This window comes from Canis aureus, chromosome 20, assembly GCF_053574225.1.
Source record: "Canis aureus isolate CA01 chromosome 20, VMU_Caureus_v.1.0, whole genome shotgun sequence".
Lineage (NCBI taxonomy): Eukaryota > Metazoa > Chordata > Mammalia > Carnivora > Canidae > Canis > Canis aureus.
The window spans coordinates 695,659-839,837 of record NC_135630.1 but is presented as its reverse complement, the minus strand read 5'-3'; the positions used below and the strand labels follow the sequence as shown (position 1 = coordinate 839,837).

Here is a 144,179-nt window from a genome sequence, read left to right as displayed (position 1 = left end):
ATTAACACTCAGACTGATTTTACTGACAGTGGTTGTATTTTTTCCTTTCATAAATAGTGTAAACTATGTTGATAACTTCATTTCAATTCAAATGTCACAAGCAGAAAATCTAAACAATTAGCAATATTTTTTAAACAAAGGCGTTTGTTTATGTTTTAGAAATTCATGGTTAGGCTATAAGAAAATAAATAATAGCTCTGATCAGTTACATCTCTGGTTTAGCTGTCAGTAACCTGTCAAAGATTTGGGTGGACACATGAAAGCTGCCTTGAGTCGTCACGCACTTACACCTTGTGAGAACATCACAATTACATTAAAGAAGGTTGCAAGCATGCCCTAAAAAAATTCCGTTTATTTCTGCAGTAAACTAGGATGAACAGAATTACTACAAAGTGGTTACATGGATTACACAATCAAAAGATATAAGCAGCACAAGGCATTAATAGAATGACCAGCACTGCAACACACACACACAATCACATACATACACATAGTTGCACAGACCCAGACACGCCCGCTACACACACACATCTGTTACTGGAAGGCACTGGGGAAAGAAAAGAGAAACCCAACTCCCACGACACTGAAAAGGTTTCTCTCCGGTATGCGTCCTCTTGTGCTCAGCCAGGCCTCGCTTCTGGCTGAAGGCTTTGCTGTACTTGGAGCACTTGCATGGCTCCTGCAGTCAACGAAAAGAGATCGCCATGAATCTGGGTGAACTGAGAGCCCTCCTCACTAAGGTATACGCGTGGGGATATTTTACCGAGCTTCTGTAGGGTGCCGCAGCCAATCCAGAGCAGTGCCATGGGTTATTTTCTTTTAATTTTTCAGGAGAAACAGCAACACTCAGTGTCCGCCTGACAAACTGAACCACTTGCTCGTGGTAGTTCATAGTTCCAGCATGTACTGTAGTTCTTATTTTTTATTTTATTTTTATTTGTTGATTTGAGAGAGACCGAGACAGAGAGAGAGAGCAAGAGAGTGGGAGAGTACAAGCAGGAGGGAAAGCAGAGGGAGAGGGAAAAGCAGGCTACCCGCAGAGCAGGGAGCCTGATTTGGGGCTCCATCTCAAAACCCTGGGATAGTGACTGAGCCAAAGGCAGACACCTAACCTGTTGGGCACCTAACCAGGCACCCTTGCAGTTCTTTTAACTAAGTCATACCTTTGCAAAGCTAGGTTATGAATGTCTGACATGATCTAACTACTAAAAGAACTGAACTCTAGGTCTTCTTTTGGTCTTGGTGGGCCACAAAAATTTACTGACACTAAAGAAGGGCATCATGGACCAAGAGAGTTTGGGAACCCTGATCTAGATGGTGCAAACTGCTTACTATCTCAGAGAATGAAAACTTGAGGAAAAAATTTCTATCAGATATTGGGGAGAAGTATAAAAAGCAATACAGCTCAGCTGTGGTTTAAGTATTTTCATCTCTATTGCCCAATCTTTCTTTCTTATGTAGAATGTTCTTTTCTAAAATCTAAACAACTTTCCTAAATGAAGAATATTTACAAATTGTCACAGACTCTTAAGGAAAAAGAAAAAATTCCTACAGGAAGAAAAAACGGTCCACATTCCCTAGCCACCTTTGGTACTAGGTACTTACATTACCATCCTTTTTACTTGGAAAGAATTGCAAAATAAATTAAAATTGTTCCATTAACACACCTCCTCAAAACAAACAAACAAACAAACAAACAAACAAACAAACCCAACTGGCCATCACTAAACAGTGCATAAATCAAAAAGATTTGAGGAAAAATAAACTATTTGTTTAAAGTAAACTTGCAGTGAAATTTTGTCCAGATACATCTTCAAAAATATTATAGTTTTTTTAGATTGAGATAGTGTGTATTTAATTTCCTGTTATGTAAATTCCATGCATATTTTCTCCTTAGTATTTAAGAGTATTACAAAAGTTTCCAGATCTACAAAACCAAACTGACATGTGTGTGCCTACCAACTAGCTCTTAAGGAATCAAACATGCCCAGTACAGGTGTGACTCTCAACGCACCCCCACCCCCGCTCCCTAACTGCAGTACCTCAGCACCTTGTCTGTACACTTCCCCAGAGGTGACTACTAGTGCTGGGTATGGAGCTTATCATTCCCTGGCTTTTCTCTATATTTTGACTGCCCATGGATGGAAGGATCTCTAAGGAAGACATAGTATTATATTGCCCTTTACACTTATGTAAATAGTATCATACTGTATGTAAACTTTGTGAGTTCTTTTGAAATTGATGTATTTTTGCTCAGCATTATCTTTATGAGCTTCTAGTCCTCAATTTCATTTTGTGAACACATGTAGTTCACACTCATTCATTGTTAATACCATATCATATTACATTCAGTGGCTAGACCCCAATTTGCTTATATATAGTATCTAGTGATGGGTAGTTCATGTTTTTCCAATTTTTCACTCTTACAAATAACGTTGCTTTGGCTTTTTTGTACACTGTATACTTGAATGCAGGTAAGTGTAATTTCCATGGTATGTGTATCTAGAAGTGGGATTGCAACTTCCACTCTTCTAGGAATGGCCAAACTCTACAAAGTAGATAAGCCCTTTTACACTCCAACATCCAGTACGTTCTTAAAATTCTATCACTGTATTTTACCAGTTTTGAGACTTAGGAGGGACATGATAAGTGTACATAAGTTTAAAAATATTATGTTCCTAGAAAATAGGACCTCTTATCAATTCGAAGGGATCTTTATCTGTAAGAACTTTTTTTAATTTTGAAATTAATTAAGTCCTCATATAGCTATAAAAGCTTTTTAAAATCTGTCAGGGGTGGGGAAATAAAGGAGATGTTGATCAAAGGGCAGAAGACAAGCATCCTCTGGAGAGCTAATGCACAGCATTGTGATTTCTAGCGAACAACACTGTAGTATTATTTCACAGGTGCTACGAGACTAGATCTTAAATGTTCTCAACATACACGTGCACACACACACAGTCATAAAGGTAATTATATAACATGATGGAGATTTAGATAACACTATGGTGGTAATCATATTGCAATATATAAATGTATCAAATAAATACCTTGCACTTTAAATGTATATAATGTTATATGCCAATTATACCTTAGTTTAAAAGAAGGAAGAAAAAAATAAATAAAATAAGCATTTGCCTGGTATATTCATCTTTGTACTTTTAAACAGTCTATTTTTAGGTATGAGGAGTATCCCCATAAAAAGTACCCCAACTGGATTTTCTTAACCTTCCCTTATATCACCTCTTTAAAAGACAAGTTCTGCTTCTTGATATTCATTGCTATTTATTATAGTTTAATGACCATTATGATATACTAGTATATTTATCTATTAACATTTGTTGTTATTAATTATATATTTAATATATACACTTAAAAACATGTGAATATATTTCATCATTTTATTTTGGGCATTGCTTTTTATCTTGCTTCTCATTCCCCCCCCCCTATATTTTCTTACATGTTTTGGATTAATGATTTTCCCCTTGTATCATCATAGAAGTTATGAATACTATTTCTATCCCCTTAGTGGTTATCAACAGTTCTATCATGTACACTGAACACAATCGAAAGTTTATCTGTATGTTTTCCCTCCTACTGAATAACGAGTCCTGCAGAATGCTCCTGTCTCACATGTTATGTGTAAGTCTTTTATTTGTGTCTTGACTTTTAAAGCCTGATATGGAATCATTATTATTTAACACATCAGTGTGGTTTAGTTTTATACATTCTTAATGATTACTTGACTTTTCATGCTCTCTGACATTCAGAGGACCTGATGATGGTAAATTCTTCTTTTATACTTGATTGAAAAGGACTTTATTTCTCATTTGTTATTAAGTGAAAGTGTACAAATCCAATCAGATGTATAACAGACCATTTTTCACATCTCTTAGCCATTTCCATCTCTCTGTATTGCACCATTTGCAAGTTCTTTAGAATCAGCTATCAATTATCTTCAGTAGGAACCTGTTAATAGGATCATTTCAGTTTTTAATTTCCATTAATATTTTAAGCTTTTGTAAGTTTTTATTTGTTTTTTTTTTCAATTCTGCTTAATTTTTGATAAAATCTTATTTTTTACTCATGTTGCTTAGGTCTATTTTAAAAATACTCTAAATATTTATATAATTTACCTTATCTGATAAATCATTATCTTAAGTTTTTTTGAAATCTAATGCTGCTATTTGTGGTTTCTCCTGTCTCCTGCTCATGGCTCTTGTTTTTGGAGTTATGGGCTCATGTTTGGTGGTCTTTATCTGTTAAAATCCGGTGACCCTTAGGTTGAGGGTATGTCCCTCCAGACAGCATTTGTGTTTGCTTCTGCCAGGCATTCTGGGATGCTATCAATCAAAGGCCATTTTAAGTTTATTTCTTGCTTTAGGGTTTTCTGGTCAGGGAAGTATTTTAGGTCTGAACTCTAAACACACTTGAGGGAAAGACTGTGGTTACAAACTCCAAGGAGAACTCTTTCTCTCTAGCCAGCAATTACTCTGAGACAGTCCAATGTCCTAAGCATCTTTGTCTGCCAAAGGTAGTTTATTTCCAGTCCCTGATTTAATTTTGAGCATCACTTTTCTAGGGCCCCAGCACTGTGGTGGGATGTGGTTCCATCTTGTCCTATAACCTAAATCCAGAGCTTGCCTCCCTTTCCATCACCACTGAAAACCAAATCTTGAATTTACGGATACTGGCAAACACCCTGAAGGTGTTCTCATTCTCAACTTAACCTTATCACTCTGGCCTTCGGCTTCAGTTTGCTTTGTTGGATTCTGGGGATTATTGTTACTTTTTTCCCCATAAGTTCAGATATTTGCTATTTGCTTTATTATCTCCAGCATGGGTAGGTGTTTTGTATAGGACCTCTGTATTTTAAATGACTGTTCAAAGTAACAGAAAAACACTGCATTTTCTTGGCAGTCCAAAAAATAGGATGTTTACTGCTTTTTTCATCTAGTCTAAATCAACAAAATCTCTTTTCACATATCACATGACCTTCGGTGCCTATTATTTCTTCAAATATTGCCCAGTTAAAACAAACAAACAAACAAACAAACAAACAAACAAACAAACAAACAAACTTGAAAATGTAGTTGTAGGTATTTAAATCAGAAATTTCTTGGAGTTGCTGGGACTTTTATTATATCCAAATGTTTTACTTAAACTTGTATTTTAAAAACATATAAGGATATATCAATATGATGTATATGAAAAGGAAAAAGGGAAGGTTTTCTCCCTACAATCTATCTATAAAACAAGATCTTGCGAAGAAGTAAATCACCATGGCAGCTGCAGTGACAGCTAAGTGTCTGGCAGAGAACAACCGAAGACAAGACCAAGTATCTGGATGACTTCCTAAGAGAATGATAGAAGTTTCCAGGAACAAAAGGCAATGAGAAACACGGTCTGTGCATCACTGATTAAGAACACCCCTCTAATTCCTAAATTTTGTCTTAGCAGGTACTGTCTAGGTAGGCATCCTACAGTGCCCCATGGATACTAAGAAAGGTTCTGAGCCAGTGTATGGAGATTATGGCAAAAGCATAAGGGTTTTATAGTTATCACAAGTTTTCAAAAACCCAAATGTGTATTATTCACTGGCTTGGATGGAATAAATAATGTTTTACACACACATTCACACACTCATAGATTGATATTTTTCAAATGTTTATAAATACTACTGGTGATTATTTCAATACACTATTTACAAATGTCACTGAAATTTTATTACCTTCACTTATTTATTTTCTCCTATAAAAGACATTAAAAATACAACTATCATGTGTTTCTGTGTGTGTGTTGGCAGGAAAGATGGGGTTGAAATTTATGTTAGAAAGGTTCCTACAATTCAAAAAGTTTGAGAATTATAGTTGTAAAAGGGACTCATTGAATGAAGTAGTTCTCTGCCTGGACTCCTTCCTTTGTATCAAGAACCATTTGAAGCTGAGGATTCCTTGGGGTTTTGTTCTAAGATTATCAGCTCATACAGGGCTCTACAATCACACTTCTATGTCAGTCTAGAAAGAAAGGTCCTCTGAGTCCTTTAGGCTATAGCAAAGTATAGTAAGAAGCCATGTTTGCCTTTCATGTCTGTCCATCTCTTTTATCCCTAAATCTTAAACAATATACAATTTTCTTGAAGATATTGCAAGGAAGGATATAATTTCTGACATATTTGGTCACAATGCCATATAGCACTCCTTGGAAAGAACTTTAATGTGCACCCTTGCAAAGATTTCAGGTTTTTTTTTAATAGTGAAAGGTAATAAAGGGGAAAGGAGAAAAAATGAGTGGGAAATATCAGAAAGGGAGACAGAACATGAGAGACTCCTAACTCTGGGAAAAGAACTAGGGGTGGTGGGAGGGGAGGTGCCTGGGGGCTGGGGGTGACTGGGTGATGGGCACTGAGGTGGGGACTTGACGGGATGAGCACTGGGTGTTATTCTATATATTGGCAAATTGAACACCAATAAAAAATAAATTTATTTAAAAAATGTTTCAGGTTTTTTTGAAAGATTATATTTATTTATTTAGAGAAAGAGCACACATGTGTGAGTGAGTGGGGGAGGGAAAGAGGGAGAGGGAGAGAGAATCCCAAGCAGATTCTTCACTGAGCGTGGAACCCTGAGATCACTACCTGAGCTGAAATCAAGAGTCGGATGGCTGACTGAGCCATCCAGGCACCCCTGAAAAGACTCCAATTTATAGTGAATGGTACCAAAGCACATGTTAGAGAATTCCTGCTCCAGTAAACAGTTTTTATACTGGAGGCAAAGCCAGAAGGTCACAGGTCACTCATCTCAAATTTAAGAAAACCAAATGAATTGAAATAGGAAGGGAAAAGTACATTTTATTTTTCAGAAAATAAACACAAAACAAAATCGCATCCTTCTTTACTAATTTCTTTCCAATTACTCCTAGGACGCCATGGTGGAAAGAAATTCCACCTCTCACATGGTGAGCATAGTTGGTCCCAGAGAATAAGCTGAGTGGTACAAAGACACCTACACCTGTTCCTCCTCTCCTTATCTCTAAAAATCATGAAACAAAACAAACAAACAAACAAACAAAAAAACTATGCTGCCTCTAGAGCATTCCTAAGTATTCTCAGCCCTAAAGTCCCAGTCCAGAAGAACCCATGCTTGTGTGCAAGGAAGGAAGAGAACTTCAATTTCTAATCTTTGCTGCCCACCCTTATCATAAGGTTCACTGAGGATGACAGCAGTTAGACAACTGTACAGGAGTTGATACAACAAGGGGCCACATGCCACAGAAAGCTAAGGAAGTCTGAGTTCTTACTGGCAGGTTAGGCAGCAGAGGTAAGGCTGGGTTATCTGCTACCTTCCCAAGTATACAGTGGAAAATAATTTGCAGGATGGTGTGGCTGAAGTGTTTAAGCAAGTTTGGACATTGTTGGACTTCCAAAGGTCCCATCACTCCTTCCCCACGAAGAACTCATACAGTATCATCATTATAACATTAATCCTCCACTACTTCTCTTCCTTTTTATCTTTTACTCCATTACAAAATCTTTAATATGGGCACAAAATCTGATGCAATAAAATATCATGGAAATTGTAACACCGTTTCAGAGTGGAATATGTAGTATAAATTACACATTTTAACTCATTAGCTGGATTTAACCAGAGAAAATGATTAGGTCCTTGATTAATTCTGTTTGTGAATGATTACACAGTTTAACTGTCAAATACCTTGTCCTTTGTCATCATAACTGGGGAATCATTCCTAAATGGAGGCAATCTATTTGTCAGTTAAACTGTAATCTGTCAAAAAGTAGAATTACTCAGTAGTCTAATCAGCTCCCTTTAATCAAAAAGCATTTGGCAGAATTCATTCAGAAGGTAGGATTTATAGAGCTCTATACCCTGTACCTTGTTATATAGCTACTAAAAAGTCCTATTTTTGTGTTGTTAATGCCCATCTGAATTTTTTTCTTTTTTTTCATCTGAATTTTTAAAAAGCTTCAAATGTTATATTTTTTCCAACATCAACTGAATTAATAAATCTCAAAATCATTTTAGAAACAAAGTTATATTTTTACTAAATCCTGGAGGGATCTTAATGTTGAAGTTATTTAAAATAGACATTTTTTGGAGCTTTCTTCCTACTTTAGCTAAAGGATTGCTTGCCAGGATAGAAAGAAGCATGACCTCCATTATACAGATTACCAAAACCAAGTATGGATCATGGGTAGATATCTGCATGCCACAAGTAGATATTCTGAATATTACTTCCGGTTATTTTTATGTTAGGCCCAATTAAGTAAAAACAGAAAATATAACAAATGAGATTTTCTTCTTGTAGTCAGAAGTCAAGGTACATAGTATAAGGAAGTCATAGAATGCTGGCGTTTGTGACAGTGGTAGCCTGACCCCAATAAAATTGAGAAATAAGAATTAGTAAGCAATTAAAACAAGCTGGCTAGTGAGTATGGGGAGGACTAGCAGAACCTGTGGTATTTTGAACATGTATAAACACAGTTGGCTTATGATAGGGCTCAATCTATAAGCCAAACACTGGCTTTCTGGTTTTTATATAGTATATGGCTATACTTGATGGACAAACTTTTCCTTTATTTGTCTTGCTCAAAGCTATAGCAAGGCCAGAGTGTCCATGCTGTTAATGTAATAACTTACATGTGAGCATCTTGAACATCAAGTACAATTTGAGAGAAGAAACTCACTGAAGAGGAATCAGATATGGAAAGAAGTCTCTTTGTCACTCTTTCTCACACACACATGTATGTTAGGATATAAAGTTATCGGTGCTTGTAAATTAATTTCATTTGATTCTAGACTAAAAATTTCTAGTATTAATATTTCCCCACTAGAGTTCGGAAAAATGATGACTTTTGCCAGATGATCGTTCCCTACTTCTAAATTTAAAAGAAAATCTTAAAAACCTCATGAAGCAGGGATTTGGTGTGAATTTCTTAAAAATGAAATTTCTAAATAGAAATTTTATAACTTTCTAGTTCCCCATTTTCTCAGCAGCTGTAGCAACAGTTAACTTTCTCCTGTTAGGCACATGGCAAACTCTGGCAGAGGGGAAACAGAAAACTTGTGACTAAATACAAAACCATCATATTTTTGTATCATTTGGGGCAAAGTCATTTAGCTGTCCTACTCTTCCATCTGCAAAATGTCTCACTCATTTCCAAGGTAGAATTAGAGACTCTCATATAAGGGAAGGTCATGTTCAAACAGCCTTAGACTCTTGCCAGCCTGCACTCTGGTAAGACCCATTTGCCAAACCTTCTTTAGGCAAGGCACAGACAGCCTAAGCCCTCCACTGTGGTCTAGAGCAGGGTTTCTCAACCCCAGTACTACTGAAATCTAGGGCCAGATAATGCTTTGTTTTGGGGAGCTGTCCTGTGTACCCACTAGATGTCAGTAGCACATATGTCTCCCCTCCAAGTCTATTTCCACTGCATCCTGCGGTGGCCCTGACACTGACCTGAGGTCAGCCTTGACACATGCTCTTCAGGGTGGCAGAAACTGCGAAGTCCATGCTGATATTTCCAGATTTTTCCATTTTACTAGAAGCCAGCTAATTCTCTTCATAAGACTGGTTTTGTAACCAAAAGATGACTACCCAATTCCATAAAGTAACCAATTTGCAATCGAGTCACAGGTGAAATTTAGAGGGGGCTTTTCGAGTGTGGCCACACAGGCTGCTATTACACACAGCTGAGGGGACAGATCTATGGCCCACAGCACAGCATGCCATATATCTATGCCATATATCAACTCTTAATGGCCCCGTTTCTGAAAGCTCATGTGCCACCAGCTGCACACAATCAAAATGCACTGAGTTTCCCTCTAACGAGCAGCCTTGCCTAGAAAACTTCTTTTACAGATGTTTATAGCTTTTGTGACTTTTTATTCACCATCTTATTTTTTATAGCTGGCGTGATCTTTGAACATATGACAAAACAAACCCATGGTCTAGTAAACAATGCACCTAAAATAGATGTCTTTGGGAAGCCTACAGAAAGCTAGGAGAATATTTAGAGCAGGTTTCTACATAACACATCCATAATGGGTTTTGCATTGTAGCTAAGGGAAAACACACTTTCTATAAACTAGGAGAATGATTGCACAATTCACATATAGAAAACTAAAAATAAGCACAGTAAATAGAATATAATTCTTATATGAAAGTGTTGTATACAAACTTTAAATAGAAACAAGAAGGCACTTGGCCCCCTTTTAATCCACTCCTGAGGCTTAAAGAATACTGCATATGAGTTAAATGGCTAGAACAAAGCCCAAACACTTGCAGAGAGATGATAGAAGAGCTAGTCTGGCATAAAGCAAGCAAATAATTGTCCAAACTAGCTCGCAAACCTCGTTTCCCTGGGGCTACCCTGGTGACTCGGACTGGTCATCTGGAATAATGAGGCAAACTGACATAACTACATTTCTCTCTGCTTCTCTCCCAGTCTCCAGCCTATGGACTACAGCACTGCCTGCATATCTGAATCACCCAGGGATCTTTTTAAAAAACACTGATGCCTTGGCTCCATTCCTAGAGAGCCTGATTTAGCTGGTCTGAGTGTGGCCAGGCACAGACCCTTTTTAAAGCTCCCGAGGTGCTTCTAATGTGCAACCAGAAGTGAAAACTTCTAATCTGATCCCCCATCCTCTCAAGTAATAACTCTACTACTACTAATAAATACAACACAGCAACGATAACTTCTATTTCTCCTCCCCTTCCTCTGATGCTCTTCTATCAAGGCACTATTGTGTATGTTAATAGGATGCCTACTTCATGTTGGCCAATAAGGTGCTAGGAACTGTTAAGGATTTTTTTTACATTTAATTGTTAAGTAATACTGTGAATTTAGCACAGTTATTCTCACTTGCAGATGATGCAGTATTAGTTTTAAAATATGACCAAGGTTACACTGTAGGGTAGTGAAGGCCAAACTCAAAACATGGCATGCTTCCTTCAAGGCCAGTGGCTGTGGTGACTGCCTTGTGTGCAGCTTCCTACGCATCAAACTCTTTCCTTAAAGAGGAGGCTACGTACCCCAGCTGAGAGAGAGAATCTTGATGAGGCTAAGCTGCTTGCACAGTGGGAATCACCTGGGAATGCGTTGAAAAATCTTGATGCCTGTAACCCACCCCCCAGAGTGTGATTTCATTGCTTTGGGGGTGTGGCCTGACCTTTGGTGCCTTTGAAGGACCAGAGGCGATCCTAATATGGACACACGTTTGGGAACCGTCGGGCTACATCAATGATGGCAGTTCCATTTCCTTTTCAGTTATGAGTTTAGATTGCAGCATGTCCCATGGCTGTGGTCATGGTGCAGAGAAGTCTATGGGGATTCTGGGAAAGACTTCTCCTGCCTGCTGAGGCTGACCAGGTATGGGCTTGATGCCTAGGCTACTGCAGCCACGTGGTAGCATGTGAGGGGCTGGCTGAAGACAGCAGGAAAGATGAGAGGAATCCGAGCCACTGAAGATCTTGTAGCGCCAACCACGAGATGGCCCTACTTCTGAATTCTTGTTGTGTGACTTATAATCTTTATCATTTAAGACCCTTTCAATGGGGCTTTTGGTTACTTAGGCATGAAAGTATTCTGTCCCTATCTTCCCAAACATCATACCATATTCCAACAGCCCTATGCTAATAACAGAGAAACCGCTTGCTCAGATTGAAGCACAATGCTACAACAATGATCAGAAACTCAAAGTCAGTGGCTAGCTATCAAAAAATGACAATGTAAAACCTGGTCTAAGAGCCTCAGCTCTAAAAATAGGGGAGAGTGTTCTTTTGGACATCAGCGTTTTTCTTATACACATGAAGAAAGTTATAAAGGAGCTGAAAATATATTTGCTGATAAGAATTCTGAGAACAACGTGAGATTTGTGCATTGTAAAGAATGTTCTTTGGAATCCTTGAAGAAAATGAATGCTGGTTAAGTGAAAGTGTTACTATTTAAATTATTTAAAGGGAGACGATTTATTTCCCTGCATAATGACTAATTATTTAGATATTTTTTCTCAAAATATCTAAGAATCAAAAGAAGACTAATCATATGAACAGGAAAGTTTTATAAGGAGAAAGTCATTCTCACCAATTTTCAAAATTATAAATCAAACTCTGAAATACGAAAGTAAATTAGAACAAAAATATGAGGAAATATAAGGGAAAGAAGTAGAAGTGAATAGAAGGAAAACAAATATCAAAATATAAAGGATATATAGAAAGATAAATGTATGTATGTACCTAATATTTATACCTACATGTTTTGATAAATATATACATATATATAGTGTCCAAAAATTCTGAGTTTCTAATAATAATCAGAAGTGAAGCCAATCATAAAAGCAGTTAGAGCTATGAGAGCATAGGGTGCTAATGTGACTGCCTTATTCTTTTGTTACATATTGTCTTCGGCATTTTTGTTTGTCGTATCCTAAAAATTTGCTAATGAAAATCATGGACTTTCTTCAGAGAGTTAGAACAAATTATTTTAAGATTTGTGTGGAATCAGAAAAGACCCCGAATAGCCAGGGGAATTTTAAAAAAGAAAACCATATCTGGGGGCATCACAATGCCAGATTTCAGGTTGTACTACAAAGCTGTGGTCATCAAGACAGTGTGGTACTGGCACAAAAACAGACACATAGATCAGTGGAACAGAATAGAGAATCCAGAAGTGGACCCTGAACTTTATGGGCAACTAATATTCGATAAAGGAGGAAAGACTATCCATTGGAAGAAAGACAGTCTCTTCAATAAATGGTGCTGGGAAAATTGGACATCCACATGCAGAAGAATGAAACTAGACCACTCTCTTTCACCATACACAAAGATAAACTCAAAATGGATGAAAGATCTAAATGTGAGACAAGATTCCATCAAAATCCTAGAGAAGAACACAGGCAACACCCTTTTTGAACTCGGCCATAGTAACTTCTTGCAAGATACATCCACGAAGGCAAAAGAAACAAAAGCAAAAATGAACTATTGGGACTTCATCAAGATAAGAAGCTTTTGCACAGCAAAGGATACAGTCAACAAAACTCAAAGACAACCTACAGAATGGGAGAAGATATTTGCAAATGACATATCAGATAAAGGGCTAGTTTCCAAGATCTATAAAGAACTTATCAAACTCAACACCAAAGAAACAAACAATCCAATCATGAAATGGGCAAAAGACATGAACAGAAATCTCACAGAGGAAGACATAGACATGGCCAACATGCATATGAGAAAATGCTCTGCATCACTTGCCATCAGGGAAATACAAATCAAAACCACAATGAGATACCACCTCACACCAGTGAGAATGGGGAAAATTAACAAGACAGGAAACAACCGATGTTGGAGAGGATGCGGAGAAAAGGGAACCCTCTTACACTATTGGTGGGAATGTGAACTGGTGCAGCCACTCTGGAAAACTGTGTGGAGGTTCCTCAAACAGTTAAAAATATACCTGCCATACGACCCAGCAATTGCACTGTTGGGGATTTACCCCAAAGAGACAAATGCAATGAAACGCCGGGACACCTGCACCCCGATGTTTATAGCAGCAATGGCCACGATAGCCAAACTGTGGAAGGAGCCTCGGTGTCCAATGAAAGATGAATGGATAAAGAAGATGTGGTTTATGTATACAATGGAATATTACTCAGCTATTAGAAATGACAAATACCCACCATTTGCTTCAACGTGGATGGAACTGGAGGGTATTATGTTGAGTGAAGTAAGCCAGTCGGAGAAGGACAAACATTATATGTTCTCATTCATTTGGGGGAATATAAATAATAGTGAAAGGGAATATAAGGGAAGGGGGAAGAAATGTGAGGGAAATATCAGAAAGGGAGACAGAACGTAAAGACTGCTAACTCTGGGAAACGAACTAGGGGTGGTGGAAGGGGAGGAGGGCGGGGGGTGGGAGTGAATGGGTGACGGGCACTGGGGGTTATTCTGTATGTTAGTAAATTGAACACCAATAAAAAATAAATTAAAAAAAAAAAGAAAAAAGAAAATCAATGGAGGTCATAAGTTTAAAACAGCCTCAATTTTTTTTTGCATGTTCTAGGTTGCTTCATTTAACTACGGGATATTTCTGAAAAATTTGGTCCCAAGACCCATTAATGTACAACCAAAGGCAAACTGAGGAAGAAAAATATTACCTACTTCCTTTAAAAAGCCAATATTTTCTATATTTGGACTAGTACTTTAAGCCTACCTACCAGTTAGTTTAAATGTTTCTAGTTCTACTTACAAGTGATCTGACAACAATCAAGATAACCCCCATGATTAGATGATGGTGTAATTGAGGGTAAATTCATCAGCAAAAGTCTCCATTGTGTAGGAACTCTAGGGGACAAAGCTTTGAGATATGGTCCTTATCCTAAAGAAGAGGCCAAAAGATTTGCAAAAAGGGCAGACAGAGTAGATGGAGTTGAGGTTTACTTACTTGTCCATCAACCTTCAGTTTCTATGGCTACACAATTTGAAATATAATATGCAGCAAATACCAAATATCCCTGTCAATTGAGGGGCCATAATATAGTGGTACAGGCTACAAAGAATAATGTAAGGGGAGAACACAGAATAGTCACAGACTCTCACTTTTAAGAATCACATCCAATTAGTCCACAGAGAATTGATTTAATTCCTCTTGCCTACTTCCAAAAATAACAAGCATGGTTTCTGACACATGTGATGGTGGCAAGTGTAATCCATCTTTGAATGAAGCTATAAAGTTTATTCAGAGGTCTGTAGGAGAAAGGAATTATGTAAATACAAAGTCCTAGAAAAGGGATATCTAATTCTAAAGGAATAACGTACTTATCCCATTACACAACTTTGAAAATAACAAGAACGCAGCAGAAAGGTGCTATCACACATGCAACTAATTCGCCCATGGCCAACGGAGCATTCATTTCAGCCAAGTTCATGTCAACAGGTGAAACACAACTGTCAAGGCACAGGGAGAAGTCAGAGGAAATCATATCATCAATATAAATTACATCTCTGAATCAACACACTCCACAGATGGCAGCGAGCTAGTAGCATAAACCTGCCCCCTTCAAACCTCAAAAATGTTGAATAAAACAGCCCGTCTATTTGCACAGGTGATCTAGCAAAGATCTTGCTAGATTTGAATGTGCTCAAGTCATACAATGTTTTGACAAAAAGTCCATCATCCTAAAAGGTTAGGAAGAGAGAAAGAGAGAAAGAGAGAGAAATAAATAAACTCATTAAGGAAAGAAAGGGAGAAAGAAAAAGAGGAGAAGAAAGAATGAACAAACAGAAGAGAATTACTGTAATAAATGGGAACATTTTTGTTTTCCTAATTTAAATAACATAACATTTTTAACCCAAAGGCAACCGCAGAACATTATTTTTATTCATAAAATGAATGTCTTGTCTCTTTCCCCTTTTCGTCTGAATGGTTTTGTTCTGGAGGTAAATTTGAGCTCAATCTTCTTTCACAAATGTCTGAGTTCTTTATGAAAACTTTTCGTAATCTCTGGTGGTATGACACAGACTTCACAGGCTGATATATACTTCCTACCTTCTGCAAAATACCATTCCTACCCTCAAAACAAAATGACCTATCATCATCAATGGTAACCAGTACAAATCAGATTTTGCCTTTTTTTTTTTTCAATAATGGTGACCTCACTCGCTAGCTTCTGATTGTTTAGGATGCAGTGTATTCCTTGACAAAAGACTTCCCATTAATTTATTTTAAGAATTCTTGGGGCAGCCCTGGTGGCTCAGTGGTTTAGCGCCGCCTTCAGCCCAGGGCGTGACCCTGGAGACCCAGGATCAGGTCCTGTGTCAGGCTCCCTGCACGGAGCCTGCTTCTCCCTCTGCCTGTGTCCCTCCCTCTCTCTCTCTCTGTGTCTCTCATGAGTAAATAAATAAAATCCTAAAAAAAGAACTCTAATATAACCAATTATCTTCATTTACCCAGTACTAGTCCAGTTTCAGCCCTGAATGCCCCACATCTCAGGAAATCTCAGTGTGAGGAGCAAAGAGTAAGATGATGCCATGTCAGCACACCTGAAATTAGGAATTAAGGCCTGTTGTAAGGTCCCATTTATATATCCTCTAGGGACTACAGGCATCATCCCTGTAGATTCACTCAGCTACCACTTGATAGGACAATATACTAAGCAGGAAAGATTCTGTAACACAAGGTCTGCCTACACTCTTCCTCATTCACTCTTGTGCTCTTTCACCCTAGTGAGAGAGCAAATAAGTACAAACAGTAAATTTCAGAGTTACTCAGAAATACCCAACTCATTCTCTCTTAGAACATATTAGGTAAAAGAAAACCTTTGAATTGAGACAATTTCCTTGTTTTCACTACATTCCAAGACACAGAAAACCTAATAAAGTCGCAGATCTCATTTCTGAACCATTCCTTTGCATACCTGTGTGATGATCCTATGTGATGTCTTTACTCTTTGTATTTGTTCCTTTGTTTAGCTATAACTGCCCCTTCAGAGTATGCGAACATGGAAGAAAAGAATTGTCACTATGATCTCTTAGATCAAAATTTTGTTCTCTTTTTATACTTACAGTGGCAATAGGCTTTTTAAAAGATTTATTTATTTACTCATGTGTGACACATAGAGAGAGAGAGAGAGGCAGAGACATAGGCAGAGGGAGAAGCAGGCTCCCTGCAGGGAGCCCAAGTGGCACTTGAACCCAGATCCCAGGATCACGCCCTGAACCAAAAGTAGATGGTCAACCGCTGAGTCACCCAGGTGTCCCAATAGTTTTTCTACTAGTAGCTAGATACCCTTTACATCAAATCAATGTAAATCATACATTTGGTGGAAGATTCAGTTAAGAGGATTTTCATTATGTACACAAAGGAACCAAGCCACAAAGAGGCCCAAGTGCTCAGAGGGAGGTCAGTGAGGGCATTTCTTTCCTATCAAGTTAAGTACAGAACCAATTTCCAAAGACCTCTCTCCAAAGAGAGAAAAGAAACAGACACTGAGCATGCCACAGTCACAGCACTGGCAATAGCTCTTAACAGGACAGATGTTGGAGAACTAACTCATGTCCTGCCAATGAGGAAATATAAACAGAATTTAATATTTTAAAAATTCACAATTTAGCCATTGAGTCATATATTACTTGGTGATAAACTGTCCCGCATGTTAAAGACTATATTGCAGATGAATGTCATTTTTTGGGCAATGACTTGGTATGCTGCTTACATGTCTAAAAACACATTTTGTTTTTTGTTCCTTCACTTCTGTTGCCTCTAAGATATATATATATATATATATATATATATATATATATATATATATATATATGAGAGAGAGAGAGAGAGAGAGAGTCATGTACATCACATTCCGGCAAAATGTTGCTTTTAATTTGTACTGGAAGAGTGAACCAAATATCTTCATTCACTGAATAGGAGTAGCTGAAATAGCCACATACATAAGAATGGTGTGTGTGTATAAAATATGGTATAGTTGTGTATAGATAGATGGATACTATGTATATGATAATGACAAAAGTTTGAGTTAAATAGACTTAATTCAAATTAATTCAATGTAATGCACATTGAGACTAGTCATAGGAAAACCACGAGGATTGTCCCCAGTGATGTTTTGAGTTTTGGCCCTGGGATCCAGCCTGCATCTGGCATGAACACTCTGGGATGTTTGAGACCTGGAATAAGTCCAGGCTTTATGGCTGGGCAGCTACCCAGTCAGGGAGCCTCAAGGGGGGTCCTAAAGCTCAAGGAGGCTTTAAAGTGTCTGTTACTTTTTGGTAAGGCAGAAAGCACTATACACTCTGGAAAGATCACTGAAGAACCTTAGACCATCTGTTTTCTACCATAAGAATCAGTCCTTGGATGAGTGGCTTCTGTCACTCACAACTTTAGCTCAACCACTAACCCTCTAAAGGGCTTCGGGTCCGATTACCAACCTCCAGGGTCTCTTGCCCATTTCCTTGCCTCATGATTTCCAAATGCCAAATCTCAAATTAGTAATCTGTCCTATTGCTTCTGATACAATCTAGCATCAAGGCCACAAACATTCAGCATCATCAAAATCATTGTAAAGTGGACTTTAACGAGGCAAAAGAAAAGCTTTAGAAAAACAATACCTCTGAGAGGTCTTAAAAGTACAGATAAATAACATTTCATGACAAAAATTCACTGAAAAATTGCTCTCAATTTTGGCTCCTATTATTTCTATCTACATGCTTTAACGTAGATTCATATAGGGAACAAAGCTGAAAAAAGTAATGTCTATTAGTATTTGATTTACATATTTATAAAATTACAAATGTCTATGTTCATATATTTATAAAATTATAAATATTACATATACAGTTATATGCTTATTTTATATATATTTGTTACATGTAAGTTATATATTATATAATTATATACTTATATCATATATACAGATTCTGACTCCATGCAATGATTATTTCAGAGAACACTTAGTTATACTAGTAGTATCCAAATACTCATAAGACAACTAATTGGGTTATTCTTTAAGTGATTTCTGTTTTTGTGTTGTAAGCACATGACATCATAGAACTTGCTATACTCATTTCATTTGTAGGATCTTTTATCTTTCAACTTTCCAGCAAACAACACCCAGCCTACTTGCATATTCTGCCTTAAGTGGCATTAGAGTCATGGTACTTTTTCTTTTTAGAAAGAGTATATGTGTGCAGGGGCAGAGGGTAGAGAGAGAAGAAGAGAGAATCTTAAGAGAGTGCCAAGCCCAGCGCAGAGACCAATGACGGGTTCCATCTCATGGCCCTGAGATCATGACCTGAGCTGAATACAAGAGTTGGATGTTGAACGAACGGAGCAACCCAGGTGCTTCTATGGTATTAATTTTTTGATATTCATATTTAAGTACTCTCTGGAAAGAACTGAAGTCACAAGAAAGGATAATATCCACATTACAGATTTCCTAAAATGAGTAGACTAACTAAATAGAAAATATTCACAACGAATATAATTTCACTGAAAAATACCCAAATCTGTGACCCCCCAAAAGCTACTTAACAATTGAGAACTGAAGTTGAGATGAAAACTGAAGGAAAATGGGATTTTACAAGCAGCCCATTTAAAATTTCCTCAGGAACAGTGTGGCTAAAGCCTTCTTAGCAGCTATGATGCTAGCACCCCAGAAGGAGGCTTTTCTTCTCCCCTGAATCATGATTGATACAGAGTATAAGGATTTAGTCTCAATCATAAAGAGAAGAAAAGAGATAGCCAGAGCCTGAATGTTTCTCAGGGAAACCAGATTTTTACCCCAGTGTAATTACGGTTTGGGTCATTTTGTAATGATACACATATGTATATACATATATGTATATGTATAGGGAGCCATTAACTGCCTCATAGGTTATAGTGGAAAATAAAGAAATCAAAGAGTAACACCTCTTTTATGGAGAAAAAGGGTACATCCATAACTATAACAAACTGAAACCAAAATAAATGATCTCTCTCCTAAAGGTCCTTTGCTTCTGCCATGAATTTCAGAATAAATTTCACTCTATTATCTAGAATTACAGAAATCAAAACATTTATAATAAAACATATACATATAAATGATATATAAAATGTAAATGTATTAAATAAAAATATAAAACTAAAACCACAATAAGTCTTGTTAACATCCATTATCTACATAGTTACCAAAAACACTTTTATTTTGCTGGTAAGTACTTTTAAGATCTAGTTTCTTTGCAACTGTCAAATATACAATACAATATTAAATATAGTCACCATGATGTACATTACATCCCCATGACTTATTTATGTTATTTTTATTTTATTTTTATTTTTTAAGTTCGTATTTATTTATTAATGAAAGACAGATTGGGGCGGGGCAGAGACACAGGCAGAGGGAGAAGCAGGCTCCATGTAGGGAGCCCGACGTGGGATTCGATCCTGGGTCCCCAGGATCAGGCCCTGGGTTGAAGGCAGTGTCAAACCGCTGAGCCACCCGGTTATAAAACTTTTTTAAATAAGTTTTTAAGCTTTTCTTATTTATTTTATAATTGGAAATTTGTACCTTATCACAAGCACCTATATCCATTTCACCCACCACTCACCCCCTGCCTCTGGTGACCACAAATCTGCTCTTTGTATCTATGAGCTCATTTCTTTTTATTTGTTTGGTTTTGTTGGTTTTCAAGATTTCACATACAAGTGATATCATATGGTATTTCTCTCTCTGTGTCTGACTTATTTCACTTTGCAAAATTCCCTCAAGTCCTATCCATGATATTGCAAATGGAAAGATTTAACTTTTAATGGCTAAATAATATTCCATTGTATCTATATATCCCATTTTCTTTATTATTCACTGATGAACACTTGATATCGTTTCCATATCTTGGCCATTGTAAATAATGCTGCCTGTGAACATTGGGGATGCAAGCAATTTTTCAAATTAGTATTTTCATTTTCTTCAAATAAATACTCAGAAGTGGAATTCCTAGATCATATGAATGTTTTATTTTTAAGTTTTTGAGGAAACTCCATACTGTTTTCTGTAGTGACTGTACTAATTTACATTCCCACCAAAAGTGTACAAGGGTTCCCTTTTCTCCACATCCTCACCTATATTTGTCATTTCTTGTCTTTTTTTATATTAACCATCCTAAAAAGCATGAGGTAATATCTAATTGTGGTTTTGGTTTGCATTTCTATGATGATTAGTGATGTTGAGCATCTTTTTGTGTACCTGTTCTGTTGGCCACCTGTGTCTACTTTGGAAAATTATCCATTTAGATTGCTCTGCTCATTTTCCAATGGGATTGTTTCTGTTTTGCTATTGAGTTTTGTAAGTTATTTAATAATTTTGAATATTAACCCAGATACATGATTATCAGATACATGATTCGTGAATATTTTCTCCCACTTGGTACGTTGTCTTTTCATTTTGTTGATGGTTTCGTTTGCTCTGTAGAAGTTTTTTCACTGATGTAGTCCTGCTTGTTTATTTTTGCTTTGTTTCCCTTGCTTTTGGTATCAAATCCAAGATATTATTGCTAATGATACTAATGATGTCACAGAGCTTACCTGATTTTTCTTTTTTATGTAATATATAATGTTCTCTAACATACTTTATAATATAATTTGCATGATTTTTATAGTTATTGTTTGCCTCTCTTCCAGAATGCAAGCTCCATAAAAGCAGAGATTTCTCTTGTCATATTTTCCTATTGCTGTCTTTCCAGTGCCTAAAAGAATACCTAGCACATAATAAACACTCTATAAATATTTATTGTATGATGATTGAATTTTATAGATAGTAATATAATTTAAAATTGATTATCCTATAAGTTTTAAGCTTTTCTTGGTTACTACTACATGATAGAGAAGTTTAATCAAAATTCTTGGGACCAAAATTTCTTAAGGTGTGTTTGATGGAACATGACTCTCACAACATACTCTTGTCAAATAAATTTTTAATATATGGTTTACCATACCTCCTTCTTGGAGATATGAAAAGTGTGTCAGTATATTATAGTCTCTGAGATAGTGCACTGTACAAAAACCTCTTTAATTCGAATCCAGCATTTCCTAAATTTACTTAATGTACCTCTTTTTTCATGGAGCAGCTATTAGCATACCTATGGAGTGTTTGTTCTGATGCATACACTGGGGAAACATTGTTCTAGAACAGTGGTTTAAAAATAATAATAATAATATCTAAAGGGGTTTTAACCCAGAAATACAAATTGGCTTAGCATATGAAAATCAGTCATTGTAATATAGTATATTAACTAAATAAAAGATAGAAGCCTCATGATCATCAAAGCATTTGACAAAATTCAAAATTCCTTCATGAAAAACATACTCGGGATCCCTGGGTGGCGCAGCGGTTTGGCGCCTGCCTTTGGCCCAGGGCGTGATCCTGGAGACTCGGGATCGAATCCCACATCGGGCTCCCAGTGCATGGAGTCTGCTTCTCCCTCTGCCTATGTCTCTGCCTCTCTCTCTCTCTCTGTGTGACTATCATAAATAATTAAAAATTAAAAAAAAAGAAAAAATACTCAACCAATGAGGAGTACAAGGAAATTTCTTCAACCTGATGAATGACATCTATCAAAAAAAAAAAAAAAAAAAAAAGAAAGAGAGACTCAGTTTACATCATCAATGGTGAAAAACTGCAAGTTTTCTCCCTGTGATCAGCAATCAGAAAAGAATGTTAACTTGCACTATTTCTACAGAACATTAACTAGAGATGCTAACCAGGGCAGTTAGACAAGAAAAAGTATAGAAGCATCCAGACTGTAAAGGAAGAAATAAAACTATCTCTATTTGCAGGTTACATGATTTTTATGTCAAATACACATATATTATTAGACCTAATAAAATGAATTCAGCACTGTTGCAGGACATAAAACCAGTATACAAAAATTCATTATATTACTATGCACAAAAAATAAATAAACCAGAAATGAACCTAAGAAAACAACTCCATTGATAAAGCATCAAAAGGAATAAAATGCTAAGGAATAAATCAAACAAAAGAAGTGCAATGTAAGCACACTGAAGAGTACAGAACATCATTAAACTTTAAATCAATGGAGACCTAAATAAATAGAAAGACATGTTGGAATGGAAAGAATCAATGCTATTAAGATGGAAATTATCCACACATTGATCTCCAAATTCAACACAATTCCAATTAAAACTACCAGTTGAATTTTTTCCCCAGAAATTGACAAGCTGATCCTAAATTCATGTGGAGGCTCATAGGACCCCCAAATAGCAAAGACAATCTTTGAAAAGAACAAAGCTACGAAATGTACTTCCCTATGTCAATACTACAAAGCTTCAGTAATCAAGATGGTGTGGAACTAGCCAAGGATAGACATATAGATAAAGGAAAAGAACGGAGAATTTTCACAACAGATTAATGATGGAGCTGAGATTCAAACTCAGATGAAACATGAAAATCTGTTTCTTTACTACCAATTAAGTTTTTTTAGTTGTCGTTCTCCATATTCTCCACAATACCTAACCCAGCACCAGGTGCTTTATAAGCAGTCAATGGTAACCAATGAATGAATAAAAATACTGCTGGTGATAACAGCTATCCCAGAAGGTAGTGAATGGGATATAAAAAAGAGGATTATACTTTTAAGGACAGCCCACCAAAGAAAGAAATTAAAAACTGTAATTGTTGGAGTGCCTGGGTGGCTCAGTTGGTTAAGCACCCAACTCTTGATCTCAGCTCAGATCTTGCTCTTATGGATATGAGTTCAAGCCCTGTGTTGGAGCCTACTTAAAACAAAACAAAACAAAACAAAAAGCCCCCCACAAAAACCTGTAATTGTCTATGTTCTGAATAAAAACACAGATGGAGTTTCTACTAACATTCTTCAACCTTCAGAATGGATTAGTAAGAATACGAAGTTAAAAATTATCAGTCTCAGGCCGAAAAATTATCAGTCTCAGTCCACCCGGGTGGCTCAGCGGTTTAGAGCCACCTTCGGCCCAGGGCCTGATCCTGGAGACCTGGCATCGAGTCTCACGTCGGGCTCCCTGCATGGAGCCTGCTTCTCCCTCTGCCTGTGTCTCTGCCTCTCTCAATCTCTCTCTGTCTCATGAACAAATAAATAAAATCTTAAAAAAATTATCAGTCTGAAATATAAAACACTATCAAACTTAAGACCAAAAGTGGAATTAGAGTAATTAGGAGGCATTTACCTCATAGTTCCACTTTTCCTGCCAACTTATTATTTTCAGTGAGATTGAAATATTTTAGCTATGTAGGTGGGGAAATTTTACATATATACTATACAGGTGACATTTCCTCGGAAGTCCCAGGAGCCACTATAACTTTTAAGATCCTTGGAAATTTTTAGTCTGGAATGGATTCACAAAACAATCCTAAGGATTTTAATGTCATCAGTGACTAATACGCTCCATCTCAAACCTGCTTTCTCGGACACAGAGAATAAAATGCTGTCACAGTCAAGCTCAGAGGTGATAGTGTTGGAGCACTAAGCCCGTTTCTAACAAATTTAGATTCGACTGTTATTTTGTCTTTCTCCTATCCTAGTGAATTAGTCCACAAGAACATGGCATATTCTTTGGAAGCTGAGAACCTATCTTCTTACAGTCTGGGATGCATGCCTTACAGCTTGGATTGTAGGATATACTTGTGGCAGCTGCTCAACAACACAGGGGAAGGATGTCCAGAGGAGACTGTGGGTGAATGATAGGCCAAACTGCTCAACTTCTTATTAATCTCCTTTTTAGACTTGAGAGCTAACCACAAGCAGTTGCATGCTTTGGTAAAAGTGGATCATAGAAACGGAAATAAATGCCATATCTGGCACACATTGTAGACTCATTCCTTTGGATAGTTGAATGTAAAGAGTTGTCTTTTATGAGGTGATAATGTCTAACAGGTATTTTTAAAGGGCTTATATTATATCTTATAATATTATATAATTTAAGCTATTTTTAGGTAAAGCAAACAACATCTGAACATTGGTATTTCATTGTCACTAACCCATAAAATCATAGAGAATAACTTACTTCATTTTTAGAACTTAAATTTTCCTGCTTGTGAAAACAACGATAATAAAAGTCATCTTTCTATTCCTGTGTTAACAGGAAAGCTATTGCACAGATAACATAAAATATCACTTTGGCATGAATTTAGCCCTGAAAGAGTGATGTGGGCCTGTGCTAGAAGAGTACAGGACCTTATAGGGTACCTTCTTGGTAGCTAAACTTAAAAGCCTAATTTATCTTCCTACTCTTGTTTACCCTTTGCTCTGATTTTAATATGTAGTCTTTTAACTCGTTATATTATATATTTATTTTGTAAGATACCTGCCCAGAACTCTTTTGGAAAAAAATGAGGGTATAAATAATCAAATTTAATGAAACTGTACAATCCACTGGATTTTCTTGAGCATACACTGGGTATTTATGGGGGTGATGAAACAAACAATAAAAAAAGTCCTAAGTCATTGCTTAGAACACCAACTTGTTAACCACTTAAAATGCATAAATCATGGGGCGCCTGAGTGGCTTAGCCCATTAAGCATCTGGCTCTTGATTTAGGCTCAGGTCATGATCCCACCTCCTGGGCTGGAGCCCCCCACCCTGCCCCCCTGGGCTTTGCACTCAGCAGGGAGTCTGCTCAAGATTCTTTTTCCCCTCTGCCCCTCGCCCCTCACATGCAGACTCTTTTTCTCTAAAATAAACAAATAAATATTTTTTAAAAGCATAAATTATATACAGATAAACAAGGCTTGCCCTAATGTTTGGGAGAAATTTTGAAATATAAAAATGCTCTAAGTAGAATTAAATATTTATTAACATACTTTTATACTTCATTCTAGGTACCAGACTCTAGGTTGGTTGTTTTGTATGTATGATGTATGTTCTCTTATTACCACCATCCCCACTTTCCAAATGAGGAAACTAAGGATCAGAGTCACTAAGCACCTTGCCTAAAGGCACCCTGTTAAAAAGTGGCAGCCAGGATTTGAAGCCAGGCAGGCTAGCTTTGGGTGTATTATACCATTATGTAGCATTAGTTCTTGAGACAGAAGAAAACGGTTGTGTGAATAGCTCTGTGATTACCAATTCTAAAGGCTCAGTAACATCATCTTGGGAAGAAAATGTGGGAGGTTAAAAACATTCTGAAGTCTGGGCCCCACTCAAAAATCATCATGTATATTTTCTAAAAGCCCCATAGGTGATTCTCTTCTTGCTCCCCTGGGTTATGAACTACGGAACTAGATGAACCATAAGCTTCACTTAATAAACTAAAGAGCAACAAAGACTCTGAAGAGATCTTCTATATTCTGAGCAGGCTCTTCAAAATCTGTGGAATATAGGAATGCAATGAGTGCAGTGTCATAGTGATAAAACAGTTATGAAAATAGTCATGACCCAAAGAAACCAAGCCATATAGAGGCCCTGAGCTTTTACTCCTTTCAACAAAAGACAACATTTGCAGCCATAGGACGTTATTGCCTATTTTCAAGAGAATACAGAAATGTCAGTCCAGAGTGAACAAGGGCAGATGAGGCAATACCTCCTTTACAGCCTGTTTAAGTTACACTTTCCATTAACAGAAATGGGAAGATGTACCATTGTAAAAAGGCCACTCGCTTAGCTAAAAGTATAGCCACATGCTCCATTTTCAATACATGAAAAAGAATGTCCTTTTAAATTTTTTTTTAATTTATGATAGTCACACACACACACACAGAGAGAGAGAGAGAGAGAGAGAGAGAGAGGCAGAGACATAGGCAGAGGGAGAAGCAGGCACCATGCACCGGGAGCCCGACGTGGGATTCGATCCCGGGTCTCCAGGATCACGCCCTGGGCCAAAGGCAGGAGCTAAACTGCTGCGCCACCCAGGGATCCCAAGGATGTCCTTTTAACTTATGTTTTATGGTCAAAACAATGCAAAATACCTTTAATAACTTTGATTTGTGATAGAATATCACAGAGATCGAAGGTTAATATATACTGTGTGCTCAGAAACAAGATTTTATTTGGAAGAGAGAGAATCAGAGCAAAGGATCAAGAAAGAGATGAAATGAAAAAGGCTTGATAAAGTATGGCCAAGTAATAAAACTAACATGTATTTTTCTTGAGAGGTGTGATTCCACTGGAGACACTTTAATGTCAACCCTCCCAACCTTTTCAATTATTTTAGTTCCTGGAGTTTCCCAGATGCACAAAGGATTTAACAAATTATAAAGACCACATCAGTGAATTATTCACTTGACTCCTCATTGTATATTTCATTCACATCAACACTGCTAGACACAGTCGTATCAGGTGCCAAGTTCCTGAAAACAAAGGCTGTCTTTTCCTCAGTAATGGCTTAGATGCTTCAGATCCTTTATGGTCTGATGGAGATGTAACAAAACAATATATGTCCTCAAAACCTCCTCATGTTTATTCTTGCACTAACAGACGGATTTGCTAATGAAGTGACTTGACAAAGTCAAGCTGTTTGTAGTTTGAAACTATAAAATAACTCCTCAAGAATTTGGAGAGCCCTACATAAATTCAAATAAGCAAAAGGGATTATCATTCTGTATAATCCTCTATAGACTTTCACTTTTGAGGTATACTAAATTGTTTGATGATAAGGGAGAAACCCACCAAACAATATAGAAAGAAATAACCAAAAAAAGGAATAATAGTAACTGGAATTACAATAATTTGGACAAGGTGTAGGTTGACATTTTCCCCATTACGACAAGAGTAGTTAAAAAAGGTAGGCTAAACAAATTAATACTCTGCATAAGATTGCAGAGCAAGTAGTATTAAAATAAATATTTTCTGGCATTTTTTTTGAGAGAAAGAGAGACTGAGTGTGCACATGTGCACACACAAGTGGGAGGAGGTGGTGCCAAGGAGGAGCAGAGAGAGAATTTCAGGCAGCCTCTGTTGTGCCCAAGATTGCGAATCCGAGAAACCACCAAGGAGCAGACACCCAGGCAAACACAAGAGGGTTTATTTACAAGCTGGAGCTTGGGTCTAAGCATACCGGACACAGCGGAGCAGGGACTTGGACCCCGAGATGGGTTTCAGCTGAGTTTTAAGGGCTGGTCTAGGGGAACTTCAGAAGGGGGGAGGAATTTCTCAAGTTCTGTTTACATTCTGATATGGGGCTTTCAAGGGCATTGAGCTCCATTCTCATTCTGATATGGGACTTTCTGCCATGGGCATTGAGCTCTGTTCTTATTCTAATATGGGGCTTCATGCCCTTGGCTTGGGCTCTGTTCTCATCCTAATATGGGGTTTCCTAAGACATTAAGCTGTAAGCTGTGTTTTTTTTCCCTATAACTGAAATAATGTAAATTTCAGCTCTTATTCACAGGGGCCTGGGATGGCTGTACCTGTGCTAATGCTGAACTTAAAGTGGAATGGCCTTAATTTTCTCCGCCTGCACAGCCTCCACGCTAATCTATTAAACAATTCCTAATTTAAAATGCTTTAAAAGACACAATAGTATGCATAATTCTTTTGTTCATATGAGGTATTTTTCTAAGTTTAATTCCATGCTTTTATATCTAATATTTATTAGTATTGTAAAATATCCAACAAATTGGGAATGTTTACAATGATTTATGAGAGTATTTTTCTGCATTTCAACGTCAAAATGCTATCTGCAATTTTCTTTTTAACTTGAAATGTTTATTCATGGTTCAACTTAAGAGCAATATTTGGAACTATTTCCATTCAGGTGAAAATTTAACATATTTGATTACTTAAAAAATATTAATTTGCCTTATATCATCTGGCTTCATGTTTGTTTTTGTCTGATACAGACTGACAATTGTCCTTAAAATACAAATTTAAAATAAAATAAAAATTCTGCCATTTGTCTTTTTTTTTTTTTTTTAACTTCTTTGCTCTCCCGTGGGCTGGCTGGGCTCAGAGGCAGGTGGATCGCCGCTCCTTCCAGACCCAAGCCCAGGGCGCTGGATGGTGATGCTTCACCCAGGGTGGGGGCAAAGTGCCCAGGGTAGCAGCACTTCTTATTTTTGGTGGAAACTGCCCCTCGCTCCTGCTCTCAGGACCTGGGGGTGTGCGCACTCATCGCGACTGTCCCTCTCTTAAGTGGGGCACTCCGCGCGCCCCCCACCCCCCCGTCACCTCTGCGCGCCCCCCTGCAGCCCTTGCAGCGCCCAGGGCACCCCAGCGGCGGCCACTGAGCTTCAGGCAAGTTCACCAGTTGCCTCCGTCGCCGCCTGGGAATCTGGGGCCCCCAGCGACTGCGAGCCCCGGTCTCCCTGGGACCCGGCGAGGGCGCGCGGCCGCTGTGCCTGCCCCACCCGCCACCCCTGCGAGCGGGGAGGCCCGGAGAGGCGGGGGCGGCCAGCGGCTGGCCTGGGGCAGGAGCAGCGCCGCCCACAGCCCGGGGTCTGGAGCGCAGGGGAGGGGGAGCGGCTGGGGGCAGAGCTCTCCTCCTCGGGGGGGACCCCAGCCGGGTGCACAGCAGCACCAGCCAGCTGCCCAGACGCGCGGGGGGTCCTGGAGCGGGGCAGCCCCGGCGCCGGGGTGGGGGGGGGGGGGACAGCTGCAGCGGGATCAGGCCTCCGTGGAAGCGTGGCTGGTGATCACCGGGACTTCGCCTTCTCTTACTTTGTTAGGAAAGCCACCAGGTAAGGAGGGGACCCCGGAGGACGCGACTCCGTGGCCGGTACAGTCGAGACGCCCAAGCGTGGGGTCCATCCCACTTGCTCACACTTGGATGCAACAGTGTACAGGCCGGACCCCTCCCTCCCCGCCCCACACCCCCGGCTGCCCTGGCGATGCCCGAGGGCGACTGTTCACAGACACCCGCCTTCAGAGGCCTTCCCCGGCCCCCCTCTAGCCTCCGGGGCCCCCTAAATCTTAGCGCCCCCCAAACCCTCCCCTGCAGCTCCTCCGGGAGCACCATGTCCAGCCTGGTCGCAGCGGCTCCGCTCCGCCCGGCCCCCCTCGCCGGCCCTCGCGGGGCGGGGAAGCCGGCGGGGGAGAGCGGAGGAGCCCGAGGCAGCAGCAGGCGGCGTCCTCCCGGGGTGAGTGCGGTCGCCTGTCGCCCCCCGCAGTCCCTCCCGGGCTCGCGCGCTTCCTTCCACTCTAGGCTGCGCCCAGGGCTCCGCGGCGCGCACGGAGGCGCTGGGGAGGGCGGCGGCGGCGGCCAGCGGGGGGCTGGCGGGTCCGGGCCTGGCCAAGCCCGAGGCCGGCTCCTCCCGGTCGGAGCCCAGCGCCCGGGCGGCGGCGGCGGAGGGCGGGTGCCCTTTGGAGACCGAACAAGGTAGTTCCCGAGCATCCCCCCCTTCCCACTTCCCTTGGGGGCGCGGGGCTGGGTGCGGGGTGGGGGCGTCGGGGTCACGCCAGCGGGGGGGTGTGTATTCTAAATAATACACCTATTAGAATTCTATCAATCCATTTTTTCATTCTTACTTGCTACTCTGCATGGTTTTATAGTCTCTGGGTCTGCGCTAATATTTCAGTGCATCGACTAGTTAAAAGGGAAAGGAAAGATGGGTGTAAAAACAAGAAAAGCAGTCGATTTCAAGTAGAAGAAGTAAGCACCTGCTTGTTCTCAAAGATGCTTCTGGTTTTTAATCAGCTCAGAAGTCTGGAAAACCCTTGTAAGCAAGAAAACAAGCTATTTCATCTGGCTTCGGTTTCCATTTCACCGCCAAGAAGGATTGATGGCTTGCGAGTCTGACCTGTCACTCATGGAAATTAGCTTGCTTTATTCAGTTACCCAGGGAACGTTTGGGTTTATGGACTCCTCTACTGTTATGAATTATACATGGCCTTTTTTTTCTTCTATTGTAGATGGATCTATAGTTAAGTATGCAATGTTCGAGAGCTTTTATGGGTCATAGAAAGCCTGTCATGATAGGACTGCAACTATACTAAATACTCAACTTTCACTCATATACAAATAAGCAGTAAGTACCATGTTAGGGTAGTACACACATGCGCATTTGCTAACCACTGCTAATTTGGTTTGCTAATCACTGCTAATTTGGTTTTGGGTTCAAAATTTACTTTTTTAAATTTATAACAATATACCTCACCTTCCTGAGCAGAACACGTTAATAAAAGGTCTTTCTTGACTCCTTGACATAAGCTCATCATCATGCACTTTATTATATATACTACACCAAATGGTGACGTTCACAGGAATCATTGAGCTGCCACGTGAAGGGCTCCAAAACGTGCCACGGTGAAGTAAGGACTCTTCTGGGCTGAAGATAGCTGTGAATCCACAGTACAGGGAGAGCTTTCTTTGAAGTCCCCTTATCCATCTAAAGATATATCCTCCCCCTAGAAAACCTCAATTGTCTTAAATCCTCTCCCCAAAAGTCTCATCCCCCAGGGAAGACCGGTTCATCACAGAGCCTCAGAAAGGTAGGCACTACACTCAGACAGACATGGGCACAACCCATCATATCTTCCATCTGTTCTCCTAAGGACTCACTTGTCTTTCCAAAAATTCATTTACTCTCCCTTCAGTGGCCTTTCTCCCTGCTCCTTTCCCTTTTTAAAATGCTCTATCTGCTCTCAAATCTCACCACAGCTCTGGGTATTTAGTTCTTGTCGTGAGGTCCCTTTACATGTAAAATTAAAAATTTATAAACGTGGATGCCTTTACTCCTGTTATTTTGTCTGTTGTCAGTTTTGTTCACACACCCCCAGGTACTGAACTGAGAGGGTCAGGAGCAAGTTTGTCCTCCCCTGAGCAGCATTTCTGGCCGCTGTCTATGTGGCCCAAACTGCTTTACTCATTTCATTTAAGGTCTTACTCTGTTAATCCCTTAAATGTTTCTGTTTTCCTTCCTTTCCACCTTCCTTTTCCATTTTCTTCTTTCTATTCCTCAGTTCTCTTTCCCCTCCTCTGTCTCTGCCTCTGCGTTTCTTTCTCTCACATTAAGCTTCTATTTCATCTGCCATAGTTCCTCTCACTTCTTGCTGTTAAGAGTGTAATCACCTCCTCTCTAATCTTCCATGGGAAGAGAAAATAAATGCCCATATGTTTTAGAGTTATTTCTAAAAGCAGGTCGAGCAGGATTCACCTGAAGACTCTTTTTTTAATAATAAATTTATTTTTTATTGGTGTTCAATTTGCCAACATACAGAATAACACCCAGTGCTCATCCCGTGAATGGGTGATGGGCACTGAGGGGGGCACTCGACGGGATGAAGACTCTTAATATAAAACTCTTCCTTCAGTGAAGTGCATGACTTTAGTGTATAGGCCTCGTAATGTCTATTTTACTTCCTCAAAAGAGATTTTTCCTTCCTTCTAGATTTGGTCAGTTGCAGATAACTTACATAGCTACAAATATTTTCTAGATATATGAAGCATTGTGTATGAAACATACACGTGCATTACAAAGAAAAAAGTTGAAATTTCATTTTCATGTAATTAGAAATATATACACTTCTTGCACATACATATTCATATGTATTGTATACATTTGTATATGTGTATGTAACAAACTGCACATTTACACAAATTAGTGCATCAGTTCTTTTGAGTTGTTTTAAGATTTTTTTTAAGTAATCTCTACGTCCAACCTGGGGCTCGAACTCACAATCCTGAGATGAAGGGTCACACACTCCACCGACTGAGCCAACCAGGCATCCCTCTTTTGGCATTTCTATTTGAATCTAATCACATGTATATTCTTAGTCTCATTCCTTATTATTAGTTTATAGTTCATGATTAATATTAGTTTATAGTTCATGATAGATTTTTGTATCAGTTAAACCACAACCAAATTACCTACCAATGAAAAAAACACCATATCCGATTTTACCCTAAAAATTATTTTATGGATAGCCTGTTGCTCAGCTTATATAAAGTACTTTTCAATTAGAAAAGATTTTTGCGTGTACTAGGTTCTAGACACTGCTCTAGCTAGGAGTCACTGGGAGAGAGAAGGGAGATGAACTGATAAGGCTTCTGAACTACAGGTGTATTTAGGTGTTAGAAGTGAGGAAAACTATATAAAGGCAGGAACTTTTAAATATCTGTGGTGGATCAAGGGCATTGTTGACCACTCATTCCAACAAAGGCAAGCAGCAATGGAAACAATAGTACCAAGGACTCAGGTAAGAAACACATGACACCTTTTTGGAATTGTAAGTAGTTCAGTAAAATTCAAAATTCATTCTCTCTCTCTCTCTCTCTCTCTCAGTAAATGTGTGAAAGCAGATTGTCTTTGCTTATCTGCCTATTTGGTTAATATTCTTGGGAATAACTGTTATTGTTATTGTTACGTATCTGTACAAAGACTGAGTCACAAAAAGGACATTTGTGAATAAAAATGACCTTAATTACATGGCATCATGGAGCAAATGAGTATCCATGGAGATTATGTAGCTAATTCCCCACTCAGAATATTTTCACATTGTGAAGATGTTTGGCTTTTGTTTTGTTCCTTTTTGATGTGTGCAATGTATTTATTTGCTAGCCCTATACTTATTTTGTTATAGCTTTTATTTCAAAGAGGCTATCGTCTGGTGTATACTCTTAGCATTTAAGGGAAAAAAAACCCCACATCACATACATCCTAGAGATTGCTATTCAAATCTTCCCTCTATCACTAACTAGCTGTGAGACACTAGGTAATTCTTTCAAGCTTGTTGGGCCTCAGTGGCCTCATTTGTATAAATTGAGGGTTTGAGTCAATGACTTCCTATGACTGCCTGAATCAAAGTGATTATTACCTCTGCTTCTTTGAAGTCCAAATTGATATTCAAGTAAAAAGTTCCTCAGCTACCAATCCCTATACTTTACAGCAGTGAAATTTAGAAAGATTTGTGCTTCTTTATGTCTTTCCCTCTTGAAGCCTACATGCATTAGCTCTTCTTTGAGTGTTAATGAAAATGTAAATTCATGCTGAAGTAGCTTTCTAATTAGATTTGTTTATAGAGTGATTTCAATTGTATCTTTCCTGAAAATTAGAAAAGGAAAATGATCACTTATTGAAATCACTGAATTTATCATACATTCTAATTAAGCAAGGTAGGTAATTTTGTTCTCATTTCACAAGTGAGAAAAATGAGTTAAAAGGGCTTTTAGGTTTATATTATGTGCATTTTATCACATAAAATAATTTTTTAAAGAATTGTTAAATGTCTAAGATAGTGAAGTACCTGAATATATATATACATACATATATATTATAACTTTGACCCAGATCTGTACAAGGCCAAGTCTATATTATATCATGAGGGTTTTGTATTAAGAATCAGGGTTGGGGATCCCTGGGTGGCTCAGCACTTTGGCACCTGCCTTCGGCCCAGCGTGCGATCCTGGAGACCTGGGATCGAGTCCCACGTTGGGCTCCTTGCATGGAGCCAGCTCCTCCCTCTGCCTCTCTCTCTCTCTCTCCGTGTCTCTCATGAATAAATGAATAAAACCTTAAAAAAAGAATCAGGGTCAATTACACATCTTTTAAACTCTTGGCTACATCTGATTTTGGGGAGGCCTTCTATCCCATCCATCTTCCTCTTTTGACCCTAAGTTCTCTATTTTCTAGCTTTTATCACTTTTTTTTCATCTTCCAGGACACTTTCATCAACCTTGTAATGACTGATAAAAAAGCAAAAGCTGAGATGCCTGGGATGTGCAGTTGGTTAAGTGTTGGACTCTTGCTTTCAGCTCAGGTGGTGATCTCAGGCTTGTGAGGTGGAGTGGCACAAAGGGCTCTGCACTCATTGCAGAGTCTGCTTAAGAATTTTTCCTCCCTCCACCTCTGCCCCTCCCCACTGCACTCTATCTCTTTCTTTCACTCTAAATAAGTGAACATCTTTTTAAAAAGTATTTTTTATTCATTCACGAGAGACACACAGAGGACTCCTTTTTTTAATAAATTAATTTTTTATTGGTGTTCAATTTACCAACATACAGAAAAACACCCAGTGCTCATCCCGTCAAGTGCCCCCCTCAGTGCCCGTCACCCATTCACTCCCACCCCCCGCCCTCCTCCCCTTCCACCATCCCTAGTTCATTTCCCAGAGTTAGGAGTCTTTATGTTCTGTCTCCTTTTCTGATATTTCCCACACATTTCTTCTCCCTTCCCTTATATTCCCTTTCACTATTATTTATATTCCCCAAATGAATGAGAACATACACTGTTTGTCCTTCTCCGATTGACTTACTTCACTCAGCATAATACCCTCCAGTTCCATCCACGTTGAAGCAAATTGTGGGTATTTGTCGTTTCTAATGGCTGAGTAATACCTGGGAAATGAACTAGGGGTGGTGGAAGGGGAGGGGGTGGGGTGTAGGGGTGAATGGGTGACGGGCACTGAGGGGGGCACTTGATGAGATGAGCACTGGGTGTTATTCTGTATGTTGGCAAATTGAACACCAATAAAAAATAAATATATATAAAAAAATAATGTATGTTTCCAATAATAGAAATTATGGTAATAGCTCACTAAGACCTTTTACTTAATTCATCACAAAGCCCTATGTGTATCTGTCAAAAAGATTCCTAATGTGTTAATTCATGTATTTCTTCACAAAAGAACCTCTCACCTGGACAATTACTATAAACCTGTGATAGAGCTTCTCTTTCCATTGTCCATACTGTTCTCCAAGTGAAATTTCTCAAAAGCTATCTGATCAGGTTATAGCCCACTTTTAAATCCTTCAGTGGATTCCTGTTACCCTTGGTTTGAAGTTTTCACTTCATAGAATGGAACACAAGGCCTTTTTCAACATTCCTGTTGATTATTCTCTAAATTTTCTGCCGCTTCTACTCCCTAATCTCCACCCACTTTGCTCTGCTGGGATGCCAAACCATTTGCAGTCTCTCAAAACAGGTCCTGCTGACTCTAGTTTATGTAAAGGCCTTCACATGCTTCCTGGCATGTTATAAATGCAAAATAAGTGCTGCTATTATCTTTACTATCACTCCTGATCCCTGCTTTACTCTCCCCCCACCAAATTGTTCCAAATTTCCACTCCATCTCATTGTCCAGAACTTAATGATATGGCCACCCCTGACCTACAGGAGAGCCTGGGAAAGTCAATCTTTGAATCGAATGGCCATGCACGCAATCGGTTTTTAGGAGTGCCTGGGTGGCTCACTTGGTTGAGTGTCTGACTCTTGGGTTCAGCTCAGATCATAATCTAGAGTTATGAGATGAAGTCCCCACATTAGCCTCCATGCTGGGCATGGAACCTGCTTAGAATTCTCTCTCTCTCTCTCTCTCTCTCCTCTCTCTCCCCCCCCCACCCCTTGCTCTCTCTCTCAAAAAAAAATTGGTTTTATTAGAAAGGAATAATGTATCTTGGGAAGCCATTACTTCTTGATGTAAAAATTAATGTCTGAACTGAATTTTGATAATATCACCACTCCCTTGTTTAAAAATACTGGCAGTGGCTTACAGGTGTGCTTACAATAAAATATAGCATCTATGGGAAAAGCAAAAAAAAAAAAAAGGTTACAGATAAACAGGGCTGTTATGGTGGACTTGCCATCATTCTTCTTCTTAGTGCATCCTGTAATACGCAGCTACTATCGTTTGGTTCAATAAGGCTGCACGAGCTCCAGCCATTGATTCCACATTTTACCAAACAGGAATGAAAAGTCACAAAGAAGGATGCACCCCTTCTGTATTAGTGTGGTTAGGCTGTCCTAACCAAATACCACTGACTGGGTGGCTTAAACAGTAAAACCTGTTTTTCTCATAGTTGTGGAGGCCAGAAGTTAGGGAGGGGAAGATAGATGTGTAGAAGAAAATCAGTGTGCTGATGATGCTTTTACTAGAGAGAGATGAAATGGACCCTGGACAGGAAAAGAAACAAAACTTCACTACTCAAAGCTAGAGATCCCAAAATATACAGCTCTTAAAAACATGATGAGAATATAAATACTAAATCCAAACATATAGAAGATCAGAAGAATTAAAAATGAGAAATGACACATAAAGGACCTTAAACCCTGGGATTGGGAGTAATAAGTAAGAATTAAATGGAATAAAATTATAATTCTTTTAAAATTACTTGGAATAAACTATCTTCTTTTTACAGAAATGTTAACACATAAGGCATTAATCAATTACCCCAAATTAAAACATCGTTAGAAAATAATATATATAATATATATGAATGTAGTCTTGAGGCAAAGAGGGTATTCCAAAAAGAGACCTAAGCCTCAGAAAAGAAAAAACTAGATGGACTTGACAGCACAAAAACTGCAAAAGCTTATACAGCCAACAAACCATGTACTCTGATCTCATTAGAGCCCTTTATGACAATCTGTGTTTTCTAAGAGGAGAATAAAGAGTAGCAGAAAAAAAAATCCCTTGAAATCAGAATCAGCTCATTCGATCCTATAGAAATTTCTAAAATTCATATTTCTGAGGATCTTCAGTATCGATCTCCAACTCATGTTTGCAGTGATGCCAAACCAAGTACCATGTAGCCGTCCTCAAAGGCCTGGCAAGGGGAAGATTTGCTGTAAGCATGGAGGATTGGGGATAGTCCCAGGCAAGCCCTTTCAGTGACCACCTCTCTTTGTTCCTGGCCTTACACAGTAGAAGCATAGACTCGGTCCAAGGCGCAGTGGATGCCATCCTCATTAGGGTGCACCTGTTATGAGTCAAGCCAAATCTGAAACATTTCCATATAGTGTTCTTTTATTTTTGGAAAGTGGAGACTCTTTAAAACAAAAGGGATGTTTAGGTGTGTCATTGCTGTCTTTGATCCCGGCACAAATAATTTAAAAACATGAGTTGCGCTACTCCTGACTAATTCTGGTGGCATCTGGTTTGCCTGATTTCCACCTTCTGCGTTTCAAATTTTTTAGTTAAAATTTTCAAATTAAAATTCCTGCTATCATCATATATACCCATATATGCACACACGTATATAGACGTGAATATGTATGCACTCACGGGGTGATATGTATACACAAGCAAATATGTGTACCTGTATACATATGCAGATAAACACCCACACATATGTGTGTTTCTATGTAGGTACACGTACGTGTGCATGGACATGTTTGCGTATAAATACACATATATAATGTATAAGTAGACATTTTAAGTTATAGATTAATATATAGCTACATAATTGATGAGGAAATGTTGTCCTATTTATTTTTCAAAACATCTACATTTCCCCCCTTGTTTCTGTGAGAAATACTTTCCCAGCCATAAATGCTTAAATTCTTTTTGATTCAGAATCTGTTTGTGAGAGACCATTTTATACTTCTGATTCACAGGCCTCCTCCATAATTGATCTCCTACAATGGTTTTGTGACAGGCTCCTTTCTGAAGCAGGCAAAGAAATAAGTGAGATAATGCAACCCTATTTATTTATGAGGATTGTATTTTCATTGATTGACATCTGAACCCAGAGGAAATATGGTTTCATTTTCCACCAGCCGGGTGAATCGAGATTAAATGTCACCTAAATTCTCTCAAGTCAAGAATTCTTTTTATCATCCCCAAAACAAGAGAATGGTTTCCATTAGCCTGAACACAAAGCTTGAAACTTCGTTCCTTACGCCAATTTGTCATGATTTGTATATAATTGTGAGGAAACTAATTAATGTGTTTTATATTTTTCCTATTAATTAGTAGACATTGTGGAAACTTCTGTCAGAAATGTCAGAACATTTCATAGATGTTTTTTTTAATTCTCCTTTGAGCTTTCTGGAAATGATGGTGCAGGCTCTTTTCTTTGAAGAAAACTGGAATTCTTGCCTTGGATACTAGTACTCATAGTCGAAAATTGTAGTATAAAATAATAACTGTTTTCCCCACTATTATTTGAAGCCTTAGAATGGGGAAAGGAAGGATAATTGGTTGTTATGTCTAGTCTGTGACAGATTTTGAAAACTAGTTTTGAAGTGTTTACTCTTGTATTCTTTAATGTTTCTTATGTGAAGGTAAAATAACCAAAATCAACCATGGAGAGAAAAACCAAACACTTCCTTGAGGGACTGAAAGATTTAATTATGGTCAAACGAGATAGTGTTCAAAATTTTTCATGTTTAAAGGAAGATGCTGTGCTCAGACGGTCTCACTTAGAAGAGATAAATGAGTCAGCTGCTCCATGGCCAAGTGGCCAAACTTTTAATTGGTCTTTATCATAGGTGGGCTGTAAAAATCCTATGTGAAGATTTTGGGTGTCAAAAATGAGCATTTCCGCTACCACATGCAATTTGCAGAAATCCATCTGACAAGTCAGCCTCTAAGGCAAGTATCTCAGCCAAAGGTTTCACTTCCAACAACGTTAAGGAAGACAACAGACAGCTAACAGGGAACGAAGGAACCACGAGGACGCTGCAGCTGAAAGTGCATGTGGGATTTCCTGCTCTTTAGAAAAGGCAATTCACTTTCCCTGGCTGACCCTTCAAGAGATTTATTTTCCTTTTTTGTCAGGATGAAGGAGATAACTCATAATCAAAGAGCAGCTGCTTTTATGACGTGTTCGGTAATAAAGTCTAATAAAGCCTAAGGCCTCGAAAAAAATTTAAATCACTTATTTCAAGGTACAAATTAAATGTGCTTAATTGTTCTACAAGCTTGCTCCTCAAACCGTGAGCATGGGCATCACCTAGATGCTTCCTAGGACTGTAGGATCACACTCGTACCCTTACATACACTTCCAGTATCTTCATTTAAACAAGACCCCCAGGTGCATTTAATATGCACATGCATATTAGTCTAAGAAACCCTGCTTGACAGTATCTGTTCCGAATGCTGATCCAGATCCAATATCTTCATTTCCTGGGTAATCAATACCTCAGGTGCCCGTTTCAGTGTTGGATAATTCCAGTGATTATGAAAATCTTCCTCACGTGAAGACAAAATTCTGCTTATCTATCCTATGCATCGAAATAGTCCATATTCTTCAAGGGCCAATCATGATAAGGTTTATTTCTCTGTCAGGATAGAATTTCAGATACTTAAACTTGTTGCTTGCTCTATTTCCTTACTCTTTCCTAATCCCTTTCGTCAGTGCTCACAAAGTAGTTATTTCTCCAGCCACGTTGGATGCTCTATACGAACTACGTCGTGATAATTTGGAATCAAGGTGTGGTCTCTCGATTTAAAAAGCAGTATTCCAGTGATCAATGCAGAGTTGAGTAAATGCTGCCTCCTAGATCCTGCACATTCTTTCTCTATTACTGAAACTTAAATTGCATATATACACACACTGTATACATCACAGTGTACTGTATTCTTAGACCACTTCAGAAAATATACTATAAACATTTCATTTTGCTTTTTAAGAAATTATGCATATCATACCCTCATTTAAAACATTAAACAAACTCCATTAGATCATGTTGATGGGAGCTCCTTGAGAAAGGACACAGGTCTTCCCTTTCATTCTTACTACCGGTCATAATCTGCTGTACATGTTAGGCATAAAATAATGATTTTCCAGTTATTGTGTCCATCTTTGATGTATAGAAGTAAAATCAGAGGCATAGTGAATATTGGCGAGAATGGAGATTCTGAGTTGCAGACCAACCTTTTCGCCCTGGTTACGAGACTTTGAATGAGTTGCAAGCCTGTCTAGACTTTGTATGCCTCACCTGTAAGAGAAAGTACTAGAATCTACTGACTTTCAATCATTTTTTTAAATAGGGATTTTTTTCTTACTCAAAGGAAACCTTACTTAGAGCACAAATCTCATAAAATGGTAAGAGCTAAGTTGCTCAAGCTGAAGAGGGGGATTGAAGAGGAAGGCAAGACCTTCCTAGAAAATGAGAAGGAAAGTACGTTAACCTAATACGTATTTGAGAATCTCAAGTAAATATTATGAGAGGCAAAAGCTCTAATATGTGTTAGAGACTCAGGATTAAGCTTTACTTTTCCACCAAGGATGGCTTACGTTAGTTTGGATATCTCTTATATTTTGAATATCCTTTTATATTCTCTTATTTTGGATCTTTCAATGTGCAGTTATTTCTTAATGTTGAGAAAGCTGAAATGTGAAAAAGAACTCTGGGTAAGCCTTTTTTTTAAATTTTAGTAGAAATAAACATGAAATCTACCCTCTTAAATGTTTAAATATGCTGGTTGAACAGCCGGTCTCAAGGATGTTTTCATCTCGTGACTGAAACTATTCCGATGGAACAAAAGGTGCATTTCCACCTTTCATTCTCTTTGCCTGGCAACCACCATTCTAACTTTGTGCTGTGATGTTTGACCATTTTATATATCTCAAATAAGTAGAATCATGGAGTATTTTTCTTTCTGTTACCAGTTTATTTTATTTGTCATAATGTCCTCACAGTTCATTCACATGCAGCATGACGGGATTCCCTTCTTCTTCAAGGCTGACTAATATTCCACTGCCTGTCTGTACCACACTTCCTTATCCATTATTCTCTAATGGTCACTGAATGATTTCTACTTCTTGGCTGTTGTGAATAATGCTGCAATACATATGAGTGCACGTATCATTTCTAGATTCTGCTTCCAATTATTTTGGATAAATATTCACAAGTGGGATTGCTGGATCATAAGATAATTCTAATTAAAAAGAAATTTTGGGGAGGGAGAAGCTCTCTGCTGTTTTCCATGGCAGCTACACCACTTTACATTCCCACTTAGAGTGCACAAGTGTTCCAATTTCTCCACATTCTTACTAATACTTTAAAAAATTTTGGGCATCCCAGGTGGCTCAGTGGTTTAGCACCGCCTTCGGCCCAGGGTGTGATCCTGGAGACCCAGGATCGAGTCCCACATTGAGGTCCCTGCATGGAGCCTGTTTCTCTTCCCTCTGCCTGTGTCTCTGCCTCTCTCTCTCTCTCTCTCTGTGTCTCTATAAATAAATGAATAAAATCTTTAAACAATTTTTTTCTCTATGTACAAAATGTGTATCTGTGTTTGATAATGGCCAGTGTGTTGGGTGATAATTCACTGCATGAGTTGATATCTCATTGTGTTTTTTATTTGCATTTCCCTGACGGTTAGTAATATTAAGCATGTTCTTATGTCATGTATCTGTTCACCAGTTGTATATATTCCTTGGAAATACATCTATTACATTCTTTGCCTATTTTATTTATTTATTTTTATTTTTATAATTTTCTTCCTATGTTTGTTCTTTTTTTTAAGATTTTATGTATTTATTCATGATAGTCACACAGAGAGAGACAGAGAGGCAGAGACACAGGCAGAGGGAGAAGCAGACTCCATGCAGGGAGCCTGATGTGGGATTCGATCCCAGGTCTCCAGGATCGCACCCCGGGCCAAAGGCAGGCGCCAAACCGCTGTGCCACCTAGGGATCCCCTCTTTGCTTATTTTAAAAATCAGGTTATTTGGTTTTTGATATTGATTTGTCAGGTTTCTTTATATATTTTGAATATTAACCCCTTATTATATAAATGGCTAACAAATATTTTTCCTATTCCATAGGCTGCCTTTTTACTCTGTTGATGGTTTCCTTTAATGTGTAGAAATAACTACATCTCCTGTACTCTCATTTATCTATTTTTGTTTTTGCTGTTTGTGCCTTTAGTATTTTATCCAAAAAATTATTGCCGCGATCAATGTCATGAAAATTTTTCCCCCTGGCTTTCTGCTAAAGATTTATAATTTTCGGTTTTACATTTATGAGTTGTTGTTGTTGTTTGGTATGGTGACATATAAGGTTCTCATTTCATTCTTTTGCATGTGAATATCCAGTTTTCCTGAAACCAGTGTTTGAAGAGATGATTTTTCTCCCCATTTTGTATTCTTGGCACTCTTGTCCCCCCAGGACAGGCATTATCTTAATAATAATTATTTAGGTATTATATATTATATATTATCTATATAATTAGGTATTATATATTATATATTCCTGAGTTTCTAAAGGGAATTCATAACAGATCTCCCAACTATCCTGAAAGGGGGCTAGTCTGGGTACGTGGTCTCTCCTGTGAAGGTAAGGACACTTTAGATCCCGAGTCAGCACACCTTGGAATTGCTCCAAGTTCTTCAGTGTCTGAGATGGAAACACAAGCAAGGTTCATTTATTTACTTATGCCGGACCTCCCTCATCACAAGAGAATGTTTTCTTAAAATCTCCTAGTATACAAAATATAAACACAGGCAAAAATATAAGCATTCTATGTAGTTATCCATCTCTTTGGTAAAGCTTGAAATAACTTCTTGCCAATAAAGAGTGGTCATTGCTGGAGGATAATATAAAATTTATAACACTAGAATTCTCTCTCCCTTACTTTTCTTCTATGGGTAAGTAACCATTTGGTACAAATGAGACCGTATAGGGAAAACAAGAGCGACTTAACTCCTGTAAAGCGTCTGGTCTCAGGCAAGGGTCAAGAGTTTCCATATGCTCAGAGACAAATACCTTTTATGGGAAAGAGAACAAACCAGAGATAACAGCTGACAGGGAGGGATGGTTGTCTGGCAAAATTAGAAGTAACAATTTAAACCCTGCTGTATTTCTAATTTCCAGGAGCCCTAGAAGAATTTTGACCAGAAAGAAAGGAATCCTGTGATTGTCTTATGTCTGCTAAACAGTAATGACTACAAAATAATGATCATGGGACTGAAGGATGCCTACGCAAGCCCAGCCTCTTATCCTTTGGAAAACTGCTTTTATGTCTGGCACACCACCCCTTCAGAGGAGGGCATTGCTCTTTTCTTTTCTTTTCTTTTCTTTTTTTTCTTTTCTTTTCCTTCCTTCCTTCCTTCCTTCCTTCCTTCCTTCCTTCCTTCCTTCCTTCCTTCCCTCCCTCCCTCCTTCCTTTCTTCTCTCTTTTTCTTTCCTTTCTTTCTCTTTTTCTTTCTTTCTTTCTAGATTTTATTTACTTATTTGAGAGAGAGAGCACGAGCAGGGGGAGTGTGAAGGGTAGAGGAAGAATCAGACTCCTCCCACTGAGTGTGGAGCTCAAGTTGGCTCCATCCCAGGACCCTGGGATCATGACCTGAGCCATGCAGGCATCCCAACATTTTTCTTTCTATCCAGTCCCCTATATGTAAGGTATCTCCAATAAACTCCACCTGCTTTCTTTCTCTCAAGTTCAGTGGTCATTTCTATGAAATTGAGACTCAAGAATTTGGTCTTGGTGGTCTAGTCGCACAAATGTATTTAACGTTTTAGAGAAGTTTTCCTATAGAATCAGAGATGCTCTATGTATGTTTTCAGGTCTTAAACACTTTGCCCCTGAGAACCAATACTATTCTTGAGATGCTTTAAAAGTTTTATTTCCGAAGAAGAGGAAGAGGAAGAGGAAGAGGAAGAGGAAGAGGAAGAAGAAGAAGAAGAAGAAGAAGAAGAAGAAGAAGAAGAAGAAGAAGAAAGTTGTTTTATTTATAAACTCTGAAGGACTATGGGACAGACATTGAATTACATGAATTTATCACAATGTCACTTGAACAACTCTCCTCTACATTTTAGCTTTGCTCTGAAATATACTCATTGGGGAAGATATTTAGTTTTGCCTTGTATCATATTCACCTAAGCTCCTGTATAGCTGTGCACATAGTACTTGCTTAAAAAACATGTTTTTTTTTTAAGTTTATATTTTTTTTTGCGAGGGGGAGAGAGAGAGAGAGAGAGAATGTGTGCACATGCACATGAGTGAGAGGAGGGGTAAAAGGAGAGAGAGAGAGAATCTCAAGCAGACTCCCTATTGAGTATGGAGCCTGAAGTGAGGCTCAATCTCATCATCCTGAGATCATGACCTGCACAGAAATCAAGACTCAGACACTTAACCAACTGAGCACACCCACCCACCCCAGAAAGTATGGTTTCATTTGACTATATTTGGAATTGCTTTCTAGACAAATTCTTGGTAGATTTCCTTGGATGAAAAATTTATTAGTCTCATTGACATTGTGTCTACCTCGTGTGTCATTATGGCTTCATACATACTGTCTTTCTTTTTAGATCGAAAATAAGGATGGGGAAGATGGTGGAAGAGTAAGGTCCCCAAGTCACCTGTCCCCTCCAAATTACCTAGATAACCTTCAAATCATCCTGAAAATTTATGAATCCGGCCTGAGATTTAAAGAGAGAACAGCTGGAATGCTACAGTGAGAAGAGTTCACGCTTCTATCAAGGTAGGATGATGGGGGGAAATGAAATAGAGAAACAAAAGGCATCCAAGGGGGAGGGGCCTCACGAGAAGTCCGGCAAAGGCTAGTGCCCCCAGAAGAGGAAAGCCCCGTCCTGGAGAAGCAGGAGCTTAACCAATCTTCCCAAGCAGAAAGATGCTCGCAGGGAGTTAGAGCAGGACCCCAGGAAGGCGGGGATGCCCTCAGGCTCCCTGGGACACTAACAGACACCTGCGCCCCCAGGAAAGTGCACCCAGCTCCCTAAGGGCTGCAGCGTGTGCATGGCGGGACCCCAGAGCAGCTCGGAGGGGCTCCAGCAGAGGCTCCGGAGAGAGGGGGCTGCAGGGACCCGAGAGCAGCTCAGAGGCGGCTCTAGCAGAGGTAGAGGCTCCACGTGGAGGGGGCCGTGTGGCCCGGGAGCAGCTCTGTGGGTCTCAGGTGGCGGTTCCGCAGAGAGGGTCTTCGCGGCCGGAGCGCGAATCCAACAGCACAGGCCCGGGAGCACAGGGCTCTGGGGACACAGCCTAGGATCCAACCTCCCCCCAGGACAGGCAGAGGCCAGGAGGGCCCAGGACAGCAAGGATGCTTCTGCCCCGAGCTGAGGAGATCAGCGGCCCCGCCCCCGGAGCATCCAGGCCCCTGCAGTCCGAGAGCTCCCGAGTTACTGCGGAAGCTGAATCCAGGGCTCCAGAGCCAGCCACTGCCACTGTGGTTGTTCCTCCTGGGGCCTCACGGGGTAAACAACCCCCACTGAGCCCTGAACCAGGAAGGGGGAGAGCAGATCCCCCAAGTGCTAACTGAAAATCAGCACAACAGGCCCCTCCCCCAGAAGACTAGCTAGACACACAAGTTCCAGGGGAAGCCAAGGGACTTAAAGTATACAGAATCAGAAGATACTCCCCCGTGTGTTTTTTTTTTTTTTTTGCTTTTTGATTTCTGTTTGCTTTCCCCATCCTTTATTTTCCTTTCTTTCTTTCTTCTCTTTTTTTCCTTCCTTTTTTCTTTTTCTCATTTCTTTCCTTCTTTCTATCCTCTCTTTTTCTCCTTTTCCCAATACAACTTGTTTTTGGCCACTCTGCACTGAGCAAAATGACTAGAAGGAAAACCTCACTTCAAAAGAAAGAATCAGAAACAGTCCTCTCTCCCACAAAGGTACAAATATGGATTACGATTCAATCTCAGAAAGCCAATTCAGAAGCACTATTATACAGCTACTGGTGGCTCTAGAAAAAAGCATGAAGGACTCAAGAGACTTCGTGACTGCAGAATTTAGATCTAATCAGGCAGAAATTAAAAATCAATTGAATGAGATGCAATCCAAACTACAAGTCCTCACAACGAGGGTTCACAAGGTGGAAGAACGAGTGGGTGACATAGAAGACAAGATGATGGCAAAGAGGGAAACTGAGGAAGAAGGAGACAAACAATTAAAAGACCATGAGGATAGATTACGGGAAATAAATGACAGCCTGAGGAAGAAAAACCTACATTTAATTGGGGTTCCCGAGGGCGCCGAAAAGGACAGAGGGCCAGAATATATATTTGAACAAATCCTAGCTGAAAGCTTTCTTAATCTGGGAAGGGAAACAGGCATTCAGATCCAGGAGATAGAGTGATCCGCACCCCCTAAAATCAATAAAAAATGTTCAACTCCTCGACATTTAATGGTGAAGCTTGCAAATTCCAAAGATAAAGAGAAGATCCTTAAAGCATCAGGAGATAAGAAATCCCTGATTTTATGGGGAGGAGTATTAGGGTGACAGCAGACCTCTCCACAGAGACCTGGCAGGACACAAAGGGTGGCAGGATATATTCAGGGTCCTAAATGAGAAAAACATGCAACCAAGAATACTTTATCCAGCAAGGCTCTCATTCAACTTGGAAGGAGAGATAAAGAGCTTCCAAGACATGCAGGAACTGACAGAATATGTGACCTCCAAACCAGCTCTGCAAGAAATTTTAAGGGGGACTCTTAAAATTCCCCTTTAAGAAGAAGTTCAGTGGAACAGTCCACAAAAACAAGGACTGAATAGATATCATGATGACACTAAACTCCTAGCTTTCAATAGTAACTCTGAATGTGAATGGGCTTAATGACCCCATCAAAAGGTGCAGGGTTTCAGACCGGATAAAAAAGCAGGACCCATCAATTTGCTGTCTATAAGAGACTCATTTCAGACAGAAGGACACCTACAGCCTGAAAATAAAAGGTTGGGGAACCATATACCATTCAAATGGTCCTCGAAAGAAAGCAGGGGTAGCCATCTTTATATCAGATAAACTAAACTTTACCCCGAAGACTGTAGTGAGAGATGAAGAGGGACACTATATTATACTTAAAGGATCTATCCAACAAGAGGACGTCACAATCCTCAATATATATGCCCAGAATGTGGGAGCTGCCAAATATATCAACCAATTAATAACCAAAGTTAAGACATACTTAGATAATAATACACTTATACTTGGTGACTTCAATGTAGCTCTTTCTACTCTCGATAGGTCTTCTAAACACAACGTCTCCAAAGAAACAAGAGCTTTAAATGATACATTGGACCAGATGGATTTCACAGATATCTACAGAACTTTACATCCAAACTCAACTGAACACACATCCTTCTCAAGTGCACATGGAACTTTCTCCAGAATAGACCACATACTGGGTCACAAAGCGGGTCTGAACCAATACCAAAAGATTGGGATCGTCCCCTGCATATTCTCAGACCATAATGCCTTGATATTAGAACTAAATCACAACAAGAAGTTTGGAAGGACCTCAAACACGTGGAGGTTAAGGACCATCCTGAATAAAGATGAAAGGGTCAACCAGGAAATTAAGGAAGAATTAAAAAGATTCATGGAAACTAATGAGAATGAAGATGTAACCTTTCAAAATCTTTGGGATGCAGCAAAAGTAGTCCTAAGGGGTTAATGCATTGCAATACAAGCATCCATTCAAAAACTAGAAAGATCTCAAATACAAACGCTAACCTTACACATAAAGGAGCTAGAGAAAAAACAGCAAATAGATCCTACACCCAGCAGAAGAAGAGAGTTAAGAAAGATTCGAGCAGAACTCAATGAAATCGAGATTAGAAGAACTGTCGAAGAGATCAACAAAACCAGGAGTTGGTTCTTTGAAAGAATTAATAAGATACATAAACCATTAGCCAGCCTTATTAAAAAGAAGAGAGAGAAGACTCAAATTAATAAAATCATGAATGAGAAAGGAGAGATCACTACCAACACCAAGGAAATACAAACGATTTTAAAAACATATTATCAACAGCTATACGCCAATAAATTAGGCAATCTAGAAGAAATGGACGCATTTCTGGAAAGCCACAAATTACCAAAACTGTATCAGGAAGAAATAGAAAACCTAAACAGGCCAATAACCAGGGAGGAAATTGAAGCAGTCATCAAAAACCTCCCAAGACACAAAAGTCCAGGGCATGATGGCTTCCCAGGGGAATTCTATCAAACGTTTAAAGAAGAAACCATACCTATCCTACTAAAGCTGTTTGGAAAGATAGAAAGAGATGGAGTACTTCCAAATTTGTTCTTGAGGCCAGCATCACCTTAATTCCAAAACCAGACAAAGAGCCCACCAAAAAGGAGAATTATAGACTAATATCCCTGATGAACATGGATGCAAAAATTCTCAACAAGATACTAGCCAATAGGATTCAACAGTACATAAGAAAATTATTCACCGTGACTGAGTAGGATTTATTCCCAGGACACAAGGCTGGTTCAACACTCATAAAACTATCAATGTGATTTTGCAAGTGACATATCAGATAAAGGGCTAGTTTCCAAGATCTATAAAGAACTTATTAATCTCAACACCAAAGAAACAAACAATCCAATCATGAAATGGGCAAAAGAACAGAATTCTCACAGAGGAAGACATAGACATGGCCAACACCCACTTGAGAAAATGCTCTACATCACTTGCCATCAGGGAAACACAAATCAAAACCACAATGAGATATCACCTCACACCAGTGAGAATGGGCAAAATTAACAAGGCAGGAAACTACAAATGTTGGAGAGGATGCAGAGAAAAGGGAACCCTCTTACACTGTTGGTGGGAATGTGAACTGGTGCAGCCACTCTGGAAAACTGTATGGAGAATCCTCAGAGTTAAAAATAGACCTCCGTACGACCCAACAATTGCACTGCTGGGGATTTACCTCAAAGACGCAGATGCAATGAAACGCTGGGACACCCGCACCCTGAGGTTCAGAGCCGCAATGCCCATGATAGCCACACTGCGAAGGGGCCTCGGTGTCCATCAAAGATGAATGGATATGGAGGGTGTGTGGTCTCTGTACAAAATGCAAGATTACTCAGCCGTTAGGAATGACAAACACCCACCATTTGCTTCGACGTGGATGGAACCAGAGGGTGTTACGGCTGAGGGAAGAAGGCAATAGGTGAAGGACAAACATTATATGGTGTCATTCTTTTGGGGAGTATGACAAAAATAGTGAAAGGGAATAGAGGCGAAAGGAGAAAAAAATGAGTGGGAGATGGCAGAGAGGGCAGAACAGGAGAGACTCCTAACCCTGGGAAACGAACAAGGGGTGGAAGAAAGAGAGGAGGGCGGGGGGTGGCGGTGACTGGGCGACGGGCACCGAGGGGGGAACTTGATGGGATTAGCACTGGGGGGTTACTCTCTATGTTGGTAAAACGAACTCCAATAATAAATAAACCGATAAACTCACAAACTTCCCGAGACACAAAAGTCCAGGGCCAGTAGGCTTCCCAGGGGAATTCTATCCAATGCTTCAAGATGAAAGCATACCTATGCTACTAAAGCTGCTCCGAAAGATAGAAAGAGATGGAACACTTCCAACCCCGTTCTTGGAGGCCAGGGTCACCTTAACTCCAGAACCCAAGAACCCACCAAAAAGAAGAATCCTGGACCGATGTCCCTGATGAACGCAGATGCACACCTTCTCCACAAGATACGACCCAACAGGATGCAACGGGACATTATTAAGAAGTTACTCACCACGACCCAGTGGGGTTAATCGCCAGGGTGCAAGGCTGCTTCAGCACTCGGAGAACACTCGATGGGCTTCATCAGATCTGCAAGAGAGAAAACAAGAACCAGATGATCCTCTCAAGAGACGCAGAGGAAGCATTTGACAAAATACGGAATCCATGCCCGATCCAAACGCATCAGAGTACAGGGATACAGGAAACGTCTCTCAGCATCTTCCAAGCCATCTCCGAAAAGCCCGTGGCAAATTATCATTCGCAATGGGGAAACACCGGGAGCCTTGCCCTGAAGAACAGGCACGAGACTGGGATGTCACTCTCACCACTGCTATTCTCAGCACAGTACGAGACGTCATGGCCTCAGCAGTCAGGCAACAAAACGAAACAAAAGGCATTCAAACTGGCAAAGAAGAAGTCAACAACTCCCTCTTCGCCGATGACATTATATTGTACCTAGAAAACCCAAAAGACTCCACCACATGATTGCTCAAACTCCCTACAGCAAGTTCGGCAGTGCGGCAGGATACAAACGTGGGGCCCAGAAACTAGTGGCCTTTCTACATGCGAACAAGGAGACGGAGGAAAGGGACATCGAGGAAAGGGTCAACCCCAATTATACAACTGCAGCACCCCCAAAAAAGCATGAGCTACCTAGGAAGAACCCTAACCAAAGGTGTAAAGGGTCTCTACCCGAAACACTGCAGAACAAGTCTGAAGGAAACTGAGGAAGAAACAAAGAGATGGAAAAGGTTCCATGATGCTGGATTGGAAGAATTAATATTCGGGAAAATGTCAATGTGACCCAGGGCAATTGACACAACTAATGCAATCCCTGTCAGAAATACCATGGACTCTCTTCAGAGAGCTGGAGCAAGTCATCTGAAGACTTGTGTGGAATCCGAAAAGACCCCGAACGGCCACAGGAAGAGTAGCCAAGAAAACCACTGTGGGGGCAGCACAATGCTGGATTTCACGTTGTGCCACGAAGCTGTGACTGGCAAGACAGTGGGATACTGGCACAAAGACAGGCACACCGATCAATGGAACAGAAGAGAGCATCCAGAGGTGGACCCTCAACTCTATGGGTAACTAATATTCGGCCAGGCAGCAAAGACCTTGCAGGGGGAACAAAAAAGACAGTCTCTTCAGTAAATGCTGCTGGGAACACTGGACAGCCACACGCAGAAGAATGAAACTGGACCATTCCTCTCACACCATACACAAGGATAAACTCAAAATGGATGAAGGATCTAAATGCAAGACAAGATTCCATCAAAATCCTAGGGGACAACACAGGCAACAACACCATTCTTGATCTGGTCCACAGCAACTTCGTGCAAATTACATCAGCCACAAAGGCCAGAGAAACAAGAGCAAAAATTGATCGCTGGGACTTCACCAAGATGAGCAGCTTCCGCACAGCAAAAGAAACACTCAAAAAACTTAAAGCCAACGCATAGAATGGGAGAAGATATGTGCAAATGACCCTGTCAGGTAAAGGGCCAGTATCCAAGATCTCTGAAGAACTTCTGCAACTCCACAGCAAAGAGACCAAGGATCCAATCTGGTAGACGGGCAAGAGACGTGAACGGAAATGTCACAGAGGAAGACGTAGGCGTGGCAGACAAGCACATGAGACAATGCACCGCATCACTGGCCGTCAGGGAAATACAGGTCATAAGCACAACGAGATCCCACCTGACACACCAGTGACCACGGTGAATGTTAACAAGACAGGAAGCAGCGAATGTCAGTGATGATGTGGCGAAAGGGGAACCCTCTTGCACTGCTGGTGGGAATGTGACCTGGTGCAGCCACGCCTGGAAAACCGTGTGCAGGTGCCTCAGAGAGGTAACAACAGATCTGCACTGTGATCCAGCATGGGGGTGCACTGGTGGAGAGTACCCCAATGATACAGATGCAGGTAAATGCTGGGACACCTGCACCCCGAGGTTTCAAGCGGCAACATCCATGATAGTCACTCTGCGGAAGGAGCCTCGGTGTCCATCGAAAGATGAATGGATAAGGAGGGTGAGTGGTCTCTGCACACAATGGAAGATTACTCAGCCGTTAGAAACGACGAACACCTACCATTTGCTTCGACCTGGATGGAACCGGAGGGTATTAAGGCTGAGGGAAAGAAGACAATCGCGAAGGACAAACATCATATGGTCTCATTCTTCTGGGGAGGATGAAAAGAATAGTGAAAGGGGAGAGAGGGGAAAGGAGAAAAAAATGAGTGGCAGATAGCAGAAAGGTAGACCGAACAGGAGAGACTCCTAACCCTGGGAAACGAACAAGGGGTGGAAGAAAGGGAGGAGGGTGGGGGGTGCGGGTGACTGGGCGACGGGCACGGAGGGGGGCACTTGATGGGATGAGCCCTGGGGGATTATGCTCTATGTTGGCAAAATGAACCCCAATAGGAAATAAGAAACACACCTATAAAGAAACACACAAACCTCCCGAGACACAAAAGTCCGGGGCCAGATGGCTTCCTAGGGGAATTCTATCAAACGCTTCAAGAAGAAATCATACCTGTGCTACCAAAGCTGCTCCGAAAGATAGAAAGAAATGGAATACTTCCAAACTCGTTCTTGGAGGCCAGCGTCACCTTAACTCCAAAACCCAAGGCCCCCCCCCACCCAAAGGGAGAATTCTGGACCGATGTCCCTGATGAACACGGATGCACACCTCCACAAGCTATGAGCCAACGGGATCCAACAGGACATTATTAACAAGTTACTCACGATGACCCGGTGGGCTTTATCCCCGGGGTGCAAGGCTTCTTCAGCACTCAGAAAGCACTCAAGGTGCTTCTTCAGATCTGCAAGAGAGAAAACAAGAACCAGATGATCCTCTCAAGAGACGCAGAGGAAGAAGCATTTGACAAAACACAGCATCCATTCCTGATCCAAACGCTTCAGAGTACCGGGATAGAGGGAACGTCCCTCAGCATCTTCAAAGCCATCTACGAAAAGCCCGTGGCAAATTCTCATTCCCAATGGGGAAACACTGGGAGCCTTTCCCCGATGACCAGGCACGAGACGGGGATGTCCACTCTCTCACTGCTGCTATTCTCAACATAGTACGAGACGTCATGGCCTCAGCAATCAGGCAATGAAAAGAAATAAAAGGCATTCAAATCGGCAAAGAAGAAGTCAAACTCTCCCTCTTCACCGATGACATGATACCGTACCTAGAAAACCCAAGACGGCTGGAACTCCTACAGCAAGTTCGGCAGTGTGGCGGGATACAAACTCGGGACCCAGAAACCAGTGGCCTTTCTGTAAGCGAAGAATGAGACCGAGGAAAGGGACATCGAGGAAGGGGTCAACCCCATTTATACAACCGCAGCACCCAAAAAAACCATGAGCTACCTAGGAATAAACCTAACCAAAGGGGTAAAGGATTGCTACCCAAAATACTGCAGAACATGTCTGAAAGAAACTGAGGAAGACACAAAGCGATGGAAAAAGGTTCCATGCTCCTGGTTTGGAAGAATTAATATTGGGGAAAATGTCAACGTGACTCAGGGCAATTTACAGAAATAGTGTAATCCCTCTCAGAAATACCATGGACTATCTTCAGAGAGCTGGAAAAAATCATCTGAAGACTTGTGTGGAATCAGAAAAGACCCCGAACGGCCACAGGAATAGTAGCCAAGAAATCCAATGCAGGGGGTGGGGGTGGGGCAGCACAATGCCAGATTTCAGGGCGCGCCTCAAAGCTGTGAGCATCAGGACAGTGTGGTACTGTCACAGAAACGGACACATGGATCAATGGAACAGAGGAGAGCATCCAGATGTGGACCCTCAACTCTACGGGCAACTAATATTTGGCCAGGCAGGAAAGATGGGAAAAAAAGACAGTCTCTTCGATCAAGGCTGCTGGGAACACTGGACAGCCACATGCAGAGGAATGAACCTGGACCATTCCTCTCACACCAAACACAAGGATAAACTCAAAATGGATGAAGCATCTAAATGTGAGACAAGATTCCATCAAAACCCCCCGGGAGAACACGGGAAACAACACCCTTCTTGAACTGGGCCACAGCAACTTCTTGCAAATTACATCAGCCACGAAGTCCAGAGATACAAGAGCGAAAATGGATCGCTGGTACTTCATCAAGATGAGCACTTTCCGCACAGCAAAAGAAACACTCAACAGAACTCAAAGGCGGCCCACAGAATGGGAGAAGAAGGTATGTGCAAATGACCCCGTCAGATAAAGGGCCAGCATCCAAGATCTCTGAAGAACCTCTGCAACTCCACAGCAAAGAGACCAACCATCCCATCCAGAAAACGGGAAAAGTCACGAACAGAAAAGTCACAGAAGAAGACCTATATGTACATGGCCAACAAGCAGGCAAGACAATGCTCTGGGTCACTGGCCATCAGAGTAATAAAGGTCAAAACCACCATGAGATGCCACCTCACACCGGTGAGAACATTAAAAAGACAGGAAACACCAAATTTTGGGGAGGCTGTGGAGAAAGGAGAACGTTTTCAAAATGCAAAAATTTCAGAGGTAGCCATACTCACCTGACAGGGACCAAGCGGGAGGGGCGGGCTCCTGGCCAGGCTGGGGTGCTTGGGGAGGGACCTGAGAGCTGGGAGGGGGAGGCAGGCGGAGTAAGAGCCAAGGGCTTGGGGAGGCTCCTGGGGCCCAGCAGCCCAGGCCCTCAAGCCACCGTCCCAAGGCCGTGCCCTGACATTGCAAAGTGCCTGCACCCTAACCCCTCTGAGCGCACGCACATGGGTTCCGCGGTACCTCCCTGAGCCCGGGGGAGGGGCCCCGCACCCTCCCTGAGCCGCCCAAAGGAGACCTGGCCTGACCTGTAGGAGGCCCCACCGCCGACCCCTCCGCTAACAGGTCCCACCACTCCTCCCCCGCAGCCCTCTGCCCGGCACCCTGGCGGCCCAAAGGGTGTCCGCCGGGCTCGCCACGGGGGCGCCTCCATGCGGCCCCCAAGACTCACTGTCCCCCTCCGGTCCCTCCCAGGCACCCGCCGCGCCACCAGCGAGGGCCAGATGCCTCTCGCACAGCCACCCCGGGGCCCGTCACGCCTCCCGGGGCCCACGCTGACCTGCGCGCCGGGGGCCGAGGCCTGCAGAGCCGCTGCCGGGAGCCCGGAGCGCCAGGAACCGCGGGCCTGGAGGGGCGGCGCGGCCGAGCTACCTCCTGCCACCGCCGGGTCGCCGCATCTGCGCACAGCTCCTCCTGCGGCCAGCCGCGGCCCCCTTCAGGTCACGCTCGGGGTCAGGCGCAGGGGCAAGCTCCTGGAACCCTGTGGCCTCACCCCCGCTCCCGTCCCTGGGCCCGCCCCCCGCACAGAGGCCCGCCCTTCGCGGAGTTCAGAGCGGAGTGGAGAATGCCTATGCCTCTGCCGGGTAGTCTGGTCAGGCGCTGGGTTTGAGGCCTTGAGCCCCCCGCTCAGTCCCAAGGGACTCCTGCTCATGGAGGCACGAAGCCTCTCTCTGGCTCTGTGTCTCCCTCCCTGTCCTTCCGTCGGGGTCTCTGTCTCTCCCTCCCGGTCTCACTCTCTGTCCCTCCTGGTCTGGCCCTGTCTCCCTCCCTATCTCTCAATCTTAGCCACAGCAATCAGACATCAAAGAGAAATAAAGTGCATCCGGAATTGCAAGGATGAAGTAAAACTTTCACTATTTGCAGTTGACATAATAGTACACACAGAAAACCTTAAACACTCCTTCAAAAACATTCTATAGCTGAGAAATAAATTTGTAAAGTCACAGGATACAAAAACAACACACAGAAATCTGTATCATTTCTATACACTAATAATGAAACAGCAGAAGGACAAATTAATAAAATAATCCCATTTACAATTGAACCAGAAATATTAAAATACCTAGGAATAAGCTTAACCAAAGAGGTAAAAGACCTATACTCTGAAAACTATAAAACAATGATTAAAGAGTTGAAGATGACACAATTGGAAAGACATTCCATGCTTATGGATTAGAAGGCCAAATACTGGGATCCCTGGGTGGTGCAGCGGTTTGGCGCCTGCCTTTGGCTCAGGGCGCAATCCTGGAGACCTGGATCGAATCCCACGTCGGGCTCCCGGTGCATGGAGTCTGCTTCTCCCTCTGCCTATGTCTCTGCCTCATTCTCTCTCTCTCTCTGTGACTATCACAAATAAATAAAAATTAAAAAAAAAATTAAAAAAAAAAAGGCCAGATACTGTTAAAAGGTCTATGCCAACCAAAGAAATCTACACTTTGGATGCAATTCCTATCAAAATATCACCGGCATTCTTCACAGAGCTAAAACAATCCTAAAATTTATATGGAACCACAGAATACCCCAAGCAGCCGAAGCAATCTTGGAAAAACAAAACAGGAGGTAACACATTCCAGACTTCCAGTTCTATTACAAAGCTGTAGTAATTCAGAAAGTATACTGTTAGTACAAAATGGACACACAGATTAATAAAACAACACTAAAAAATCTATAATTATATGATCATTTACTCTCTGACAAAGCAGGAAAAAATAATGGGAAAAAGTCTCTTCAACAAGTGCTGTTGGGAAACTGGATAGCTACTTGCAAAAACAATGAAAGTAGGCCATTTTCTTACACCATACACAAAATATACTCAAAATGTATCAAAGACCTAATTGTGAGATCTGAAAGTATAAAAATTCTAGAAGAGAGCAATTTCCCTGGTATTCCTGTAGCGACATTTTTCTAGACATGTCCCCTAAACTATGAGGATGCAGCAAAGGTGGTCCTAAGAGGAAAGTATATAGCAACACAGGCCTTTCTCAAGAAACAAGTTGCAAAGACACAACATAACCTGAAATCTAAAGGAGCTGATAAAAGAACAACAGATAAAGCCTAAATCTAGCAGGAGAAGAAAAATAATAGAGTGGACCATAAAGCAATGATATGGGGGAAAAAAACAGAAAAGATCAATGAAATTAATAGCTGATTCTTTGAAAGAATTAATAAAATCGATAAATACCTAGCCAGACTTATCAAAAAGAGAAAAGAGAAAGGACTCAAAGAAATAAAATCATGAATGAAAAAGAGATCACAAGCAACACTGAAGACATACAATTATAAGAGAATATTGTGAGCAATTATATCCCAACAAATTAGGCAATTTGGATGCATTCCTAGAAATATATAAACTACTAAAACGGAAACAGGAAGAAACAGAAAATCTGAACAGAGCCATAACCAGCAAAGAAATTGAATCAGATCTCAAAGATCTCCTAACAAACAAGAGTCCAGGGCCAGACGGCTTCCCAGGGGAATTCCACCAAACATTTAAATAATTAGTACCTATTCTGAAACTGTTCCAAAAACTAGAAATGGAAGAATAACTTCCAAACTCATTCTATGAGGCCAGCATCAATCCCAACACCAAATAAAGACCCCACCCAAAAGAAGTACAGATCAAAGATCCCTGATGAATATGGATGCAAAAATTGTCACCAAGATAGTAGCAAATTGGATCCAAAAGTTCATTAAAAGGATTATTTACCATGACCAAAAGGAATTTATTCCTGAGATGCAAGGGTGGTTCAACAGTTGCAAATCAACGTGATACACAACATTAATAAAAGACAAAATACAGCATTCTTTCTTGATTGAAACTCACTGCAGTATAAAGACAGAAGGAACTTACCTCAGTATCCTAAAAGCCATACAAGAAATCCACAGTGAATATCATCCTTAACAGGGAAAAACAGAGATTTTCTTCCAGGGTCAGGAATAAGACAGGGATGTCCACTCTCACTGCTGTTCAACATAGTGCTAGAAGTCCTAGCCTCAGAAATCAGACAAATAAAAAGCATCCAAATTGGCAAAGAAGTCAAACTTTCACTATTTGTAGACAACATGATACTTTATATAGAAAACCCAAAAGATTCCATCCCAAAATTGCTTGAACTGATGTAGGAATTCAGCAAAATCGCAGAATATAAAATCAATGCACAGAAGTCAGTTGCATTTCTATACACTAAACATGAACGGATGAAAGAAATGAAGGAATGGATCCCACTTACAATTGTCCCCCGAACCATGAGACACCTTGGAATAAACCAAAGAGGTAAAGGATCTGTACTCCGGATACTATGGAATGCTTATGAAAGAAATTGAGGAAGACATAAAGAAAAGGAAAAACATTCCATTCTCATGCATTGGAAGAACAAATATTGTTAATGCTACCCCAAAAGTCGTCTATTGCTACCCAGAGCAACCTACACATTCAGTGCAATCTCTATCAAAATACCAATTTTTAAAAGGTTTTAAAGGTTTTATTTATTTATTCATGACAGATACACAGAGAGGGAGAGAGAGAGGCAGAGACACAGGCTGAGGGAGAAGCAGGCTCCATGCAGGGAGCCCAACGTGGGACTGGATCGCGAATCTCCAGGATCCGGCCCTGGGCTGAAGGTGGCGCTAAACCGCTGAGCCACCTGGGCTGCCCGCATTAGCATTTTTTACAGAGCTGGAACCAACAACTCTAAAATTTTTTTTAATAAATTTATCTTTTATTGGTGTTCAATTTGCCAACATATAGAATAACACCCGGTGCTCATCCCGTCAAGTGCCCACCTCAGTGCCCATCACCCCCACCCCCCACCCTCCTCTGCTTCCACCACCCCTAGTTCATTTCCCAGAGTTAGGAGTCTTTCATGTTCTGTCTCCCTTTCTGATATTTCCCACTCATTTTTTCTCCTTTCTCCTTTATTCCCTTTCACTATTTTTTATCGTCCCCAAATGAATGAGATCATATAATGTTTGTCCTTCTCCAATTGACTTATTTCACTCAGCCATAATACTCTCCAGTTCCATCCACGTCGAAGCCAATGGTGGGTATTTGTCATTTCTAATGGCTGAGTAATATTCCATTGTGTACATAAACCACATCTTCTTTATCCATTCATCTTTCTATGGACACCGAGGCTCCTTCCACAGTGCGGGTATTGTGGACATTGCTGCTACAAACATCGGGGTGCAGGTGTCCCGGCATTTCATTGCATCTGTATCTTTGGGGTAAATCCCCAACAGTGCAATTGCTGGGTCCATAGGGCAGATCTATTTTTAACTCTTTGAGGAACCTCCACACAGTTTTCCAGAGTTGCTGCACCAGTTCACATTCCCACCAACAGTGCAGGAGGGTCCCCCTTTCTCCACATCCTCTCCAACATTTGTGGTTTCCTGCTTTGTTAATTTTCCCCATTCTCACTGGTGTGAGGTGGGATCTCATGGTGGTTTTGATTTGTATTTCCCTGATGGCAAGTGAGCGGAGCATTTTCTCATGTGCTTGTTGGCCACGTCTATGTCTTCCTCTGTGAGATTTCTCTTCATGTCTTTTGCCCATTTCATGATTGGATTGTTTCTTTGCTGTTGAGTTTAAGAAGTTCTTTATAGATCTTGGAAACTAGCCCTTTATCTGATATGTCATTTGCAAATATCCTCTCCCATTCTGTAGGTTGTCTTTGAGTTTTGTTGATGGTATCTTTTGCTGTGCAAAAGCTTCTTATCTTGATGAAGTCCCAATAATTCATTTTTGCTTTTGTTTCTCTTGCCTTCATGGATTAATCTTGCAAGAAGTTACTGTGGCCAAGTTCAGAAAGGGTGTTGCCTGTGTTCTCCTCTAGGATTTTGATGGAATCTTGTCTTACATTAAGATCTTTCATCCATTTTGAGTTTATCTTTGTGGATGGTGCAAGAGAGTGGTCTAGTTTCATTCTTCTGCACGTGGATGTCCAATTTTCCCAGCACCATTTATTGAAGAGACTGTCTTTTTTCCAGTGGATAGATAGTCTTTCCTCCTTTGTCGAATACTATTTGGCTATAAAGTTGAGGTTCCACTTCTGGATTCTCTATTCTGTTCCATTGATCTATGAAACAACCCTAAAATTTGTATGAAACCAGAAAAGACCTCAAATCACCAAAGTAATGTTGAAAAAGAAAACCAAAGCTGGAGGCAGCAAAATTCTGGACTTCAAGCTGTATTACAAAGCTCTGATCATCAAGACAGTATGGTTCTGATACAAAACAGACACATATATCGATGAGACAGAATAGAGAACCCAGAAATGGACCCTCAACTCTACGGTCAACTAATCTTTGACAAACCAGGAAAGAACATCCAGTGGAAAAAGACATTTTTTCAACAAATGGTGTTAGGAAAATTATACAGCCACATGCAGAAGAATGAAACTGGACCACTTTCTTACACCATACACAAAGATAAGCTCAAAATGGGCGAAACACCTAAATGTGAGACAGGAATCCATCAAAATCCTAGTGGAGAATACAGGCAGCAATCTGTTGAACTCAGCCGCAGCAACTTCTTTCTAGACATGTCTCTGGAGACAAGGGAAGCAAAAGCAAAAGTGAACTATTGAAACCTCATCAGGATAAAAATTTTTGCACAGTAAAGGAAAAAACCAACAAAACTAAAAGGCAACTATGGAATGGGAGAAGATATTTGCAATGATCTTATCAGGTCAAGGGCTAGTATCCAAAATCGATAAAGAACTTATCAAACTCAAGCAAAAAATTCAGTTGAGAAATGGACAGAAGACATGAACAGACGTTTGTCCAAATAAGACATACACATGGCCAACAGACACATGAGAAAATGTTCCACGTGACTTGTCATCAGGGAAATACAGATCAAAGCCAAAATGAGATGCCACCTCACACCAGTCAGAATGGCTAAAATTAACAAGACAGGAAACAACTGATGTTAGCAAGGATGTGGAGAAAGGGAACCCTTTTACACTGTTGGTGAGAATGCAGACTTTTGCAGCCTCTGTGGAAAACAGAATGGAAGTTCCTCAAAAACTGAAAAATAAAACCATCCTACCACGCAGTAATTGTACTATTAGGTATTTATCTAAAGGATACAAATATAGTTATTCAAAGTAGCTCAAGCAGTCCAATGTTTATAGCAGCAGTGCGTACAACAGCCAAAATATGGAAAGAGCCAAGATGCCCATTGAGAGATGAATGGAGAAGCAATATATATGGATATAATATGGAATATTACCCAACCATCAAAAAGAATGAAATCTTGCCATTTGCAGTGATGTGACTAGAACTAGAGGGTATGATGCTAAGTGAAGTAAGTCAGTCAGAGAAAGACAGATACCATAATATTTCACACATACGTAAAATTTAAGAAATAAGACAGATGAACATAGGGGAAAGGAAGGAAAAATAAGATGAAAATTGAGAGGGAGGCAAACCATGGGAGACTCTTAACACTAGGAAACAAACAGGGTTGCTGGAGGGGAGGGGAGTGAGGGGATGAGGTAAATGGGTGATGGACATTAAGGCAGGCACATGATGTAATGAGCACTGGATGTTATATGCAACTGATGAATCACTAAGCTCTGCCTCTGAAACTAGTAAAACTATTCGGACTGTATCAAAACAAAATGCTTCTGCACAGTGTAGGAATCATCAACAAAACTAAAAGGCAACCTATGAAATGGTCTGGGGATATAGTGCACAGCACGGTGACTATAGTTAACAATATTATATATTTGAAAGTTGATAAGAATGTAAATCTTAAAAGTTCACATCACAAGAAAAAGAATTTGTAACCATGTGAGGTGTGGATGTTAATTAAATTTATTGTAGTAATTTCACAGTATATATATATATATTTCAAATTAATATGCAGTACACTGTTTACTGGAATTTAAATAAAAATATTTTTAAACTGTTATATTCTTTACATTTATGCAATATTACATGTCATTTATATGTCAATAAAGCTGGAAAAATTAATTTTTAAAATTGTTTTTACGTTTTCCATCCACACCTCAGAGACAGTGCTATTATCCTTATTGGGCTTTTTGTTGGTTAATTTACATTCTTGAACTTGTACCATCTCATTATTCCTTGGCTCAAAGACCTCCAGTAGGCAGGAAGATACAAAACAATAATAAAAGTAGCCAAGAATTACCATGTTTGTGAAATCACTTAATTCTCACAGCAACTCCATGATATAGGGACTACTACCATGATCATCTTGTAGCTTAAAGATAAAGAGGGGCATGGAAAGCTGAAATAACATCCACTTTGGAAGAGCTAGTAACAGAAGGGGTAGGAATTTGAACTCAGTTAGGGATGAATCTTATGTTCATCCATAAACCCACTTCCTTAAACTACCTCACTACAGTTTACAGGAACAGTTGTTGCCTCAGGAAGACTACACCCTGGAACATCCTCACTCAGAAAACAATCACAGGATGTAGAAGCCACCAGAAGGCAGGTAACTTCCACTTTTTATTCTATACTTCTACATTCTGAGGGTTTTTTTGCAACAAACATGTATTCTTTGTAATGACCATTATCCATAAAGATGGTACTTAAAATGGAAGACAGGGCATGACAAGTTTTTCAAAGAAAAAGATAAATTTAGCCCCAAGATCACAAAACTAAGGGGTATGCCCCCACACTCTCCCTCTATCTCTGGTAAGCACCAATCTATTCTGTTTCTATCAATTATTATGTAAGTGAGATTATAAGTGTTCGTCATTCTCTGACTTATTTCACCTAGCATAATTCCTCCAATGTCTATCCATGTTGTCATAAATGGCAAGATTTTCTTTATGGCCAAATAGTATTCCTTCATCCATTCATTTGTTGATAGATACTTAGGTTGTTACCATTGGTTAGCTATGGTGAATAATGCTGTGATGAATATGGGGTGTAGACATATTCAGGGTGGTGATTTTGTTTCATTAAGTTATATATCCAGAAGTGCATCTATTTATAGTTTCTTGAGGACCCTTCCTACTGTTTTCCATAGTGGCTGTCCCAATTTCCACTCTCAGATGGACCGCTTTCAGACAGTAAAGAGTGTCCCTGAGGAGAGCAGTGCTAGCCACTTGGATGGACACATGAAAGGACAAAGTTAGAGGGACCCAGGTAGAAGGAATGGGGCATTGAGAGGGGGGAATCCAAGGGCTTCTGTTCCTGTTATGACTTTGATTGCACCTCCAAAAGAGATATATTGAAGCCTAAGCCCTGGATACCTGAGAATATGATCTTATTTGGAAATAGGGTCATTGCTGATGTTATCAGTTAAATGAGGTCATACTGAAATAATGTGGGCCCCAACCTAATACGGCTAGTGTCCCTATCCCTATAAAAAGAGGAGGGAGACACACAAGGGAACTCCATGTGAAGATGGAGGCAGAGATCAGAGTGATGTGTCTATAAGCCAAGGGGTGACAAAGATTGTTGCAGCCACCAGAAGCCAGGACAAAGGCATGGGACAGTATCTTCTCCACAGCCTCCTGAAGGAGCCAACCCTGCTGGCTCCATGTTCAGACTTTTAGATGCCACAACTGTGAGAGTACACATTTTTGTTGTTTAAGCTACCTGGTTGGTGGCACTCTGTTATGGTAGTCCTAAGAAACCAAGACAGTTACCTTCATAATTTGAACCCAAGATGCCTCCCTGCTGCACACCTTCACACACACACCACCCTGTCCAAACTTTCATTCATAGCCCTCACATGAAACTTTCTAGTTTTTGACTTCTAGGCTTATTTTGTTAACTGGAAAACTTCCATATCTTCATCCTAACTCTTTTTCATTCACCCTTATATGTTCTGCCCATTACATGTTCGTATGGGGTTAGAAAATACCTTCTGGTCCTGTGAATTAGTGAGTGGGGAAGAGTGCTTTAAGCTGGTAGTAAGAAGTAGTTAGGGTGACATTTTCTCTCTTATAGTCATTTCCTTTCATGATCCCATGGCAGCTGGATGTAGAGTCTTGATTCTCACTGAGCAGTGGTCTCAGGGAAGCATCCCTATGCTGGGCCAAGAATCCCACCCAGACCTGCACATAACCTTTACCTCCCCTGGTTTACTGGCAAGATTGTCTGAGCATCACAATGTTGTGCACAATGCCCTGCACATCAGGACCTGCAGCCCTACTTCTTGTTATCAGGCCACCTGCCGGTACATCCTTACTCTGACTTGCCCACGTCTCAGATGAACAGTGGTGGGCCTCAGGATGACACCTTACTCTTAGCTCTCCAGACTGGCTTTTGAGGAGTTCCATCCCCACCTCTTGAAATAACCAAAAATCTGGGATTCAGGGTTGGGACCCTCATTCTTGGTATTGGTGGTTTCTCCACATGACAACTGCCTCTTCATTTTCCCTCTAGGCCTCAGGGAGTGGGATTTTCACAGGCTTACGTGAATCTTACCTGAATCCCATTTATCTTCCAAGCCTCAGGTTCAGAAAAATGCTGCCTATCTGTGCTCTTGAATTACGAGCTCTATGAAAAGTGACGAGTGAGAGCATTATAGCAGCAGCTATAGCTAAACTTTATTCAAATCTAGTCATGCTAGCATTGTTCTAGGTGCTTTGAGCCTAGGCACTCTGGCTCCAGAATCCAGGTAAAAAAAAAAAAAAAACTGTAAGCTTTTATACTTCCCTTAGGCCCAGGTTCTTAGAAGGGATATGATAGATATTGGTGAGTACATCAAGGGCCAGAAATTGAGGGGGAAATGAGTAACTGGTTGTCTTTCTCCAGGGTGGGTTCCACCATGAACACTGCCTGTGCTCAACCCAATTCTATCACTTCCAGACCCTTCTCTGCCTTCTCAAACTTCGACCTAACTTTGGCCATTTGACATGTTCAGAAAAGGGTGGAATTTTGATGAGTTGGACATCTGCCAGGTATATAAGTGAATACCATAAAGAGGGCTTGAGTGTGTTTATGAAGCTTTTATTTCCTCCTCCGCCTAAGCATGACATAGTCTATCCTTGGAAGAAGTACAAACACCATCTGTCCCTTGTCAGGCCCAGTGACCAGAGGGCTTGGTCACTCAAAGAACCTGTACTCTTGGGTGGCAGGCTACCAGGGATTGTGCAAGCATTGGGTGGCCCCAGGCTGGGGGTGGACAACTTGACACCATCACATCTCTTTGGTCTGTGTCTTCCTACGTGTTTTTAGGGGTAGACAGTAATAAAAATTCCCTGCCTGAAATGATAGTCAGTGACTGAAGAACTAATGTTTCCCTCTGCCCTGGCTTCTCTTCATTTCTATCTTTCTCTTTAGAATGAGAAAGTTGGCTGTGACACCCTGTTTCAAAGACTCACATCCGAGGAAAATCCATTCTCAACAAGGCAGAAGATCAGGCCATTTGAGCATGCCCTGTGCCAATGAAAGCACATGTTCAGTTGTATACATTTGCCCTTGCTTTCAGATGTTTTTATTCTCGGTCTGCATCCTTCACCTTGAGATTTTAGAAGCTAGAAACACTTTCTTCTACTTAGTTGTAAGTCAGATGCTATTGCATGGAAACTTCATGGTCTTTAGCCAGCAGGGTGGACAGCAAGTTAGAGATGACAGCCATGTGTTATCCTGGTATCAGCCAGGCTAAGTACTGCTAAGTACTAAGAGGCTAAGTACCGCTGCTATACCAAGTGACTCCAAGGTGTCAGAAGCTACAAAATTAAAGATTTATTTCTTGCTCACACCATCTGGGTCAGCCGCATGTCTACTCTAAATCATATTAACCTGGGACTCAAGTTGATGGAGAAGATGTTTTCTAAAGAATTGCTGGGTGTCATGGTGGAGGGAAGAAAGAGCATGGAGATTAACACCACTGAACTGTGCAATTAAAAATGTTTAATATAGGGACGCCTGGGTGGCTCAGCTGTTGAGCATCTGCCTTTGGCTCAGGGCATAATCCTGAAGTCCCAGTATCAAGCCCCACATTGGACTCCCTGCATGGAGCCTGCTTCTCCCTCTGCCTGTATCTCTGCCTGTCTCTCTGTGTGTGTGTGTGTGTGTGTGTGTGTGTCTCATGAATAAATAAGTAAAATCTTTAAAAATTTTTAAGATAGTATTTTTTTACCTTATATGCATTGTACCACAATAAAAAAATGAAGAGAGATAGAGAGAACCATACTCCAAGTATACCCTAGCTTCTGCTGGAACATAGAATACACATTTCTGCTCACATTTTAGTATTCAGAGCAAATCATATGACCATGTCTATTGTCAGTGAGACAAGGAAGTATACTCTACCCTAACAGAGTGTCAGTGAATCTCTGAAGATACTAATACATTCTCTCAGACCCTGTTTCTTTTCACGAGCAAGCCCTTGGCTATTCCTCTAAGAACTGGGGAGGTAGGGCAGCAACAGATAGAGCTAGCTTTCTGTGGTTCTCCTGATGTTGAGAGCAGTTGGTGGTGGAGGCAACAGGCACGAGACAAAATTAGGAGACCCACATCACCTCTCAGTCAACTTTAGCCAAGTTTTGCATTTCTCTGAGCCTCAGATTCTTCATCTGAGGAATCAGAGATTAGATCAGACAAGTGCTGATGTTGGTGCCAGCTGGAGCTTTCCTGTGCATCTTCTATTTTACCCTACTTTCTTATGTTGAATTCTACCCAGATAGGACTGGGGGTGTGGGGTGGTGGGAGGAGGCAGGGTGGGAGACACTGGTAAAAAGACTGGACAATCCTTGTTCTGCATCACCTCATTGAAGTATGACACTCCCATTCTAACAAGTGCTAACAAACCATCCCTCCACTGGTTTATTCCATGGACCAATGCAGAAGGGCTCCTTGAGAAGTGGAAAGACTAAAGACAAAAGGATTTGAAGCACAGAATCCTTTAATAATGGTAGCCCATTTGGGCATCGCTCTCTCTATGGTTCAAAGGGGAAATTCCTTCTGGGGTTTGCTTCTGTACAGGGAAGCTCTTACAATATGTTGAGGAGAAGGTTGTTCTTCAAGCAAGTGTGTCCCAAGGACCTTCTCAGCAACACTAGGAGATAATAAAACATTCAGGTAAAACTACCAGTGCTGCCAAGATGAGCTCTATAACCAAGGGGACTTCCAAGGTGAGTAACAACACATCTCTGCTCTCCCTCCCTTCCCATCCTTTATCCCAATCCATTGTCTTATGTCTGTCTTTTTTTAAAATTTTTTTAAAATTTATTTATTTATGATAGTCATACAGAGAGAGAGAGAGAGAGAGAGAGAGAGAGAGAGAGAGGCAGAGGCTCAGGCAGAGGGAGAAGCAGGCTCCATGCACCGGGAGCCCGACGTGGAACTCGATCCCAGGTCTCCAGGATTGCGCCCTGGGCCAAAGGCAGGCGCCAAACCGCTGCACCACCCAGGGATCCCTTATGTCTGTCTTCTAAGTACCTTCCTACGACCTGTCTCTCTGCTTCTGAGCTGCCTATTGATTTTCCTCACTGACTGTCTTTCCTTCCTGTGAAGGGATAGGCACAAGCCCTTCTTTTAAGGAAGACTGAATGGCAGCTGGGCGGCTGGGATGGGTCCTCAGGATTTACACTAAGTATGAGTTTGTAGGTTTAAATTGTTTGCTTTTCCATTCCAGTTGAAAAGTGTTTGTCCTTGCCTATTTATTTCTTAACTCTCTCAACAGTATTTTTTTATTAAAGTATAATTAACATACAGTATTATATTAGTTTCAGGTGTACAATACAGCGATTCAACAATTCTATATATTGCTCGGGGCTCATCAAGATAAATGTACTCTTAATCTCTTTCACCTATATAATCCATCTTCCACCCACCTACCTGCTAGCAACCATCAGTTTATGCTATTTAAGAGTGGTTTTTGTTTGCCTTTTTAAAAACCTTTGTTTGCTAATTTGTTTCATTTTTAAAATTCTATATATGAGTGAAATCACATGATAGATATTTATTTTTCCTTGACTGCCTTATTTCACTTAGCATTTATGCTCTAAATCCATCCATGTTATTTGAAATGGAAAGATCTCATCCGTTTTTATGGTTGTGTAATATCCTCTTGTATAGACACGCCTGGGTGGCTCAGTGCTTAAGCATCTGATTTTGGCTCAGGTTGTGATCCTGGGGTCCCAGGATTGAGTCCCATACTGGGCTCCCTGAAGGGAGCCTGCTTCTCCCTCTGCCTATATCTCTGCCTCTCTTTCTCTGTGTCTCTAATGAATAAATAAATTTATTTATTCATACACACACACACAGACATACATATCACGTGTTCTTTATCCATTCTTCAGTCCATGGACACCCGGGTTGTTTTTTCATATATCAGCTATTGCAAATAATTCTACAATAAACATAGGGGTGCATATATCTTTTCAAATTAGTGTTTTTCATTTTCTTTGGGTAAATACCCCAGTAATGAAATTATGGGATCATATGGAATTTCCATTTTTATTTTTTTGAGGAACCTCCATACTGTTTTCCACAGTGGCTATCCCCAATTTGCATTCCTACCAACAGCACACAAAGATTCCATTTTCTCTGCACCCTCACAAATAATTGTTATTTCCTATGTTTTTTATTTTAGCCATTCTGACAGGCATAAAGTGATATCTCATTATAGTCTGAACTTGCATTTTCCTGATGATTAGTGATGTTGAGCATCTTTTTTTATGTGTCCGTTGGCCATCTATATATCTTTCTTGGAAAAATGTCTATTCAGGTCCCATGCCCATTTTTTAATTGGATTATTCGTGGGGCTTTTTTGGTATTGAGTTGTATAAGCTCTTTATATATTTAGAATATTATTTATATATAATTTTTATTATTGTTTATATTATTTATATATTTTATTTTTTATAAGTTATATATTATTTATATATTTAATTATATATTTAAAAGATATATATAATTTGCAAATATCTTTCTTCATTCAGTAGGTTGCCTTTTTATTTTGTTGGTGATTTTCTTTGCTATGCAAAAGGTTTTTATTTTGGTGTAGTCTCAGTAGTTTATTTTTGTTTTATTTCCTTTGCTAAAGGAGATATATAAAGAAAAATGTGTCTACAGATGATGTGAAATTACTTCCAATGTTTGGTTATGGACTGGAAGAACGAGTATTGTTAAAATGTCCATACTACCCAAGCAATCTACAGATATGCAATTCCTATCAAAATACAACAGTATTTTTTACAGAACTAGAGAAAATAAAAGTAAAATTTGTACCACAAAAGACTGAGTAGCCAAAGCAATCCTGAGGGAATAAAGCTCAAAGTATCACAATCCCAGATTTCAAGATACACTATAGAGCTGTAGTGATCAAAACAGTATGGTACTGGCACAAAAACAGACACATAGATCAATGGAACAGAAGAGAGAATGCAGAAATAAACCCATGCTTGTATGGTCAATTTATCTATGGCAAAGGAGAGAAGAATATACATGGGGGAAAAGGCAGTCTCTCCCAAAAATGTGCTGGGAAAACTGGGCAGCTATATGTATACAAAAGCATGAAACCAGACCACTTTTTTATGCCATTCACAGAAATAAGCTAAAAATGTATTAAAGACTTAGATGTGAAACTTGAAATGATAAAATTTCTTACCAGTATTTTTTAAGACCACAAGTTACCTTCTGGCATCTAAGCATTTTTCTCCAGCCAGGGCAAAGGATCAATTCATGAAAGAAGCAAATAAACCAAATTCCTATAAGATCCTCTATCTTTCCACTTAATACCTACTCCCCTCCACACACACACACACACACACACACACACACACACACACACACCCTCCATGCCATCCTAGTTTTAAATAATTTTGATTTTGGGTGGAGGAATCATGGAATAAGCATGATCTTGGTTGGGGGATAATAAATTCTCTGAGCTCCTTTTATGGCTTACTCTTTGAGATGAAAATTTTCTTTCTTCATTCAGTGCCTCAGGAATCCTCAGAACCCAATGGCATTAAGTGTCCTGCCTGCTACAACGTGTATGATGTTTCCTGCGACCCAGTTCTTCTTGCCTGCACTGGTACAGAGACAAAGCGTGTGGAAGTTATTGGCATAGGTACAACTATTTCCACAGGATTCTTGGTGTTCATTTTCTCAAAGGATATATCTGTGCTAGTTATCTTTGCTGTGTAATCATTACTCCAAAACTTGGCAGTTTAAAACAATGAGCATTTATTATTTCATGGCATCTGAGGGTCAGGAGTTTGGAAGTGGCCTAGCTAAGTGCTTCTGGCTGAGTTTCTCATGAAGTTGTAATCTAGCTGTCAGCAGGGCCTGTCACCAGGAAGACCTGCTTCCAAGATCACCCATGTAGTTGTCAGGCTTGGTTCTTCTCTACATGGGTCTCTGTGTGGGCTGCCTGGATGTCCTTATAATGTATTCCCCCACAGCAAGTGATGAGAGAGAGAGAGAGAGAGATAGAGAGAAGAGAAGAGAAGAGAGAAGAGAGATAAGAGAGATGGAGGGAGGGAGGAAGAGCACTAACTGGCATTTCTCAGGGCAAATGATGACAGAGGGAGAAGAGGAGGAGAAGAGGGAGGGAGGAAGGAGATACTACAGTTTCAAAGTAATCAAATATCAGAAGGAACATTTCTTCACTTCTGTTGTATCCTGTTGGTTGCACAGATCAACTCTGATACAACATGGGAGAAGAGTATACAAGGACATGAATACTAAGAGATCGCAGGCCATCCTAGAGACTAACTACTATGTACAGCAAAGGCTGATACAGGGCCAAGTCCTAGTTCACTCTCCAAAGTTTGGAGGGAGCCATCTGTCAGAAGAGAGAAGGGGGAGAGGAGAGGACGAGGAGAGGAGAGGGAAGATGAAGAGAACACAACTGCTTTCCACAGGAAAGTCTGACACTTGGGAACATGTCATATCATGATCTCCTCGAATGGGAACTTGGGTCATTGGCCATCACCCTCTTCAACAAAGAGGGTGATACCTCAGTTCTGGTTTTTTTCATCACTACCATTATTGCTATTACCCAAACCCCATGAATAAGCATGATATGATTCTGAAATCTGCAGAAGGACTTGCCATTTTCCTGAGGAGGAGAAAAGTATGGACTTGTAATAAGATGCACAGATGCCATTCAGATAGAAAACAACAGGTACCAAGGGGCTGTTTAGGTGAATACATGAGTTCTGACCTCAGGCTTTTTCCTCTCTTCCAACTATCTCTCGCCTCGTCAGAAGGTACAGACTCCAATCTCAGCTATGCATCTGACACAGCAGGGGCCCTTTGGGATTCATCCTAAACTGAGATGTCGGGCCCAAAGGGAACTAAGGCTTGGTCCCTGGACAGAGATGGAGCTGTGGTTCTTGCTTCTTTCACAGAAGGCAGAGGGGAATTCTGGGGCATTCTGTGTACCCTTTTCTTCCCCAAGGGAGGCAGATAGGATAGGACGTGGGTGAAGAGGGGACACAAGATAAGAGAGAAGACTAACTCTTGGATTTTTCTTTTGGCAGATAGTCCAATATTTATGATTTTTGCCATGGGTTGTGCTACTGAAACTGTCCTCAACTTGAGGAATATAAGTATATTGAATAACATAAAAATCCGTACCAACTGTACAGAACAAAGCAATGGAGATCCCCACTGATGTTCATCACCTCATCAATCTTGACTGGTCCCTTCTTGCTCAAAGTCTTGCTTTGAAGTTTGCACACTTCCAAGCTCATAATTCTACAAACCTGAAAAAGTTGGAGTCCTCTGATGTCTCCCCTCCCCAACATTCTCCAGACATTGCAGAATTAAGTTGCTGATATTTCCTTAAGTATGTTTGTAATCTTTATTAGTAACTCAGGTTAAAAAAAATCTTATTGAAGGGGGGTCTCTGGGTGGCTCAGTGGTTGGCACCTGCGTTTGGCACAGGGAGTGATCCTGGAATCCTGGGATCTAGTCCTACATCAGGATCCCTGCATGGAGCCTGCTTTTACCTCTGCCTGTGTCTCTGCCTCTCTCTCTCTCTCTTTCTGTGTCTCTCATGAATAAAAAAATAAATTAAATATATTTTAAAAAAATCTTATTCATTCATCTAATGGATTCTTTCTTCAACCCAAGTAATAAGTAAGGAAATATTAGATAGCATCTCAGGCTGTGTCCCACAAGTCAGGGGCAGTCACAACCATTCTTCATGTGATGCCATGAGGAAGCAGGGGTCAGGAATAACCCTTACAGGATCCAAACTATGATGTCCTCATGGTGCTGAACACAATGGACACCGTGATACCTGCTCATATGGATCTCTTGATTCTCCAAATTCAGTTTCCTACAGGGTGCAGTAAGTTGCATAAAAGAAAAGAATACCTCACACGTAATGATGACCTTCTGGGAAGCAATCTGTTGTCTGTATCGTGCTGGGGCCCTCGCACTCTATAAGCTTATCTGAGCCTGAAAGCTACATAGACTGTGGCTTTCTCCTTGGGACTATGTCTCCATTTTCTCTTCCCTGGGCTTTTGAGCAGGCAGCGTGCAGAGTTTATATGTCCAGGACTCGTTTTATGCATATTCTCACTGTGTGCTCAGCACAGTGATGGAAACTGTAAAAGACACAGGGTTCTCCCTCAGGGATAAGGAGCTAATACACAGAGAATGATGAAAGGATTGCATGTAACTGCACGGAATTCTAAGCACAAATAATCAGAGGGGCAGGAAAATTCAGGGAGGAAAAAGGAGGTAGAGTCAAAACTGGTACACAAAGGTGGTAAACTGAGACAGGGCTTGAGGAAGGAGTGTGTATGAAAGTGAAGTTCCCACTGGGGAAATGGTAGGCTAAAAAATGGTTAAACAGCAAAGTCCCCAGAAAGGCAGTAAATCAAAATAGAGCCTACACAGGAGACCTTTGATAAGGAAACCCTTAGGGTAATAATGGGAAATCCTGTGCTGATTCAACTCCAAGGAGGTCACATCAGCTCAAGTGGGCTGGTGTTGCTGTTACCACCACATACGTTTTACAAAGAAAAAGTGGCAACAGGATGGAGACTCTAACCCAAATTGTCAATTTACAATCTGGGACTTTATTCTCTGTGCCATCCTGCCTCTCAACCAATAACCAAGTCCTGGACACATCAGTCAGCTTGGACTACCACAACAAAGTAACATGAACAAGGTGGCTTAAGCAATAAAAAATTACTTTTCTCAGTTTTGGAAGCTGGAAGTTTGAGACCAGGGTGCCCTCAACACTGTTGTCTTCTGAGGTCTCTCTCTTGGGCTGTCTTCTCCCTGTGTCTTCACATGATCCTTCCTCTACATGTGTCTGCTATATATTGGATGTTTGTGCACCCTACTCCCAAGCAATGGTATTGGATAGTGGGGACTTTCAAAGCTTGCCACCCTCATGAATAGCATCAGTGCCCTTATAGAAGAGGCTCCACAGAGCTCCCTTGCCCCTTCCACTGTGTGAGGACACAATGAGATGGCTGTCTATGAACCTGGAAGAGAATCCTTAACAGACATTGAGTCTGCTGGTCCAAGTCTGGAGCTTGGTCTTGGTCTTCCAGGCTCCAGAACTGTGAGAAATAAATTTCCATTGTTTATAAGCCATCGGTTGTGTGTTATCTGGTTGTAACAGTTCAGATGGACTAAGGCAGTGTCTGTGTCCCAATCATCTATTATAAGGATATCAGTCTGATTGGATTAGGGCCCACTATAGTGACCTCATCCTAAAAGGCTATGTCTCCAAATACAGTAAAGTTCTGAGGTATTGAAGACTAGAACTCCAACATATTAATTTTGGCAGAACACAATTCAACCCATAGCAAAGGGTTATAGAGTAAATGACTTTAGGCATTGAGAAAAACTTTTCAACTATTGCTCCCGTATGAAGTGGTTGGCACAGTGTCAATACACAGTATATACTTAATAGGTATAACCCATTATTCTTTTTCTTCTCTGCATCCTTCTCATCTATGCCCATTACCTTCCCATTTCTTTCCCCAATTTTCCTTTCATTTTTCTACTGATTATTTCCCTGTTTTGCTACTCTTTCCCTGAACTTCATTCTCTTCTGGAATAAGCAACAGTCATACCTCCAAGAGAGCACGGCAGTCATTCATGGGTGTGGCAGCCAATTGATCACTATATTCTGTGGGTAAGAATATGGGGCTAGAGAGCAGCATCTGCATCTCAGGAGAGAGATTCCATGAGGTCAGGGGCCTCCGAAAGAACATAAGATTCCTAGGGATCATCAGCATTCTGAAAACTACAGAACACTTATGAAAGAAATTGAAGAGGACACAAAGAAATGGAAAAACATTCCATGCTCAAGGAGTGTAAAAACAAACATTGTTAAAATGTTTATGCTATCCACAGTAATTTACACATTTAGTGCAATCCCTATCAAAATATCACCAGCATGTTTCACAGAGCTGGAACAAATAACCCTAAAATTCCTATGGAACCACAAAGGACCCTGAATAGACAAAACGATCTTGAAAAAGAAAAGCAAAGCTGGAGGCATTGAGATTCCAGAATTCAAGCTGTATTACAAAGCTGTGATCATCAAGACAGTATGGTACTGGCACAAAAACAGACAGTGGACCAGAATAGAGAACTCCGAAATTGACCCACAACTTGATAGTCAACTTATCTTCAACAAAGCAGGAAAGAATATCCAATGGGAGAAAGACGGTCTCTTCAACAAATGGTGTTGAGGGAACTGGACAGCTGCATGCAAAAGAATGGAACTGAACCACTTTCTTACACCATACACAAAAATAAGTTCAAATGGATGAAAGATCTAAATGTGAGACAGGTGACAGGCACTGAGGTGGGCACTTGACGGGATGAGCACTGGGTGTTATTCGATATGCTGGCAAATTGAACACCAATAAAAAAATAAATTTATAAAAAAATAAATGTGAGACAGGAAACCATTAAAATCCTAGAGAAGAACACAGACAGAAAACTCACTGACCTTGGTCTTAGCAACTTCTTAGTGGACAGGTCTCTGGAGGCAAGGGAAACAAAATCAAAACTGAACAATTGACACTTCATCAGGATAAAAAGTGTCTGCACAGTGAAGGAACCAGTCAACAAAACTAAAAGGCACCCTATAGAATGGGGGAAGATGTTTGTAAATGACGTATCTGACAAAGGGTTCGTATCAAATCTGCAAATGATTTATCAAATTCAACACCCAAAAAATAAATAATCCAGTTAAGAAACGGGCAGAGGGCACGAATAGACACTTTTCCAAAGAATAAATATAGATGATTAATAGACACATGAGAAGATCCTCACCATCACTCGTCATCAGGGAAATACAAATCAAAACCATGATGAGATAGTACCTCACATGTCAGAATGGCTTAAATTAACAAGACAGGAAACAACAGGTGTGGGGAAAGGGAAACCCTTTTACAATGTTGGTGGGAATACAAACTGGTGCAGCCACTCTGTAAAACAGTATAAAGGTTCCTCAAGAAGTTAAAAATAGAACTACCCTATGACCCACCAGTTACACTAGCAGGTATTTACTGAAAGTGTACAAAATACTGATTCAAAGGGATACATGCACCCTAATGTTTATAGCAGCAACATCCACAATAGCCAAACTATGGAAAGAGCCTTAATGTCCATTGACAGATGAATGGATAAAGAAGCAGCAATATATATATAATTATATATATAAAATATTACTCAGCTATCAAATAGAGTGAAATCTTGCTATCTGCAGCAGCATGGGTGGAGCTAGAACCTATTATGCTAAGTGAAATAAGTCAGATAAAGACAAATACTATGATTTCACTTATATGTGGAACTTAAGAAAGAATACACATGAACATGGGGGGAAAGAGAGGGAAACCATAAAAATGAATGTTAACTATGAAGAACAAACTGAGGGTTGCTGGAAGGAGGTGGGTAGGTGGGGATGGGTTAAATAGGTGATGGGTATTAAAGGGGGCACTTGTTATTAAGAGCATGGGGTATTGTGTGTAAGTGATGAACCACTAAATTCTACTCCTGAAACACGTATTACACTGTATATTAACTAACTGGAATTGAAATAGAAACGAAGACTATAAAAAAAGGAGGAGGAAGAAGAGGAGGAAGAAGAAGTGAGTTATAATTTATAGGGTTTCATCCCAGGTAAGGAAATGTCAAACAGGTTTCTGCATAAATGATAGCAGACCCATTGCCTATGTGACATTGAGTCAGTGTTAAGGAGGAAAAGTCAATGAGACTTGAGCTCCCCAGGCGCTACCTGAGCGGGGAAGTGAAGCATTTTCCTCCAAGAAAGACTTGGCCACCTCTGAAGATGAAACCACATGAGAAGGAACTAGTTTGGTCCAAAAGAAAAAGCACATCTTTGGATTTGTACTGTTATTTCATTCAGACCCACTACCTCAGCACTTTATACAGGGCACAGAAGCCAAAAGTAAATCAATTTAGCTTCATAAAAATACGTGAATACAAAATGCAAACATGCTATTTTTCCATTTAAAACACACGCAAAAAATCTATTAAAGAAATTTTTAAAATTCAGTAGGCTAAACAAAAATAAATGAGGTATCTGTTTCAGTTCTAACCTGTTTCTTCCATCCTGCAAACAGAGCCTCTGTAGACAGAGGAGTACACAAGTGGCCAAGAGGGGACACAAAATTCAAAAGAGAGAACACACACACACACACACACACACACACACACACACACACGGAGAGTAAAACCCAGGCATGTGTGTAGGTAAAAGAGGCAGTGAAGTACTATCAGGATGGGGAAACAAACAGAAGGGAAAAGTAGGGATGAATTTATATTAAAGAATGTCTCCATCTTGTGGTCATTATGGTGTAACCACTAATTAAGTCAAGTTTTATTTCCATTTATTCATCCATCCATCTTTCTGTGCATTTATTCACCAACCTAACTGGTACTTTCCAGTTGTGGCAGGCACTGTTCTGAGTGTTAGGGCTAGAGTAGTGAACAAAATTCCCTGCCTTTCTGTAACTTCCATTCTGGTTAGAGTTTACATTAATTAAACAACTATAATGTGTGGTATGTTACATCAGAAAAACAGGGGCGGGTATATCAGAAGCTGTTGGGGGAGGCAGTCAGGATTTTGATCAGGGTGACTTTCAGTAAGTCCTCAGTGAGGTGGGAGAAGGGCCTGAGGAGAGGGAAAGAGGGACGCCCCAGTTGTGTGGGGAGGGAACATCCAGGAAGAGGGAACAGTCAGTGCAAAGGCTTTGAGTGGAAGGCTAAGGCTGGTGCTCAAGAAGGGTGAAAAAACCATCTGGGGCTGTAGTGTGGTGAGCAGGGAGGTGAGTGACTAGGTGAACTTCTAGAAGAACCAAGAGAAGAACAAGGAGGTGAGGAAGGAAGGAGGCAGCACAAGGAAGAAGACCAGGTTTGGTCTGGTCATACAGGCTTTGGTTTTGGTGCTGAGTGAGGTAATGGAGGATTCTGAACCTGGGAGGGATGAGATAGGACATGTTAACTCTGGCTACTCAGTTAGAGGAGCCTCCAGGGAACCCAGACTGGTTAGGGCCACTGTGGTTCTACAGGTGAGAAATGGGGTAGGCTTGGATCAAGGCTATGGGGATGGTAAAAATGGTAATATTCTAGATACATTCTGAAAGAAGATTCAACAAGGTTTTTGTAGTGTAAGTGCCTGAAAATCAGCTTTTGATTGCTGAGGCATACATTTCCAAGACATCTATTTTGAATAAACATATTGCCAGCTATATGATACAACTACTGCTAAAACAACTAGATAAGAAAAGGAACCAGGGTGTCCCATCTGAGTTTCCTTTTTAGAAAGTCCTTGGCAATCTAGATTATTGACCACTTAAGGAACTCTGCTATCACCTCTTGTGCCCTAATTCCTGCTCTGTTTTAAATTTATGAGTAAAGAGTAAAGCCAAGAAATCCTAGGTAGCCTACCCTCAATCTCAGTAAGGAGAGTACCCAGGTCTGTAATCTCTATCTGACACCTTGCTTGATGGCTCTTGGGCATGCCATATGCCTTCCAAGATCTCTGAGTAATAAATTTCTTTTTTCAAAGTCCCTTGATAGTTGTTGCTGAGATACATCTTCCAATAATAATAAGAGCCACAAGGGCCATGCCAACCATAATATTGGCTCTCGATGGGAAAATGTCTGTGGGGACTTGCCATAGGTAGTGGGGGCCCAGGTGAGTGCCTCAGGCATTCCAAGCTAATAATATCACTATCAATAGGCTGAGAAGGACACAGAACAAAAACTAAAGGAGTTCATGATTACTAGACAGCCCTTCAAAAAATATTAGAAAGGAAGAATGCTCACCATTTGCTTCAATGTGGATGGAACTGGAGGGTATTATGCTGAGTGAAGTAAGTCAATTTGAGAAGGATAATCATTATATGGTTTCACTCATACGGGGAATAAAAGAAAAAGTGAAAGGAATTATAGGGGAAAGGAGAGAAAATGACTGGGAAAAATTAGAGAGGGTGGCAAAACATGAGAGACTTCTAACTCTGGGAAATGAACAAAGGGTTGCAGATGAGGAGGTGGGCAGGGGGATGGGGTGACTGGGTGATGGGCCCTGAGGGGGGCACATGACAGGATAAGCACTGGGTGTTATACTATATGTGGGCAAGTCAAACTTCAATTAAAAAAAATAAATATTAGAGGGCTCTCCTTGAGCGGGAAGGAAAGACTAAAAGTAACAAAGACAAGAAAGGACCAGAGAAATCTCCAGAAACAATGACAAAACAAGTAATAAAATGGCACTAAATAAATATTTATGAATAATTACTTTGAATGTAAATGGACTAAATGCTCAAATCAAAATACATAGGGTGTCAGAATGGACAAAAACAAACAAACTAGATCCAACTCTATAGTACCTACAACATACTTATTTGAGATGTGAAGACACCTGCACATTGAAAGTGGGGTGACGCAGAAATATTTATCACACAGACGGATGTCAGAAGAAAGTTGGAGTAGCAATACTCAGATCAGATAAACTAGATGTTAAAACAAAGATTAACAAGAGACAAAGAAGGATATGACACCATATGATAATAAAGGAGACAATCCAACAAGAAGATCTAACCACTATAAATATTTATGCACCCAATGTGGGAGCAACCAAACATATAAAACACTTAATAAAAAATACAAACTATATATATAAATGTATATATATAAACAACACAACAAAAATTAATTAATTGATTATAATACAATATTACCCCAAAGATACAGAAGCAATGAAACGCCGGGACACCTGCAACCTGATGTTTCTAGCAGCAATGTCCACAATACCCAAACTGTGGAAGGAGCCTCGGTGTCCATCGAAAGATGAATGGATAAAGAAGATGTGGTTTATGTATACAATGGAATATTACTCAGCCATTAGAAATGACAGATACCCACCATTTGCTTCAACGTGGATGGAACTGGAGGGTATTATGCTGAGTGAAATAAGTCAATCGGAGAAGGACAAACATTATATGGTCTCATTCATTTGGGGAATATAAATAATAGTGAAAGGGAATAGAAGGGAAGGGAGAAGAAATGTGTGGGAAACATCAGAAAGGGAGACAAAACATAAAGACTCCTAACTCTGGGAAACAAACTAGGGGTGGTGGAAGGGGAGGAGAGTGGGGGGTGGGGGTGAATGGGTGACAGGCACTGAGCGGGGCACTTGACGGGATGAGCACTGGGTGTTATTCTGTATGTTGGCAAATTGAACAACAATAAAAAATAAATTTATTATTAAAAAATGAAAATAAAAAAATAAAATAAAATCATGAATGAGAAAGGAGAGATCACCACCACCACCAAGGAAATACAAACGATCTTTAAAACTCATCCTGAGCAGCTATACACCAATAAATTGGGCAATCGAGTAGAAACGGACGCATTTCCGGAAAACCACAAACTACCAAAACCGGAACAGGAAGACACAGAAAACCTGAACAGGCCAATATCCAGGGAGGAAACTGAAGCAGTCATCATCAAAGATCTCCCAAGACACAAAAGTCCAGGGCCAGATGGCTTCCCTGGGGAATGCTATCAAACGTTTAAAGAAGAAACCGTACCTATTACTACTAAAGTGGTTCCGAAAGATAGATGGAATGCTTCCAAACTCGTTCTTGGAGGCCACCATCACCTTAAGTCCAAAAGCAGACAAAGATCCCACCAAAAAAGGAGAGTTATAGACCGACAGTCCTCACGAACACGGATGCAAATATTCTCAAGACACGAGCCGATGGGATCCAACGGTACATTAAGAAGTTACTCACCATGACCAGGTGGAATTTATACCAGGGATGCAAGGCTGGTTCAACACTTGGAAAGCACGCCACATGACTTAGCAGATCTGCAAGAGAAGAAACAAGAACCAGACGATCCTCTCAAGAGATGCAGAGAAAGCATTTGACAAATACGGCATCCATTCCTGATCCAAACGCTTCAGAGTACAGGGATAGAGGGAATGTTCCCAGCATCTCCAAAGTCATCTACGGAAAGTAAAGCCCTCAGCAAATTATCATCCTCAATGTGGAAACACTGGGAGCCTTTCCCTGAAGATTGGGAACGAGAGACAGCGATGTCCACTCTCACCATGGCTACTCACATACTACTAGACGTCACGGCCTCAGCAATCAAGCGACAGAAAGAAATAAAAGGCATTCAAATCGGCAAAGAAGTAGTCAAACTCTCCCTCTTCACCGATGACATGATACCGTACCTGGAAAACCCAAAAGACTCTTCCCCAAGATTGCTGGAACTCCTACAGCAAGTTCAGCAGTGTGGCAGGATACTGAATCAATGCCCAGAAATCAGTGGCCTCTCTCTATGCCAACGATGAGACCGAAGATAGAGAAATGAAAGAGTCAGTAACATTTACAATTGCACCCAAAAGCATGAGGTACCTAGGAATACACCTAACCAGAGAGGTAAAGGATCTCTACCCAAAAAACTACAGAACACATCTGAAAGAAATTGAGGAAGACACAAAGAGATGGAAAACTACTCCATGCTCCTGGATTGGAAGAATTCATATACTGGGAAAATGTCCACGTGACCCAGGGCAATTTACACATGGAACACAATCCCTATCATCAGAAATATCACGGGCTCTCTTCAGAGAGTTGGAACAAATCATCGGAAGATTAGTGTGGAATCAGAAAAGACCCCAAATGGCGAGAGCAATATTAGAAAAGAAAACCACAGCTGGCGGCATCACAATGCCGGATTTCAGGTTGTGCTACAAACCTGTGCTCATCAAGACAGTGTGGTACAGGCACAAAAACAGACACACAGATCAATGGGACAGAAGAGAGAAATCCAGAAGTGGACCCTCAACTCTATTGTCAAGACCATATATTCGACCAAGCAGGAAAGACCATCCACTGGAAAAAAGACAGTCTCTTCACTAAAGGCTGCTGGGAACGTTGGACAGCCACACGCAGAAGAATAAAACTGGACCATTCTCTCACACCGTACACAAAGATAAAACTCAAAATGGATGAAGGATGTAAATGTGAGACAAGATTCCATCAAACTTCTAGGGGAGAACACAGGCAACACCCTGTTTGAACTTGGCCACAGCAACTTCTTGCAAGATACATCCATGAAGGCCACAGAAACAAGACCAAAATGAATCATTCATCAAGATGAGAATCTTCCGCACAGCAAAAGAAACACTCAACAAAACTAAAAGACAAACCTCCAGAATGGAAGAAGATATTTGCAAATGACCTGTCAGATAAAGCGTGAGTTATCCAAGATCTCTAAAGAACTTATTCAACTCAACAGCAAAGAAACCAGGAGTCCAACCCTGAAATGGGCAAAAGACACGAACAGAAATGTCACACAGGAAGACATAGACATGGTCAACAAGCACACGAGACAATGCTCCACATCACCGGGGTCACGGAAATACAGATCGAAAGCACAATGAGATACCACCTCACACTGGTGAGAATGGGGAACAAAAAACCAGACAGGAAACAACAAATGTTGGAGAGGATGTGGTGAAAGGAGAATGCTTTCAAAATTCAAAAATTTCAGAAATAGCCATACTCACCTGATAGGGACCAAGGGGGGGCTGGCGTGCTCCCGGCAAGCCTGGGGAGATTGGGAAGGGGGAAGAGGGAAGGGGGGCAGGGGCGGAAGGAGTAAGGGAGTAAGGGGGGTAGGGGTGGAGGGGGAGGGGGCGGAAGGGGGAGAAGGAAGAGCCAAGGACCTTCGCGGGGTTCCTGGGGCACAGCAACCCAGGCCCTAAAGCCACCGCCCCAAGGCCGTGCCCTGACGGTGGACGGTGCCTGCATCCAAACCCCTGTGAGCGCATGCGGAAGGGTTCGGCACCCTCCCTGAGCCTCAGTGGAAAACCGTGTGCAGGTGCTTCAGAGAGGTAACAACCGATCTGCCCTGCGATCCAGCAGGTGCACTGGTGGAGGTGTGACCCAAAGGTACAGATGCAGGGAAATGCCGTGACACCCGCACCCCGAGGTTTAGAGTGGTAACACCCACAACAGCCACACTACGGAAGGAGCCTTGGTGTCCATCGAAAGATGAATGGATAAGGAAGGCGAGTGGTCCCTGCACACAATGGAAGATTACTCAGACATTAGAAATGACAAACACCCACCATTTGCTTTGACCTGGATGGAACCAGAGGGTATGACGGCTGAGTGAAAGAAGTCAATCAACGAAGGACAAACATCATATGGTCTCATTCTTCTGGGGAGGATGAGAAAAAAATAGTGAAAGGGAATAGAGGGGAAAGGAGAAAAAATTGAGTGGGAGATGGCAGAAAGGGAGACCGAACATGAGAGAGTCCTAACCCTGGGAAACGAACAAGGGATGCAAGAAAGGGAGGAGGGCGGGGGGCTGGGGGTGACTGGGTGATGGGCACGGAGGGGGACATTTGATGGGATGAGCCCTGGGGGGTTATGCTCTATGTTGGCAAAATGAACCCCAATAAGAAATACACCTAGAAACAAACACACAAACCTCCCGAGACACAAAAGTCTGGGGCCAGATGCCTTCCCAGGGGAATTCTATCCAACGCTTCAAGAAGAAAGCATACCTGTGCTACTAAAGCTGCTCCGAAAGATAGAAAGAGATGGAATACTTCCAAACTCGTTCTTGGAGGCCAGTGTCACCTTAACTCCAAAACCCAAGACCCCACCCACCAAAAGGGAGAATTCTGGACCGATGTCCCTGATGAACACGGATGCACACCTTCTCCACAAGCTATGAGCCAACGGGATCCAACAGGACATTATTAACAAGTTACTCACCATGACCCGGTAGGCTTTATCCCTGGGGTGCAAGGCTGCTTCAGTACTCGGAGAGCACTCAAGGTGCTTCATCAGATCTGCAAGAGAGAAAACAAGAACCAGATGATCCTCTCAAGAGACGCAGAGGAAGAAGCATTTGACAAAATATGGCATCCATGCCAGATCCAAACGCTTCAGAGTACCGGGATAGAGGGAACGTCCCTCAGCATCTTCAAAGCCATCTACGAAAAGCCCGCAGCAAATTCTCATTCCCAATGGAGAAACACTGGGAGCCTTTCCCTGAAGACCAGGCACGAGATGGGGATGTCCACTCTCACCGCTGCTATTCTCAACAGAGTACGAGATGTCATGGCCTCAGCAATCAGGCAATGAAAAGAAATAAAAGGCATTCAAATCATCAAAGAAGAAGTTAAACTCCCTCTTCGCCGATGACATGATACCGTACCTAGAAAACCCAAAAGACTCCACCCCAAGACGGCTGGAACTCCTACAGCAAGTTTGGCAGTGTGGCGGGATACAAACTCGGGGCCCAGAAACCAGTGGCCTTTCTGTACGCAAACAATGAGACCGAGGAAAGGGACATCGAGGAAGGGGTCAATCCCATTTATACAACCGCAGCACCCAAAAAAAAGCATGAGCTACCTAGGAAGAAACCTAACCAAAGGGGTAAAGGATCTCTACCTGAAACATTGCAGAACATGTCTGAAAGAAACTGAGAAAGACACAAAGAGATGGAAAAAGGTTCCATGCTCCTGGGTTGGAAGAATTTATATTGGGGAAAATGTCAACGTGATCCAGGGCAATTTACACAACTAGTGCAATCCCTCTCAGAAATACCACGGACTCTCTTCAGAGAGCTGGAACAAATCATCTGAAGACTTGTGTGGAATCAGAAAGACCCCGAATGGCCACGGGAATAGTAGCCAAGATACCCACTGCGGGGGAGGGGGGGCGGGAGGAGGCAGCACAATGCCGGGTTTCAGGGTGTGCCACAAAGCTGTGACCATCAAGACGGTGTGGTACTGGCACAAAAACAGACATCAAGAATTTCTCTAAAGGCATCAGTGAAATTAATATTAAAGCATCTGGAAGCTAATTATTTTGAGAAGGGCATATGGCACTAAGCTCAGGTCTGAATTTATGGATTTGGAACTGGTATTTAAGATGAAATATTTAATGGATAATGAAGCAAAGCATATTTGGTGACAGAAACTATCTAATACCTTGTGCCATGAATCCCTGACACAGTTTCAAATTTGTGCTTCTCTTGTGTTTTCTTGACCTATAAAATGTTACGTGGAGTTATTCACTGAACTTAACTCATGACACATCCGTAAACCCAAGCTTGCCAAAATATTTTAGGTGGGTATGTGGAGGGCAAGGGACGCTGAGGACTCCTGGGTCCATATACATGCACACCTATACACCAGCATCAGCGCTCTTTCTTCAGCAAAATTACACTTCCTTCCCATTTTTGTTTCCAAACAATGGGCTAAAGAGAGTAAAACCAAAATATAAACATGTTGAGGATATCTTTTATTATACACAGAAGTATCTTAGTATGCTGGGAAACAATAGTATACATTATACCAATTGGCTTTGAAAAATCAAGTCGCTGACTCTTCATCTAAACTCAAATATGTGAGACACACATCCCTGGTTTTGAGATTACTCCTTAAACTAGATCTTTACCTCAGAAGCATTCTGAAACAATAACATTTTGGGGATAATGCTAGGTAAATTTAACGAAATGAATGCTAGGTCTTTAGCCACGCTGGATCTGAACCATTTAAAGTATTAGAAGATTTACTAACAATATGTTTATACCAATATTTTATTAGTGAGTTTGCTTGGTATTATTAAGCTAGCCTACATTGGGTTTCTCCAGAACAGGCCCTGAGACTAGGACCAAGGCTAGGAGTTTATTTGGAAGACTATCTCAGGAAACATTGGCGGAGGAGCCAGGGAAGGGAAGGAAGCCAGTAGATGAATTTATGAGTATGTTATAGCTGTGGGGAACTTGGGCTCATTTCCACTGTGCTACTCTGGGAAGTGGTGTAGAGCAGACCCGAGAGTTGTCTCACCCAAAGGATAAGAAAGATGGAGGGCTTAGCCACTAGCTCCCATCTGTCATGAGTTTGAGGCTGTTCCCAGGGATGTCAGCTCCCTGGCACTTCCAGCCCACCGGGCACCAAGAATGCTCCTGTGGGGAGAGCTAAGGGATGCAGGTATTGGCAGCAGAAAGCTTATCAGCATGCATAGGGATGTTGAGTGACAAGGGGATATACATGGTGTGCCAAAATCACCTACTCAGAGGCATAACTGTTTATAAACACACTAATAAAGCTTCTTTTTAATGGGAGGAAACCAAAAGGCCAGCAACCGAGGGTGGAAAGATAGGAGAAGCATCAATTGTAACCCTTCTGATAGCAGTCCTACTCTCTTCCCACACAGGATCCTCCTTGACCCCCAGGCAATCCCTGGAGGTCAGACTAAGGGAAGCCTGAGAACATTTTTTGCTTATCTTCTCAGCAGATATTGGGAGCAGGTCAAGGAAGAAGCTTTACAGAGCACAGCAAGAGAATGCGATGCTTTTCTAGTCAATGGTAACTTAAGAGTCTATATTCCGAAGAAATTATATACTTCTATATATTATTAGACTGTTTACATTTTATTGTTTTATTATGTTTATGTTTATATGTTCATGTTTTATTTATTTATTCATGAGAGACATAGAAACATAGGCAGAGGAGAAGCAGACTCTCTTCAGAGAGCCCGCTGTGGGACTCGATCCCAGGACCACCACCTGAGCCAAAGGCAGAAGCTCAACCACGGAGCCACCCAGGTGTCCAGAAGTATTTCTTTCTCATGCTGTACACTGTAATCACCCTATTTCTCTACAGGCTTGAAAGCCACAGGATTATCCCTTCAAAGGGAAATACTGAAGCTGAGGTGCTTACTGTTCTTCAATAAAATTTCCACGTGGTACTCCCTTTTAGATTTTATGGTATGCCCCTGTCTCCACAGGAGTCCCAGCCCTACGAGCTTCTGTACCCGGTAACATCAAAATGAATGAGCAACTACGACTTGGGCTGTTTGTATTTCCAAAAGTGGGAATTGGAGGAGGGTAAAGGAAAAGTTTTCCCTGCCTTAAGGTTCAAGGGCACTGCGAAAAGACAGTGGCTGATGCTGATTCTGGAAAACTGTTTCTCATAGAGCTTTCAGGCTGATTTCCTCAACTCCTAACTTTTTGGGAGGAAGGATTCCTTTCAATAAGGTGAGGACTAGATAAGGTGTAAGTAGCTAACTAGAAAAGGGTGGTAGATAGTAAGTGTTGTGGACAAGGGAACCACGTGTGAAAAATACATTAGGCCAAAGGGATAAGCTCATGAAAACACGCTCAATATCTTTAGTCATTACAGAAATGCAAATTAACACTAAATTGAGATACTACTTTACATCCACTAGAGTAGCTAAAAATTCTTTTTTAGATTTTGTTTATTCATGAGTGAGAGAGAGAGAGAGAGAGAGAGAGAGAGGCAGAGACACAGGTAGAGGGAGAAGCAGGCTCCATGCAGGGAGCCCGAAGTGGGACTCGACCCTGGGCTGAAGGCGGTGCTAAACCACTGAGCCACCCGGCTGCCTGAGTAGCTAAAATTTAAGACTGACAAATCCCAAGTGCTGATGAGGAGTCAGAGCAATTAGAACTCATATATACTGCTGATGGGAGTGTAAAAGTGTGGTACAGGGTGGGGTAGCCTCTTATAAAGTTAAACATATACCTACCTTATAGTCCAGCAGCTGTAGATCTAGGTCACTGTCCAAGATAAGTGGGAATATATGCTTCACAAAAGGATGTAAAGAATGCTCATAGCAGTTTTACTCAAAATAGCCCCAAACTGTAAACAACCCAAATGTCCATCAACATGAGGATGGGCAAACAAGCTGTGGTATTATTTTACCACTCAGTAATAAAAAGGATGCATTAGTGTACTGATCCCTGCAATGAAATGACTGAATCTCACAAGAGAAAAGAAGCCAGACACAAAAGGGTTTAGAAATACTGTATGCTTCCACTTATATGAAGTTCTAGAATAAGCAAAACTCACCTAAGGTGAGAAAAACCACTGGATGCTTTTGGGGGACTTGAGGAATTACCTGGGGACAGAGGAAGATTCTTTCAAGAGATGGAACTCTGGTAAGGGCACAGGTTACACAGGTGTATCTAGTTGTCAAAACAGTTCAATTATTTGTGCATTTCAGTGTATGTAAATTTTACCATAAAAACTCTAAAAAATAATAATAATCAAACAGAGGGGCTGGGGAGTGGGTGGTATAAATAAAACAAGAATGGTAGGATATTCATAGTTGAAGTTGAGTGATGAGTAAGTGGGGCTCATTACACTACTCTGTTTACGTTTGAAATTTTCTACACACACATAGGCATGCACACAACGTTAAAAACCCAGTAAGCAAGATCATCAAAAGGCTATTAGGCACCTGAAAATAATGCAGAATGGCTGAAGTGGAGAGTGTCTTTTCTACTCTTTCATCTAGTACAAATCTTCCAGACAGCAGCGGACTAAAGATAACAAATCTCTTAGTCACACATCACTTGAGAGCATGGACAGTTTCAATGATAAGCTAACATGAACAAAAAGCTATGGTGGAAAAACAGACATTTGTATCTTTTGTGTAAACATACCTTACCAAACATTGTTCCTTAAGGTACTTTGCAGCAGTTGGAACAAGAATTTAAACAGGAGCCATTTAGCTACCATGGAATATGGACATATTTACTGGTACAGGCTCAGACCAGCATAATCCCCTTTCTTAACCTGGTAAAGCTTCTGAAGTTGCAGTAACAAAAATCTAATTTTAAAAAAGTCACAAATGTCTTATAAATAAAAAATCATGTCTGAAAATATATAGTATGCCCAATAAATCATCAGTGATGAAAGTCACTTCCTACTTTAAAATAGATTAATGCCAATGTTGAGAACGTTTCATAAGGGTCGATGTTAAATTTCCTTCATCTTTTCTTTTTAAAGATTTTGTTTATTCATGAGAGAGAGAGAGGCAGAGACACAGGCAAAGGGAGAAGCAGGCTCCATGCAGGGAGCCGGACGTGGGACTCTTTCCTGGGTCTCCAGGATCAGGCCCTGGGCCGAAGGTGGTGCTAAACCGCTGAGCCACCCAGGGCCGCCCCAAATTTCCTTCATCTTAATGCAATACAGGTGTGTGTGTGTGTGTGTGTGTGTGTGTGAGAGAGAGAGAGAGAGAGAGAGAGAGAGAGCACTCAAGGTTTTGTATAGACTTGTTAGAGTGAATCACAGATTTCCTTTTAGGAAAAACTTAAAAGTTCCCTTTAATTTTGCAGATGAGAAAACCAGGGCAAATGAAGTCACTTATCCAAAATAACAAGAGGATAAGAAGTGTAAGACCATAATTCAGCTTTTCTGATTTTTTCAAATTGAGATGGACCATTCTGCTTGCATATATGAATTTGAGATGAATATGAGATTCTTGGGCAGCCCCGGGTGGCTCAGCAGTTTAGCACCACCTTCGGCCCAGGGCGTGATCCTGGAGACCTGGGATCTAGTCCCACGTTGGGATCCCTGCATGGAGCCTGCTTCTCCCTCTGCCTGTGTCTCTGCCTCTCTCTCTCTCTCTCTCTCTCTGCCTCTCATGAATGAATAAATAAAATCTTTAAAAAATTCTATTACCTGCATCCATATTGAATACTCCAGAGAACTTTATCTTGACAATTTACAGAATGTTATACAAACTCAGAATTGTTTAAAATGTTTCCAGTGAATTAGTAGAAATATACTTTCGCCCCATGGAGATTACCATATTGGAACATGATGACATCTTCAAAAGATTGTGGAAAATACAGCCAATTCACCACTTGCATATGCTTCCTGACCCAGTATCAGAGTAGATAGTGAACAACTCAAGACTTTTTAATTTTTTTTCTCACCCACATCTTTACTTGGGTGCCATCATACTCTTGATACCAGTTTGTTTTGTTATGTTTTAAAGTAGCATGTTACAATCCATTAGTGGTTGATGGAGTCAACTTAAGGGGAGACAATTAGCATTTTTAAAAATGAAATTAACTAGATTAGAAAATAGTGTACAACATATATAGTTAGGGAAGGACTATTTTGAGAAATTTTTGTTTCAGTCATATACATATGTGTGTACACTGGGTGACTATAAAACATTCATTACTGTCAATCACAGTCAAAAGCACTTGAGAGTGAATGACTCTCATAAGGTCTTGTGAGAACTTTAATGCTCTGATTACTTTTTTCTCAACTCACATGTTTGTTGTTGTCTACTACTTTAATGCTCATTTTTAGAACCACACAAATGAGACATTATTATCATTATCACTTATATTGTACAATGTCTGGATTTACCTACATGTTTGCTAATTTCTATGCATCTGTGAAAAAATTTTTTTTCTTTCTTAGAGAAGGGGGAGAGAGAGTGTGTTTGTGTATGAATGTAGGCAGCATAGGGGGCAGGGGCAGCGGGAGAGGAAGAGAGAGAGAATCTTAAGTATGCTCCTTGCCCCATGTGGAGCCTGATGCAGGGCTTGATCCCACAACTCTGAGATCATGACCTGATCTGAAATCCAGAGCTGGATGCTTAAATGGATGAGCCACAAGGCTCCCTTTGACTTTTTTGTATTGTGGCAAAATTCATAACCTAAAATTCACAATGTTAGCCATTTAAATGCATATAATTTGGTGACAGTACATACATGATGTTGTGCAACCATCACTTCTATCTGGTTCCAGAACATTTTTATTATCCCAAAAGGAAACTCCATGCCAATTAAGCAGTCACTTTGCATTCCTTCCTCTCCCAAGCCAATGACAACCAGTAATCTTCTGTCTCTTTGGATCTGCCTATTCTGGATATTTCGAATGGAATCATACAATATGTGACCTTCTGTGCCTGGCTTCTTTCACTCAGCATAATGTGGTTATTGTGAATAGTATCACTATGAGCATTTGTGTACAAGTATCTGTTTGAATACTTGTTTTCAATTTAGGGGGGGATATAACTAGAAGTGAATTTGCTGTTTCATATGGCAATGCTATGTTTAACTTTTGAAGGAACCACCAACATTTTTTCCATAGAAGCTGCACCATTTAAAATTCTCACAAGCAACGTGCAAGGGTTCTAATTTCTCTACCTTCTACCCAACACTTGTTGTTTTTCTATTAAAAAAATTATAGCCATCCCACTAAGCATGAAGTGGGCATCTCACTGCAGTTTTGATCTGCATTTCTCTAATGACTAATGATGTTGAACATCTTTTCATGTGTTTGTTGGCCATTTGTGTATCTTCTTTGGAAAATGTCTATTCAATTCTTTGTCTCCATTTTTTAACTGGGTTGTCTTTTCATTGTTCAGTTGTATAATTTCTAAATTCTGAATACTAGACACAAGATTTATATGATTTACAAATAATAGCTTCCATTCTGTAGGTTCTTTCCCTTTTTTTGGGGGGGGGGTTCTTTCAGTTTTTGATCACGTCCTTTGAAGCACAAAAATCTTCAATTTTGAAGTTCAGTATTTTTTGTTTGTTTGTTTGTTTGTTGCTTGTGCTCTTTGTGTTGTATCTTAGAAACCATCCCCAAATCCACGATCATGGAAACTTACCCCTATGTTTTCTTCCAAGGGTATTTTTTTTTTCTTCCAAGGGTATTATCCTGAAAACTTGTTTCTAGAACCATTTTTCTTTTTAAGGTACATTCTTTTTTTTAAAAGATTTATTATTTGAGAGAGAGCGGGGGGAAGGGCAGAAGGATATGGAAAGAGAGCCTTAAGCAGACCCCATGCTGAGCGTGGAGCTGATCTCCAGACCCTGAGATCATGATCCCAGCCAAAACCAAGTGTCAGGTACTTACCTGACTGTGTCACCCAGGCGTCAAAAAGAACATTCTTTAAAAATACCTTTAATAAGGTTTCTTGGTTGCAAATGCAATCTATCTTTATCTGAAAGTGTCTTTACTGCCTTTGTCCTTGAAAAATAGTTTTGTTAAATCCATGAATCTAGCTTGACCGTCATTTTCTCTTCAGAACGCTGAAGATATTCCACTGTGTTCTGGTTTCCATTGTTGCTACTGAGAAACTGATACCTACTTGCCCTCCTTATTATTTACTTTTTCCCCCTCTGCCTACTTTTAAGATCTGCTCTTTGTCTTTGCTATTCTTTGGTTTTACTATCATACATCTGGGTGTGACTTTCCTTTTATCTATTTGGACTCTTGTTTCCTCTATTTGTGGATTCATGTCCTTTTGTCAGTCTGGGGAAGATCTTAGCCCTTCTATGTTCAAATATTGCCTTTTTTCTATCTCCCCTTTCTGGAACTCAAATTATATATATTACTCATTATGCCCTCCATATAGCTTAATGTCTCTTCTGTATTTACTGCCTTGTCTCTATGTAGTACAGCCTGAGTATTTCTTTCAGATTTAACTCCATCTTCAGCTGCATATATTCCGCTGTTTAACACATCCACTAAGCTATTAGTTTTAATAATTATCTGTTATTTATAAATGTTTTTTTTCCAAATGTGCCTGGTATTTTTATTAGATTTGCATTTTGACCCTTTTTCATTTATTATTCCATCTTTAATTTCTTTTTTTTGAGAATCTTTAATTTCTTAAAACACTTGACCCATAATTATTTTATACTATTTGATGATTTCAATATCTATAAATTCCCAAGAACCTCAATGTGTTGTTCTTGTTTTCCCCTGACTTTCATTCATTAATATTCATGTTAATTTCTTATTATATTTGAATGTATTTAATTTTAACAAATCTGAAGGCTTCAACTGGGGATTTGAATTTGTTTCTTTATAGATCTAGGGCCGGGAGGAAATTGATCTGGGAGCACTCTAGCCCCCCCTTTAAAGACTCTGGCTTAAGGGAAGTTTCACTCTCCACAGAAGGTCCATAATTTTAAAGGTCACATAGTTAAATAACATCTTAAATTTACAGACAAATGACTCAGATTATAGTTTTAAGCAATTTATCCCAAGGTCACACAGCTACTCTAATAAATCGTGGGAGTAGACCCAAAGTCTCCTGACTACAAGTCATGCTCATGTAATACACCACATTCTACCACTGAATTGATTTGATACGAATTGTTCAAGTTTTTGACATTGCATACCAAAAAGGAGGGAAAAATGCTCTCTTTGAATTAGTTGTTTTCTTCCTCACCTTTTACAGAACTGATGACTTCATATGTAAGCTTGTTTGCTGAAAGCAGCACAAATTTTTGATGAATATAAATCATCTGTTGTGGATTAAAAAATAATTTCTGCTGTAATAACAAAAATCTCTTCATTCTTTTTCTTTTATTTTGGTGATAATTCAACTCCTAACTTCAGTCGATAAGGATGGATACTGCCCAAGAGTAAATGAGAAACACAGTTCTAGTAAGAGCTCAGGAAAAAGCTGATTTGTGTGTCAGAGTCAAGGTGTCCCAGAGCTATAAACAGAAAATGTATGATGAATGAGGTTAAGAGGGAAAGGAAGAAATGTCCATGTGTGAAGGGGGGCAGGGTGAGATTTGAAATTCCAGATGTATATGCTTAGCAGATTTTGGGGTGGATTTTAAAGGGATAAAGACTAATGCACATAAATTAAAAAAAGCAAAAGATCAAGAGCCAGTAATCAGAGAAGTCAGAGGCTGAAGAAGCAGCCTACTTGAAGTGCAGTCAAAATGCAGTGATGATTATTGTAAGCAAAGAACAGGAACAAAGAGAAGATTACAGTATAGGGACCGAATCTGTAAATCAGACGTATTTGGTGATCTTTCATGCCTTTTTTTTTTTCATTTTGGAATCCTCCTGCTATAGTAGGAAGATCCTTTCTCACACAAATAATTCAAGCCATTTAGTATTCCAAGAGGTTCCCAGTAAGGTACTACCAGCAAAGCTGAAATTTGAAATATATATAAATATAAATATAAATATTAATACACACACACACATATACACAATATCTAGATTTATCTGTGAGGTTGGTGGATGATGAGGGGTCGTATCAACCAATCATTTACACATGTGAGATGTTAAGACCTCTGAGATTCCAGTCAGTCAACAGACATATGGGGTAGATACTGAGTGTGGACCATGGTGGGGCATAGCCCCAAGAAGACATCTGTTCCTGTCACTCACTTGGTGACCTTGGGTCATTTACTTCAATTCTCGAAGGCCCTATATTCTTATCTGTAAAATGTGGATAACATGACATATCTCATAGAGTTGTTATGAGGATGAAAAGGTCAGAAAGATGAAGCAGCACAGAGCCTGGCATATATGAGCCCTTACCTGAAATTGATGACCACTGTGTTCTTTCAGAAAGGCCCTGTTGCCAGCCCCCTCACACATGCTATCTCCTCTGGCACCGCACAGCACATCAACATTGCCTTTCCCCAGTGACGACCCCTCTCAAGTCCTGCAGCCTGAGACCTCAGAATTGTTCTGGTTATACTGCTCTTCTATGAATTTTGTCAGAGCAAACCAACCTTCTCGGAGCATTTTCACATATAAGCTTAGAGCACAGTCTATTTTTCTTCTACAACTGAGGATTCATCCTGGATTTTTCAAATACATAAAACTCCAGATAGAACTCCAAACAAGGGGATCCCTGGGTGGCTCAGCAGTTTAGTGCCTGCCTTTGGCCCAGGGCGTGATCCTGGAGTCCTGGGATCGAGTCCCACGTCAGGCTCCCGGCATGGAGCCTGCTTCTCCCTCCTCCTGTTTCTCTGCCCCCCCCCCACTCTCTCTCTCTCTCATAAATAAATAAACAAATAAATCTTTTAAAAAAAAGAACTCCAAACAAAAGGTGATGAAAGGAGATATTTTGATAATCCATGGTATGATAACATTACACTGAATACCATCTGCTGTAAATACTTCAGCCTTCTGCGGTGTCCAGATGAAAGAAATGTGTCAGGCTGTGCTTCTTCAGTGGGTAACTCTGGAAAGTTTTGCTAAACTTTCATCCAAAATAGGAAGAACCTACCTCCTCTGGGTTGAAGAAAGTTGCTGTCTGTAACATTGCTGGGGTAACACTGCCCTTTTTATCTGAAGGAATGAAGTTTCCGTTTGATCATAATGGTGAAGCAGCAAACACTCACCCTCAAAATTCTGCACTGAACTCTTTACTCATATAGGAGATCCTAGTTTCTATGTTGTTTTATTCCTTTGCCAAATGCTAATGGTTTGAAATCCAAAACAGATGAAGCTAATTAATAGCAGTTACATATTTTCAAGAAGCTTTCAATTTGGTTATTGCAGATTCTCTGAGACATTGCTTTCTTTAGTTTATACAAAACAGCATTGATATAAAAAAGGATTTACTTTACATATACACTCACTCTCTCTCTCTCACACACACACACACACACACACACAAATCTTGCTCTCATTTCACTCATACAGTCTGTACTTCAAGTAGAAAATTTTCATTCAGCTTGAGGAGATGCCTTTTGTTTGTTTTGTGGAGCAGATCTGGTGATGTGTTTTCTCTGTTTTGTGGGATATGATTCAGAATTCCTGGGTTTCTGCCTCCCTGCTCGCAGGACACCTGCTTCTCCCTCTCCCTCTGCCTGTCTCCACTGATCATGCGTGCTCGCTCTCTCTCTCTTAAACAAATAAATAAAATCCTAAAAATGAATACTACTTCTAATAAATAACACACAGAGTGAGCATAAAGGTGGACATGCAGGCCTGCTAGACCTGGCTGGAGACCCCCTCCCTCATGCCTGTGTTTGTTGTCTTCCCCTTGTGCTGCTGGCTGCAGAGGTGCATGACCTCCTAGGGAGGAAGGAGGCCCATGGAGGAGCCACCCTGGCTCCTGAAAGACCCCGTGAACGAGTTCAGTCTCCAATCTGAACAGCCACTCAGTGCTGTCAGGTGGGGCAATCTGTGCTGACGCAGTACTGACATTGGGGGAGTCACTTGGTAATTCAGCAATGTGGATCACCAAATTAACTGAAATAGTTATCAGTCTACTAGTTTTAAATGACCAATGGACGCCTGCCTGGAGCAGTCTGAAGGGCGTGTGGTTATTGATCTCGGGGTCCTGAGTTTGAGTCCCACATCGGGCACAGAGTTTCCTTAAAAAAAAAAAAGAAAAGAAAAGCACAAGTATTTTAAAATGCCCCAAGTCAATAAGGCTCCCACCGCTGAGCTGGCCCGTGGTGGGATGGATCCTCCCACCTTCTCCTTCAGCTGCTGAGCCCTGAGCACAGATAGTGCCCGAGCTGATAAACAGACCAGATCCTCCCTCTCGGAGCTCATGCTCCAGGGGGGAAGATGGACAAAATACGGAAAAATATCAGGAATGGAAAGAGCAAATTGCTCCCTAGAAAGAGAGCCTGGTGCTTCCCTGGGTCCTGAGCTCCGGAGGTGAGGCTGTGACAAACTGTGGGGCTTTGACAAACGCAGCAGCTGGGGCTCCAGGGGGCCACTGAGGGGAGGAGGTGAAGACCCACTGCCTCGCCAGGATCACAGCCTGGGAAGGAGGCAGAAGGGGGCATGAAGCCAGCTCTGTGTCCTCCGTTGGGGGCCAAGGCTGCCCCTCCCCTTTGTCAGGGGGCTGAGAAAAGGTTGTGTGGATGGAACTGGCTACAGTCATGGGGATGTGATGGGGTGGGGGTGGGCATTGACAGCCCAGACAGGAGGCATTCCAGCACGTTCCAGTCTGAGGAAGAGCCCAGGTCGGGTGACCCACTGGGTGCACCGCTGTCCACAGCTCACCCAGTGGAAATGACGGAATGGCCCGTAACACACGACAGGCAGGGTTTCAGGATAAGGACAGCCTCACACCTTCTAGGCCAAGACTCCCACACCTACTGTAGGGTTTGCCTTGGATTCAGGAGCCTAGGATTGTGGGAAGCTATTGCCCATCCCTGCCCCGGTGGGACTGTCATCTTCTGGGCCTCCAGAATGAGGGTAATGGTGCCCACGTGTGTGCACACAGGGACCTTGTGGGCCTGGACGCATGTACACACCAAGGAAGAACATGTGGTGGGAGGTATTGCCTGCACGTGACACCCACCTCCAATGTCACAGATATGATGCCACAGTGGCGTGGGGACATCTGGAGGAAGCACCTGCTAGGATAATCCCTATCCCACAGGCAAGAGGCAGACTATCCCCGACAGGCACAACGGCTTCTCCGGGGTGAAAACCAGGGAAGAATGGAAAGTTGTGTCTGAACCCAGGTGTGTTTCCAGGCTGGGGCCCTGGCTGCACATAGTCTTGCCCTGGGGCCTGTAGACAGGGGTGCGGTTGTGTCACTGTGTGCACACAGGCCATTGCCTGCAGGGAGGGGGGGGGCCGTTGGCAGCCCCGAGCGCTGCTCCTGAAGCTCCCTCCAGGAGGGGACTCAGGGAGGGGGTCCCAGGCAGTGAGGTCACTTCTTTCACAACAGAGGCCAACAGAACTTGGAACCCCTGTACCCGGGCCCCCACATTCTAGTGCAGCCCCACCTCAGGCTCACTTTCAGGAGACTTCTGCTACTGAAAGATGTTCCCTGATGGCTTTCCCAGTTTTGAGCAACACCAGGAACCCCAGGGATGCGGCTGCTTCGAATGCTGGAGACGCTGGTGCCACCGTCAAACCCAACGCCTCAGGGAGCTTTTCAGGAGGCGCTGTAGGGTAATACAGAGCAGGCCAGGCCAGGCCACCTGTGCCAGCCATCCTGGGCAGCCCCATCCCCTCCTCTTCAGTTTCAGGGAACCAGGGATGTGTGGGCAGGTCGCATCCAGGCTGGAGGACCTTGCAGGGCAGCAGGTTCCCCGGTGACCCCTTCAGGGTCACCCTGATGTCACGGTGGGCAGGGTGGAAACAGGATTCCTGAGGTGCCTCTTACATGACCCGGAGTTAACCCAAGGCCCTGCAGCCGCATCCCTTTGCTCTCCTTGGGGGAGGTGTGTGCCAACTGTGCTGTGGTGTGTGTGTCTGCAATGGAGTCAGCTGGGTGTGCGGCCCAGCCGAGGCGGCCACACCGGGCGCTGAGGCCTCCTGCCTGGCTGCCACACACGGTCTTTACAGAGCTCCACATGGGACAAGGGGTGGCGGCGGAGGCGGGAGGAAGAGGACATCCCCCACACACCGGTGGTGATCAGGAAGGAGCCCAGCACAGCTAACGGAGACCTGCAAGGGTTCAAGGTGAGTGCAGGGGCTGGGGCCACCCGACACCCAGGGCCCCGATGCAGCAGGAAGGGCCCCAGGTCCCAGAAGCCAGCCTGCTGCTCCCCTCGGCTCCCCCCTAGACTCCTGCTGCTACAGGAGTCTGGATTCCCCTCCTCCCCAAACTTGCCCCCATGGCCCTGCCCCTGCCTGGGCCAGATGCAGAGTCCCTGTGCACAGATTTGTAGGAATATCAGAATAGAGCCTTCAGGGGATGCCTGGTCGCCCAGTGGTTTAGAGCCTGCCTTCCGCCCAGGCCCTGATCCTGGAGACCCAGGATCGAGTTCTGCCTCGGGCTCTCTGAATGGGGACTGCTTCTACCTCTGTCTGTGTGTCTGCCCCCCCACCTGTGTGTGTGTGTCTCTCATGAATAAATAATAAAAACTTTTTTTATAATGCTTTCTTTTAAATATTTTATTTATTTATTCACGAGAGACAAAGAGAGAGAGGCAGAGACACAAGCAGAGGGAGAAGCAGGCTCCATGCAGGGAGCCTGATGTCAGACTGGATCCTGGGTCCCCAGGATCACGCCCTGGGCTGAAGGCAGTGCTAAACCACTGACCCACCCGGGCTGCCCATAAAAACTTTTTAAGAAGAGACACACCATGTCTCATCGCATGCGGTCTCCAGTAGTTTGCACTGTGCTATGCTTTCTCCTAACTGGTGCTCCCAGGAGGCCCCATTGGCCTGACGTCCTTCCCCACCTTCTCCAAGGCTTGAGCATGGTCCTGGTGAGTTGGGAGACTTTTCCCCAAAGGGACACGGGGCTCACTGTACTATGTCTATCGCTCTGCAGTTAGGTTTTGAAGGAGCGCATCCCTGCCCCCGCTCCCGGGGTCGGGCACAGGGGCCTCGTGTGCTGCACAACATGTCAGAAGGCCAGTTGGTTCCCACAGCCACTGAGCCCTTCACTGATGCAGGACTTCGATGCGATTCCCTTCTGTTGCCAAATCACAGGGCGGTGCTGAACATCCTGCAGCCCTCACACCCTGGGCCCTCCCACCCAAGGAAAGGTCTCCGGGTTGGCACCTCGAGAGAGGGGCGTGTGGTCAAATTCAAGGGGTGAAGCCGTTAATGCAGGGAGGTGCTGTCAAAACTCAGCTGACAAGCGGCCCTGGGATACTGACCCCTCCCATTTGAGATCCTTGTATTGATCCAAATTTTTTTGAAAATTTATCCTCTAAAACTATTTCTTTATTGGATAGTCTGTCAGTTTAAGAGACAGACAGCAGGAAGCAGAAGAGGGAGACACAGGCTCCTCAAGCACACTCTGCCCCAAGCGCAGAGCCTGCCAGGGGTGGGATCTCAGGATGCTGAGACCATGACCTGAGCCACAACTGAGAGTCAGATGCTAAGTGACTGAGCCGCAGGCGTCAAGCCCCGTGTCCCTGCTGTGGGCATTCCTGCCCCCCCCCCCGCCCCCTGCAGCCACTGAGAGCTCGGGCTGTGGTCTGCGCTCCAACTCCCAGGTCTCCTGGAGGCTACAGTGCAGGCTGCACATCCCCTCTGTCCCACCTCAGGCTGAAAGGGCCTCAGCCCTGAGGAAGAATCGGATCTGCCCAACCACCCCCAGCCGGAGGGAGCTGCTGGAGCGGCAGGTAGAAGAACTGGTGCCCGCCTTGCTGCGCTTTGATAACCTGTCCATATTTGAATTCCTTAACTATTTGGTGGAATATGGCACCCCTGAAGAGGTGCTGGACCTGCTGTTTGCAAAGTGAGCACTCTGACCCTCCACAGCCCAGTGGGATGGGCCACCTACTGGTTGGGAGTCTTGGGGAATGTTGCTTAACTTCCCGGCCCCTTGGGCTGCTCCTCTGACTGGAGGAGAGTCACACAGGGCCTAGTCGGGTCCTGTAGGGCAGCCCCCGGTGCCGGGCCTGTGGCAGGTCGGCTAGAGGGGCTGTGCTTGTGCTCATCAGTCGTCTTCTCTCCCCATGACAAAGCCTGTGCCGCCTCCTCACCGTCACCAGGGTCTTGAGCTGGCCTGTTTTGCCATTGAAAGGGAGTTTTGAGTCCATCTGGGGTCTATATCCTGGGGCATTCGGAGTAGGGGTCCCTGGGGACACCTGGGCGCCCAGGCCCACTCGGATATCAGCCATGGGCCTGGCCGGAGCCCTTTCATTCCTCAAGCATTCAGGAAGTGCCAGCAGGTGCAGGTGCTTCTCCAGGAGCTGCCCGTGGCCACAGGCACAGAGCTGACGGCCCCCCAGGGTTCTGGACTAGTTGGGGTTCAGAGGTGACAGCAGCTATGAGGAGAGATCGGGTCCACAGGACGATTCATGTGATGCCCCCTGCCCTCCTCTAGATATCGATACATCGTAGCTTCCTGCAAGAACGAAGGAATCCTGGACCAGTGGGAAATGTGAGTGAGCTCTGGACCATGCAGGGGAGCCTTCCCTCTCCAGGAGGGCCGCGAGGGGGCTGTGGGTTGGAGGGGCTGCTCGACCCTTCACCCCACACGTCTGCAATTCCTGTGACAGGGTAAGGGTCTAAGGCCCCTTCAGGAAAAGAGCAAAGGAGAGCCGTGGGTGGGGTGTCGGCTTTGTGGGAGAGCACTGGGACACCAAAGGGTGACCTCCTCCATGCCCATCCCCCCAACCCTCTGTCTGCCCCACACCTGGGACCCAGAGCAGAGGGTGTGGGGAGCATCGCACTCACCAATCTGGTGGCACCTGGACCCGGGTGCACGGCAGGTGCTCAGGAGAGCCAGTGAGGGCTCACGGACCAGACGGCCCCCGCCCCGTGGGAGATTAGAGTCAGTGGAAGGACACCCCTTGGGGGCCCCTCATGAGTGAGGCAGGGCAGACCCACGGGAGGGAAGTTTCCCCAGGAAAAACAGTGATGGTCACACTGCTGGTCATGGGCTCCCATGCACAGAGGCTTTGTGCCAGCCCCTCCTCAGCGAGCAGGGCTGTGGCAGACTGGACCGCCAGGTGACAGGTGGACAAGGAGCAGCACTGGCCTCCGACAGCCCTGCATGGGAGGCCGAGGGCCCCGGTTCCTGCAGGGCTTCCCCGGGACACCTCTGCGTGAGGGAGCTCTGTCTTCTGACGCCTCTGCCCACCTGTCCCTCCCCAGCACCATGTCCTCCTTCCTGACCATCTGGCTGGACTACTATGAGGAGGACTTCCACGATCCCCCAGAATTTCCTGCCCTGACAAAGCTGCTGAACTTCACGGGGCAGTACTTGCCAGGCTCAGTGCTCGACTGGCGTGCCGTGTGTTACCTTTGGCGTTTCATAAATCTCCATCAAGCGGAGTTTGTGGGTGGAGGTGAGGAGGACTGGGGTGGCCGAGTTGGGGACAGGGTGGGTCACACAGATCAAGCCTCCGTGTTGCTGGGCCGGAGCAGTGGGTAGGCTCACACCCCATCCCCACGGGCTGCAGTCTGGGGAGACCTCCCAGGGCTCTTGCACTCACACACATTGAGCGGTGGGAAGAGTGTCCTTGATTTGAGAGGGACGTGGAAAGTCCATCCTGGTGATGATACTTTGTCTTCTTGGAGATGATACTCTGTCTTTGGACCCTGAGCAACACCCTGAACCACCCCAGGAGCACGCCCGAGCTCCGACGGTGGGGCCTGCTGCACCTTTAGGGTCTGAGGGGATGGAGCTGGTCCCAGCTGCTGGAGCTGAGAGCTTGGCCCAAGCCATGATGCCAGCTGCTGTGTTCAAGCCAAGATACGTGGTCGGACCTCTGAATCACTGTCCTGACCTGGAAGAGCTACCTGCAACCCTAGGAGACCTGGAGGCCAAATGGGCCCCACCACCGGCTATCGAGCTCATCGATGTGCCGGAGCAGCCGCCTCACTCAGTGGAGCAACCGGCTTCAGACACCGAGCAACACCCTGAACCACCCCAAGAGCCCGCCTGAGCCCTGACTGTGGGGGCTGCTGCACCTTCAGGGTCTGAGGTGATGGAGCTGGTCCCAGCTGCTGGAGCTGAGGGCTTGGCCCAAACCGTGATGCCAGCTGCTGTGTTCAGGCCAAGGTATGTGGTGGTCAGATCTCTGAATCCCTGTCCCGACCTGGAAGAGCCACCTGCACCCTTGGGAGCCCTGGAAACCGAACGGGCCCCACCACCAGCTATCGAGGTCATTGATGTGCTGGAGCAGCCACCTCACTCAGGGGAGCAACCGGCTTCGGACCCCGAGCAACACCCTGAACCATCGTGGCAAGAGCCCCGCCCCGAGGCTGACTGTGGGGCCTGCTGAAGCTCCTGGGCCTGAGGTGATCGAGCCGGTCCCAGCTGCTGGTGCTGAAAGCTAAGCCTGGGCTGAGATGCCAGCTGCTGAGGTCAAGCCAAAGTACCTGGGGGTCATACCTTTGATTCACTGTCCCGACCTGGAGGAGCCACCTGCTTCTTGGCCACCCCAGAAGGAGGAGCATGTCCCGGTGCCGGCTCTCGAGTTCATCGAAGGGCCGGACTGCCACCTGCCTCAGTGGAGCCACCAGCCTTGGCCCCCGAGCAGCAGCTTGTGATGGCTGCAGCACAATTGAAGCCTTCCCCTCCCCTTTCATTGTGCTGTTTCTGTATTTTGTGTTTTTTGTAAACCTCTATAATTGCTTCATAAATTTTATTTGTAATAAAGGATAAGTTAACTTTGTAAAAATTGACTCTGTTGCTTTTAAATTATACATCGTGGTACTTTAGGTCCATTCATACTTCGAAACTCATTCTATGAGGCTAGCATCACCTTAATTCCAAAACCAAAGACCCCACCAAAAAGGAGAATTATAGACCTATATCCCCGATGAACATGGATGCAAACATTCTCAACAAGATATGAGCCAACAGGATCCAACAATACATTAAGAAGATTACTGGCCATGACCAAGTGGGATTTATCCCCAGGATGCAAGGCTGGTTCAACACTCGTAAAGCAGTCAATGGGATGGATCACATCAACAAGAGAAGAAACAAGAACCAGATGATCCTCTCAATAGATGCAGAGAAAGCATTTGACAAAATACAGCATCCATTCCTGATCAAAACTCTTGAGACTGTAGTGATAGACGGAACATTCCTCAACATCTTCAAAGCCAACTACGAAAAGCCCATAGCAAATATCATTCCCAATGGGGAAACACTGGGAGCCTTTCCACTAAGATCAGGAATACGACAGGGACGTACACTCTCACCATGGCTACTCAACATAGTACTAGAAGTCCTAGCTTCATCAATTGGGCAGCAAAAAGAAATAATAGGCATTCAAATTGGCAAAGAAGAGGTCAAACTCTCCCTCATTGCAGATGACATGATATTGTACCTAGAAAACCCAAAAGACTCCACCCCAAGATTGCTAGAACTCATACAGGAAATTCAGCGGCGTGGCAGGATACCAAATCAATGCCCAGAAATCAGTGGCATGTCTATACACTAACAATGAGACTGAAGAAAGAGTAATTAAGGAGTCATTCCCATTGACAATTGCACCCAAAAGGATGAGATACCTAGGAATACACCTAACCAAAGAGGTAAAGGATCCCTACTCGAAAAACTACAGAACACGTCTGAAAGAAATGGAGGAGGACACAAAGAGATGGAAAACTATTCCATACTCATGGATTTGAAGAATTCATTTATTGGGAAAATGTCAACGTGACCCAGGGCAATTTACACATTGAACGCAATCCCTATCAAAATACCATGGACTTTCTTCAGAGAGTTGGAACAAATCATCTGAAGATTAGTGTGGAATCAGAAAAGACCCCAAGTAGCCAGGGGAATATTAAAAAAGAAAACCAGAGCCGGGGCATCACAATGCTGGATGTCAAGTTGTACTACAAAGCTGTGGTCATCAAGACAGTGTGGTCCTGGCACAAAAACAGACACAGAGATCAATGGAACAGAACAGAGAATCCAGAAGTGGACCCTCAACTCTATGGTCAGCTAATATTCGACAAAGCAGGAAACACCATCCACTGGAACAAAGTCTCTTCAATAAATGCTGCTGGGAACATTGGACAGCCACACACAGAGGAATGAAACTGGACCATTCTCTCACACCACCGTACACAAAGAGAAACTCAAAGTGGATGAAAGATCTAAATGTGAGACAGGAAGCCATCAAAATCCTAGAGGAGAACACAGGCAGCACCCTTCTTGAACTTGGCCAGAGCAACTTCTTGCAAGATACATCCATGAAGGCCAGGGAAACAAGAGCCAAAATGAATCACTGGGACTTCATCAAGATGAGAAGCTTCTGCACAGCAAAAGAAACGCTCAACAAAACTAAAAGACAACCCACAGAATGGGAGAAGATATTTGTAAATGACCCATCAGATAAAGGGCCAGTGTCCAAGATCTCTAAAGAACTTATTCAACTCTACAGCAAAGAAACCAACAATCCAATCATGAAATGGGCAAAAGACCTGAACGGAAATGTCACAGAGGAAGACATAGACATGGCCAACACGCACATGAGACAATGTTCCGCATCACTGGCCATCAGGGAAACACAACTCAAAAGCACAATGAGATCCCACCTCACACCAGTGAGAATGGTGAACATTAAGAAGACATGAAACAACAAATGTTGGAGACGATGTGGAGAAAGGGGAACCCTCCTGCACTGTGGGTGGGAGTGTGACCTGGTGCAGCCACTCTGGAAAACTGTGTGGAGCTTCCTCAAAGAGTTCAAAATAGAGCTGCCCTGCGACCCAGCAATTCCACTGCTGGGGATTTACTCCAAAGATACGGATGCAGTGAAACGCCAGGACACCTGCACCCCGATCATTATAGCGGCAATGTCCACAATAGCCACACTGTGGAAGGAGCCTCGGTGCCCATCGACAGATGAATGGATAAAGAAGATGTGTTCTACCTATGTAATGGAGTATTACTCAGCCAATAGAAATGACAAATACCCACTATTTGCTTCGACGTGGAGGGACCTAGAGGGTATTATGTTGAATGAAATAAGTCAATGGGAGAAGGACAAACATCATATGGTCTCATTCATTTGGGGAATATAAAAATTAGTGACAGGAAATAAAGAGAAAGGAGAGAAAATGAGTGAAAATATCGGTGAGGGTGACAAAACATGAGAGACACCTAACTCTGGGAAATGAACAAAGGGTAGTGGAAGGGGAAGTGGGTGGGGGGTTGGGGTGACTGGGTGATTGGAACTGAGGAGGGCACTTGGTGGGATGAGCACTGGGTGTTATGGTACATGGCAGCAAACTGAACTCCAATAAACAAAATCTTAAAAAAAAAAGGGTGAGGGATCCCTGGGCGGCACAGCAGTTTGGCGCCTGCCTTTGGTCCAGGGCGCAACCCTGGAGACCCGGGATCGAGTCCCACATCGGGCTCCTGGCACATGGAGCCTGCTTCTCCCTCTGCTTGTGTCTCTGCCTCTCTCTCTCTCTGTGACTATCATAAATAAATTTAAAAAAAAGGGTGAACCCACAGTGCCTGGCCCTGCATCTCCACAGTGTTGGGAGCAGCGTGGGGGGAGCGGGACACCGGCCACCCGCTCTCCTCCTGCTGCTACTGCATGGGCTCTGCTTCCTTTCCTTGTGCTGGGCCCGGGGAGCGGGTTCTGGGCCGGCTGCTTCTGAGGAGGGCGGGGGGGGGGGGGGGCTCGGCTTCATCTCTCTTGCACACCCGCGCTTGTGCTCTCGCTTGGTGTGTGTGTGCGTCTGCCAGCTGCAAGGCCCTGTCGGGAAGACCAGACTGGGGCTCTTGGTCGGCGCTGCTGGATGTGGGGACACCTTCCCGAGTAGGCCACAGACGCAGCAGGAACTGTCCTCCCACGTCCTCTGTGGGGCCTGGTCCTTGTTGGGGAGCTGACCAGGTGCCCTCAGGAGACACAGCCACAGCCTTTCCTCCTGCCTCTCCTCTGCCTGTGGGGCCTGAGCCACCCCAGGCCCGCAGGCCGCATGCCCGCTGCTCTGTGGGGCTGTCAGCTGGCAGGTTTCCTGGGACCTTCCCTTGGTGGCTGTCCTGGAGGCTGAGGAGGACTCCTTTCTAGGCGATGGCCCCCTTCAAATGGCTTGAGTAGGTGGGAGCTGACTCGTCAGTCGTGTGGGGGCAGGTTTGTGGCTCGAGGTGGCCAGAAATGGGTGGGGATGCCCGAATATGTCCGAAGCAGCCCCTGGGAAGCATTGGGTAGCTCTCGTGCGGTCGAAGGAGGTGCAGACACCAGATGGCTGGGAGGAGCGTCGCCAAGGGGGCCCAGAGATCTGCCCCCATAGTTGGGCCGGAGCCTGTTGCTGGAGCTGCTGAGACCCATCCTCAGGGTCCCCAGGATTTGCACACCTGTCCCATGTCCCAGGGCTCTCATGGCATGCACGTGTGTGAGAACCGGTCTCGATGGTCTCGTCGGGGTCTCCTGGTGTGACGAGGTGGGGCATGCACCGTACCCCAGCTACTCGGGAGACTGGGGAGCCATGGACTCCATGGTCCGTCATCTTCTCTGATGTCGTTTTCAGTGTTGTGTTTTGGCCCACTCCGCCTGCCGTGGCAGCGGCTCACCAGCGTCAGAGTGGCGGGCTGGGGCACTGGGCCATGCGGCCGATGGCAGGCCGTCCTCGTGGGTGTCCTCTGCCCATTGCTGCTGGCCTGGGCCCTGGAGCCAGTGCAGCCTGTGTGTTTTCTCTCTCCAGACGCGGCTGCCACAGATTGGCCAGTGAGCTCCATCAGCTGAGGTCCGCGGAGACCAGTGCCCACCCACGAAGTCCCCTCTCCAGTGTTGGTTTGCAGTAAATCTGTATTTAAGCACTTAAGCATCTGTGTGTGTCTCTTGCTTCTGAGACTCTTCTCTGCATGTGTGCTTTTCCGGAACTCCAGCCATGAGGTCCCTGACTCACGGACAAAGCAGATGCCAAAGTAGGGGATTCCTCAGTGTCTTCTGAACTGTGTCTGCTCTAACCTGTGGTTTTCAGAAATCTGATGAGCTTTCAAGAAAAAAGAATTGTGGTTGCAGAGCTGACATGGGTTTCCAGCAGGTTCTGAAAAGCTGAAGTGAGCACAGGATCCCGAAGCTTCAGCCAGAGGACACACCTCCACACCCCATGGAGCGAGTCTCGCCCTGCGGTGCTGGGCTCACCCATCTGCCTGCACCCTCCAGGGCACAGCACGTTGGCCGCACCCTAGTCCCGGGGACCGTGCTTGTGGTCAGGCTCTAGCGACGCTTCTCAAGTGAATGGAGGAGGCGTGGTGGCATTAGCGCACAAGTGCCCAGGACCAGAGATTATCTGCCAGGGAGGAAAGGCCCCATCTTTCAACAGTTTGCCCCAAAACGTGTGGGAGGGAGAACAGTCTCCATGTTCTACGTAGAAAGGAAGTGTCCGGGAGGTGGCAGTTGCGGTGCGGAGAGGAGTGTGCCCAGGACTGCCCACCTGAGGACAGACCCACAGCCACCCGGGTCTGCCCCACTGGCAGGGTGGCGCTCCCGTGGGCCTCCCGCTGGCACCTGTCCCAGCTTCGGTGGGTGTGGGGGGTAACACCGACATTTCAGGCTCTGCTCCCCACTCAGCTCAAGCCTCTGGTGCTCTCCCTGGGTGTGATTCTTTTTTATTTTTATTTTGGAACATCAATGGGAAAAATGTTATGTCTTTAATTTTTGCTAATATCTAATTGGGATTTAGCCTTCCCATCAGTTAGGAAACATGTGTCAGTTCCTTTTTTTTTCCTTTGTAAATTGACTTTTTATTGGTGTTCAATTTGCCAACATATAGAATAACACCCAGTGCTCACCCCATCAAGTGCCCCCATCAGTGCCCATCACCCAGTCACCCCCAACCCCGCCCACCTCCACTTCCCCCACCCCTAGTTCCTTTCCTGGATGTGATTCTTGAGGGCTGGCTGGCCTCCAGAGGTCAGCTTGTGTGCAGCCCGACAGCTGCCCTGGCCTGCCCTCTGCCGCTGAGCCCAGACATGGGTACGGCCTTGTGTGTTCCCCTTGCCCTGAGGGGACCAGGCCCACGGACACTGGAGCCTAAGCTGGGGGGGCACATGGTGAGTCAGTGTCACCCCGCCTGTCCCGGCAGGCACAGCAGCCTGGTGGGGCTGTCCCGGCTGGGTGGTCTCCCATCTGGCTAGCATGGAGGGCAAAACCAGGCCGGGCCTCCCGCCTTCTCTGTCATGCTGCTTCCCACGCTGTGTAGCCAGAGCCGGATGCACTCGGGGACGTTTCGATGCAAACACGGTGTGAGGGCCACAGAGGAAGGGATGACCCTGAGGCTGGAGCTGGACCGCCCACCCCGCATGCTGCTCCAGTGGGGCCTCCCTGCCTCTGCCATCCGTGTGGCACAGGCCTGGTACTGGCAGACGCTCTGCAGGTCGGGGGGTAGGCCCCTGGCGTCATTTGCCATCTTATCCCCAACAGCCCAGGTGCTTCTCCCCGAGGAGGAGTCCTGGTGTGGGTATAGCGCTGGGGCGGCTGGCAGTCTGGGGCAGGCTCTCCTGCAGGGCAGGTGGTTGGGAAGCTGCCCAGGTCGGGGCCATCCTGTGGCCTGGGGCGGGGTCTCCTGGCAGCCCGCAGCAGGGGCCTAGGAGCCCTCCACCATGTGCCTGGCCTGCAGAGGGTCTGGGTTGGCAGGTGCCATGGAGGGGCTGCCAAACAGGAGCTCGTGCTTGAGCTCAAAGGCATAGGAGCCCCGGGGGCCACCTGTCAGCTGTCCGGTGGTCTGGGGGGCCTGGGACAGGAGACCTCAGGCTGGCGGGTCCCCAGTGAAGAGCTCTGCTGCAGAAGCAGCCACAGGGCTGCGGGAGAGTGGCCAGGTGGGGCCCCACACAGCTCTGGGGTCCTCCTTCACCCAGGGTGCTCCGGATCCCTGCCATTTCAACCCCCAGGCAGTTGGGCATCTGGCGAACATGTTGCATGTAAGGTTTGGCGGAAGCCCGCTGTTGCATGTAGGGAGATGGCCTCTGGTGGGGAAGGTGCCAGGACTCGGCCCCGCCTCCTGACTCCCTGCACCCCTGACCTCAGCCTCCCACAGCAGCTGCTGTAAAGTCCAGGGGATACCTGCTGGCTCAGGGCTGCCCTGCGGCCCGGGCGCCCTGTTTCTCTGGCTGGGTGTGTCAGCCCTCTGGGTCACTCATATGTGGAATTTAAGAAATGAAACTGATGGGCATGGGGAAGAGAAGGAAAAATACAATGAGATAAAAACAGAGCAGGAGGCAAACCATAAGAGACGCTTAATCATAGGAAACAAAGTGACAGTCACTGGAGGGGAGGTGGGTGGTGGATCAGGTACCTGGGGGATGGGCATTAAGGAGGGCATGTGAAGTGATGAGCACTAGATGTTATATGCAACTGATGAATCACTACATTCTACCCCAGTCTCATACTACACTATATGTTAACCAACTTGAATTTGAATACAATCTAAAAAAAAAGAATGAAAAAAATCACACATTCTTGTGTACAGTGAAGAAAGAACTCTGCATTCAATTAAAAAAGCAGTAATGGGGCACTCGCTATGTGCATCATCAGTTACCAAGAACTTGCTCACCACCATCTTTCAGGTATTAACAAATCACAATTTCTAAGCTTTTTATTAAATCAGGGACTTCCACTTCCTGAGAAGATACATACATACATACATGGTGCAAGCCAAAGCCTCGATCCCAACAACCAGAAAAGATGTGCTCCTGGCGATAGTCAGGAAGCTGTCAGATGACCAGAGCTAGGTAAAGGATCCATGCAGAGGACAGAGAGCGCTTCACTGGGGAGGCTGATGATGGGGCACCATTTTGTCCCCAGGCCACTTGCCGATTCAGGACATCAGCTCCACTGGGATAAGAGGACACCATCACCATACAGTGACACACTGGAAACTCAAGGAGGCCCAAATGCAAGGCTGACATTCCCACAGGACGTGTGCTTTGGGAAGGTGGGAGGTGAAGGGGACGGGACCGAGCGAAGCTTATCGTGGCCTCGCAGTACCTACGGGATGAGCCTCTGCTAGCGAGAACGGGTCTCCCACAAACACAGACCCACCCACGTGGGAGCTTCCAGATGACTAAGCTGCATGGGGCAGAAGAAGACCAAGTATGACACTCCAAATCCCTGAAAGGACTAGCGTAGTGCTTGTGAGGCCTTCCAGTGCTGAGGACAAAGAGCCTGCTTCTGACTAGTGGGTCTCAATCAAAACACAGAGTGTCCACAGGGGAAAAACAGGGAAAAATTACAGGGGCACTGAAGGCCAGCTCAATGCACCAAAGAGAAGAAGGGACTATCGACCAACTAAATAAACCATCTGGCCCTCGATGTTCTTTCATTCACTGTGTTATGCACACATCCAAAGAATTACCAGAAACATACACGGGAAGGAAAATGCAACCAATAATTCAGAATAAAAATAAGCAAAGACCGTGAAGTAAGTAAGATCATGCTGGTAAGAAAAACAGGTAACAAGATGGACAGAAGTGGATGCAACAAATGGAGAACTGAATGAGAAAAGTGTAATGCATATGAAGAAATCACATGGATATTCTAGACCTATAAAATAAACTATCTTTCACCAAGCATTCATCGATGGCTTAACAGAAAACTCGGATGGCATAGGAAAGGACAAGATTGGTGAGTTCTGAGATAGAGCAAACAGACAATACCAAAACTGGAGAGCAAGCAGAAGAAGCAATGAAAAGAACAGAAGACACACGGTCCACAGCAAAAGGCCCATCATACTTGAACTTGAGGTCCCAGGAAAAGAGGGACAGAGATAGAAGCAATATCCAGAGAGAGAACAGCCAAGGATCCCAAACTGCAGAAAGACACCAATTCCCACATTCAAGAGGCAGAATGAAAACACATGTGCGCTTACAGGCACACACAGCACACGCGTGCACATATACACACAGGCACGCATCACACACAGGTCACGTGATCATCAAAATACAGAAAAACAAAAACAAAAAGGAAATCCTAAAAGCAGCTGTGGCTGGGGATGGGGGTTGGGAAGAGACACCCCCTTCAAAAGAACAATAGGTTGTGTAGAAACACAATAGGGGAAAATCAAGTTCTGGCCATTTGAGGTTTGGAGGGAGACTGGAGGAAAAGAGTATATTTGAATCAGATTTTTAAAAAAACCTTTTAGGTAACGTATTGAGTAGTTTGCTAAGTATTCAAAAATTTACAACATGTTATTTAAATTTCACAACTTTCTGAACTAAATATGATTACTTCCTTTTACACATAGAAACTCTAAGCTTCTTGCCAAAGGCCTCACAATTCCCACGTCACAGAACAAAGACACAAGCCCAGAGCTGTCTGAAACAATGGTGATGCTCGCAGTTTGCTACCACAGTGCTTCATCCAAAGAGAAGGAGGCATGAGCATTAGTGGAATGATGTAAGAGTTGTAATATGCAAAGATTAAGGAGCAGAAAATAAAGGGGATGGGGGCCAACTCAAAGTTGCAGGGGACAGAGAATAGAGCGGTGTAACAAAGTTAAAGTGACAAGTAAACAGGAAAACCGTGAACCATGCTTGCTTGACGCAGTGAGCGAGAGCGATGGAAACACGGCATTTGATCAAATCACACTATTTACTTTTTTTCTCACTCTGCTAACAGCTTAACCATGGATATAATGATACAATACGATTGAATTTTAAAACACGTATGGGGTTTCACTGCATAATCTTAATGAATTCTCAGAAGACAACTCAGTATATCAAGTGGTGAAATCACTAATAGAAAAAATATAAATCTTTTTTTAATAGTTAAATTATACAACAAGAGAATAACTATGACAATTTCATCAACATTGCAATGGATTAAAAAACTACAAAACCATATACTGAAATACAAAAATTCTCAAATTCCCAAATGAGTAACTATGAAAGTTCATGATGCGCAAAATACCAACCGTGAAATTAGCATTTTTTAAATACATAAAAGTAGAGGATAAATCATGGAATAAAGGCTTCATTATTTTAACCTACCTCCAAGCCATAAACATGTAAGAATATGTTGGCAGGAAGAGACTGGAAAAACAGCTCTTACCGGGACCACCCAAGGGAAATAGTCCTGAAGTCACATAGCACGGCCTCAACCATCGGACCTAGGCACCGAACCCGTCACAATACACAAGAGCAGGACACTGCAGGGGGTTCAAGATTCACTCGCACCCTAGTAACTCACGTGAGGAAACGTAAATGCGGCTGGTCCTGATTAACCTGCTCCATCCGAATGACCTGCAGACAGACTGGACAGAGGAGAGGACGGACACAGGGAAAGAGACTTTCGGGTTCCTCAGACCAGTAAAAGAAAAGTCCCAATGACCAAACCTCGTGGGACACGGCCCAGGCACCATCTGGACAGGTGGTTCTGACATTACAGAACATCGGGGCTCAGGAGACGATGGAATCTCCCAAAACCATCCAGTTCAACAAACTCCAATTCAGACTCGCTACGAATGTGACAGCCTAAATCTGTCTTGATGTTACAGATAATCCTGGACACGAATATGAAGTCCCTCCTTGAAGCCCTTTGTTACTCAGAGTTAAGACGTCTGCAGTCCACCATTTGCCCTGACAAGCTGCCCTCTGGGATGCCACTGTGGCCTCTGTCCTTTTCACCTGACCTGCAGCAGGAGGACCGCCAAAGGCTTGCTCCTCTACCCCGCACCCCGTCTCCACACCCGCTGGAGGTGCAGGCGGCAGCTACAGGCCACCCCACCTCTCGAAGGAGTACCTTCAGGCCTGGCCTCTGTCTTTCCTTCTGCAAGTGCTTCCTTCCCCGTCCACACCTCCACCTGGACATCTATCTGAGAGTATTGCCAACCCAACATCTCTCAGTTCCCGAAAGCTGTCTTCTCCACATCACTTAAAGGTACCCGCATGCACTCAGCCCACTTCTTTCCTGATCCCTCCCCCTCTCCCATCCCACAATCCATCTTTCAGGCCGTGCCGTGGGCTCTGCCTTCAGGGTTGACCGTCTGCCTGGCCACTCTTAGCACCTGGTTCCACACCACCATCATCTCTTCCTGGAACCAGATCTTTTCAGCGCTCTCCCTGCTCCAGTGTGTTCCGTCTGCCACAACCTTCTGACTCAGACCATGACCTCCACACACTCTTAGGGCACGTGAAGAATTTTGAAAGACAGCAGTTAGGTCCAGATGGTTTATAGGTGTCGATTCCTGATCCCTGGCTCAGCTAGTCCTTCCTGTCCCTGAAAGCTGACGGAAGCTCCTGAGGTAGCACCCGATGCCATTTCGCCTTCACCACATCCTACCCCATCACTGCTTTTCTGTCACTTACCAGAACGAAGGCCTCCTCCTTGCTCCTCCTGTACTGTGCTCCAGAGTGAGTGGTAAAAGGCACTGGAACACCACAGAATCCCCTGTTAACCGCAAAGCCTTTCTAAAGTCAAGGCGTCACTAAGCCTGGGACAGAACATCCGGTCTTTCCTTCTTTGCGTTCATTTCCATAAAAAGAGAATGACATCAGACACACGCCACCTAGCCTAAATTCATCTGTCCTGAATTCAGGGACAGTGACGATGGGATCGTGAGAGGGGTGGCGGTTCCTGCTGATAGATCCTGCCTCCTCAATCCCGAAGGATCATCAGGGAAGGACGTCAAGCTGACTGGGAGCCACGCACAAAGAGAACAGGAAAGAAAGGCTGGAGACAGTGGAAACTCAACTCACTGAGGCAGAAAGCTCACGGGAAAGATCTATACTGTCTCTAAGCATGGAATTACCTCAGGTTTTGCTTTAAAAAAAAAGAAGAAAATAATCCTGGGAAATAATTCACACACCCTATCTACAAAGTCACAATGCTGAGTCAGGAGCCAGAGCCCGCCCACTCACACATGCCTCGGTCTCAGTTATGTATTTTCTGTGATATTTCAAGGAGGAAGAGGTGAAAGATGCTACATGAATTTCCAGTAGACCAATTTTAAGTCAGTAAAAGAATCATTTCTCAGAACTGATATATATATATATATATATATATACACACACACACACACACACATATATATATAAAAACCACATATATATGTTCAATATTATATAACATAAGATATATCTTTTCTTAAACATTTATTCAAACTTAGAGGAACAGTATCATTAAGTTTTTACACAAAGAATATTGGGTACTATAAATTTTTACTAAGGACATATATCTACCCCCTCATCAGGAAGGTAAGCACCTTCCTGCTTATTCATTCCTAGCATGCCCTTGTTAACATTACATGAACTTCTAAAACAGTGTAATTCATCGACTGTAATGACATACTATAAACATATATAATATACAAACAACATACCTAATAATCATTCAAACGTCATTTCGAAGCCCCACAGCATATCATTTATGTTTACTATTAATTTCCACCAGACTTTACATCACCCTGGTCATAGTATTCATTCATGGGTACATGAACTGAAATTTTATAAACTCTCTCTCCATCTTGCTAAGAGAGGCATCCCAATGGCATTATATTTCATGTTTAAAAATTACCAATCATACTATTAATTTTGCCGTTTATATCAATTGTGCATCAGTACTATTTATAATAACAATTCTTTCTGACCGATTTTCACACTTAGAATACTGTAGCCAAAGACACTAAAACTTTAGAAACCTTACTTCCATGTGTATATATACCAGTCTGTATATGTACACACATACACACAGAAAAATGACAGAATACTTATTAAAACATCTTCCCATTATAAAACCCATAAAATAAAATCTATGGAGGAAATGACAGAGACAGGAGTTCAAGAAGAAAAGCAAATATAATTGTTCTGACAGTGAAAAGAGAGAGCTCAGTCAGGTAAAGTTCAAAGGGATGATAGTGAGCATCAAATTATCATGGTAGTAACGTTCTATTGGATACATATTCAATAGTGAGATACAAAATACTTTTACAAGGTCAACTTTTCCCATACACTTGTAGAAAACCCCATCCTGTACTATTGATGCTTGAGATGAAAATGTTTGAGGTCCAACTTAAAAATGGGGAGGGGGTGATAGTTTTGACAAATTATGGAGGGAGATCTTGAGCACTCTGCTGAAGCACAACTAGTGTGATTGCTTGCACAAAGAACACAAGTGTCGCACCACCACCGTCATGGCCCTGCAAGACAGAGTGGCTGCTCAACCTTTCATAAAGCCCTCGTTCCCTCATGCAAGGGTCACAGCCACAGTGGCCCTGCTCAGTGAAGCCAACGTCCCAATGTCTTCCCACTTCAGAATTGGCACCTCTGTATTCCCTCCACCTGGAATGCTCTTTGACATAACCCCTCTCATAATTCAAGATTCTACTCTAAATGCCTCAGAAAGAATGCTCGGACTTTTAGTTTGGTTATGTGTGTATTATGGTACTCTGCATGGTAATATTTTGTGTCATTTCTTACAACTGCATGGGAGTCTACAACTATCTCAAAGAAAAGTCTTTACAAAACCCTCTGGGGCTGCCTTCTGCAACAGATCTATCTGCAATGCTAACCTCTGCCATGACTCCCCCCCACCCCTCGTCACTTCCTTGCCTGTCACCCAACATCATTCCTCCATAGTACCCACTGCTTTCTGAAATTACTGATTGGCTCACTCCTCTATTTCCTGAGACCCCACAAGGAAGTCATCTCCAGAAATACAGAGTCCTTGTCTTGCTCATCACTCTCTCCCAGGACTTAAAATGAGGCTGGGCCTCAGGAAGCTTTCACTAGATGAAAATGCACGAGGCAGAGGTGATACCCAGTGACAGGACAGGAAGACCTGACATCACTCTGCTGTGACATGTTACATACTTAACCTCATGTAGTTCACTCCTTAGGAGAATTCTGGAAGAAAGAGTAATTTTCCATATTTGTAGTTGAGTGAATGGAGCGTAAGAGGTTAAATAACTTGGCCGACGCTGCATCGGCCATCAGGTTGGCCATTAGGAAGTACTGATGAAGTACTTCATCAGGAAGTAATGGTGTTGTTCAAAGTCAGGTACTAGAGATTAATAAGCCTACACAGAGCTTTCCTCACCACAAGCCCCTCACAGGGCTTTCCATTTATTGCCTCAATTGATCCTCACGATAGTCTACATCTGATCACATCAGGGGTTCAGACCACGAAACCAGGCTCGGAGAGTCAAGGAGGTTTGTTCAAGCAAGTACAGCTGCTGTGGAACACAGGGAACTCAGGGGCTGCGACCCCAGCTCCAGCTCCCTCGGAATCCCACGCGTGTACAGACGACAGACAGAGATTTAAAGGAATGCACACAAGGTCACGCAGCTGGATGGACAAAAGGCTGAATTAAGAGTAGGCCAACGACCTATTAGTCAAATGAGCTTTCCAGCCTGGCGTATCGTGCCACTGTCAAACACTTGAAAGTTTACATTTATTGCAGACTTTCAGAGATAAGATCAAGATTTTTATAATGAACATTAGCCATGCTACTGAAAACATAAGTAGACCGAGGTAAGAGACAGCCGACACGGAATACATGTGCTTATGGCCACCGTACACCATGCATACTCACTGCTCCAGAATATGACAAAAATCTAACTGCATGCATGTTGGGCTTTGATCTCTACAGGGTATAATCTTACTTAGGAATATTTAGTATTATTTCATAACATTTTCCTATCTATGGACAAACAGATCATTACAAATCAGGATGAAAACTGTTCATGACTCTGAAAGCTCTACATCTCTAGGGGAAGAAAATGCGTCAGAAACAGAAAAATCTTATACACTGTATGTATCCATGTGCTCTCTGATAAATACAAAAGATTTTCTCACCAAAAGAGCACGACACTTCAATGTACTTGCACAAGGCTCACATATGTCTTAAAATAATGAACAATCAGAAACTGAAGAACAATAGTAAGTTCCAACAAAAATAACAGATACAGCGTGTATCTGACTTTACTTTGTCTCTACCAATACTGGGGGGAACACTCTTTAATGGGGTGGCCGTTTCCCAGTTAACACTGTTCAAACCCGAACAGTAAAACTTTGGTTGAACAGCCAAAGTCAGGTCTCTACCCTAGAGGATCATACAATGTTAATGATAGGAAGTTTTCTATTTTCCTTCCCTCATCGCAGAAATAAAAAGTTGTGAGGAAAACAAAAGTTACTTATGGTATCCAAAACTCAGATAATGCTAGATTTAACATATGTTTATGCTGCATTCTGCAACTAAAACAATTTGCATTGAAAATGTCGAGTAGGTATTTCTCTCTATCACTACAACTATAAACCGGACAGGATAAATCAGACCACTGTGACAGTTCAAGTGGAGAATTTAGGAGCAGAAAAAAGATTTTCAGCAATATATGACAAGTTCAATTATTTTAGACTTAAATCTGGTAAAAAATGTAATTAAATTTAAAACATGCAATCAATAGCATATATATATATATTTTTTTCCCATATAGCACAAGATGATGAAAGAGAAGATAATTTTCCTTATGGAGATTCCGATCTAAGCCCAAATGAAAAGAAAAAAGAAACCTATCTTCATCATGGCAGGTGACTATGTCCTACAAAAAGATCCTTGCATCATACAAAAATGCAACTCCTATAACATAACAGAACTTTAACATGGGGGAAAACGAGGCCTTTTTTTAAAGTAAACTGCTGTTGCAAGGTAACTTTTAATTTGCGCACATAATGTAAATTGCTACGGTCAGCGCACCTTGGGTCACGGAAACAACGGTAGCTGGATCCAGAGGTGCCCCGGCAGTCCGGGTGTTCAGGCAAAGTGCCGTGAACAGTGAGGATCGATGAGCTCCTCAAAGTGTCACGGCCAGATCCTCGGCAGGGTGGCTGGAGAATAATATTCAGAGAGCAAGCACATGCTTAGTGTTACACTTTAAATTGATGCTGACATTTTGGATTGTGAAAAGAAAGTTTTTCCTAAGTAATATAGGAAACAACCCAGCTAACCTTCTGGAGGATATCAGATAATCATGGTAGGTTGTTGTGTAAGAGCTAACTTCTCAGAAATGTGAGCCCATGTGAAATACAAACAAGCAGCCGTTGCAGAGATTTACTATAGTGATCAACATTTTAATTACTTTCTGTTTTCTTAGATGTACAGGACTATTGCGATGAATATTCGCTCCATCTACAAACAAAGCAGTATTTTTAGCCTGGTATTTGCATTTGGTGGCAAAAAACTCCCACAAGGGTACGAATAACCACAAGTCATGTGCTGATTAATCCGAGACTTCTCAAGTCACGCATTAATTAAAGGAATTAATATGATCTTTGCTGGTAACGCTACACATTTGTCACACGGCATGCAGAGAACGACTTATTGGATGGTCAGATTTCAAACAAATCTCCAACCCTGCAAATACAGAGAGGATTTTTTCGAATCACTGCTGATGGTGACTCAATAAAAACCGAGGGCCTAAGTATGAAAACAAACTCCTACCAGAAAATCGCTAGACCAGTCTACACATGTGTGATGATTGACAAATAACTCGAGTGTGCAAAGAAGTGTTCTCCACATAAGAGAAAGGAGGACCACAATGGAAGGTGTGCAATGCAGGCCAAGCCACATCCTCAGCCGGCCCCGGCCCCCCGGCTCCAGGCCCCCCAGCCCCGAAAGGGGCGCGCACACACTGCGGCCCTGCTGCTCCGTACTCCTGCCAATGCCCTACGCTCTGGACATGCAGCCTTACCTCAGAAGCCACGGACTATCTATCAAGTGGGTTAAATTGCTTCATGTTTTCAAGGCGTCTTATAAAGCATTCTCGGGAAAATGTTTTGCTCCGTCATTCCTGACCTTTTAGAAACGGTGCCCCAGCAAGTATTAATATTGATGAAAACCACATGATCTCGGTCATTTACTGCCGACTGACACACACAGGCCCAAGGTAACACAACACAGCTTCCCTGGTTCTTAGAACGTATACATAGACCAAAGTTGAAATACTGAACTTTCTTTTTTCAGAAGAAGATCCTACATTTTTCTGGTTAAAACTGACCCATTGCTTAAACTCTGCCCTTTATTTTTATTTTTTTTATTTTTTATTTTTTTAGTTTCAGAAGCAGAATTTATTTATTTTTTTAAGTTTTTCTTTTTTTTGTTTATAATAAATGTATTTTTTATTGGTGTTCACTTTGCCAACATACAGAATAACACCCAGTGCTCATCCCCTCAAGTGCCCCCCTCAGTGCCCGTCACCCATAAACTCTGCCCTTTAAACATCTCTGATAAAATCGAAGATGTCAAAGAAACCACATAAGACATTTCAGAAAATCAATTTGAAAGGTGTTAATCTCTATATGGGAAATATTTTTCTGCCGCAAAGGAATCTATATGCATCCTTCCTTCCTTAACAAAACAAAGTGAATTTTGTCACGTTCGGTTCTATAAAAAGAGAAGCCCCACAGCCCTATTCTGAATGTGTCAGCAGGTCTTCTCGTGTAGGGAGTCGAAGGGTACAAGTCTCCTCTTCCAGAAGTGGGCAGGCAGCAGCGCACTTACAAGCCACAGGCCAGAAGAAGAGGATTATTTCCACAACAGGCAAAACTGCCAGGAGGAACAAGCCACGACAACCGCGTGCATATTAAAGCCTTACAGTGGCTCCACAAGACCAAGGGAGCACCGAGAGCTCCCACTCATGCAGTTTAGCTCGAGATTCGGGGAAAGCATTTGACTATGGGGTTTGGAGGATGGAGCATGAACAGTACTTTTGTAAGACTTCTGCAGGTGGGAAAACTGGGCTGTGCTCACATAGCTATCACCCACCAAGACCAAGAAAGCCTCAAACGTTATTTTTAAACACTGGATTCTCACATCCATTCCTTATTTTTCATGCCTGAATTACAGATGTCATGATACCATGAGATACTTTAGGATGCCTACGCATTGCGAAGTAAAAACTTCTACCAGCAGCTGGCTGACCACTAACCCTAGGTCAGAACATGGGCTACTGTATTTATCACTAATCCTGATATGACAATTTACTATAAACTTAATTATTAAAGCTCTCCTAAAACATCAAGAGTCTGACACCATGTGTTTACATCAAAGCCAACAGACATATAAAGGTGAAATCGGAGTATATTAAGTATTACTCCTTTTTCCCCACTGGATAATCAGTATTTGATATTTCAAACACTCAGAATATTTCTCAATGTTTTCTGTCAAAGTATTGTTAATGAAAGGAAAGAGGGAACGAGTTACAGAACTTTAGAACTGAGCTGATGCAAAGAAAATTAGACATTTCTTTGAAATCTCACATTTTTGTAACTGGCTACATAAAATATGGGTTTACTTTAATATAAAAATGACAATCTTCTCCATTCCTCACGTATACACAGTAAAGCAACTACCACGTTTGGTGGAAACATGAAGCGGAAGATGGGTCAGAGGGAACGAGAGATGGATGCTTTAGCACCAGCTCTCAAGCTTAAACAAGGAAAATAATAAGTTAGGAAAGATTTACACATAGCATTGTTTTCACAGTAAATATTTAGAAATATAAATTAAAGTAGCGTGAAATTGCAGTATCATGATATGGATAAACAACAGATTGTGAGGTCATTAAATTATAATGTAAATCTGTTATCTATAAAATATATGCAATGATGTCTATGATATATGGAGGAGACAGAGCATGCTGCAAAACATCATGATCAACAGATTCTCCTTTATACAAAATCCTATATGTACATTTCTAAATATGCACGAGAACACGTGACCAGTGAGAGACATCAGCAAGAGCTAACAGGAGCTGCCTCTGAGTGACGAGATCTGCAATTCCGTTTACTTTTTGCACTTCTATATACTGATTGCATTTTTAACGATCATTTATCTGAAAAGTTCTTTCCAAAGTAAAATGTCTTTTTTTTTAAAGAGATTCTGACATGAAATGAGAAAAAAAACAAAGGGCTTTATTTTTAAAGAAGAAAAACTTCTAGCAAGGTCATGTGCTAGTCTACTACCCTGAAGGGACTGTGCACTTTGAAGACTTTGGGAAATGTTCACTGTGCCTACAGAGTAGTCCCATGCTCATTCTGTCATTTCTGCAGTGAGTAGCACCAATAGAAGAGGTATGGAGGGCAGCCCCGGTGGTGCAGCGGTTTAGCGCCTCCTGCAGCCCAGGGCATGATCCTGGAGACCCTGGATCGAGTCCCACGTTGGGCTCTCTGAATGGAGCCTGCTTCTCCCTCTGCCTGTGTCTCTGCCTCTCTCTCTCTCTCTCTCTCTCTCTGTCTCTGTCTCTGTCTCTATGAATAAATAAATAAATAAAAATCTTTAAAAAAATAAAAGAGGTATCGAGAAGAAGTGAAAGGTACTCCACCCTCTGGTACAGAACGTGTTTTCATGTGAGGCTCAGGGACCAGTAGTGGGTTATTCTCGACTATACTGCTCTCAATGACATCAAGCACAAACCCACTAAGAGACTTAGGCGTGCCTCTGCTGTTATGACATTTTGGTCAAAATGGCAAAATGCATCTTAATTACAGTTTTGATAGGTATGTACTTATAGGTGTCATATATTCAACGACCTTTCAGGTTCAGGATATAACTGAGTACACTTAGGACATGTAAAGTTAACAAATTAAAACTCTGATAGATGATAGGAAAGAAAATTCTATCCAGAGTTTCACCGATACCATGAAATTATCATTTTGATGGCCCACATTTATGATGCTCTAAATATATGCACAGTGTAAAGTAGTCAATCTGGATTTCTACAAAAGGACACTGAGCACAAAATGGAAACATAAAGACAGTTCTATGAAATGAATCTCATAAACTATCGACCGAAGAACATTGTATGTTTAAACTAAACAGTTTTTGACTCCATGATCATTTATCATACTCAAGATAAAAATAGATAAAAAATAATTGATAATTGATGATTAAGACAAAATTCATATAACACTAGCATTATTCTTTCCAAGTAGTCCAAGCAGAAATTCTTATAGGACACAACCAAAAGTATGGGCTATTTACTTGCTGTTATTTTAATAAAAGAACAAAGAAAACTAAGACCTCACAAAATGTTGAAATAGCTATCTATCTACAGACATTGTGAATTTTTAGGAAGACACGCTGAAACATCAATACCATTGCAAACACACACGCATGCGCATATTCTGGTACGATGAACTTGAAAATTAACAAGCTATATTGGAGTTATGAATAATGGTCCTAATTATTCTTTTCCCAAAGTAGTAAACAGAAATACTATGTCAGAGTTTTCTGATCAGTGACAAAGTCATTAATAAATGAAATCAAAATGGCTAGCAATCAATAAAAAACTGTATTTGTGAGGGAAACATTCACTGCTACACTAGGCTTCCATTCCGTATAGGCAACAGATTCATTTTAGTATGTAAAATGCTCTGGGTTGAAGAATGCTTTTGACAAGAAATGATAAAGATTTTTCCCTATCACAGTAACAAAAACATATATTCACGTTGTGTTTTTTGAACTGCTCATCTTCCTAAAAAAATTAAGTAATGAGGAAGGCCATAAGATGGCTAGGAAAACATAAACTGTAAGAAGCAAGAGGTTCATTTCCCTTAAACAAAATTCCCAGAAAGCAGGCAAGAAAAAAAATAAAAGACCTCAACAATTGGAAAAGTTGGGGAAGGAGGGGAAAATCTGAAAGCAAGCAAGATGAAAATAATGAAAATACCAGCTGACATAAACAGGGATAGAATGCAGTCTAATCCCCAGACTCCTGAGCAAGGACATATGCAAAATTAGCACGGGAACACAAAACTACAACAGAAAGATGGTACGCGTAGCACCGGGACCAAGTATTAAACAAAGCATATCGAATTCAGAACTTGCTCATCAAACTGGATTAATTCTCCCTTTTGACGAAATGCATTTTGAGTTCAGGTTACGTCACAGGAATATTTTTATGGAATGACTTTAAAAATGTAGAGAAAGACTCTGATTCCTCTGACTCCCCTTAGTGAAAGAAAATCTTCGAATGCTGCTAAAGTTAATTAAAAACCATGAGGGAGGGATCCCTGGGTGGCGCAGCGGTTTAGCGCCTGCCTTTGGCCCAGGGCGCGATCCTGGAGACCCGGGATCGAGTCCCACATCGGGCTCCCGGTGCATGGAGCCTGCTTCTCCCTCTGCCTGTGTCTCTGCCTCTCTCTCTCTCTGTAACTATCATAAATAAATAAAAATTAAAAAAAAAAACCATGAGGGATCAATGAAATGAGAGATTCAATACAGACTGTGACATTCTGGGCCAAAACTGAAGTGTCATCAAAAAGTAATGGTTTTGGTAGACCCTGGCTAACAAACGAGAAAGGATATCAAACACAAAGACTTTTTTTTGTCAAGAATGGTAACACTGATGAGAGAGAACCTCAAAGTGACATACATACATACCGACAACTGAGTATGTATATTCAGCGTAAAGACTCACCAGAAGCAGGTGTCCATGCCTCTGTGGACAAAAAACAAAACAAAACAAAACAAAACAAAACAACTTTGGTTAACAGATCAACACACATATTAAAATCCAGACACTATAAGTTCTGGCACAGAGGCTGAAGCACACATTACATGAGAACACTGTTGCTGTCTCTATCTGGTGAAACACAAAGGAGTGTGAACCTCGTAAATGCAATTTTGGGTATCAAAGTCCAACTGACTCTTTGTAATGTGCTCTGGCTTTGCAATTCTCAACATAGCAGGTGATAACCTGATATAGAAGCGAATACTACCGTGACTTCAGTTAGCTGCATGTGAGTTGTTTAAATATCAAAAGGTGAAGTACGACAAATTAGGAATAAAACACAAGTTTATGGAAAGGGTGCTTCAAAGAATGAAACCTGGATAAAACTCAAAAGCAGGAATCCTCCCAAGTGATCCTTTGCTACAAAATTAATTCACATTAGTGGAAGGCTTTGCTATGCCCAGTGCTGGGAATGTTTTTGTCCTGTCGGAAACAGTTCACGCAAAATACCGAATTTCCATATTTCACCGTTATGTCCCGTTGTTTTGCTCAGAAAGAGCACCAAATCTCTGTGCTTAATTTAAAATGAATTACAATTTTGCTGGGGGTTTAATTGCTAAGTAATTTGTTTGAACAGTTTAAACCACTTACAATTTTAGTCAACATAAAAATTTGTGGGCAATCATACGGGAAAACTCATAAAACCACAGCTAAATTCCTAGGGATCAAAGTGTTATAGACTGAAATAGCCTTTAACTAACAAATGATCATTATGATTGGATGTCAACTGCATTCCTATATTGTAATTCATTTGCATATGTAAGAAAAAATAGAAAACCATTAGGCCAAGTAAAGGACTAAAAATTGCTTTTAAAGCAGCAACACTATGCAAATCTAAACAGAAATTCCAAACGTCCTGTTATTCTTCTGGGAGTTCAGAGCAAAAGTCGTTCTTACGTAAAAACGGAATTAAGGTTGAGAGCCCACAAGACTTCCTGACGGTGCTTCGTAAGTTAGAAAATGAGCCCATAGATAGGAGATCGTAAAGACGCTTTTCTTCCAACAGAGACGGCTTCCTTACTGCTCACCCAGTTCCTGACCTCTGTCATGAGCTAGTGAACCCCCAGAACAAAGCTGAGAACAAAACCTGGGTTTCGGTACGACTCCACAGTTGAACTCAGAACCAGATTAAAACCAGGGCTTACGAGAGCTTTCCCGCTGTCAGATTCAACCGTGGGTCATCCCTAATCCCGCCCCAGACCAGCGAGAAGACAGCAAGCTCCCATCCTTGCAGGAGTGTGCCGTGGAAGCGTCACAAGCCAGAGACAGAGGGGTTGTGTCCCTCAGAGTGAAGCTACAGGAAATGGTTTCCTTCTTTTCATTTTTTCGTTCTTAAGGAACTTTCATAAAACAGCTCTGAATCATGCAGTCTCCTTTAAAAATGTTCTCCTCATAAGGAAAACAGAAGAAAAATCAACCACCAAAGGTCACACTTGAAAACGCAGAACTTCAGAACTTGTGGAAGAAACACCTGTAAGACCTCTTTCTTTGTACCACTTCATGCAAAGTTTCTCATGAGAAATTTATGTACTGGTTTGTGTTTTATGAATCAGACCTGAATAAAAAGAGAGACTTCTGCCATGAAACTTAAATGGTAAGAAAATCTCCGTGTGCGTGCCACTCCCAGCATCATGAGTCAGGTTTTTCCCCTCCCCACGCAGACTGTTCCAGAGTCTCACCTCAATCCCCCCTACTGGTCCTTACAGATGCGCTAAAATGGATTACCACTGCAGTGGTTTATCAGTCCTCCTCCGATATCCATAGAAAACTAAAGAAGACCAAGGAGGGTCCTCAAACTCCCATTCCCGACCTGGTGAAAATGGCATTTAAAGTCCTTAACACCCGAGAGGAAGTGGCTGAACTTAAGAGGCAGGCCAGGCTCCAGCAGAAGGTCCAACTCCAGACCCAAGCGTCGGTGGCAGCCCTGCGGCCGGCGGGCTCCAGGAGCCCGCAGAAAGGGGGAACCAACCGAATCCCACCTGGGGCTTGCTTCAGATGTGGCACCGAGGGACAATGGGCCCGTCAATGTCCCAATCCCAAGGAGCCAACGCGGCAATTCCCTCAATGTGGAACGATGCGCCACTGGAAATCCGCCTGCTGGGTCTCGGGGGATCCTTGGCGCCTCCACACAGAGGAAACCCTGAGCCGGGAAGTCCAGCCTTTCAACTACTCGGATTGGATGATGACTGACGGGGCCCAGACTCAGACACCCCCTAAGCCAGGCCAAGCCCAGGGTCCTGCTCCAGGTAGCAGGGAAGCCCATCTCTTTCCTGTTGGGCACGGGGGCGACTGACTCCATTGTGCCTTCCTACTCGGGGGCCAGCTTCCCCTCTCCAGTAGCCGTGATGGGAACTGATGGCACCTCCTCTATTCCACGGACTGCCCCACTCCTCTCTTGCAGCCTGGATGGGTTCTCCTCCTCACACTCCTTCCTTACAATCCCTTCCTGCCCAGCTCCTTTTCATCGAAAATCCTGACATCTATCTATCAGCTTCTCCTCGGCTAAGTCCGGCTACCCTCCTACTTACCCCCTCTACTAACCCAGAACCCTCCCATTCCTGCTCTCAACTCCTGGAAGAGCTGCCCCCTCCACATCCAGGACTTTAGAATCAGCCCTTCCCTAACCCTGACCAAATTCTCTTTGTGGCCAGAGACACGCAGCATAGGCCATCGTTACCCTAGATGCCATCCTAGAGGCAGTTCCCCCCTCCTCGGGACAAGCTCTCGGAAGGCAGAACTTAGAGCCCTCACCAGGGCTCTTCGCCTGTCCAAAGGGCAATGAGCTACCATATACACGGACTCCAAATGTGCCTCCATCATCACACATACACATTCTGTCCTCTGGCAAGAGCAAAGGTTTCTTACAACCAAGGGAAGCCCCATAATCTATGGGCCCCTCATTTCAAAACTACTAGAGGCCCTCAGCCTTCCCACTGAAGTAGCCATTGTCCACTGCCATGGACATCAATCCTCCATGGACCCGGTGTCCTGGGCCAACAACAAAGCTGACTCAACTGCCCAAGCCACTGCCTTAGGCTCCTCATCAGCTCCCCTCCTCTTCCTCAACACACCACATTCCCCCTCTTACACAGATGAGGAAACTCACACACTAAAAAAGATGGGAAGAATAGCCGGGGAGAAAGACTGGATCTTCATTCAAAAGAAACTCGCTCTTCCAAACCATTTAGCTCCTGTGATCATTTCAGACATACGTCAATCCCTACACATTGGTCCCAAGGCCTTACACCAGTTCCCAGGATTCCACTATCCACATCTCCAAAAGGTAATTGGAGAGGTGCGTTAGTCTTACAAAACCTGCTCCACTGTAAATGCTCAAGGGGGGAATTCGCAGGCCAGGACCCAATCACCAGCTCCATGGCTACCAACCTGGCAAGGACTGGCAGCTTGACTTTTCCCACATGCCGCGCCATAAATCCTTTCGCTACCTATTAACCTTAGTGGACACCTTTACAGGCTGGATAGAGGCTTTTCCCACAGCTCGGGAGATGGCGGATGTGGTGGCCACCATACTCATCGAACAGATCATTCTGAGATTCAGCCTCCTGGAGATCCTACAATCTGACAACAGCCCGGCTTTCATCTCCAGCATCACCCGGCAAGACTCCGAGAGCCTAAATATTACCTGGAAACTCCATATCCCATATCACCCCCAGTCTTCGGGTAAGGTAGAGTGGGCCAACGGCCTTCTCAAAGAACATCTCACCAAACTTACCCTTGAAACTCCACCTGTCCGGGCCAACCCTCCTCCCGCTGGCTTTAACAAGGCTCAGAGCCACCCCTAGAGGGCCGTCGGGCCTAAGTCCCTTTGAGCTTCTCTACGGGGCGGCCCTTCCTGCTCACTTAAAATCTTCCATCATCACCTCCTCCTCTCCTATCTTACTCACCTACCTTCCCTAACTCTTCTAAGAGCCCTCTTGCGGGCCCATGTGGATTCAGTCACCCCTACTCCAGGAGCACCCACCTACAGGCTAACCCAACTCAGGACCAGGGCCCCTTCTCCTGGATAAAACTTATCCAACAAGGCACTTCCCTCGCCAGCCTTTCCTGCATGGGCAATCTGTCCCACTGTTTTATCTGTGCCGCTTTAGGCAAAACTCCCCTTGTGGCCATTCCCCTCCCCAAGTGCATTCAGCTGCACCAGCCCCGCACCCACACCTCCAGTGCCTGCCTCATCCCTCTCTCACTAATGTTGCCCTATTTACTGACCCTCTCAACCATCAATTCCCCTTCTGTTATTCTGTCCCTAACTCATCCCTGTGCAACGTCACCCGGTCAAACGTCACCTCTCATCATGCTGCTATTGCCTGATTCTTTTGGTGCCATGGCACCCTATCTAAATCTCTCAATACCTCTGCCTCGCTCCTGACTGTCTCCCTAGTTCCGCGATTAACTATCTATAGTCAGGCAGAAGTAGCCCTCCTCATCAGCCCCCTGGAAAAGCAGAAACGAGTGATCTTTCTCCCACTGGTTGTCAGGGTCTCCCTGGCCTCAACCCTGGTGACCACTGGGTAAGGGGCCCTTATTCTACTCTGTAGATTCCTCCAGGGACCTATCCGAGAGGCTTCAAATGGCTATCGAGGCTTTGGCAGAGTCTTTTGCTTCCCGACAACGCCAAATAAACACGGTGGCCCAGGTAGCTCTTCAGAACCGACGTGTCTTGGACCTCCTCACGGCCAAGAAAGGAGGAACTTGTATGTGTCTCAATGAAGATTGCTACTACTACATCAACGAAACAGGTGTAGTTGAAAGCAATCTCCACGTCCTCGCCAAAGTTCGTGAGTCTCTCCAAAAACAGTATCACCCTGTCGACCCAACTACACCCCAATGGTGGCAGACCCCACTAACCATATGGCTCCTCCTCTCTCTAAGCCCACTCCTAATCATTGGCATACTATTAATGGTGGTCCCTTGCTCTCTCTGAATCATCAAGGAAGGAATCCGCGAAAGATCTCGGTTATCAGTCAACCAACTTGTTTTACACCCCTACGCTGGCCTGCCCACCTCCGACAGGCACCACGACGCCCCTAAATCAGCAGGAAGCAGCCGGATCTGAATCATCGCCCCATTATAACATAACAAAAAGATCTGAATGTTGGGCTGGGGAGACTGGGGACCTCAAAATGGCTGACCCCAGGCCAGCAACCTCCCAATAAGGCCGCCTTGCGGCCCTACCCTAACTGAGCACCCAAAGACCTGTAACCCTTGCCCTAATTGGAATGCCGCCCCGCCCCCATCTTCCAGAGGAAAACTCTTTATAGACCCCCCCTGCAGTTTGCTTGGGTGTGACTCCCCCCCTCGCTCTCTCTCCCCTGCGGGCCTCAGAACCTAGCCAGGGAGCGCATCCCATTAAAAGCCTGTTTCAAACAAAATAAATAAATAAAAATAAAAGCCTGTTTCCACCAACTTTTGCCTGGCCTCTCTCTTCCAGTTCACTACCAATCAGATTAAACCTGACAAAAACCATGGTCCTTTTGTACCAAACTGCCACTTAAAGACTGTGACAGCTAATCTCTATGTTGTTAGGAACTATATCATTTCAATATGTGTGAAACTGGCAGGGACATAAATTCCAGACATCATTCACTCTTGGCTTTGAAACAGGCTCATGGTATCTGGTATTAGGCAATGTTCTTTGGAATTTGTAGATGAATCTGACCACATCTAGCTTCAGACGTGGAAAAAAAAAACATATCTTATTTAGCAAAGTGATAATGCAGTGTTTTAAATACATCCCAGCTTAGATGACACACGATACTTTTCTCAATGGTTCCGGGGAGCCTCAGTCATTGTGATTTGATAGCACGCAAAGTCAATGAGAAACAGACACGTGGAATTTGAAGCAGAAAGGTACGGTCTTTCTGGATCTTCACATTTGTTTCAATTTCTCACTAATGACTCCTCAAGGCCTTGAATACATGAGTCACCCTTTTAGGCAACTACTATGATTAAAAGTAAGAGAAGAGCAAGTAGGATGTTACCTATTCATTTGGCTGAGTCTTCGAACTCTAAAAGACGATGATGAGACCACCAGTCCATGGGGTGTCAAACTTAACAATGCAGCAGAGGCAACAAGAAACTGCTCGACCCAGGAGTAGATGTGAGTGAAGGCTCACCGGAGGAATCATTCTATACCATAATCGACAGTCTGTACACGTCACTGCCTCGGGCTTGGCTCGGCTTCATCTGGTGCACGTGTTGGTCTCACCCAGGAATTCAAGAAGGGCACTGAACACTAGTGATGAAACCGCTCTGCAAGGATATTCTGATTGTTCCATCACATGGGCCTCTTAACAATCCTAGCTTCCCAAACTGCATTCTCAGTGTGTTTCTCCAAAACAATGAGGTGCCACCCTTTATCTGAACTCTTGAATACCACCTCTGCCTGTGGCTGTCCTGTTATGGGGACACCTTTTGCAGCTGCATGCTTTCCCCATTTCTCATTGTGTCCCCTGCCAAGTTTGGACCCCTAGAATACCTACCCTGTCCTGTGTCCAGGCTTGCCGTGTCGGTGATTCATTCACATGGACATTCTGCTGTGGGCTTTGTTCTCTCGGGGCTCACGATATTTACATTCCTTCCCAAGCTTTGCTGTAGGCCAAATCCTTGCTCCTCACCTGGTCCCATCTGGTCTACCCAGACTCAAAAAAAAAATCACAACCAAAAGTCAAAACAAAGGAGGAGCAGGTGGAGATTTTTCCAAGCCGAGACCCTGAAGACGAGAACTGAGGAAGACGGACTCGACATTTACTGGTGTGAGGATGAAAAGAGATACTCAGGATGATGGATATTACACACCATCTCACAAGCTTTCCGTGCCTGAAGTGTCTAGCCCGTTGTTCATTCCACGCAAAACTGTGAGACTCAGGCACTCTTTCAGAGCCTTCTGGGACAATATGGGACAACATGTATAAAATATGGGATGATCACCAAAATGAACCCGATTAAACTCAAACAATGGACTTAATTTTTTTTATCATCTCCTTTTTTTAAAAAGATTTATTTATTCATGATAGATATAGAGAGAGAAAGAGAGAGACAGAGACACGGGAGGAGGGAGAAGCAGGCTTCATGCTGGGAGCCTGACGTGGGACTCGATCCCGGGACTCCAGGATCGTGCCCTGGGACAAAGGCAGGCACCAAACCGCTTAGCCACCCAGGGATCCCGATCATCTGCTTCCTAATCCCCATCTCCCTACAAAGGTGGTCAATGATTCATTATGTTATTATCTGTTTCTCACCCCAACATTTCTATCTACCTGTATCCATCCATTTGCTGATGACTGAAACCAGGCAGCCATATCTGTTTCTACATCTAACCCATGACCGTTCTAATTTAAAATATACTTTTCATCCATCTTATTATTTTCTTCTCTATATTCAGCACCCAGGTCACATTTATATGTCCCATTGTCATCTCTCACTAGAACTAATATCATTGCATTCTGGCTAGCCTTCCCACTTGTAACTCAAGTCTTTTCAATTTTTTAAAGATGACTTTTATCTCTTTGAGAGAGACCATGAGAGAGAGTGCATGAGTCGGAGTGGGGAGAGGCAGAGGGAGAGGGAGAAGCAGATGCCCCACTGGGCAGGGATCCTGACCTGAGCCGAAAGGCAAAGGCTCAACCGACTGATCCCCCCCACACCAGGTGTCCCTAACTCTGTTCTTTTCTGAATCGTTCCCAAACCCACAACAGGTAGCCTAATAGTGAAAGCCCCAAACATCATTATGTTGTTACTTTGCTTATTAGTTCTCTTCAAAGTCTTCTCTTTGTACCTTGGATGAAATCAAAACCCTCTGAGCCAATAAATCCTGGTGTGATCTAGTCCATGCTGACTTTAGTCACATCTAATGCTGCTCTCCTATCTATCTATTCATTATGTTCCACCTTCCCTGACCATTTTTTCAATCTTTCTCAATCTTGGAGACTCCCATCAATATTTTTTTTACATTCTTCAACATCTCAATGGCTATTAAGATTTCCTATGTAGGAACTTAGCCTTAGCCTTACAACATTCATCACATATGTTACTTCTTTAACGGGGTCTTCCCTGAACCTCTAATTTAAGAGCTAGTTCTCTCCATTATGATATTTTATGGTACATTGTCATTTTCTTTCATAGCACCTTTCCCACGTTTCTTGTAGGCACTTGTCAGTATGAATATTTCTAAAGTGACTGTCCTCTGAGTAGGCCGTGAGAAAGCTCCATGGGAACATGGGTCTTTTGCTTTCTACTGTATGGCAATGCCTGGTACAGGGACTGCAATCATTGGCACTCAATATATCTGTCCAATGAGTGAGTGGAAATTCTGTATCTCATAGTTTATTTGTTCAATTATTCAATAAGCTATTATCTTGTGTAAAGCATGGTCTTCACCTCATTGGGTACAGCAGAGACAAAGAGATGCAAAAGTGCCTGCTCTGGTGAAGCTTCTAGAGTGGGAAACCAGTAATTAGCAACGAATACAAAACATCACATCGCATTTTAGAAAGAGACATGTAGCAAAGAAAAAATGGAGCAGGACAACGGAAATGAGGGGTGCCAGCGAGATGGGATTTACAGTTAGAATAAATGATCAATGTAGGCCTTCATGAACAGTTTACCTCTGGGAAAAGACTTGAAGCAAGTGAAGGCTCTCTAAGAGAAATTCAAGTCAAAGAATTTTCTAGGCAAGGGAATGAGCTAGAATGAGTCCAAGAGTGGGAACTTGTATGGGTTTCTGAGAAACAGTAAAGGAAGATGCAGAGTGGTCAGGAAGGCAGACATAGAGGTTGTGATAAAAGAGACAAGGAAGGGCAGACAGATCACGTAGGCCTTTTGACCACCATCCCCACTTTGGCTTTTACAGTGACTGAGCTGAATGAGCCTTCAAATGGTTTCAGAAGAGTTATAGGATCTTACTTTTGCTTTAAGTGGATCGAGATGGCTGCTCCATGTAGAATCTCACAGCGGGGCATGGGGAAAGGCAGGAAAACCCCACAAAAGGCTTCTGAAGAATTCAGGCAAGAGAAGATGGTCACTTGAATTAGTATCTAGCAGTGGAGATAATAGAAAACAGCTGGATTCTGGATCTATATTGAAGGTCAAGATAAAAGGTTTTTTTTTTTCTGATGCACTGGATGGGGGTTTGAAAGACAGCAAGGAATTAAAGACAACTCTGAGGTCTGGAGGCTGAGTAACTGGGAAGACAGCCTTGCAGTCAAGTCACAGGGGTGAAGAATACAGAGGAGTATGTGTGGTGAGATCATGTTTATTTGCAGAAACTGGAGGAGAGGTTACACGAGTAGTTGGATATACAATTCAGTGGGAGAATGACAAATGTGGGAGGTGTCCACCTACAAACAGCACGGAAGGCAGGACAGGAGATGATCTCACTCCAGACCCGGCCCCCACCCTGGAGTGACTATAAACAGAAAAGACCAATTGCCATGCACCACGCCTCGTGCAAAGCCTCGTGCCCTTGTGTTCGGGTCGCTCTCAGGTGGGCCTTACTCCTCAACTTACCAGGATTATGGGAAATATTTCAATCTGACACATATAATAAGCATGATGCATAAGTAGGTAGCCATTTAGGACAGATCTCTCATTGTCAGACTCTTAACTGTGAAATGAATAAATTAAATTTCTTCTATCAGGTAACATTTTTATTATCATGTATATTTTCTACTTGCTAAGAAAGAAAGCAATGTGCAAATATTTTGTGGTTTAAGTAAGTATCTACAGGAATAGCCATATGGTGTGATGATGGCTAGAGGGCCTCACAGATCCTACTTTCATGCAGTGCACATGCCTCCCAGGCACAACCGTACAATCTACATTAGAGAAAATATAGCATTTGAATAACAAGAGATCACTGCGATAAACTGGGCCCATAAGGCTTATTATAAACATCTTCTAAATATAAATTGCTCTTCGAATTCTATCCTGTAGGAGGAATAGAGTTTTTCATGCAAACCAAAGAACGTCATAAAGCCGACTGGCAGACACCTAAAACCCTTATCATAGGAACTTAGTTTTTAGTGATCTCTAAATTATTACCCAGAAATACAGTTTGGATCCTAATAACTAACTCATTCCAGAAACATTCACCACGAGCTTCATGTGGTTTCCGACACGCTCTGACGCAGGCGCTGATGACACAGCGATGGGCAAAACACATCAGGCGACTGCCCCCATCCACAGGGTTTGGTCTTCCTCCGCAGGTGGAAGAGACAATGACTGAATAAATCTGTAACATGTCACAAGGTGGCGAGCACCACGAAGAGCGGGCACGCAGGGCAGGGGATCCGGGGCGGGGTGGCTGTCGTGTAAGTCCTGCGCTCAGAGATTTCCAACTAGATTATACTGTATGAGACTGGTTGACGACTGTCTGCTATTCAAGCACACATAACAGAACAAAGGCCCCATGGAGTGAGGAAAGGTGACCCAGCTTGGAAAGGGCAATCGTGGAAACAGACACCAGGTCTTCTAAATTGCCCTCAGAGATCTTTTCCTGCTAATGCAGTAGAGAGGGGCAGCATTCCTGTTCTGCAGACTAGGAGTAGGAGAGAGAGAGAAAAAAAAGCTCATTAGCCTTAGGGACAACTGCTGATGACTGTCTAATGATCACAGTTTAATAAGTGGGATATATATATAGTAAGAGTACAGTTGTTACTTGAACAACATGTGTTTGCATTGTATGGGTCCACTTCTTTATACAGTACAGCACCATAGATGTCTTTACTCCCATGATTTTCTTTTTTTAAAGATTTAGTCATTTAAGAGAGAATGAGAAAGAGTGTGTACACGAGTTGGAGGGGCAGAGGGAGAGAATTCCAAGTAGACTCACTGCTGAGCATGAGTCCCGATGCAGGGCTTGATCCAGAGACCATGAGATCATGAGCTGAGCCAAATCCAAGAGTCAGGCACTTAACTGACGGCATCGCCCAGGAGCCCAATGGCTGCACCACCCAGGCGCCCCTCTTCCTTATGATTTTAATAACATTTTCTTTTCCCTAGCTCACTTCATTGTAAGATACATATTAATCTACTGGTTATATCATCGGTAAAGTTCCAATCAACAGTGGGCTACTAACTAACAGTCAAGTTTTGGCAGAATCAAAAATTATATGTGGATTTTCAGCTGTGCTGGGGGATGCTGTCGGGACCCCTAATCCCCACGTTGCGGGGAGGTCAGCTATATTCTAGTGAATTTGTAGTTCTTTACGGTATTACACTGTCCAATTTTGTCACTTCTACAAAAACCTGAAGCAGAGAATACAATGTTCATTGAAACCTGTTTCAGTAACTAAATTTGAGCTACTGTTGATGAAATTGAGTACTGTATATTTCCTGTTATGAGAGTATCTCATGCGCACGCATGCACACACACCATCCCTACAGAGCCTTGTGTGCCACTCGATGCCAGAGAAACTTCCCTGTTTTATCCACAAAGTTCACATTTCCAAAGCCAACCAACAGCACTGCACACATGGACTAGCGGTAATAGAAGTGAGGGATGTCTCGGTCCAGTTAGACCAGAGGAGTGGCAAACATTGTTGCCGCCAAAACCAACGGAAAACCCATTTACAAATATGACGGTCACAAATGACACTTCCCTACAAAACAAAAGTGGCACATCCTGCTGTCTTGTCCAAACTCTCTGTGGCCACAACCAATCGAGAGCTTCCAGCTTTCCTGCACTTGCTTGCTTCCCTTACGTTTGTCACCTCAGATACATGACTTTTCTTTTTTGCAGCTCAGGTTTTGATTTTTTGGTAACTTCTAAAACTTTCTAAGGTTTGGTTGTATTGATTTCTTCAAAGAATATTAAAACTTTCTAGCTAAGGATCTCCTACAAATGACTGTGTTGTCTTTACTTCAAATAATTAATAAACTTCCTTTGTACTTAAGAGTCATTAGGCACACACACACACACACACACACAAGAGTCATTAGGCACCATGACAACCCACTGGTTAGTTCTCAACATTTTGCAATTCAGATCACTAGTCAGCTTTCTTCCTGGTCTTCAGACCTGCTTCAATACAACAGGGAAGTATAAAAACAACTTTCATCAGTGAAAAATCCCTAGGAGTTCAGGATTGTTGCACTCTAATGGATACATGGAAGCAAATGTGTATTTCTAGAAATCAATGAATTTATGACTATGAAATATACAGCACCTGTAAATTGAAGAGCTTCTTCCTCAAAAATATAGCCAATAAAAAAGACAGTGCATACATACAAAAAAGCCTTAAATAATAAGGGAGGAAAATAAGTAGAACATGTTAAAAAGCTGGCCAAATGAGAGAGGCATCCTGCCTCTCAGGATGGTTTCCTTATCTTTTACTGCATTTTATAAATGTCATAAAATAATGATGATTTTTTTTATTGGAGTTCAGTTTGCCAACATATAGCATAACACCCAGCACTCATCCCATCAAGTGTCCCCCTCAATGTTCGTCACCCAGTCACCCCACACCCCCACCCTACCTCCTTTTCTTCCACCCCTTGTTCATTTTCCAGAGTGAGGAGTCTGTCATGTTCTGTCTCCCTTTCTGATATTTCCCACTCATTTTTTCTCCTTTCCCCTTTATTCCTTTTCACTATTTTTATATGCCCCAAAAGAATGAGACATTATAATGTTTGCCCTTCTCCGATTGACTTACTTCACTGAGCGTAATACCCTCCAGTTCCAAATGATGACTATTTTACAGGAGAAAAAAACACTTTTTTCTTTAAATTAAGAGGTATCACACTGGGAGAATCCTTTCAATGACTGGGAAAAAAATACGGTCACACAATACAGTTTGCGAACAGCAGACATATACAATGCCTGTTGTCAACTTTCTCCATCATTAACCCCATGACAAAACTCTTTTAAAAGTACAAGGGGAGGCTACAGAAGGAGTTGCTTCCACCTGTATTCCTGTTTGCAGTTTCTTCCTCATGTTTGTCAAGACAGAAAGAAGCATTTTTTTTCTTTTCTTGCTTTTAAGTCTTTAGTTTAAAAAAAAAGGCAAACCTATAGGATTTTCAATTTTTGGTGACAGTCATGGAAATCTGGAGACTCATGAGTTCTACGACTAGGGTTTCTGAACTGAAATTAAGAATTCAAGGATTACAGTTAAAGTCTCAGAGCAAAAGATATGAGGCTGAGTATTTTTCAACGAAAGCCCAAAGAGAAAAACAGAGGCTGATGACAGAGAAGAGCTGTGACATAAACCACAGATGATGTCGGAATTGTGATTTCTGTTCAATCTTGCCATGTATGCATGGATGTATGTACAGATACACACACATAGATCTCCGACAGTTCTTGTTCCTCAACGGTTATGCTCAAGGTTTGGTGGGGGGGGGGGAACCATCATTCTTTGTCTTGGGATATTTTGCTTACTTTTTGCTATGAATGGACATAGAAAATTAAGTATAAAGATAATTTACAGATTTCAATTATAAAAGAAAATATCACCTTTTTAGTCCATAAAATCCAGACACCTACTGATAAAGCATCCTAGGAGAATCATCACTAGAAAAGTCCAATGGGACACACGGAAAAACTGCACGTTAACTACTTCCAAAGACAAAATTATTTTCACACTTTCTAGAGGTATTCAATATTTAATGTTGATGCCTGATGGAAAGGTCTTAAGTACTACAAACACTCAGACATTGTAGAAAAGGATGTAGTACTGCCACGTCTACCATCAATTCTATCTAAATAAGTGCTATTTTATGGTGTTAGTTATTACTGTATATAAAAGTATTGAAGACCAAGATTCTTTGGACATATTCTTACAGTTTCCCCAAATGTGTAAGATGGCAATAGGACTTTTTTGAGCATTTATTTTTTTCCCTCCTGATTCACTAGCACCTCTCAAAAATAAGCTCTAGAGAATCATGAAGTCCATTCAATAATTTCCTACTAAACACCCTAAATTACATATAAGACCACCATGATGATATAGATCTACTCAGATTGTCAAGGAATTATTTAACTTAGATTATGAGCAGCTACATTTACCAGTGCTTCCAGTCTGGGACCTCATTTCTAAGTGTGTGAGTTGGTTCTCCTGTTTCCATAATAACCAATTTAACAATCAGCTTGGCAGTCAACTACTTTAGAGGTAGTTTCATTAATGTTAGCCCTCTTCTCATTTATACATGAATCGACTGATACTGTGGGACTACTTATTTTTCTAATATACTTGTAAAAGGGCTCTGAATTCAAAGTAACAAACCTTCTGGAAGAATTAGCTCAGGCTCTTTTGTTTAAACTCAATCTTTTCCTTGTAGAACCTCAATGTATATTTTAGAATTTTCTTCCAATACTTTAGGACTCACTTAAAGTTCTAGTCCTAATATGACAATCTCCTTTTGTTGCTGCAAGGACCTAGAAATGCAACAAAGTTATGAGCTAGAAGTTTTTCAGTTTTTGAATGTCAGTAAAAACCAAAAAGAAAAGGAAACAATTAAGAAATTCAAGAAATTAAATTGGAATACAAAGTGGTCTTCATTTCACAGGACTCCCTCTATCGTTAATCCTCACGAGAATGAAGGAAGCTACTCCCTTACTGTATAATGAAAATTGTGATTTTTGTAATGCTTTTTCCAAATCAAAAAGCTCTCAAAACTAGTTCTTTCTCTCTCCTCTTTCCTGGTTTTGGGTAAAAGACTATTCTTAGTAGATGATCTGGTACATAATGAGCACTGCTGGTTGGCTGCACACACACGTACAACAACATGAACCCAACAAGTAGACAAACATCACTCTCCTTTCACGGCATTTGTCGTTTCTAATGGCTGAGTAATATTCCATTGTATCATAGACCACAGATTCTTGTTGTTGTTGTTGTTTTCTCAACTTTATTGAGGTGGTGGGGGGAGTCAGGGAAGGAAGAGGTGTGGACTTGAAGGTTTTTGTTTTTTTAATGCAAAATAATTTATTTTGTGTTTGATACCAGATGAGACGATAAGGGTGATGGTGCTCATGCCCATACGCCGGCTCCAGGTGAAGTGCTCTAGGCTTCGGGCTCACTCTGCTACCTAAGAAGGTCTTTCTCAGCTTTAGCTCTACACAATGCTTGTGACTCAGCGCCTTGCAGGTTTGGGCATTATGGAAACTTTCACAGACTTGCTGAAGGGGATGGTGCCCTCGATGCTGGTTTCCACCTGGGGTGACACTTCGCCACCGTCAATCCAGGGGGATTTGGGAATGCGGGAATTGGAGTTGTAGGCCAGCAGCAGCCTCACATCCACCTGGCATGGTTCTGTCCAGGCAGTATGGGAGGGGTACACCTGAGTGATAAGCCAGTGGCGCCCTGGGCCAGGATTCTGCAAGTCTGCCGGCTTAGGATGAATCATCTGAGCCTGGCCATCTGGATAGAAGACCTGGACCTTCACAGCACTCTGAGGGTCCTGGACATTTTCCAGGGTCGCATCGACATGCAGGGCCACAACCAATCCAGATGTAAACTGCAAGGGGTTGTCTGACTCACCTGCTGGCTCAATGATGCTGGCTGAAGTGTGTGGATCTGCTCTGGAAGGGGGAGGTGCAAGAAGGTACTCTGCCTCAGCATGGTCCATAGAATTTTGACCACTTCCACAGGTTTGGATGTCATGAGTCGGGGCATAAGGTCAAGAAGTTTGTCCACAAAGCTGTCCTTTAGGTGGGGCAAATCCGCAATAAAACACCTCTGAAAAAAGTCCACTTCCTGTAAAAAGTTTTGACACATCCCAAATAAGGGGTCAACTCCTCGAGTAGTCCGTGCTGTTACTATAAGTTGCAAGGCTTTGGCCTGCAGCCTCAGGTGATGTATAATCACCACCTGTTTATTCTCCACACCACTGTACATGAACTCCATTTGGTAGGTCTCTTCCATGATCTGTTTTGCTGCTGTGGAGGCCAAGTCACTCTGCTTCAAATATAAAGGGGCAGCCACATTCCAGAGCTTTTCTTGCAAGGCCTTGATGAGAAGAAGCTGACACCAAAGATAGGTAGCCGAGAACTCCTAGCAGCGACTCCTGCTAGTTCAGACTGAAGTTCTCCACGTTTTTGAAGATCCTGGATGGTGAACTCCAGCAGCTTCTGGGTTCCCTGAGGGTTCCGGTGCTCTGAAGACTGTACACCCTTTCAGAGCTCTGCTGCAGGAACTGATGGGACGGGTCCTCATGGGGCGCAATACCGGGAGAAATGGCCGATGACACTAGTTTTCTACCTGGTAACCTTAAGGCAGGAACAAGATGAGAAAGACTGTCTCAGAGGTAGGCATAATGCCTGAAGGTATGATCTGAGAACAGTGCTGGCATTGTTGAACAGGTTTTAGCAGCATTAAAAATAAGAACCAAAACTGCAATGTAAGCTGGTTCATCCATGTCTGGTTCAGCTGTGTCAAAAAACGGATGGGTGCTCAGGAGCTCTGGCACCAAGGGAAGCACCAGGGTTGGATGCCGACTTCCCAGAAACTTCAAGCACTTCCATATAGAGTCCCTATCAGTAGGGTACTTGGTTAAATTTTTCAGCAGCTCCGCCAGTGCAAGATGAATCCCTTCTTTAGTCGAAACATTAGTACAGCATAAAAGTTCATGAAGAGCCTCTCGAATATCTCTGGATGAATCCTCTAACACAGCCAGGACAGTGTCAAGCTGATCCTCTCGGAGAGTGATATTATTAGAAATTTTTCTCATGCTGTGTATGGGCTGCAGATGTACTTCCTCAATTTCATCATTAAACATGTCAACCAGGAAATCAGGGCGGCACTTCTCCGCAAAAGAAGGTGAAGATTGGGCCAGCACGCAGAGAGCCTCCACAGCAGCAATGAGGACCTCATACATCTCATCTTCCAATCCCTGAACAAAGGCTCCACAAACTCCTGACTCAATCAAGTTCACAGCTCCTGTATCTATTTCTTCTTTGGGAGCATCACCTCCTCACTTTCTGCCACTGGAAAACTCTCCTGACCTGTAAAGTTCCTTGGCATGTTCATGTGCAGTGCATTTTCTCCTGAGATCGGACATGAGCTTCTTGTCGAGTGTTTGCTCCAGGAAATGAGAACTGACTTGTTCCATTGAGCCCAACAGCTTTGCAGCCTGAACTCGAACCACCCAGGAGCCATCATTGACCATGGGGCAAATTTTTCCAAATGCATCACCAACTAAGCGAATTTCTTCATTAGGAGAAGGAATGGAGACAACGCTTTCAGGATAGAGCTGACTGACAACCCAGATAAGTTGGACTGCAGCACTGCGCCCTTGTTCATAGTCATCAGACAACAATTTACAGGCCTGATTATAAATTGCTTGGTGTAATTTCAGTCCTCTCTCATGAAGCTGCAACATGGCTTTTATAGCTGCTGTTCTGACACGTGGGTCTTGGTCACTGAAGTAATCCCCTATCATCTTCTGGACATCTCTGACAGCTAGGCCTTCTCCATCTTTTGTGACACTTTTCTCCAAAGAGCCAAGATTGCCAAGTAATTGCAGGCACTTATTTCTTACACCATGAGACGTATCTGTGAGGTGCTTCCAGGCTACATCAACTAATCCCATCTGGATAGCTTGATTCTCTGGGAGTCTGGTGCCAGTTGCAAGCAAGCTGTCCAACAGTTGAGCAAGGACTTGATGAGACTTTTCATTCTGCAGGATGTTATTGGCATCATCCATAATGCAGTCTGGTGAAAATCCTGCAGTCTTTGATAATAAACCCAACAATGATGCAATTTTCAGTCTCACAGATGGATCATTCTCCATAATAATGTTCCAAGAGAATCCTAACTACTCCTTCCACACTTTCTGCTTCAACAGGCTTTCTGGCAAACTGGAGTAGATACTGCAAAGCATCCGCTGGGAAGGGAGCTTTACACAGATCTACGTGGAGTGCTGCAGATTTACTTGGTTTTGTCAATCGCAGTTTCTTGGTTGCAATTTCCTCCTGTTGTTGCTGGACCTCCTTAGTGAATTCGTCGTACACTCGTTTCTTTAGGTGAGCCGCCATGACTTCCCGCCAGACCACAGCTTCTTGATCCATCATCTTTCGATGGACACCGAGGTTCCTTCCACAGTTTGGCTATTGTGGACATTGCTGCTATAAACATTGGGGTGCAGCTGTCCCGGGTATTATGCTGAGTGAAAACAGTCAATCGGAAAAGGACAGACATTATATGGTCTTATTCATTTGGGAAATATAAAAATTAGTGAAAGGGAATAAAGGCAAAGGAGAGAAAATGAGTGAAAGTATCAGTGAGGGTGACAAAACAGGAGACACCTAACTCTGGGAAACAAACAAGGGGTAGTGGAAGGGGAAGTGGGTGGGGGTGGGTGACTGGGTGATGGGCAATGAGGGGGGCACTTGGCGGGATGAGCACTGGGTGTTGTGCTATATGTGGACAAATTGAACTCCAATAAAAAATTAAAAATTCAAAAAAAAAGAAAATGGGCCCTTTATGTAAAATAAGCAAACATTTAACTGATGTATTCAGTAGGTCCAATAAATGGAAATGTAGGACACTAAAAAAAAAAAAAAAAAAACACCAGGGAAATCTTCAGGGTTCTAAAGTATGTCATTGTTTTTCAAAAGATATCCGAGTGATATAAACAGGAACACCACAAGTACAGAAGTAAAAGCTGCTGAAGGCACAGATATGAACAATTTCACTACTATGTTAAATGCCGTAGATCATCATGAGAAAGATTTAAATGCATCAGTAAATAAGAATCTTTAAGTTTTGGACACAGTTATTTTTTTAACATAAGCAAATATGCAATAATGTATTTCAAATGTGAAAAAGTACCTGTACCCATGGCCACCCTGGAGGAAGAGCACGCCAAGGGGCATGCTATCGGGATCCCCCACATGACAGAGCAGCCACCTGCCTCAGTGAAGCAACCGACTTCGGCCACTGAGCAACATCCTAAACGAAATCAAGAGCCCGCCAGAGCTACTACACTGGGGCAAGCTGAAACTTATGGGCCTGAGCAGTTTGAGCCGGGCATGGCAGTTGGTGCTGAGTGCATGGCCCGAGCGAGATGCTAGCTGCTGAGGCCAAGCCAATTTACAAGGCAGTCACACCTCTGATTCACTGTCCCGACCTGGAGGAGCCACCTACACACTTGGCCACCCTGCAACAAGAGCTCCCCCAGGTGCCCACTATCAATGTCCCCGGCATGCCATGCCAAAGGAATCACCTGCCTCAGTGCAGCAACCAGCTTGGGCCCCTGAGCAACATCATGTCAGCAGCCCACCCCAGCTCTGAAGGTGGGGCCTGATGAAGCTTCTGGGCCTGAGGTGATCGAGCTGGGCAGGGCTGTCGGTGCTGAGTGCTTGGCCAGAGTAGAGATACCAGCTGCTGAGTTGAAGCCAATGCATGAGGTGGTCAAATCTCTGATTCACTCTCCCAACAAGGAGGACCCACCTGCAATCTTGGCCACCCTCGCAGTAGATCATGTCCCAGCGCATGCTATCAGGGTCTGCCACATGCCGGAGCAGCCACTCGTCTCAGTGGAGCAAATAGTGTCCACCCCTGTGCAATATCCTGAACCACCTCAACAACTGGCCCCAGCTCCTACCTTGGGGCCTGCTAAAGCTTCAGGGCCAGAGGTGATTGAGCTGGTCATGGCTCGAGCCGAGAAGCCAGCTGCTCAGACCAAACCAATGCATGTGGTGGTAACACCTCTGACTCACTGTTCCGACATGCAAGAGCTACCTGTACCCGTGGCCACCCTGGAGGAAGAGCACGCCCAGGTGCATGCTATTGGGTTCCCGCACATGCCGGAGCCGCCACCTGCCTCAGTGGAGCAAATGACTTTTGCCACTGAGCAACATCCTGAACCAAATCAAGAGCCTGCCAAAGAGACTACAGTGAGGCCAGCTGAAGCTTCTGGAGATGGAATACTTCCAAACTCGTTCTATGAGGCCAGCATCACCTTAAGTCCAAAAGCAGACAAAGACCCCACCCGACCAAAAAGGAGAGTTATAGACCAATGTCTCCGATGAACACGGATGCAAACGTTCTCAACAATATACGAGCCAATAGGATCCAACGGTACATTGAGAAGTTACTCACCGTGACCAGGTAGCATTTATCCCCGGGATGCAAGGCTGGTTCAACACTTGTCAAACACTCCATGTGACTGATCAGATCTGCAAGAGAAAAAACGAGAACCAGATGATCCTCTCAATAGATGCAGAGAAAGCATTTGACAAAATACGGCATCCATTCCTGATCCAAACGCTTCAGAGTATAGGGATAGAGAGAACATTCCTCAACATCTTCAAAGCCATCTACGAAAAGCCCACGGCAAATTATCATTCCCAAGGGGGAAACGCTGGGAGCCTTTCCCCGAAGAAGATCAGGAACGAGACAGGGATGTCCACTCTCATCACTGCAATTCAACATAACACTAGACGTCATAGCCTCAGCAATCTGGCAACAAAAAGAAATAAAAGGCATTCAAATCGGCCTAGAAGAAGTCAAACTCTCCCTGTTCACAGATGACATGATACCATACACCTGGAAAACCCAAAAGACTCGACCCCAAGACTGCTAGAACTCATACAGCAAATTCGGCAGTGTGGCAGGGTACGAAATCAATGCCCAGAAACCAGTGGCCTTTCTAGACGCTAACGATGAGACTGAAGAAAGAGAAATTAAGGAGTCAACCCCATTTGGGATGGCACCCGAAAGCATGCGCTACCTAGGAATAAACCTAACCAAAGAGGTCAAGGATCTCTATCCGAAAAATGACAGAACACGTCTGAAAGAGACTGAGGAAGACACAAAGAGATGGCAAACTATTCCATGCTCATGGATCTGAAGAATGAATATTGGGAAAACGTCAACGTGACCCAGGGCAATTTACACAATGCAATCCCTATCAAAATACCATGGACTCTCTTCAGAGAGCTGGAACAGATCATCTGAAGATTTGTGTGGAATCAGAAAGGACCCCGAATGGCCACAGGAAGAGTAGCCAAGAAAACCACAGCGGGGGGCAGTACAATGCCGGATTTCAGGTTGCACTGCAAAGCTGTGCTCACCAAGACAGTGTGGTACAGGCACAAAAACAGACACATCCATCAATGGAACAGAAGAGGAATCCAGAAGTGGACCCTCCACTCAGTGGTCAAGACCACATATTCGACCAAGCAGGAGAGACCATCCACTGGAAAAAAAGACAAGTCTCTTCCATAAATGCCACTGGGAATGCTGGACAGCCACATGCAGAGGAGTGAACCTGGACCACTGTCTCACACCAGACACAAAGATAAACTCAAAATGGATGAAAGATGTAAATGTGAGATGAGATTCCATCAAAACCCTAGGGGAGAACACAGGCAACACCCTTCCCGAACTTGGCCACAGCAACTTCATGCAAGATACACCCACAAAGGCCAGAGAAACAAAAGCAAATATGAACTATTGGGACTTCATCGGGATGAGAAGCTTCTGCACAGCCAAAGAGACACTCAACAAAACCAACAGACAACCTCCAGAATGGGAGAAGCTACGTGCAAATGACCCGTCGGGTAAAGGGCCAGCATCCTAGATCTCTAAAGAACCTATTCAACTCAACAGCAGAGAAACCAACCATCCAATCCGGAAATGGGCAAAAGACACGAACCGAAACAGCACAGAGCAAGATGTAGATGTGACCGACAAGCCCATGACAAAGTGCGCTGCATCACTGTATTTCCATCAGGGAAATACAGATCAAAACCACAAGGAATTCCACCTCACAGCGGTGAGAATGGGGAACATTGGCCAGACAGGAAACCACAAATGTTGGACCGGATGTGCAGAAAGGGGAACGCTTTCAAAAAGGAAAAATTTCAGAGGTAGCCATACTCACCTGATAGGGACCAAGCGGGAGGGGTGGGCTCCCGGCCAGGCTGGGGTGCTTAGGGAGGGACCCGAGAGCGGGGAGG

At 42.9% G+C, this 144,179-nt stretch overlaps 1 protein-coding gene, 2 long non-coding RNA genes and 1 pseudogene across 9 annotated transcripts; 2 read left to right on the top strand and 2 right to left on the bottom strand.

Annotated features, from left to right (window-relative positions):
* The first annotated feature begins 29,089 nt into the window (after positions 1-29,089).
* LOC144291392 (uncharacterized) lies at positions 29,090-66,463 on the top strand. Of its 4 annotated transcripts, none has more exons than XR_013358645.1 (4): positions 29,090-29,175; positions 44,413-44,585; positions 61,774-61,866; positions 66,321-66,463. It is a non-coding gene; the product is annotated as an uncharacterized LOC144291392 (long non-coding RNA). The 4 variants fall into 4 exon arrangements; XR_013358648.1 differs by lacking the exon at positions 29,090-29,175 and adding an exon at positions 29,529-29,574; XR_013358647.1 differs by lacking the exon at positions 29,090-29,175 and adding an exon at positions 29,705-29,813.
* On the bottom strand, positions 52,340-142,490 carry LOC144291393 (uncharacterized). 4 transcript variants are annotated; one of them, XR_013358652.1, is made up of 6 exons: positions 142,318-142,490; positions 128,755-128,913; positions 122,162-122,182; positions 82,601-82,677; positions 79,595-79,671; positions 52,340-52,416 (listed from the first exon to the last, which is right to left on the bottom strand). It is a non-coding gene; the product is annotated as an uncharacterized LOC144291393 (long non-coding RNA). The 4 variants fall into 4 exon arrangements; XR_013358653.1 differs by lacking the exon at positions 128,755-128,913 and having other exon boundaries at positions 142,318-142,477; XR_013358650.1 differs by lacking the exons at positions 122,162-122,182; positions 128,755-128,913 and having other exon boundaries at positions 142,318-142,414.
* LOC144291333 (uncharacterized) lies at positions 83,570-100,715 on the top strand. Its single transcript, XM_077860878.1, has 10 exons — positions 83,570-83,614; positions 85,628-85,657; positions 95,016-95,055; positions 95,789-95,873; positions 96,201-96,309; positions 96,706-96,822; positions 98,364-98,557; positions 99,149-99,205; positions 99,922-100,115; positions 100,348-100,715. The coding sequence occupies exons 1-10, from the start codon at positions 83,570-83,572 to the stop codon at positions 100,713-100,715; spliced, it is 1,239 nt and encodes a 412-aa protein (XP_077717004.1).
* Positions 137,117-140,538, bottom strand: LOC144291391 (integrator complex subunit 4 pseudogene; annotated as a pseudogene).
* Positions 142,491-144,179: the final 1,689 nt, after the last annotated feature.

Excerpts from the sequence above, each read along its gene's own strand:
- LOC144291333 (XM_077860878.1), top strand. The coding sequence starts at position 83,570 with ATGCCGGGTTTCAGGGTGTGCCACAAAGCTGTGACCATCAAGACG. Across the intron at positions 85,658-95,015 it reads CCTACGAGCTTCTGTACCCG|AAAGAGAGCCTGGTGCTTCC; the intron begins GTAACATCAAAA and ends ATTGCTCCCTAG. Across the intron at positions 95,056-95,788 it reads CTGGGTCCTGAGCTCCGGAG|GCAAGAGGCAGACTATCCCC; the intron begins GTGAGGCTGTGA and ends CCTATCCCACAG.